This window comes from Spinacia oleracea, chromosome 4 (genome assembly GCF_020520425.1).
Source record: "Spinacia oleracea cultivar Varoflay chromosome 4, BTI_SOV_V1, whole genome shotgun sequence".
Taxonomy (NCBI): domain Eukaryota; kingdom Viridiplantae; phylum Streptophyta; class Magnoliopsida; order Caryophyllales; family Amaranthaceae; genus Spinacia; species Spinacia oleracea.
In genome coordinates, this window is record NC_079490.1 from 4,845,034 (window position 1) to 4,971,651 (window position 126,618).

The following is a 126,618-nucleotide window of genomic DNA, read 5'->3' on the forward strand; positions in this document are numbered from 1 at the left end:
AATATTGTTACTTCACATATTACTCAGATTATGTATTTATCCCTTTCAAAACATAGTTTCTGAATGCATAAAATACTTTCTTTGTGCAAAACTAAAAAAGTCTTAACTACCCTTTTATATTTATTAAAAATATTATAATAAACAAAAACAATCATCTTCATCTTCCAACTCTTAGGATGAAACCATCGAATTCCGTTAAAAAAAAAAAAATCGAAAATCAACTCTTCTGATTCACATACATCCTTAATCTAACACAGTTTCCATGTCTTAATTCTTTTTAAAGAAGAGTTTTAAGTTCAAGATAAATAAAACCTTACTTTTTACTCCGTATTTTATAGTAGATGCAGATTTTTTTTAAATTTTTTTTTTGATCTTTACTATGAGCAGATATGTGTACGATGAATTGTCTGCATAAATTGTTTGGTTTTCCACAATCAAGATTTGATCGTTCTAAATCGTTTGATTATGGGCTTGTGGCCATGAATCTGCCGATCAATACTACGCAGATGTTATGTATGACTAATTGTATGGTTTTGCAATAATTGCAAACCTTGTTTTTTTTTAAAAAAAAAAATCTTTTTCTGGGTATTTTAGTCGTTTTTTATTCTGCATTAAGAAATTAATTTATGCATTTAGCAATACCCCTTTCAAAATTCTTTTAAGATAAAACAAAAGAATTATGAAACTTTTGTGTTATTTGATAATATTGATGCTTTGATATTGATTTTACAGCATGATTGCTTAAGGGAGTCAAATTCGCTTTTTTATATTCGCACGCATCACGTGCATATAAGACTAGTGCTTATAATAAAAGAGGAAGCAACGTTGGTAATAAGAGAAGAAATAACTCTTTTATTTAATTATTCCCAAGTCATACTTCGTGTAAAACTAATTAAGCTTAATGACATATTTTGTCACACTCTTGTTTAGTATTATAACATGAGTAAGGATTACAACAAAAGCAATTTAAATAGGGATTTACAAAGCCGCAAGCTCTTTCCACGCACGTTGGTTTTGCAAGTTTCCGACTAAACTTCATCATTTCAACTCCCTTCAATCCTTCGTACTTTTCACCATTATCAACATCACCTACACAAATTCAAAGTAAATAATATATCAAATGTTAAACCGAAACATTTAAAATGCATTGGGCATAAAATATATAGCATAGTGCATTTGAGTGATGTTCACATTATATACGTAATAATGTAGTACTATAAAATCACCATATGTATATTATAAACTACAAAAGAAACTTTAATGTATTTGCATAACTTACAATTGGCTATTAGACCTGGTAATCGGGCGGGGCGGGTCAGGGTCGGTGCGGATCAAAAGAGGGTCGGGTATTGAAAGGGTCATTTTTAGCGGGTCGATAATGGGCGGGTCAAAAGCGGGTCGTGGGTCAATAGCGGGTCATTAGTGGGCGGGTCAATAAACGAGGAATGAAAAATGAAAAACAAAAGAGCCATGTGCAAGTACAAGTAAATACGAAGCTATACACGTAATTTTTTGTATCATTACTATTTTAATTTTCAAAATAATTGTAGTATAAGTTTGACCCTATAATGACCCTGTCCAATAAAGGCCCTGTCCAATAAGAGCCCTGCCCAATAAAAGCCCTATTAACTTGACCCTAACCCTATATCCATTGGACTACCCTGTCCAATAACCAGGTCTATTGGCTATGAGCAAAAGAGAAAAGACAACGAACACGAATAAAATGGTACATAGAGAAGCTCCATTACGTTTACTTAGTGCCATTGCTAAAATAAATGGTGAATGATATTAGGGATGCATAAAGGGTTCAACTACCATTAAATTTATAGAGAAAATAATATTGTAAATTTGAAATATGAGATGTAAGTTATTTATTTTCCTAAAAATATTAAAGAAATAGATTCCTTGCTAGCGTGACTACAATTATTTTAGTCGATTTTTTTTTTTATATATAAATATCCCTAGAATTAGTTGGTTTACTAAATTGAGTTGATCATCATCCCTCAAATAAGATTGAGTTGATCACATTCCTCCAATATAAGGTAACAAGATCTTTTTATTTTGTAATGCCTTCCTAAAAGTTTATAACCCATTAAAAGAAAATATATTACTTAGCATTACTATACCAAATTGTCTCATCTCCTTCCTTCAATAATAAATTTTCATTGCGTGTAACTTGACATATTTGCTAAAAAATAATTTACATTAATTTTATCATTACTTTATTTCGGTTATTAACGTACCTATGACGTCTGCCACATGTCACACTCTCGATAAAAAAGTCCTCGCTCTTTATTCTACCCTAATTAATTGAATAACTTGTGAAATTTTATTATTTTATGGTAACACTATCTTATTTATTATGTCATTACCTAAAACAACTATTAAACAAGTTTGCATAAGGAAATAAATTAAATTAACAACATTACTAAAGATTCTTTAATAAAATAATCGAACACATGATAAATATAATAAAAATGCATTCAGAATATTGCCCAATATCATTTTATTAAATCGTACGAGTACTCCGTATCACATATTAAATGTCTCTTAAAAGGTGCATACATATCACATTTACAATTGGTAAAACATTTTTATATACAGAATGCTACACTGAAAAGAAAATAAAGTACGGAAAAAAACAAAGTAAATAGCATAATTATAATCTAGCTAAAAAGATGTATGCACTTTACAAATTAAAATAATGATGGTCGAATACTTAAATTCTCTTAATGTATTTTGTATATGGAATAATAATAAATTATTTTTATCGTATAGTATTCATGTAATAGGTGAAAGATATTTCGCATTTATTTTGGTAGAAATGTTATATTGTACTACCTTCATTCCTTAAAGTTCTTTACACTTATTATTTGTCCGGACTCCAATGCAATATTTAACCATTAAGTAGTGTGTGGCCCGGGCGCTGCTCCAGGTTTTACTTTTTTTGTAAATATGTGTCCTATTTAAAAAGACTATTTTTATTATTTATTAAAAGATATAACATGCATTGTAGCTAGCTAAGATGGTAGGAAGCGTAAATTTTAATTCATGAGGTCCGGTGTTGCTACATGCTTTTTGATTGTCAATGACATGCCATGATACTTATAAGTGGTGATGTGGCGTAACAAAGAGAGGATTATGTGGCACATATATATTCTTATATATAAACGTCATTTAATATATTAGTATAGATATATCCAATTGGATTTTTTTTTTGTAAGTTGATATTCTAAAAATACATACCTAGACTAACATAACAATATCTTACATGATAACATTTTGATGTTTATAATAGTGAGAATTTACGGTCAAAGTTTTCATATTTTGGATATAGTGTAAATGCATTTGGTAATGGAGATAATGTTAATGTTTTTTTTTTTCTGGGATATTATAATTATTATGTTAGACATCGATTTTGTTGAAGGGTTTTCGTCAATGACATTTATAGTAATATATTAAAAGGCGTTGAAAAAAATGTCTATGTGTCACGTAGTACTCTTTCTTTTACGCCACATCATTCACTCACCAAATGATATATCATATCATGGACAACCAAAAATCAATATGTACAATGAGGTTTAAACTCCAGATCTCAAGTGTGGATGATAATTCTCATTACCGTCTTAACCAACCACCAATTGTGATTTTATCTCTTCACATTAATTTATAAATGAATGTTAACATAAAGTCTAAAAAACTACTACGCCCGTCCCTTAATATAGTGTCTGTTTTCCTAAAATGGTGTCCCTAAATGAAGTGCCTATATGAGCTGGGACTAGGTTCTAGGGTGGCAATTTGGGTCAATGGGATGGATTCGAGTTTGGTTTCATGTCGACTTTGGGTTGTGTCTAAAAGTATTAAGATAACTTAAAACTTGATGTTACTATGAAATATGATAAATTGGTCAAATCGTGTTGAATTCATGTCATACATATTTAGTTCAGGTCGCGTTCAGGTTTCCATCAATAACTTCAGGTCGGATTTGAGTTTCCCTCAATAATTTTAGGTCGGGTTCGAATCAAGTTATCGGATCGGGTCAAGAATTTACAACCCTAGTTGTGATCCACATGTATATATAGGCCCTGTTTGGCAATTGGCTGTTGGCTGTTGGCTGTCGGCTGTTTTACTTGGCTGGTTTGACTGGCTGTTCAAGTTGGTTGCTTTTGTTGGCTGTTTGACTATGGATTGGTTACAAATGTGTTTGGTAAAATCAGTTGTTGGCTGTTGGCTGTAGCTATGTAAAATGACATTTAAGGACATTTAATGTCTTTTATTCATTTTTCAATACATACTGTGTATTGTGTACGTAGTAAAACGTAATTACAAATAATTAAATATACATTAAAAATAAATTAATTTTTGCAATAGTATTAATAAATTATTATTTTAATTAATAATTGCGGAGTAATAATCAATGATTAATAATTAATAATTAATAATAATTAAATTAATAATAATTAATAATTAATAATTTATTAATTAATCATTAATAATTAATGATTAATTATTAATTAGTTATTCACTTTTAGTTATTAGTCATTAATTAATACTCCGTAATAATTAATTATTAATTATTAATTATTAATTATTAATAATTAATAATTTATAATTAATAATTAATAATAGTTAATAGTTAATAAATAATAATTAATAATTATTTAATAATTAATTATTAATTATTAATTATTAATTATTAATTATTAATTATTAATTATTAATTATTAATTATTAATTATTAATTATTAATTATTAATTATTAATTATTAATTATTAATTATTAATTATTAATTATTAATTATTAATTATTAATTATTAATTATTAATTATTAATTATTAATTATTAATTATTAATTATTAATTATTAATTATTAATTATTAATTATTAATTATTAATTATTAATTATTAATTATTAATTATTAATTATTAATTATTAATTATTAATTATTAATTATTAATTATTAATTATTAATTATTAATTATTAATTATTAATTATTAATTATTAATTATTAATTATTAATTAATAATTAATAATTATTAATTATTAATAATTAATTATTAATTATTAATTATTAATTATTAATTATTAATTATTAATTATTTAATAATTAATTATTAATTATTAATTATTAATAATTATTAATTATTAATTATTAATAATTAATTATTAATTTATTAATTAATTATTAATTATTAATTATTAATTATTTAATAATTAATTATTATTATTAATTAATAATTATTAATTAATAATTATTTAATAATTAATTATTAATTATTATTATTAATTATTATTATTAATTAATAATATTTAATAATTAATAATTATTATTAATTATTAATTAATATTATTAATTAATAATTATTTAATAATTAATTATTAATTATTAATTATTAATTAATAATTATTTATTATATTATTAATTATTAATTATTAATTATTAATTATTAATATTAATTTTTAATAATTAATTATAATTATTATTATTAATTAATAATTATTTAATAATTAATTATTAATTATTAATTATTAATTATTAATTATTTAATAATTAACTATTAATTATTAATTATTAATTATTAATTAATAATTATTTAATAATTTATTATTAATTATTAATTATTAATTATTAATTATTAATTATTAATTATTAATTATTAATTATTAATTATTAATTATTAATTATTAATTATTAATTATTAATTATTAATTATTAATTATTAATTATTAATTATTAATTATTAATTATTAATTATTAATTATTAATTATAATTATTAATTATTAATTATTATTATTAATTATTAATTATTAATTATTAATTATTAATTATTAATTATTAATTATTAATTATTAATTATTAATTATTAATTATTAATTATTAATTATTAATTATTAATTATTATTATAATTATTATTATTAATTATTATTATTAATTATTAATTATTAATTATTAATTATTAATTATTAATTATTAATTAATTAATTATTAATTATTAATTATTAATTATTAATTATTAATTATAATTATTAATTATTAATATTAATTATTAATTATTAATTATTAATTATTAATTATTATTATTAATTATTAATTATTAATTATTAATTATTAATTATTAATTATTATTATTAATTATATAATTAATTATTAATTATTAATTATTAATTATTAATTATTAATTAATTATTAATTATTATTATTAATTAATTAATTATTAATTATTATTAATTATTAATTATTAATTATTAATTATTAATTATTAATTATTAATTATTAATTATTAATTATTAATTATTAATTATTAATTATTAATTATTAATTATTAATTATTAATTATTAATTATTAATTATTAATTATTAATTATTAATTATTAATTATTAATTATTAATTATTAATTATTAATTATTAATTATTAATTATTAATTATTAATTATTAATTATTAATTATTAATTATTAATTATTAATTATTAATTATTAATTATTAATTATTAATTATTAATTATTAATTATTAATTATTAATTATTAATTATTAATTATTAATTATTAATTATTAATTATTATTATTAATTATTAATTATTAATTATTAATTATTAATTATTAATTATTAATTATTAATTATTAATTATTAATTATTAATTATTAATTATTAATTATAATATTAATTATAATTATTAATTATTAATTATTAATTATTAATTATTAATTATTAATTATTAATATTATTAATTATTAATTATTAATTATTAATTATTAATTATTAATTATTAATTATTAATTATTAATTATTAATTATTAATTATTATTATTACTTATAATTATTAATTATTAATTATTAATTATTAATTATTACTTATTAATTATTAATATTAATTATTAATTATTAATTATTAATTATTAATTATTAATTATTAATTATAATTCTTACTTATTAATTATACTTATTAATTATTAATTATTAATTATTAATTATTAATTATTAATTATTAATTATTAATATTAATTATTAATATTAATTATTAATTATTAATATTAATTATTAATTATTAATTATTAATATTAATTATTAATTATAATTATTAATTATAATTATTAATTATTAATTATTAATATTAATTATTAATTATTAATTATTAATTATTAATTATTAATTATGAATATAATTATAATTATTAATTATTAATTATTAATTATTAATTATTAATTATTAATTATTAATTATTAATTATTAATTATTAATTATTAATTATTAATTATTAATTATTAATTATTAATTATTAATTATTAATCACTAATCACTAATCACTAATCACTAATCACTAATCACTAATTATTAATTATTAATTATTAGTTAATTAGTAAAAAACAAGGACAAAAAAGTAATTTAGATAGTGAAAAGCCAAAAGCCAACTCCAAAAAGCTAGTGTTACTAGCTTTTCATTTTTGGCGGAAAAGCTAACTTTTCAGCAAGCTAAAAAGCCAGTTACCAAACTCATTTTTTGGCTGTTTGACCAGATAAAAAAGCCAACAGCCAAAAGCCAACCAAAAAGCCAGCAAAAAGCCATTTGCCAAACAAGGCCATAATCCAATGTTACTTCATTTAGTATCAATTTCTTTTGATGGAACGCCCTACATGACTTACATATAGGATTGGTGCTAGTTTTTTCTCGAGCATATATTAGTTAGCCCCGTCCTGATGACTCAAAATTACGAAGTATTTATGTTGTGAATGTCATCTAGCTAAGCGCGGTTTTGTGAAATCGGGTAAAGAGAAAAGGAGCTAAATATAAGCAATAAGTGACTTCGTCGCATCAACTATATGAATTTAGAGCTAATTAAGGAAAAACAATTTACTTCTAGTCCTACTAATTCCTAAATCCTAATGCTAAGCAGTAAGCACCCCTACAGTCTACAGATGTTAGCTTTATGTAACTTAAATATCATTTTTTGTCAATTAAAATCAATAGTTCAAAAATTATTATTAACTGTCCAAAAATGTGTTTTAGAGATGATTAATTAAGAAAGAGTATAAGCATATATAATTCGTTTACCAGTATTCTTGTCTGAATATGACAATTAAAATCAAAAGTCCAAAAAATATTATTAAATGTCCAAAAGTGTATAGATAAACACGTTCTAGAGATGATTAATTAAGAAAGAGTAATAAGCATGATGCATTCACAAATTCTTATTTACAAGGGTTGTACAATAAATATTGTACACCGGAGTAAAAGTTAACTAAAAATGCGTAAAAGTTAAGCTTATATATGTAAAAGTTATCTATTTTTTAGTGATAATTTTTTTCATTTTAATAAAACTCATTTCTTCAAAATCACTAATAATGTATAAAATTAATCATTGAACTCTTTAAAATATTTATCTATCAACTTTTTTTTACTAATATAAAAGTTAATCAAAACTAAGTTAAAGTTACAAAAAAATAGGTAAAAGTTATCTTGGTGTACAATAAATTTATTGTACACCTTGTGCGCGCAAGAACTTTTGTTCATTCATTTACCAGTATTCTTATCTGAATATATCCTCCTTGAAGCTTTCGAATGATTATCGTATTGTTTTTCAGTGCAAATAGTGTAGACAAGATTAAACTTTAAGTCTATTAAACTACTCCCTCCGTCCCGGAATACATACACTGCTTTTTTTATAAAGTCGTTCCGATTACTTGCACCGTTTCTATAAACGGTAAACTTTTATTAATATTATATCAACTACTCCCTTCACATGTTAATTATTTTGTGGTCGCATGCATCCTACCCCCTCCCCCTTACATCCTTTAAAAAGTTAACACATACCCCCTATCTATATTAAAAAATATCCCACTATTAACTATCATCTATTTAATAATAAGTCAATTACTTTGTATTAAATTCTGTGCCGGTCAAACCGTTTCAAGTATTCCGAGACGGAGGGAGTAGTTGAAATTCACATATTTGCGTCCAAAAATTGATGTACAAACACTGAAGTACAAGCTTTTGACCAATTTGTCAAATTGAGTTGATTACTTCTCTTTTTTTTTTCCCCTCAAACTTTGTAGGCAAGGAGAACCAGTTCCTAGAATGAAATTGACATGTAAATTGTGTAGAGCACGTGTTATAGAGAATATATTTGATTTGTGTCCTATTATTCGTGGGCATACGCCTCTATTTATATTACAAACTAGATATCCTATACTTCGTAGGATTTCTAAGTCCTATAGACTTCTATCTCATATCATATTACATAACTCTATCTCATATGATATTCTATCCTCTAGGATAACTATGTTATCCTTAACACCCTCCCGCAATCGTAACGGCAGTTTCACGAACGTTGCGATTGGTAACGTAATATTTTCTGCGTTAGTACCAGATCAATCGGATGAACTTGAACTTCTTCGTCTTCTTTTGAAGTCGATATGCACAACTCAGTGATGCCGACTTCAATTAAAAAAAATCGAGCAAGAACGCCATTCTTTTCGAACCTGCACTTTTTTCCCCTCTTGATGAGAACGTCCTTCTTTTCGAACTCACCAATTATCTCAATATAACGGGAACGCCTTTGGTTTCTCTTGAGCAAAATCATGCTCAATCCGTCATTGGTTTTTCGGAGCAAAACCAAGCTCTCAAATCTTCATTGGTTTTTCGAAGCAAAACCAAACTCAAATCAATACTCGAATTGGACGCGATTCCCAGTACGAGTCTATTTTCCAACACCAACCTCATCTTCTACTAATTATTTGCAGCAGAATTATTATATGAACTACGAATCCCGCCGGTGGGATTATTTTTCTAGCCCACCGACGAGGTTTTCTGAATCTATACTGGGTATACCATTAAAATGGTATACTAAGGTCAAAATAGTAACTTCAGTCGGTATATTAAGGGCTAAATGGTAAGTTCAAGTAAAAAATTGAGTCTGGCCCACGAAAAATAACATTTATATTTGACTTGTGAGTACCAAACTATGTTGTTTGGAACCAAATAAAACTGAAACCACGTTACCAAACTATGTTGTTTGGTATCGCATGAGAAAATACAACTACTTTTCTTGTATCAAACTATGTGGTTTGGTACTAAATAAAAATGCAGAATATTAGTATACCATTTCAATGGTATACCCAGTATAGATTAAGACTTCCTCCCCACCGACAGGTGAAATATCGAGTAGATGGTCCCTAGGGTCTCCTAGGCTCTTGAGATAAGATATTAGACCATTCAGTTTTGCCACCATTAATTTTCTAAGATATATAAATAGTGTGAATTTATTTTTCCAAAATAGTTTGTCCTCTTTTTTCCAAAGGGATTCCAATAATGTTTTGTAAACGAGGCTATTATTCCGGTTGTTTATACAAATTCATGTAAACGATTGTTTGACAGTTACACATGTCATGACACTAATCTCCTACACATTTGTCATACTATCAGACAAGATCTGACAATTAAGGCTCTATTCTTTTCACATTATTACATTTTTTTTAAAGTCAACCACGCCAGATCAAACTAAGCCAAACTAGAACAGGAAAAATCAAATCAAAACAGATCAGAATTGGAGGAAGAGCCAAAATCATGCTTGCACTGAAGTTGCACGGTTGCACATCAATTTTACTAAAGAAAAGGGCCTTGTTATGGGCTTACGATATTAAGGCTATGCTTACATAGAGCAATTAAGAAGTTCGTTACGTATATTTATATCTATTTAAATCGATAAATTTTACCGTATAATCTATACCTAGTATTTAAAAAGGATAATTATATGTGATTAGATGACACATGTCACCTATTTTTTTCATCCATGAATTTTTTTGTTAGATGACACGTGTCACCTCCTTATTTCATCCATGAATTTTTTATTTTTTATTTTTTTTCAATTTTTCATTTTGTTCGTTATACGAAACATTTCATAACTTAAACACATCTTCCACTTCATCTTCCACTTCATCTTCCTCATCCAACATTTATTCACCATTGAATTCATATTGAACCTCTACTACTTCATCTCCCTCTTTAACACTTAATTAATATTCATTCACCATATAATTTTTATACTTTTTCAACTTAGAAATTTGATCACATCTATATAAATTATATACTCTAACTAAAATCACAAGTGCTCAATAAAATTAACACTTTAAAAAACGGTTTGACAAACACTATATAATTGTCCGTTCTTTGAACGGGCTCCAAAGCTAGTTTTCTACTAATATTGAACCGGGTCGTGTAATGTCATGCTTTTCTAGAAACAAATGTGGATCATGCACACACGGCCCATGACATGACATACCACGTAAGGAACCATGACCCAATATGCGCAAAAACGTGACGTGTTATGCCTACGACCTACCCCATGCTCATGCCGTATCATGCTTTTTTGGTGCAAGAGCGTGTTGTGCTACGAAATTAACTGGACCGATCCCATCGTTAATTATACGGTAAATGATAAATCCAAAGGAGAAATTCACTTCTTTTAAGAAAATCAACTTAAGGCTTCGTTCTATTGGACTTATTTTGACCAAACTTATATTATCTGAACTATCTGAACTTATTTTTTCTGAAAAATACTTATTTTATCTAAAATAAACTCAAAAGGTCTTGCGCACACAAGTTGTACAATAAATTTATTCAGCGCGTCTCCTGTGAGACCAGTCACACCATCAACTTGATGGTGTGACGAGCGCGAAACCAATTGCGTACCTCCCCTAAAACTATAAAAAAAAGTAACATATCTAAACTATAGAAGTAACATACCTAAACTAAAAAAGTAGCTCCTCTAAAATTATATACCCCTAAAACTATAAAAAAAAGTAACATATCTAAACTATAGAAGTAACATACCTAAACTAAAAAAGTAGCTCCTCTAAAATTATATATATATATATATATATATATATATATATATATATAAAGTAACGTGTCTAAACTATAGAAGTAACATACCTAAACTAAGAAGGTATCTCCCCTAAAACTACTTCGTATAAAAAAAAGTAACATGTATAAAATATAGAAGTAACATACCTAAACTAAAAAAAGTACCTCCTCTAAAATTATAAAAAAAAGTAAAATGTGTAAACTATAGAAGTAACATACCTAAATTCGCAAGTGTGAACTGGTCTCACCATCAGTTGATGGTGAGGACAGTCTCATATAAGAATTTGGGAAATATATTGTACACCAAGATAACTTTTATGCAGTTTTTTTAACTTTAACCTACTTTTTAGTAACTTTTATATTATAAAAATAAAAAGTTGATAGATAAATATTTTAAAGGTTAAATGATTAATTTATACATTATTAGTAATTTTGAATAAATAATTTTTATTCAAATAAAAAAATTTATCATTAAAAAATAGATAACTTTTACATATATAAATACAACTTTTAAACATTTTAAGTCAACTTTCACCCTGGTGTATAATATTTATTGCACAACCCTTATAAATAAGAATTTGTGAAATAAACTTATTTATGTATTGAAAGTGTTTGTAAAAAACTTATTTTTACTGAACTTATACTATCACCTCTCTTTGTTCATACTCCATACGTCCAATCAGCAGGCATTTAACGTGCCATTTACAAAAAAACCAAAATCGGAGGAAAGAGCGAGAATCACGCCCAGATTTGTACACTTGATAATCGATTATCCTCTTCCACAAACTCCTATAAATTTGATTCTCTCTGTTTCCCCTGTTTCTTTCACTGAATCTCAGACACTCAAAATTGCGAATTTATTACTGTTTGCACGTTTTACTGTTACAATGAAAATGGCCCTTCTTTACAAACCCACAATCTGTTTCCCTCATAAATTCTGTCTAGACCCACCAAAATCAATCCCCAGAAGTTCAATAACCATGAAAGATAGCATCAATAATACCAATTTAAACACCATTGTTGACTCTTCTGCTGCAATGGAGGAGAGGAAGTTGCCCATTTTGCTGTTTGATGTTATGGATACGCTTGTTCGTGATCCCTTTTACCATGACATTCCAGATTTTTTTGGGTATCTTTCGTTTCCTTTGTTTTTCTCCTTTTTTCCATCAATTTTTATATGGGATGTGTTTATGTTTCTGGGTTAATGAGGTAAAGCTTGGAAATTGGAGTGGATTGTTTTTTCCCCATTCCTTTGATTTGGGGGAAATTGCTGAAATTACTATGTTCCTTCACCAATTTGATTGAATTTGGGTTTTGTTTTGGTTTTAGTGTTTATATTAGTATCATGCTCCCGAGTGTGGGAGGAATTTTCTGGAATTGTTCTTCTTATTTGCTGTGAGTAGGTCAATTGACTGTCTTTCTGATAACCTTCTTGCAATTACACTGTAAGTTTGAGGAGCTTCTTCATCTGTTTCCCTTCTTACCTTGCCTGCTGTAGGTGGGAGTCTCATTAGAGGCATTGTGAGCAGTGGTGTGGTATGGTGTCGTAGCTTGGCGAAAAGAAGTGATTAGGGGATAAAGACGGGATAAATTTGGATATTATGTGTGTTTTGCACATTTGTATGCATCTGATATTCTTGTTAGGATTATAGGATAATGGATTTTAAAAGTATGTTTCAGTAATCATTCTCATTGGAGTAGAGAGACTTTGCCCAGGTAGTGTAACATACTAGTTTTTGTGGGATGATGATATTACATTTGGGAAAAAATTGATCATCTTGTGTTGTTAATTGGTTATTCTTGGAGATGAGTGTGTAATGATGCAAGAGACGAGGATGTTAGATTGGTGCAAGCGAATCAGAAGTTGTTAGATAGTTTGTGATGAACCCACTGAATCGCCTGAAAGTGCTAGAAACTAGGAAGTGACTTAGTTGAAGGGGTGACTTGTTATTGTTAAAAGAGGAAACACGAGTGAATGCTTTTTATTATAATTATATGTAGTTGCTATAGGAGAGGGTACTGGAGATAAACTGATAAAGGAGTTAACCTGTGATTGGATATTAGATCCTTGTTCCCTCTAGTATCTAGTGGGTTGTGCTTGATTCTAGATTCTAGTTCAAGATACACAAAGCAAACCTCTTAATTTTGTTCGTTGATGTAAAGATTTGCATAAACTTCAAAATTCCGACTTTGTAGTCAAATTCATTTCTTAAATTCAGGCTAAGCATATATAGCAGGACACTTTTTTCCACATGCTCTGTGCTGGTATTAGAGATTGAATAAGAAAATCAAAAGATTGTTTCGAATCACTGAATAGTTTGGAGTGATGAATGTTACGGAGTAATACTTTTTGAACTTTGGGTTTCCTATTTCTTGGTTTCCTGTATAATTTTTAGTCGCTTGACCTGAAGAACTATTAAAAGGTGAAGTTCATAGTGGTGTCTTGAGTCATGCGTTAGTGCTTTATTAATTATTTGATACCTCTTATTCTAAGTAAAGTTGTTGTCATGTCCATTGTGGGTTTCATGCACAGCATGTCTATGAAGGAATTGATGGAATGCAAGCATCCAACTGCCTGGAGTGAGTTTGAAAAGGGATTGATTGATGAGGTATATGGTGAATGCCTGTGTGAATCTAATTTTGATTTTTGAGCAGTCTGATGGTTGTCTTTGTGTTTTTATGTAAAATACAGTTGTATCTGCTTGAATATGCTATTGTCTTCCAGTCTGTTTTTCCTTTCACCTATTTAGTAACCTCTTTTCAGTAATTTCTTTTTGAACTTTTTGTATGTTTACCTTTTCCTTCTTTTCTCCTTGTAGAGTATGTAGACCATTGGCCCACAATCATTTTATGGGCTGGCGGCATGGTCAAGTATTTCTGGGAGATTATAGTTGTTAATTGGGTTGTCATCAGTTGGTTTCCTTTTACTTCGTTGATATGGGCTTGCTTCTAGTGACAATCAAATTGCAATGTTGTTGTTCTGCTCTCTTATCAACTGTTTGAATTGGTTTTGCATATAGGCTGCCAAAACTTAGTATCTTGTTGAGAGAAACTTCCTCCTTTTCTAGGTTCCTTTAAAAGTTGATTTTCTTATACTTAGGCCTTGGGTGCTAGTCGTGTTACTCCAATCTGCTTCTCATTAAGTAGCAGCTGTGAGTTCAACAAGATGATCTTGTTTGCTCTTCAAGGTCTACTGTGTAAGCTGAAGTGAATATTCTTTGGCACCCTTTGATTCTGTTTGATGGGAACTGTTATCGACTCTGTAACAGCCACAATTAGCATGTCCAAAACGATAATGTTTTGTGCAAGAGGCAAATAGTGTTAAAAAGTTTGGATAGTATACGTGTGAAGTTTGACAGGATATGTAATGATACTATATTAAAACATTTAATCGTATATTTGGACCTCTAGGTAGGAATTTAGATAGTCTGTTGACATCAAGTTTCAACGTTAACAATAATTCTATCATCCCTTCTGTCTAAATTGTTTGTTTGCTCTGTGCAGGACGAATTAGCTAAAAAGTTCTTCAAAGACGGAAGACACCTCGATGTGGAAGGTGAGTTGAAACTTTTTTTGAGCATGGTAAATATGTGTGCCAGTTTTGAACTGCTGGGAAGTTTATTTTATTTTTCTTTATTTATCGTGTCACAAATGTTTTGAAGGTTTGAGCCTCTACAATGTCTCATTTACAAGTTTCAGTTTTCTGTTGGTGTTCATGTTTGGACCTTTTCTTTCCAGTACAGCCTACAGAAGAGTGAATGAAGTGTTATTATCGTGCAGTCTCTTTGACCTTTTTTGTTTTTACTCCGTAATATGCAAGAATATTAATGTTATTTTATGAGATCGTAGATTACATAGAGATTCGAGCTTTAGAGACCATATGCAAGATAGTTCCCAAACAGATCCCATGCATAATGTTGATTTCTAAAACTTATATTATCATGCATTGTGGAACTATCTTGCATAAACATTTGTGACACATTTAAAAGGACAATAGAACTGCTTGGACTTGTGGTCTTGTGCTACTTAGTTATATGATAACCTGAAGCTTTATAATTGTCTTTGTAGGCCTTAAAGATTGCATGAAAAGGGGATATTCCTACTTAGATGGTATCGAAGATCTGCTGCATGCCTTAAAACTAAACAACTACGAAATGCACGCTTTTACAAATTATCCAGTCTGGTATTTGACATTTCTTTCATTTCCTAATAAGACAGGGTATCATTCTGCTTGTTCTATTAATGTGACTTGCTTCGTTGTATAATGATTTTATTTACAGGTACCAATTAATTGAGGATAAGTTAAAGCTATCAACTTATTTATCTTGGACATTCTGCTCCTGTGCAACAGGTATATTACACTTCTACTATCAGTCCATGGATTTCCAGTTGTAGTGAACAGTTTGTCTTTAACACTGTGTAGTAGGATGTCCAGTGATCCTAAGTTCTTCATTTAATTGCACCAACCAACAAAATGTGAGTCCAGAAATAGTCACGTACTCACGTCTAGTTTCAGGCCCTTGCAATCAACTGTTGTCATGTACATTGCTGCACATATATGTTACAAGAGTGTAGTTAATGATTGTCCATTCCTATTTAACCGTGTTATTCTCATTATCATTAATGGTATGACTCGCCACATGTAGCCATGCCTACCACCGGGATATCTTTGGCTGTGAACAAACTCTAGGGCCAAGTTCACTTGTCATTCACTCAGTTATATTGCTATGTCATTGAATCTTGATTTTTATTAGAGTTTGGTACAAGAAATTCTCAAACAGTTCTCGTTATCAATGGGTAATTTTAGGAGGGTATATCGGATTATCGGGTTTCCGTTGTAGCTTAAACTATTTTTGTTTGGAAAGATATGTGAGTATTAAATATGTTGTGTTTCCAAAATGACATTGCCTGTTTATTTTCTTTATGCATTCCATTTACTTTGTCAGAGTAAAACGAAAGTTTGGAGGAGGGACTATGTATGAATGTCTGACGTTCTTCGTAGCTCTGGGGCAATTATCTCTCCCTTAATTTGCATGAATCTAATTTAAGGACTCTGTCGACATCCAGTTAATAGAGGCTTTTATTTATTTCATGTACATTGTGTGTTGCGTGTGTGCGTTTTTGCATTCCTTTTTTTTTTTTTTTTGTGGGGGGGGGGACCAAGACACCTTATAGCATTTGTGTTTTGGATTTTCATGAGAAACCAAGAGTTAGCAGCTAATGTACTATTTAATTTTGTTTGCTCAAAGGTCCCAGTTGTCCGTATCAGTTTTTTTTTTTTTAAATATTTCTAGTGATCATATTATCTTGGTTATATTACTCTGCTATCACATCCAAACTTCCCTTGTTTGGACTATGGAGATGTGTCCAACATCCTCCTCCCTCTTTCCCCTCTTTTTGATCAATGAGTAAAATGATTATTCTGAAAACCAATCGGTTTTCTAGTTCTTCTTTCATTTGGTTTCTCTTATTTATGCACTACAGGAAAATTGAAGCCAGACCCTGATTTTTATAGTGAAGCCTTCAGACACCTTCAGGTTGAGCCCGAAAGCTGTATCTTTGTTGATGACAGGTAATTGCTACTAGCATTTCTGATTTTGGTCGTTAAAATCTTAACATTAGTTCAATGCTTCTCCTGGTGGTATGATATTCAACCTCTTGCCTGCAAATTGAGTATTTGGTGTTCACTGGACCTATTCTAATTTCTAAAGCTCTCTTTTAGACATTTGAACATGAATTGTCTTATTTTCTTAGCTTGGTAAACTTATGTGTTTCATTGTTTCTTACATTTGAACATGAACTATCTTTATTTTCAGATTGTCTCTCTCCCTTTTTAGGTTAGGGGTTGAGTTGGACTGATTGCCTGGTAGGGGAGCTGTATAGGATGGATTGTGGTCTGTTGCCTTGTATTTTCTGTTATACATCTGTTTCTCTAAAAAAATGTTCAATAACTGATGTAAACTAAAAAAACTACAAAACCAGAGTGATTTTTAGTTGGTATTTCGGGTATGAAACAATCACCTCGGATGAGGTTGATTTGTATTGTGTAAGGAAGACTTCGGTTGGTTTTGTTTTGGGCTATACTACATGCATACGTAAGCTGGCATCGGTGTTTAATCTTAGAAAACCTCCCCGATGCCTAGGTTAGCTTTATTGAGAGAAAGACTAGATCTGTATTGGTGTACGGTTTTAGTAATGAACATACCTTGAGATCTCCATTTGTTGGCTATTTATAAGGCATTTATGCCTTGGTGGCTAGGCTTTAGTAGTTATCGGCCTATTCCCTGTCATGGACCAAGATTTCTTAATAGCTTGTTCAATAATAGGCCCAAATTGGAGGTCATATGGAGGTATTTTAAAGCTGTATTTATGCTGGACGTGTATTTGATACTTTACACTTTACCCTGGATGCTTGGGTATAATTCTTCAAAATATATGGAAAATCTTGCTAAAGTTGACCAGGTCATGTCGGATACTACTATGAGTGTTACATAATTGGGACCTGTGTTTTCTGATGGTATTTGAATATCTACATGTCATTGTTGTGATGAGATTTTTGGTAGCAGGATTAAAAATGTGGAGGGAGCAGTAAGTGTTGGAATGGTTGGCTTGCAATTTAAAGGTGCAGATGAGTTGCGTCAGGATCTCTCTCTTCTTGGCATTAATATTTCTGCAAATGAACTCAAATACAATTGGACGAGCTCATGAAGATGTATTACATTTTCGTTATCTATATTCTTCCACTTTCAGAACTGATTAGTCACTGATATCGTTGCACTGCAATGAATATCTGGTGTTGTCCTTCTGTCCTATGTGTATTGTGTGGATATATTATTTTCTTGGTTTTTCCAGGGGGAAAGGGGGCAGACACTCATGTAACTCTGTCATTATGAATATATAATTATTATCCTGCAGATTATGATTCTGCATGAAGTTTATTCAGCTTTCCAAGTTAACTCCACCGGTTCACATAGTTTTCATTTCTTCACTATCAAGGTTGGCTCTTGGCAAACCTAAGAATGGTTAATGATGATGTAATCAATGATATGATTCCGACTCTCATGTAACTTCAGAGGTCCGTGGTCATATAACTATAACCTCAAAGTTCCACTTTGGTGACTACAGTCTTCCTTTTAGGTTTTAGCTGTGTGTCTTCTGATACAGGAACTGTGATTTTGATGAGATCTCAGATATGTTAGGCCTACCATATTTTCTGCTCTCAGTAATATACTCTTATTAGGTCATGGGTCCTTTCAGCTAGACAAGCTCATTAAGCAGATCTTCAAGAAGAAACTGCAGGAGGATTCAAGAATAATGGTCATGGAACTGTGAATCTGTGATTGTCTGAACCCAGTTGCTCTAGAACAGTTATCAGAACTAAAAAACTGCAAAACACTCAGAAGCCTGGAAAGAGAACTATTCCCGTGGCGACTGCAGTTGACAGATGCTTCAAGCTCAATGCTGTTGGTTCTGCTGCTGGTGTCGGAACTGGTTGAAATTCTGCTTCAACTTTCATGCATGAGCAATATGTTCTGTTATTAGCTCTTCTGAGTTAACAGACCTGGAGAAACAAGTAAAAACAACCCAGGAAACTGATGCTACTTCCACTACTTGCCTTGCAGGTCAGAATTTCAGTTCCCTCATCACCCCTCATCTTTCCTTGTTTACCTCTTACTCATCATTTAATACTCTTTGCATTATAAAAGACTCTTAATGGCCAAAGAGTTAAAATGTTAATGACTATTTGTTTTGGGTACTTGAATTTTAGTAGAAGTGCTGTGCTAACTGTCAGACTGCCAGGTGTTGGTATAGAGACTATGGCGTATACTGATGAGTTTTTTTTTTTTTTTTTATAGGCATCAACCATGGTCACTGTTCGACAGCAGAGGAGTCTTTAGTTGCTAAGAACAAGCTGAGATTTTGTTAAAGGAGCTTCTTTTGCAGCCTTAGTCACCAGTCTCACCACTGTTTGCACCATAAAAAATGTACCTTATCTAAAGTTGACAACTATAAAGTCACATAAAGTAATATACTCGTGATGAATCTCCTTTATTAGCTAAGCTTATTGCCTGGCGTTTCAAGAAGAAATGCGAAAGCAGGTTCAAGAAATATGGTCATAGAGTTGCAACTAATGCCCAAAACTGTTGCTCAAGCCACCTGTCACGAAAGAACAGAGAATATTTCTTACCAGAACAAAAGATGATAAATGATTGAGCAGTTTGGGATAAAAGCTACAGAGTATTACTGTGATTCACTACAAGATATATCCATCAGTTCAACTGGAAGAGCTTCAAGATCCATGGTTCTACTGCTTACTTTAAGGCTTAATCACAGGAGTCAAAGACTGATTGCTAAGTCAATACTGTTCGTCTTCTGCAGGTGCTGGATCTGTAAAGTGCTTCATCCTCCACATGCACCCAATACGCCCAGTTATAAAAAATTCAAGAAAGTGAAGGTCAGGCTTCTGTTTCCTTACTCATTCTTTTCTTTATCTCTTACCGGGGAACATGTTATTTGCCATCTTTCTTTATTTACCTCATCTCTTATTCTTTCTGTTAGGCACTAGCTATTTTACAATTCCCAGGTTTCCTAATGGGAAATATGAATGTGAAAGCATATTGATTTTTGGTGTTTTTAGTTTATACCAATGTTACACGGAACGCGGGACATTCCGGAATGTGGTACGGGAACGGGCACGAGGAACGCTGCCCTCCAAGTTCCCGGAACGATGGGTTATTTTTATTTAATTTTTTTTTTTCGAATTTAAATTTTATAATACAAAATTTAAGCAATGAAAGTATAAAACAACCAGAAATTCATATTTCATTAACTCAAAAGGTTCAATCTCTAATACAATAGTACGATATTACGATTGATCAATAATAGCAAAAGAGCAAAACTACACCTTCATAATTCAGCATTCAAAACATTAAGCAAAGAGCAAAACTACAACTTCGTATTTCAGCATACAAAACATTAAAGTAATGTTAGAGAACCAGAAAATAAACCTAGGCCTAGTTTCTCTTCCACTTAGAACCTGCTCCTCCTTCATCAACATCCTCCAACCTTAAGTCGAGCAATCTAACAGTAGAATCTTCCACACAAGAGTTCTCGGGATCAATATCCCACATCCTAGAAGCGCCGGTTTTGTAGCATGATGTGAAGTGGGATATGAGCCTTAAATTACAATGGATGAACACTAGCTTGTCAGCACGAAGTGCATTGAGGCGATTTCTTTTAATGTTGTGAATATAAGAATATGTACTCCAAACCCGCTCACCCGAAAACTTGTAATTGGTTGTGATAGAACTCTTATTGCGACTTCTGTAACTCTGGAGTTTCGGAGCCGTAGGTGGACCACCAAGCAATAGGTGTCATTGTCACCGCATTCAAATATCCCTTGCTTCCCTTGAAATATGGCAATTTGTTCCCTAAATAGACTTCTCTCATTTGCATCTTCTCTTATTTTATCCAATGCTTGGAGGTATCCTTGAGCCACCTCTTTATCAAAATTGGGCGCTCTCCTTTGTACTCCCCTAGGTGCAACAGTTTTAAGATAGTTTGAGTCGTAATACAAAGGATTGAGAGCATTTCCAAGATAGTGCATTGGAATGTTCATCTTTTCCCAACGTGCAAGCAAGATTTTCTCCACCTTTTCTTTGTTTTCTTCCGTTTGTTGTTTCTCATAATATCATTGATTTCTTCAATCATACAATCCATTCTCTCATACACTTCGCCCATCTTTTGTCCTTCTCCGTCAGCAAACTTGATCATTAAATAAATAGGCTTAGTAATAACCAATTTATTGTCTTGGAAATCTTGCTTGCACGTTGGGAAAAGATGAACATTCCAATGTACTGTCTTGGAAATGCTCTAAATCCTTTATGTTATGACTCAAACTATCTTAAAACTGTTGCACCCGGTGGAGTACAAAGGAGAGCACCCAATTTTGATAAAGAGGTGGCTCAAGGATACCTCCAAGCATTGGATAAAATAAGAGAAGATGCAAATGAGAGAAGTCTGTTTAGGGAGCAAATTGCCATATTTCAAGGAAAGCAAGGGATATTTGGGACAGCAGCAGCTAAGGCAGATGCGGTGACAATGATACCTATCGCTTGGTAGTCCACCTATGGCTCCAGAAGTTGCAATAAGAGTTCTATCACAGCCAATTACAAGTTCTTCGGCTGAGCGGGTTTGGAGTACATATTCTTATATTCACAACATTAAAAGAAATTGTTTCAATGCACTTCGTGCTGAAAAGTTAGTGTTCATCCATTGTAATTTAAGAATCATATCCTGCTTCACATCATGCTACAAAACCGGCGCTTCTAGGATGTGGGATATTGATCCCGAGAACTCTTGTGTGGAAGATTCTACTGTTAGATTGCTCGACTTAAGGTTGGTGGATGTTGACGAAGGAGGAGCAGGTTCTAAGTGGAAGAGAAACTAGGCATAGGTTTATTTTCTGGTTTTCTAACGTTGCTTTAATGTTTTGTATGCTGAATTATGTAGTTGTAGTTTTGCTCTTTGCTGCTTAATGTTTTGTATGCTGAATTATGAAGGTGTAGTTTTGCTCTTTGCTATTATTGATCAATCGTAATATCGTACTACTGTATTAGAGATTGAAACTTTTGAGTTAATGAAATATGAATTTCTGGTTGTTATATACTTCTATTGCTCAAGTTTTGTATCATAAAATTTAAATTCCAAAAAAATAAAATAACCCATCGTTCCGGGAACTTGGAGGGGCAGCGTTCCCGTACCACGTTCCTTGTAACAATGGTACTTTATCCCCTTTATTTGTGGTACATGTACTTGAGTTTTAATTCAATTTCGTTTATCGCCTCTAATGAAGGGAATAATTGTAGATGATTCCACCTATTATAAAAAGGTGAAAGCTTATACACTAAGTCCAACTTTTGCAGTAATTTCGGCAGCCCTTTTCTTTAAGGCCATGTTTGATTGAAGGGAAAATTATTTTCCTAGTTAATCTTTAACTCATTTTGGTCTGTAAAGCAGAATAAGAAAACACATTTTACGAACATTCCTTGGAATTAGTAAAGGATAGATAACTAAAACAGAAAAAGGGAAAAAAATAAGTCAACTGTATAAGGTACATCAGCATAGAAAAATATAAAGTTGCCGTAAACTCAGAATTCCATTTTTTGTGTACGGTATGATCCTGATTTGAAGAATTTATCCAAATTAAATTAGTATGGTCTGCACTCTGCAGTTGCATGTGTTTAGTAAAAATATAGTACTTCGTATTTGTTTGTTCAATAATACAGATTAACATTCAATTTGCTGAGGTATAATGGGAATTGGACCGTTTCATGCTACTTTTAGTCCAAGTATATACTTTATGTGCATTAAATAAAAAAAAAAATATACTTTATGTGCAGTGATGTTATAGTAGACTCAGTCAGTGTCTTACTCTTACACTCCACATATATTATTGTTTTGCATTTTATCCTCACAAGTCACAACCAGGCATGTCTACAGAAAAGAAAAACCTTGCAGAAATAATGAATAGCCAAACAACATTATTGTTTCTGCTTATTGCAGCAATACTATGGATGGCATCATTACCAATGGTAGCTGCACTCCCCATCACACAGCCTGAATGTCCAGAGAATTGTGGAGGTGTGAGTATTCCTTATCCATTTGGTATCGGAAGTGGTTGCTACCTCGATCCCTCGTATGAGATCATCTGCAATTCATCTTTAACTCCCCCAAAACCTTTTTTACGTTCATTCAACCTTGAGGTTGAAGAGATAACGCTAAAAGCTTACTTCTACAGCTCGAATGAGGAATCGCAAAGGATCACGGTGAAAACCCCAGTACAAAGGACCTGTGGTATCCAAACTGCTAGTATAAGTAGCCTCGATTTTGGTGGGACTCCTTATTGGTTCACAGGGACGGACAATGTTTTACTAGTGGGGGGATGTGGAAGCAGTGTGGTCATGAGGAATAGAAGCAACGCAATCCTGGGTGGGTGCAGTTCACTTTGTGATGAGAGTATACATGATAAGTATTTCTCTTCTTGTGTTGGCATCGGGTGTTGCAAAATTACTTTGATGGAAAGTGGCTCTCTTGATCTGTATCGCTTAGATGTATTGAACTTTCTAACGGGGTCTCATAATTGCACAAGCACCAAGTTGGTTAGCGAAACCTACATGAACAAGTTCTATGTTGATCCTAGTGATCCGTATCAGTTCTCAGCTGTCCCGACAGTGCTAGGCTGGATGGTCGCAAATTCTACTGGTATTAATATGCCCTGGGCTGGTGACAACAAGAGGTACTGTCTAAAATATAATTATACTGCAAAAATGGAAGAAGGTTTCATTTGTTTCTGCAAGGAAGGCTACCACGGAAATCCATATATTCCCTACGGATGCCAAGGTAATAACCTTGATTTTTGTATATTAATATCCTATTAGTTTATTAACACAGTTCCATACCAACCTACTTGCCACTTCTATATTAACATCCTATTAGTTTACTAACACCGTTCTATCTTTTCAGTCTCAGATAATTGTAAACGATGCAAACCTGGGAGTTGCTTGCAGATAAGACCTGATTCTTTTGTTTGCAATGGTGAATTTGATTTTACCTGGGGGATAGCCGTTATCGTGGTTGGTAAGCTATCTAAATTTCACTAGTCTACTCGCTTAGCTGGTACGCATGTAAAAACGAAGTGGTTGTTTGTTTGAACATAGGAAGTCGCATTTTCCAAGATTTTGGAAGCTTCTTTTACTCGGAACGTCTCATTTCCTTGCAAAATCTTTTCCTTGATTTGCTCCAACTTTACATCCCCAACTTGATTCTCCTTAACCTCATCAAATACCGATGGTTGAATAGTCAACGCATTCATCATTCCCTCCAGACATTCACCATTCACGATCTCCAGGTTTAATCGTTGCATATCCTTGCACAATTCGTTAGCAACTACTAACGCATTCACACTATGACTTGATTTCCTACTCAATACATTGGCTTTCCCTTCGTGATATTGGATGTCTAGATCATAGTCCTTAATTAACTCCAACCACCCTTTTTGACGCATATTCAAATCCTTTTGGTAAATTGTTGGAAATGCCACTTACCTAACTCATAGTAGCTAAGCAGCTTTCTTGTTTCGTGGGAAGTAAAACTCCTAGGAAATACAATTTTGTGTAATAAACAACCAACAAATCTATAGTTATCCCCTTCCTATAGCTCTTATGGTATTGTAAGTCTACCAAATGACCATTGTGGTTAAATTTTTACCTAGCTCTCAAACAAGTATGTACTCTAAAAAAGAAGGGAAACTCAAAACAAAAACCTAGGATTTGCTTTCTTGGCCTGCTAATTATTTTGGAGATGATTTGGCCTGCAAGATTTAAACCAATAATCTTCTACTCTGGAGTCTGGATGAATTTCAATGGCTTGTGGCTAGGTGTAGGTACTTGGTGGCTCAATCACTGGTCAAAAAGTTTCAATCAGGTCATATAAGTTCCAATCAGGTCTTATAAGTTGATTCTCTCAAGTTTGTTCTCTTACAATCAGGTCTGATAAGGTCCAACAAGTTCCAATCAACTTTGATTTAATCAGTTCCAATAAGTTCAGAAAAGTTCAGTTCAGATAAGTTTAGGTTTTATCTGCCGATGATATCGCCCCTTATAGGCAACAACTAATCCTTCAAAATATTTCATGCAGGTTCTGTCATTGGCTTAGTGTTGGTATGCTCTGGTAACATATATGTCTGCTTCAGGAAAAGGAAACTTATCTTAATGAAGGAGAAATTCTTTCAACAAAATGGCGGTTTATTACTGAAACAACAACTTGCCTTGTATGGGGACAAAGAATCAACAAGAATATTCAAGGTCATCGAGCTAAAGGCAGCCACAAAGAACTACAGTAAAGAAAACATCCTCGGCAAAGGCGGTTTTGGCACTGTGTACAAAGGTATTATATCAAATCAGCAAATAGTCGCGATAAAAAAATCAAAGATAAGTAGTCAGAGTCAAGTTGAGCAATTCATCAATGAGGTGGTCATCCTAACTCAGATCAACCACAGAAATGTGGTTAAACTATTGGGATGTTGTTTGGAGACTGAAGTGCCTCTTTTGGTGTATGAATATGTCTCGAATGGCAACCTATTCGAGCATATTCACGAAAAAGGCGATGCAACTTGGCTTTCATGGGAAAATTGTTTAAGAATCGCAACAGAGGCTGCTAACGCGATTGCTTATCTCCACTCAGCGGCTTCAATACCTATAATACACAGGGATATCAAGTCATCCAACATTTTATTGGATGATAACTTTACTGCCAAAATATCCGACTTTGGAGCCTCGAGACTAGTTCCGATTGATCAAAGTCAAGTTACCACTCTAGTTCAAGGTACATTTGGGTATCTTGACCCCGAATACTTCCAAACAAACCACCTGACTGATAAAAGTGATGTCTACAGCTTTGGTGTAGTTCTCCTTGAGCTCTTAACAAGGAGAAAACCGCTTTTGTGGGGAACTGGAGTTGAAGATGGGAATTTAGCAGCCTATTTCCTTCATTCAGTGAGGAACAACCAGTTGTTCGACATTGTTGAGCCTCGATTCATTAAAGAAGCAACTCAGAAGCAACTTACCATGTTTGCAAAGCTTGCAGAACAATGTCTTAGTGTAAAAGGTGAAGACAGGCCATCCATGAAAGAGGTGGCGAAGGAGTTAGAAGAGTTGAAGACGAAACCTGTCAATCATCCGAGGGCTGAGTTGGATTGTGATGAGAATCGTATCTTAAGTAATGAACTTAAGGGCCTCTGTAATGTGCCTTGCAGGAAAGGAAGCGAAGCATCTCGACTGTTTACAATGGAGAAGGACATAATACTTGAAATGAGCTCTCCTCGCTAACACTATTTTTTTTGATGGAACGATACAACAAAAGTTAAGATAGTCTTCTTTCAAGACTGTACCTCTCCTCTCCTCGCTAACGCTTAATCTTGCAGTAGTTGTCGATTTACAGGTTTCGTCAGTCTGCCTCTCTAGAAGTCTCTAGAAACAATATACAGCGAGATCGAGTAATGCATCATATATTTCTGAGGGGAGGAATGTTATGTTGTTAACAAAGTTAGTAGTTGTTTGTTGGAGTTAGCATTAAGAATTTGATTGCCTGTTAGCTTTTGTTGTATAAATAAGCTGAATCATAGCTTTTATTTCTCATCCACAAAGATTAATACAAAACCTCATTTCCCTCTTTCTGAAATTTTCTATGAAGTTATGCCTTTCTCTCCCTTTCAATCTCATTTTTGGTCTTCTATCATGTTCATTGGAGAATTATTAGCAGTTTAGCTTAGCTCCTGCAATATTAGTATCAGAGCCGAATTGATTACAATGGATCGATCTCAGTTCAACATCAGTTCTTGAAACTAAGAATTAGTTTGGCTAGAAATAGAGTCAAACTGTTGAGGAGATCTGGGTAAGAAATTGTAATTGATTGATTGCTTGCTCACCTTCAATTCTAGGGCCTGCAACATTTTTCCGCCATTTTTGAGCTTCACTCTTCCTTGAATCTGTAGAATTTTTGGAGAAATTCTTCTTGCACACAACCTGTTTGAGTAAATGCCGAGCCAAGAATCATAGAGTTCTTGACGTCTTTCCAATCATTTTTGATCCAGAATCTGGGAGGAATTTGTTCTAGCACGTTGCAAAATGGGGATTGATGATTTTTACAACAATCTTCAACGAGAAGAACCAATCATTCCACAACTTGAAGCTTCTCAACAGAATAAGGTAATAAAATCATTCAAAAAGCTTTTGAAGAATGAATGTTGTGATAGTTGGAATAAAGGATTTTGTGATGGTGTGATGAACCATTACTCCCAGTACATGAATTTTTCCATAGTGGTGACAATTGGGTTTTTGTTGTGGTATGTGATGAAGAAGGTGATTATGTAATTGCATTGGAGTTGATAAAATCCATGAATCAACTGCCATTCAAGAAGAAGTAAGCTCAACAGTAGTCGAGAACAAGGTTTTATAATGCAGAAGTACCATTCAAATGTTCAAAATCTTTTGTGTCAATTCCTTCTCCAGAATTAGTACAAGTTGATGTACTTACTAATCCTAAGAAATTCTTTTCTACCTACATCATCACATGTTAATCAACAAGCAATTTTGGTCGAACGTGAACCACATATTCTTGGAGAATCAGACAATTCATTTGATTTTCGTGTGAATGGTTTTGACTACAGTAGCAGTACTAGTCTAACATGAGGCCTCTTCCTTAGCCTCCTCGTATACATCTTCTTTAATGGTGAATTGGTGACAGGAAGTCTTGCTGGAAACTGTCAGCAGCAACAATCACAGCAGTAATGAGTTTCATCAATTGGGTTTGTTGGCCTTGTGTTGTGTTGTCTTCTCTTTGGAGACTACACATATTATTAGTGGTTATAAGCAGTGGTTTTGTGTACCTTTTTGGTTCAGTTTAGGCTATAGAAATTCATGGTTGGTGTTCTCGGCAGCTCTGACAATTAGTGAAGCAAATACAGAGGTGGCTACAGATTTTTTTTTTTGATACAAATCAGACTTGAGAGGAATGTTAGGTTGTTAACAAAGTTAGTTAGCTGTTTGTTGGAGTTAGCATTAAGAATCTGATTGTCTTTTTAGCATCCTTGAAAATTGCAGTTTTGGCACTGTGTGACACAAACCAGCAGCCTGTACTGAAACAGATGAATTCTGGTCTATGGAGATCTGAATAAGGCGATGTTCACGGCAATGAAGATGCCAATGTACATAAAGCTGTATTGATGAGCTGAAACAAGTGATAAAACATGGTTACAAAAGTTATATGAGCATAAAATGGACATGATATATAAAAACTGTAGTAACAGAAAAGAAAAAAATCAGAGCAATGATTATATAAATAACACCCTAAGAACCAATGATTAACAAAAGACACCTTACCTAAAGTGAATGCCACAAACCATTTAGACAAAAGAATAGTTCCTGCTAGTAAAATACTGATGATATGAAAAAAGATCTAGAACTCAAAATCCATTTAGACACAAAGAATTCTGGAAAACATGCCTTAATCTGATGATCAAGAAAACAGGAATTTGACGTCTGAAATGGATATCTCATTTTCTTAAAAAAAAATTAAAAAAAATGTCAACCAGATTAGTGAAAGAAAATGGCTACAAAAACGTTGCATTTGATGCAGAAAGTAACAAGCTTTCGTAAAGGATTTTTCAATGTAATTGCACTGAGGTGGATGAGATAAGGAACTCAAATACTCATCAGATTACAAGACAAAGAATAGCAGCCGTTCCCAGCAAACAGTTAATGCAACAGCAGTTAGCAGCAACAACAGTTAGCAGTTAGCAGTTAGCAGCAACAGCAGTTAATGCAGCAGCAGCAGTGGCGGATCTAGAAATTGTACTAAGCCGGGTCATTATTACAAAATTAGTGAAAAATTAACTAAATTAGGTACTTTTTAATACGAATTAGTCGAAAATTAACTAAAATTACGCAATTCTTTTTGGCCAAGTTTCAAGTGACCCCACTCCCCATACACTGGATCCGCCACTGAGTAGCAGTTAGCAATTTAGACACGAGGCAACAACGATGACAAACACAAAACCAAACCAAGAAGCATGAGACTGAGCAGACAGATCTAGCAATGCAACACAAATGCAGACCAGATACACCAATGCATAGCAGAAGAGTAGAGTAACTGCAAACCAGTAACACCAATTGAGCAATATAACTCGTATTAGATGATTTTAGACAATAGACACGATAACACTTGTATTACACGATTTAGACATGTAAGAGTCGTATTAGTCAACTACGGTCAACTTTTAGCAAAAGTCGGGATAAGTCAACCATAGTCAACAACTATGGTAATCTTGTAGCAAAAGTCAGCATAATGAAGTACAAGTCTGACATGGGCTTAAAACATAACAAGCTCATAATCCCTGGAACTCCATCAACATTTTCCTATATTAAAACTCAAATACAAAAAACAAATTACTCCCTCCGTTCCAAATTAGTTGTTACACTTTCCTTTTTTATCTGTCCCAGATTAGATGTTACACTTTCCTTTTCTTACTACCCATATCAATGTAGTTAATTAATTAAGTGTTTACCTTCTTCAACTATGGTGTTGGATTTTAATAATGTTTTGAAAACACTTTACTTTCTTAAACCTAGTACTCCGTGTTGAAATTGTATTTGTTTACTAAATAGTGCATGTTTAGGAAACTATACAGAGTTACGTTTGCTAATTTATTATTATTTTTTGTTTAGGATTAGATTTAGATAGGCATAGGAATAGTTCCTAAAAATACGTAATTTGCATTTTAAGTAAAAGAAAAACATAAGTAGGATATTTTTATTAAAAAAAAGCAAAAGTGATTATTATGATTATTATTATTTGTAAGAATATACATGTTAATATATTGAATGTTTCACTAATTTACAATTACAATCAATTTACAATTAATCAGAATATATTACTCCCTCCGTCCCGGAATACTTGCACCAGTTTGACTTTTTGCACTATTCACATAATTTACTTTGACCCTATTTTGTTTATAATATATGAAAATAAGTGTTGGCATATAATATATTGTTAGTTTCATCTTAATATATATTTTATATGTTTTTATAATATATAATTGAAGATATTGTAATCAAAGTTATGCATTGACAAGCGTGTTTAATCAAACTGTTACGAGTATTCCGGGACGGATGGCGTAACATATATTCTTACAATTTCAACCAACCATATCGGTTCTAGAGAATAATACTTCGTATATAATTGCCTTGAACTGCAAGTTATTGTCCAACAACAGAAAAAATAGGCAAGTTTTATTTTGATTAGGAATTGGATTCATACAACTTCAATTCAAATATATAAATAAGCACACGGTAGTAATCAACAAATAACAATACAAGAAAACATACAATAAAAACAATACATATTTAGATCAATTAGACAAATTCTATTTTGTTTAGGAATTGGATCCACACAACTTCAATTCGAACCTATAAATACCTCACACGGTAGTAGTAATCATCAAATAACAATACAAGAAAATAATACTTCACTCTAGATCAATTAGAGAATTGAAGAAGATGGACAACAACAACAACAACAACAACAACAACAAAAACACAAAATTGATAATGTTCAACGCCAACTAGCAACAAACTCTGCAACGAAGAATGGATGTGGTTTCTTTGGAAATCCGGCGACTCAAGAGTTGTTCGGTAGAGCTATCGAGACAGAAGTGAAGCGATATGACGGTCTAATTAGTCCGTTTTGGGAGGCAATATTTCGTGAAAATAGTGCAAAAAAGAAGCACGTACGTGTTATTTCTAAAGTCAATATAGATCACGAAACTACTAAAAACCGGTGTGATTCCTGCAAGAAACGGATTAAGTTGATCGGATTCAAGTGCAAGTGCGACGGAATCTATTGCGGGTCCCACCGCTACCCGGAGGTGCATTCTTGTAAGTTCGATCATAAGGAGGTTGGACGTCACGCCCTTTCTAAAACGTTGTACGCATCTGCTTGTAAGGCTACCAAGATTAATTACATGTAAAATTATTGCAACTTTTTTTATGCAAAGACATACAACATATTTGTACAATATTCTTTGTTTCGTACTTTTTATGATGAATGGAATGAAATGATACTTGTTTTTGGTTAAAGTCGTTAAGTTCTTTATTGTAATTTGCTTTCTGTCGATTTGAACTTTAAAGCATTGATTAAGGCCTTGCATTTGCTGAAGTTCTTCTAGTAAGTTCGTTCGACCTTGAGGTTCACTAAGGAATTTTTTTTCGCAAATTAGCGGTAGCAGGTAGCTTTAAGCGGTTCAGTACGGATTGCGATAAACTAGTAGCGGATAATGAGTAATTAATATTAGTATTCAGGGTAAAGGTTAAAATTGTAATATACAAAAAAGCTATATATTATAATATTGTTTAGAACTTATTTTATCAAACAATCGGTACCTTTATACGCTATATATTTAACATTTGAAAAGTTATCCAACCGCTACCTTTACGGTGTCCATCTCTAACCGTTACCTAAAAATAGCGTTTTGAATTGGTCCATACGATACTCGCTAGTGGCAGGCTGCATCTACTTCAAAGGCTGAAACGCTATCGCCGAACACGCCATAATTTTTAACTTTTCAAACGCTCTTATTTTTCCAACTACCATCTTAAAAACTTTTGACCTATTCAAAATGATACAGAGTAACTTCGACTTTGTATTTAAAACGCTACCGCCGAACAGAGTCCAACACACCAAACAAGTGCAATATTTGACCCACATCAATAAATGGCCTTAAAAGTGTGCCAAAACAACAACACATACAAATCGCAGTTAAAGTCCCACCATTTGTCCTCCAAAGCCCAAATTACCCACAATTTCTCAGCTTTTTGCAAAGCAAATGTGTTCTTCACAATTTCACATAATCCCATGTAAAAAGTTATCGGCGATGAAATCAACATCAACCCAGATTTTGCAAGATTTGATTTTTATACCTTGTTTGGTAGTCCAATTCAGGTTTACCAGCAAGATTTGATACTCAAATTTTACAAATTGATCTGATATTTTCGTTCAATTTCGTTGCAATTCAAGGTGCGATTCTCTCTAACCCTTTCTTTGTGGTATGATTATCTGCATTTAGTTATTTGTCAAATTGAGCTGTAATTTATGACCATATAAATTGCTTAATTTTTCGGCCTAATTTCTGAAAATACTGGTGTAATTGAGCCTGTTTTTCCTGAGAATTGAAGTTATTCATAGAATGAAATAATGAATAACTAGATAGAATGAATTGAGCCTGTTTTTTCTGAGAATTGAAGTTATTCATAGAATGAAATAATGAATAACTAGCTAGAATGAATTGAGCCCTGTATTTATAATTATACGAAGTATTATTAAAATTATAAAAAAATAAGATATTTTGAAAGAATGTAATGAGATTAACCTAGTACGTACTTCCTCTGTTCTTATTTAAATGACACAACAGTCACGTTTGCCAATGTGCGATTTCAAACATTAATATCTTCAAATATGGATAAATAAAAAATGAAAAGTTGATATTTAAAAAATATTTATTAAGACGAATCTAACAAGATCCCACACGACTATGTTTTTTCTTTAAGTATAAACCACAAAAGATAAACCACAAAAGGAAGTCAAAAGAGCTTGTGGTCCAAAACCCAATTGTGTCATTTAAATAAGAATGGAGGAAGTAACAATTAAAAATATAAATTTTGTCATTACATATTAGCAATAAATATGGTTTAATTTAGTAAATCAATAGTGTGAAAAGTCAATATGATTAAGAAAGAAGGGAAATACTTATAACTAGTCAACGTTCAACTTAGGCCATAACTTGTGCTACTGTCAACATTACCATGTGCTTATTTGCACATCTCAAGACTAATGAGTCAATTATAACTGCTGTAATGAGTCAACTGCCTACTTAGGTTAAGGCAGATTGATTAAAAAAAGGAAACGGGAAATACATTATGGGAGAGAGAGAGTAAGTCAGAAGAATTTGTTTGTTGTAATAATACCAACAAATCAAAGGGAGTAGCTTTTGTTTGTGATAATAATACCAACAAATCCAAGGAAGTAGCTTTTGTTTGAGGTAATAATAAGAACAAACCAAAAGAAGTAGCTTTTGTTTGTGATAATAATACCTACAAATCAAAGGAAGTAATTTTTGTTTGTGGTAATAATAAGAACAAATCAAAGGAAGCAACTTTTTTACAGTATTTCTTCTTTATCTCACTTCAAATGTCTCCTCAGAAGTTCAAGGTATTGTGTCGGTTTCACTGGAATCTTTTTTGAAGTTATCAGTTCATTGTAGTTCTTTACAAAATGTTTGTGGAGTCAAAATTACTCCATTTTTATACTGGTTATTTGTTGATGTTCTAATGTTCACAGTGTACGTTTTTGTCATTGAAATCCATAAACTATATAAGGTCCTAATTCCCAGTGATATTCTTACTGCAAAAGTCAGCTGTTCAACTTAGGCCATAACTTGTGATACTGGCAACAATCAATCATGGGCTGGTTTATGCATCTCGAGAGTATTGTTCTTTGAGTCAGTTATAAACTTATAACCGCTGCAATTAGTCAACTACTGTAACTGGAAGTAATCTGGTTTCGATTTGCATACGATCTGCTCTTGCATTGTGAAGCCTTTCTGGTGTTTTGCAGGTCCTTCAGATGATAAAAAGCTGCTTTTCGTGCAGTTCTTATAGTCCGTACATGCTTGAAACCTCCACTGTTAACGAAATGAGGTTAACCTCTGAGGAAAAAGAGAGAAACTTCATTCACAACGGAGCAGTTCTTTTGGAAATGCAGATTTCATGTTTTAAAGGAAAGGGTAAAGAGCCAGTTAAAATATTCTCAGAAGAGGACATTAATCGTGCTACTAATGGTTATCATCCTGGTCAAATCATTGGTTGCAAAATTGCCACTGTTTACAGAGGAAACCTTGAAGATCGAGTTGTTGCTATAAAGACCCCTAAAGGCCTTCCTAGCTCAGATGGAATGATTAAGTTCTTCTTGAATCAGGTCACTATCAAGCAGCAAATCAGCCACAAAAATGTGGTCCGACTCTATGGTTGTTGTCTAGAGACTCACATACCCATGCTCGTCCATGAGTTTATGCATAGTAACCTGTTTGATCTTTTGCACGGGCCGAGTGGTTCCTGCTGCGTCTCCTGGCAAAATCGCTTGAGAATTGCCACTGAAATCGCATATGCACTTTCTTATATGCATTCTGTGGGATCAAAGCCAATTGTGCATAGAAATGTCAAGTCAGCGAGCATATTCTTGGATGAGTCTTTCTCTGCCAAACTCTCTAATTTTGGATTGTCCATCACTATTAACCCTGAAGAAACGAAACCTATTTTCCCACCACAGGGAAGCGTAGGATACATCGATCCAGAGTATGCAGAGACCTCGGTGGTTACAGAGAAATGTGATGTTTATAGTTTCGGTGTTGTTATGGTGGAACTGCTAACCGGAAAAGATCCAGCAAATATGTGGAAACAAGGTGGTGATATAGTTGAATATTTCTTTTCATATATGACGCGAAATTGTGTGTTAGACGTAGTTGATCAGAGATTGTTGCTAGAAGAAAGTGTAAAGTCTACTATACAACAGTTTGCCGAGTTGATAATGAGGTGTGTCCAAAGTAAGGGAGAAAGAAGGCCAACCATGGAGGAAGTTGTATTACAGCTTCGGAAAATGCAGATAACTTTGAACTTGGTTTCAGAGAGTTAAATGAGAAGGTTACAACTTCTGGACCAACAATCTGGAGTAATGTAAGGCGGAAAATGCATGATACAAGAACCGATGAGAAAATGAGATTTTGATCTCTTTGATCAGATTCAGCATTTTGTCTCTGTGAATATCCTTTGTTTAAATGAGAAAGGGGGTGACTCAACTTCCTGTATCTCATTATTCTCATTCCTCACCCTGCACTATATCGACCTCTTGAAAGAATCTTCTCCGACTTCCCACCAGAGCAATGTTGACGTTGTAAATCTTGTAATCATCTTAGAAATGGCAGAAATCTGATAAGGATCAGGAGTTTATAGTTGCTTTTCTATTATTGCATAAGGCGGTAAATCTAGGTTGAAGGGATTCAGTATAAGGAAGATGAGGAAGAACAGTTATCAGCTTGGAAGCATCTTAATATACTTAACAGTTATTGTCCAGTTTTGTTCTTTTAGGAAGATGGAATTTTTGATGCCAGTCACTCCGCAGACGGAAAAGGGAAATAATCTTCTTTCGGTGGCTTCATAAAGTTCGGTATGTCATCAAGTTCTGTAGGCAAAGCTCAACCATTTCTCGTTACTGAATCACTTCTTTAAATTATCATATTTAGCATGTTCCTTTTGAGTTAATGTTTCTCTGGTTCTGTATTTGCTTTAACGGAGTTTTTTTCATTTTTATCGCTTAAATATTTTCAGATTCTCTGCAGGGGCTGATAATTGTACAAGCACCATGCTGGTAATTAAATGGAACCTCAATGAAGAAAATGGTGGTTGATCAGAATCTGTCTCAAACATCATCTGCCCCAACTACTGTGTATGGCTATGCTTCCCTGCTTTCCCCCTATATGACTACATCTCCTTAGCCAAAGTCAGCTTAAGAAAAATTCACAGCAATGATTATAGAGATAAACAGTTAAACACCCTAAGAACCAATGATACTTAAAATAATGGAAAGTCAACAAAAGACACCTTACCTAAAGTGAATGCCACAACCCATATTCATTCACAAGATTCATAGAATCTACTTCCTCCGTTCTCAATTACATGACACAATTGGGTTTTTGACACTATTCACACAAGCTCTGTTGACTTCATGTTATGATTCATACATAAGAAAAAATATAGTCGTCTTATTAGATTCGTCTCAATAAATATTTTTTAAATATTAACTTTTTATAATCTTTTTCTTATCCATAATGAAAGATATTACAAAAGTTGATAGAAATGATTAAATGATTAATTTTATACATTATTAGTGATTTTGAATAAATAAGTTTTACTAAAATGAAAAAATTTATCGCTTAAAAATAGATAACTTTTACCTATATAAGCTTAACTTTTAAGCATTTTGAGTTAACTTTTACTTCGGTGTACAATATTTGTTGTACACCCATTGTAAATAAGAATTTGTGAAGATATTAATGTTTGAAATTGTATATTGGCAAACGTGCCTAAAAAAAATAGAGAAAGTATATCTACAACCTTTTAAAAGTGTAGAGTTATACTTCACTATTCATGCAATAGTCCCATGACCAAAATACCCTTATATACCTTCTAATTATCAGTTCTGCCCTTCATCACACCCAATGCCACATTCCTTGACTTAAAGAACTGCTTTCCTCTTCCCAGTGCCTTTCCTCTCGCCCATGCCTCTCTTCCCCCTCCATTATTTTCTCTCTCAAGATCCGCTCCACCTCCCATGCCTCTCTTCCCCCTCCATTATTTTCTCTCTCAAAACCCTAGCTGCTTCTCCTTTCTCTTGTCTTCTACTTCCGATCTTCACATTCAACTCCATGTTTTGGAGATCTGAAATGGACGAGAAGGAAGAAGAGGAACCGATGTGGAGTATTTCTCATGGATATAGGAATTTGTTTAATTCTTCTAATCTGATCTACGAGTACTCTACACAGAATAATTCCTTCGATGTTGGTGTCGGATTTGACGGCTAGGGTTTTCGATGAACTTGATACTACAATGGCGGCTAGGGTTTTTGATGAATCTTCTACTATAGCTGGTGGTTAAGGTATACAAATTTCGTCTTTGTCTTATTTTTTCTTCAATTTGCCCGATTTAAATTATTTTTCTGGTTTTTGGTTTATGGATTTTGTTGATTTTTTCGATTAAATATAGGGTTTAGTTGATGATTACTTCTTAATTTATTTATGGGTTATAATTTATTGATTTTAAATTTTCGTCTATGAAGGGGAAGTTTGGAGTTGTTTGTGTTGTTTTGTTGTTACTTTGAGAAGTCTAAGCTTGATATGACTCACCACTGAGGTTTAGTACTTACTCCCCTCTTTTTTATGGGTATGAAATTTTGGTTTATTGGTGTTAAGAATTTGAATATGTGGATTTTTCTATGTTGAATTGCTTGAGGCTGGCTATTGTTCTTGGTTTTTATTTGATTGTATGTCGTGTTTTGATTCTATTTTGTTTGTTGTTCTATCACAAAACGGGTACTCCTTCTGAGTCTCCTTTTTCTGGATTTTCCGAATTAGGGTTTTGTTTCTTGGGTTTAACTGTTGATTTTATTGAATTATGGCTGGTTTAATTGAATTGTTAAATTTACTATTTCAACGTTCCTTTTCCTGCTATTTTATTTGATTTTTGGTTCTTTTCTTGAACATAAATTCAAAATGGTTTCTGAAAGTTTCTCATGCTCCTCATGCGGTAAACAAAGTAGAATGGCATCTGGCAACAAGTAAAGCTGCACGAATTTTGTAGATCAAAGAACATTCATCTATCTGTAAGTTCCATTTAATGTCTATTTATAAGGATTAAACATATCATATGCCTTATTATTGGAATCATGGATGGCCTTATTTGGTTTCCTGCATTCTGCTATTCTGCTATTCCCACAATCAACTTGCCGTTTGAAATCAATTATGTGAAAAAAGAGCCATAGCTCCATTACAGCTATCTTTAATGGAAAATTGAGAACATTAAATCTAGCATACCCAAAATTAACAACACTCTTTTTGGGAGTCAATTTGTTGTTCATCCTTTTTAGTTTTCTTTGTTAGAGATATGTTTTTTACATAGTGTTTGAGATCCTGTTAGGTTACGAGTTTAATGCTTTATGTAAACTTGTAACTTCAAGTCAGTGCAAAATATGTCTGCTGCAAAGGACCTTGAGGTATATTCGTAGTCGTGTTGTAATCTTTTGAAATTCTTATCTGTGAGGCACAATTGTAGGTACGTTGGGAACAAGTCACCGATCCACTTCACCAGGAAGTTTTCTCAAGCACCGGTATGATTGAAGGATGAAAGCTGATTCGGAAAGAGAAGGTAGGTTACAGTTGTCTATCAACGAGTCTTTGTGATATAAGTTTGACTGGCCTGAAGTGTCTACATTAGCTCTCTTGTTTTTGTTGATTAATGTTCCACTCATCACTTGTGTTGTCAGTCGTCCTATGGCTTTGTGGATTACTATGATCGAAGATCAACTTCTCTTAATATTGTCAGTCTTAATGGACGTCATCTGTAAGTATGACGTGCGTTATTTTATTAGTTAAATTTTCTGATCATATAGCTTTTAGGTGAGCTTTTTTGTTGTAAATTTCAGTTCTGGACAACCTATCAAAGTTAATTGGGCATATGCGAGCAGTTAAAGAGAGGACACGACGAGTACGTAGCGCGTAGATGTTTGTGTCCGTGGTATTCTGTGTTTGGCCATTTCATTTATCCTATATGGATATGTATTTATATTGGATCATGTTTTCTACTTTCCTTTCAGATCATCATGACGTACTTGTTGGGAATTTGAGCCTTGAGGTTACAGATGCTACATTGTTCGCATGCTTCTCTCCTTATCAAACCTGCTCGTAAGATGCTTTTCATCCTCCGAGCTTACCATTTAGGCAGCTTTTTTTCATATCCCAACTGCTGGTGGGCACTATGAATCTGATTTTCTCTTGTTCATTGCAGAGATGCTAGAGTAATGTGGGATCGGAAGACTGGGCATTCCAGGGGTTTTGGGTTTGTTTTATTAGAAGCTAACAGGTATGATGGAGTAATTGTTTTGTGTATTTACGTATTTAATGGTATGTTTGATAATCTATTTGATTTCCCTTTTGTATAAGAGGAAGGTGGAAAATTAAGGTGATCTAATGACTCTACTAAGTAAGATGGACAGGTGGGCTGTATTGTTTAGTAGAAGACTTAAAATGAGTCTGATGCATATTAGAAGAGTTTTAGTGACATTAGTTGATCAACGTATTAAGGTGTGGAAGAAAATAGAGATATATACTATTGATTGCTGACGTAAACCCATGTTTCATTTGTAGATGTACAAATTCAGTAACTTTTAGAGTTCGACATTATATGAGTTGGCCTAAGACGAACAAATGAACAATAAATTGGTTTTAAAGGCACCATCCCCTCAATTACATGAATCTCCTCAAGTACTTTAATTTGGGGCTTTTTATCTAATGAATTGTTTTAGCTTAATTGTTCTTGAATTTTTATTCTTGAGATTAGATATGTACAATATATGTAGGCTACGCTAGAATTTGTATGTTGATCATGATTTGAATATGTCTTAGAAAGTTAACACTAGGCTTATAAAACATGTAATAAGTTTAAAATCAGCCCCTAGGTCATTTAGTTAAAAAATGGGAGCGAAAATGCCTTAGTTTAGCCTAAATATGACCTATATCGACCAAATGAGCCTTAAATGTGTATAAATAGATTAGAATGAGTCTTAGAAATCTTGAATGTGCCACATAAAACATGTAAACGATTTAAAATGATAAGTTAGGTTCCTTAGCTCAAAGTTGGGCGAGAAAATGCCATTTTAGGCAAAATAGGACCTATAACGACCAAATAAGGCTTAAATTTGAATAAATATATTTGAATGTGTCTTAGAAGTTAAAACTAATCTTATAAAACATGTAATAAGTTTTAAATCAGCCATTAGGTCCTTTAGTTAAAAAATGGGAGCGAAAATATAACCTATATCGACCAAAGAAGCCTAAAGTATGCATAAATATATTAGATGAGTCTTAGAAACCTTGAATGTGCCACATAAAACATGTAAACAGTTTAAAATGATAAGTTAGGTTCCTTAGCTCAAAGTTGGGCGAGAAAATGCCATTTTAGGCAAAATATGACCTATAAGATAAAATGAGCCTTAAATGTGAATAAATACATTTGAATATGTCTTAGAAAGTTAACACTAGGCTTATAAAATATGTAATAAGTTTAAAATTAGCCCCTAGGTCATTTAGTTAAAAAATGGCAGCGAAAATGCCTTAGTTTAGCCTAAATATGACCTATATCAACCAAATGAGCCTAAAATGTGCATAAATACATTAGAATGAGTCTTAGAAACCTTGAATGTGACACATAAAACATGTAAACGGTTTAAAATGATAAGTTAGGTTCCTTAGCTCAAATTTGGGCAAGAAAATGCCATTTTAGGCAAAATATTACCTATAACGATCAAATAAGCATTAAATGTGAATAAATACATTTGAATATGTCTTAGAAAGTTAACACTAGGCTTATAAAACATGTAATAAGTTTAAAATCAGCTCTTAGGTCATTTAGTTAAAAAATCGGAGAGAAAATGCCTTAGTTTAGCTTAAATATGACCTATATCGACCAAATGAGCCTAAATGCATAAATTTATTAGAATGAGTCTTAGAAACCTTGAATGTGCCACATAAAACTTGTAAACGGTTTAAAATGATAAGTTAGGTTCCTTAGCTCAAAGTTGGGCGAGAAAATACCATTTTAGGCCAAATAGGACCTATAACGACCAAATAAGCATTAAATGTGAATTAATACATTTGAATATATCTTATAAAGTTAACACTAGGCTTATAAAACATGTATTAATCTTAAAATCAGCCCCTAGGTCATTTAGTTAAAAAATGGGAGCGAAAATGCCTTAGTTAAGCCAAAATATGACCTATATCGACCAAATGAGCCTAAAATGTGCATAAATACATTTGAATGAGTCTTAGAAACCTTGATTGTGACACATAAAACATGTAAACGGTTTAAAAAGATAAGTTTGGTTCCTTGGCTCAAAGTTGGGCGAGAAAATGCCATTTTAGGCAAAATTGGACCTATAACGACCCAATAAGCATTAAATGTGAATAAATACATTTGAATATGTCTCAGAAAGTTAACACTAGGCTTATAAAACATGTAATAAGTTTAAAATCAGCCCTTAGGTCATTTAGTTAAAAAATGGGAGCGAAAATGCCTTAGTTTAGCTTAAATATAACCTATATCGACCAAATGAGCCTAAAATATGCATAAATATATTAGAATGAGTCTTAGAAACCTTGAATGTGCCACATAAAACATGTAAACGGTTTAAAATGATAAGTTATGTTCCTTAGCTCAAAGTTGGGCGAGTAAATGCCATTTTAGGCAAAATATGACCTATAACGATCAAATAAGCCTTAAATGTGAATAAATACATTTGAATATGTCTTAGAAAGTTAACACTAGGCTTATAAAACATGTAATAAGTTTAAAATCAGCCCTTAGGTCATTTAGTTAAAAAATGGGAGCGAAAATGCCTTAGCTTAGCCTAAATATGACCTATATCGACCAAATGAGCCTAAAATGGGAATAAATACATTAGAATGAGTATTAGAAACCTTGAATGTGACACATAAAACATGTAAACGGTTTAAAATGATAAGTTTTGTTCCTTAGCTCAAAGTTGGGCGATAAAATGCCATTTTAGGCAAAATAGGACCTATAACGACCCAATAAGCATTAAATGTGAATAAATACATTTGAATATGTCTTAGAAAGTTAACACTAGGCTTATAAAATATGTAATAAGTTTAAAATCAGCCCTTACGTCATTTAGTTAAAAAATGGGAGCGAAAATGCCTTAGTTTAGCTTAAATATGACCTATATCGACCAAATGAGCCTTAAATGTGAATAAGTACATTAGATTGAGTCTTAGAAACCTTGAATGTGCCACAGAAAACATGTAAACGGTTTAAAATGATAAGTTTGGTTCCTTAGCTCAAAGTTGGGCGAGAAAATGCCATTTTAGGCAAAATAGGATCTATAACGACCCAATAAGCATTAAATGTGAATAAATACATTTGTATGTGTCTTACAATGTTAAAACTAAGCTTATAAAACATGTAAAAGGTTTCATATGGTGGCTTAGGTTATTTAGTTCAAAGTTGAGAGCGAAAAAGCCATTTTAGGCTACAAATAATGTCTTCACTTAATAGTTAAGAACGATGGAATATTGAATCAGTAATGAGTAATCGTATGAAGTAAGATAGAAATTAGAACTACAAATATAGCAAAAGTTCCTTATTTGTTATGCAAGTTGGTTTAATATATTTGTTTTGCATGGGTGATAATTATTTCAATTCTTGTAGGAAACCTACGAAAAAAATAAGGCCTTATATCAGGTGATTGAGTACGACAATAGTCTGTGTATAATCAAATCAATAACTGCAATCAATAACTGCAGGACAGACAAGTTTCTTGCTTTCTTGCTTCACCATTGATCAACTAAGTAATCATGTATCTTTTCTTGCAGAGTTGTAAGTTGCCACAAAGTTGGGCGAGGAACCATCACGAATGTTCTTTATGCTATTAGGCCTGTCGTGTTTAACTTAGTCATGTATTTTTTTTTATGCTTAGCCATGATTTCTATATATGTAACCTACATCAAGTAATCAGCGGTGTTTGTTTTCATGCTTTCAACCATTTCTATAGAGTAATTAGGCTTATGATTTGTATTGTGTTCCGAGAAATAGTTTTTTATATCTTGGGGGAACGTGCGCGCTAACAACTAGTGTCAATAAAAAGGTCAATGCCGACCTAACTGCTACAAAACCAAACAAACCCATATGTATTCATAAGATTTTTTCTTTTTCTTTTTCTTTTTCTTTTTGCATCGATATCTCAAACATGGATATGCTTCTTTTCTTACTACCCATATCCATGTACTCCCTTCGTCCCGGAATACTCGACCCATTTTGACCGACACATAGTTTAAGGGACTTGAATTGACTTATTTATTTTAATAGGTACTCCGTAATTAATTTGTAGGTTGTACGTACTTCCTTAATTACTTCCTTGTATAGAACAATTAATTCAATTAAACCAACTTCAACTCGGTAATAACACTTTACTTTCCTAAACCTAGTACTCCGTGTTGAAATTGTACGGAGTATTTGTTAATAATTAGTGCATGTTTAGGAAACTACAGAGTTACGTTTGCTAATTTATTATTATTTATAAAAAATTAATATTTAGAAAATAGGTGCTATATTTCCGGAACGGAGGAAATATTATTATTTGTAAAAATATACGTAAATATATTTAATGTTTGACTAATTTACAATTACAAAATTTTACAATTAATCAGAATATATTAACATATATTCTTACAATTTCAACCAACCGTATCAGCTCTAGAGAATAATACTTGCCTTGAACTGCAAGTTACTGTCCGACAACAGAAAAAATAGGCAAGTTCTATTTTGATTAGGAATTGGATCCACATAACTTCAATCCAAACATATAAATACACCACACGGTAGTAATCATCAAATAACAATACATGAAAACAATACATACTCTAGAATCTAGATCAATTAGTCAAGTTCTATTTTGATTAGGAATTGGATCCACACAACTTCAATCCAAACCTATAAAAACCTCACACGGTAGTAGTAATCATCAAATAACAATTCAAGAAAACAAACAAGAAATTAATACTTCACTCGATCAATTAGAAAATTGAAGAAGATGGAGAACACCAACAACAACAACAACAACAACAACAACAACAACAACAACAACACAATTGATAATGTTCAACGCCAACTAGCATCAAACTCTGCAACGAAGAATGGATGTGGTTTCTTTGGTAAACCGGCCGCGACTGAAGAGTTGTTCGGTAGAGCTATTGAGACGGAAGTGAAGCGATATGACGGTATAGTTAGTCCGTTTTGGGAGGCAATATTTCGTGAAAATAGTGCAAGAAAGAAGCACGTACGTGTTATTTCTAAAGTCAATATGGATCACGAAACTACTAAAAACCGGTGTGATTCCTGCAAGAAACGGATCAAGTTGATCGGATTCAAGTGCAAGTGCGACGGAATCTATTGCGGGTCTCACCGCTACCCGGAGGTGCATTCTTGTAAGTTCGATCATAAGGAGGTTGGACGTCACGCGCTTTCTAAAACATTGTACGCATCTGCTTGTAAGGCTGCCAAGATTAATTACTTGTAAAATTATTGCAACTTTTTTTTTATTCAAAGATATATACAACATATTTGTACAGTATTATTTGTTAATTTGGTTCTTTTTATGATCAATGATACTTGTTTTTGGTTATATTCGTTAAGTTTTTTTTTTACACTACAAGAAGTTGTATCTTTAATGACAACCTAATTACGACGTGTCAAAAATCTCGTCATAAAAGCCTTTTTTGACGGGACTAACAATCAAAAAAAAGACGGGAACTACCGTCGTTAATGTCTTTTACGACGGGTTAACGACGGAAATTTTCATTTATGACGGTCCCCTTTTATGACGGGTTCGCGACAGGAAATCCCGCCATTAATCAACGGTTATTGACTTTTCGCGACGAGATTTCTCATCGTTAATGATACAATTTCTTGTAGTGTAATTAATTGTACTTTGTTTTCTGTTGATTTGAACTTTAAAGGATTGATTCAATCATATATCACTTGATCTTGATGTTGTTGTAGAATTCTTTAACAATATAAAGCGACACCGAGTAATTCATCATGGATTCAAGCATATATTTATTAGAGTGCTACTGAAAACTGTTCGGTTCAAACATCGAATTGTGTACAAGTATGTATGTTCGGCAACTAGTGGAAGCGAGTAGTTTTAAGCGGTTGAGTACGGGTAGCAGTAAACTAGTAGCGGGTAACGTACCTAATATTAGTATTCAGGGTAAAGGTAATAATTGAAATATACAATAAAAGCTACGAAGTACTCCGTATAATACTATTGTTTAGAACTTATTTTATCAAACAATGAGTACCTTTAAACTTTAATATATTTAACGTTTAAAAAAGTTATACAACGGATACCTTTACGGTGTCTACCGCTAAGGCTCTGTTTGGTAACCACTTTCAGTCACCTTAAATGATTAGGTGCTAATATAATAAGTCACCTTAAATGATTAGAAGTGTTTGGTAGGTAGCTGAAATAAAATATAAGGTCGAAAAATCGACTGATTTTGAAACGTGATCTAGACTAACGTCTGGATTTCAGCTGCTGAAATTATGTTTACGAATGAAATATTGTAGCAACAATTAATCATTTGATGGGTATTAATCTGCATGTTTATCCTTTAAGTTCCACATGTCCCTGTTTTTAGCCAATAATGTAACCCGTATCCACAATACTCCCTCACATAGTCACTTATAAGTATATAACTCAGATCCTTCATTTTATTCTCTTTCATATTGTAGATTGTATGTAGTACGTAGTATTAGGTAAAAAAAAAAAGTTACAAAAAAAAAAAAGTTTACTAGTTAGCATGCATATACATCTTATTAGAATTATCGTTCATAATAATATATAGCGACATTCTTAAAATCATAATCTGTATATATATACGATAAAAATAAACTGATTGAATTAGTTTGTTGATAAACAAGGCAAATAATAAAAGAATATTTTCTTAACAGCCGTCCGGGACTCTCGTTAGCAATTGCATTATTCTTATAAAGAAAATAGTTATAAATGTTCAAATATATACTTTGTATATAGAATGCTAATTAAATCGGTCAAAATTTCAGGTACTTAAGAAACTAGTTCTACCAAACATGTAACACAAACAGATACCTTATCAGTTTCAGTACCTTATCAGCTTTAGGTGCTAACTTATCAGTTTCAGCTACCTTATTAGTTTCAGCTCAATTTTAGCTAGTGTTGCCAAACAGACCCTTAAATGTTACCTAAAAGTAGCGTTTTGAATTGGTTCATACGCTACTCGCTAGTGACAAATGATGCAACTACTTCAAAAGCTGAAATACTACCGTCGAACCTGCCCTAGCGGTTAACTTTGTCGAACACATATTTTTCCAACTACCATTTTAAAACATAATTTTGACCTAATCAAAATGCTTAGGAGTAACTTCGACTTTGTATTTAAAGCGCTACCGCCGAGCAGAGTCCAACACCAAACAAGTGCAGTATTTGAGGTTTTCCGCTTTGGTGACAGTCTGTAATACTTACGTATTGTAATGTCCATAAACAATGGGCTATGTAATTGACCCACATCAACGAATGGCCTTAAACTGTTATGTTTTACAGTCTCTAAATTACATTTTAAAACGTAAATATATAACTCTAATTCTACCCTCGTAAAAAGTATAAAAAATTGATATTCTAAAACTATACCATCAAATCAAATGTTCGTGGAATCAAAATTACTCCATCTTTCATTGGATGCATTCAATCGTCAATGAATATAACCTGCACCCAGTCGTTCATATACATAATAAACAATCATATTCAACAATAAAGTCTTACCAACGATGTCTTGGCGGCTTGGCTTAATAGTTAAGACTTTTTATCTCAATGGTTAAGAGTCTATGTACGTTAGGTCTTAGGTTAAAATCATCTGGCCCCATTTATAATTATACTATCCTTATAATTCATTCGCACCAACAAACAATAAAGTCTTGGCCCACTAGTTCGGTGTCGTTTTTGTTTCCAATTTTCTGTTTTTTATAAAACCAAAATATGAAAACCACAAAAAGTAGTTTCCGATTTTTGTTGTCAGTTTTCAAAATTATCATGATTATAATAGATATGACTATATTTTGAGTTAATAATTCAATCTAAATCATACTTATAAAACCAAAATACCAAAAATTAAAAACTGATAGTGATATCGAACGGGCCAAGATTGATGATTTATTTTCTGGTAGTTTTGGCCCGGTAATATCTAGAACCCTCTTAAAACCCTAGACATCTAGAGCTTTACCCGTTTAATAATTTTGCTATTAATTAAGGACGATTAGATTTAGGGTAAACTCCTTTTAGAAGTACTGTCTGCAATCTTGACAATGGTTATTGTACACCGGAAGATTCGTACGATAAAACCATTCGACGAAGACGACCTCAAATATCTGTCGCCAGATGTATGGCAAGAGATATTAACGAGGTTGCCGGTAAAAACCCTACTAAGATTCAGGTGTGTCTGTAAATCTTGGTGTTCAGTTATCGATTCTCGGTATTTTACTCGTCTTCATCTTAGACTCTACAACAAAGTAACCAACCATTATTTCAAAGATTTTAAGGCCATAGAGTACGGGGACAGTCGACTCGTATTTTATCTTTCCGGTAATGATTTTGGCGACAGATGTTTTAGTTTAATTGACGGACCAGTTCAGATTCGTGATGGTGGAACGCGTTTGATTGGTTGTTGTAAGGGGTTGTGGTTGACCCAACAACGCCGATATTTAAAATCGGGGGTCAGACTCTTGAGAATGTGGAAACGAGAAAGTCTATGGAACTTCCAACTTGCCCTATTGAATCCAAACGTAACAATGTAAGATTTGTTGTGGGATATTCCCCTTCAACTAATGATTACAAGGTTGTCGCCTTTCCGTATAATCATGGTTCCGGTTCAGGTTCAGATTCAGAGTCGGATTCGGGTTCGAGTTCAGATTCAGAGTCGGATTCAGATTCAGCGCGCTTCTGGTTCAGATTCGGGTTCGGGTTTGGGGATGACGATTGCGATTTTTTAACTTCGAGATCATCGTTGGAAGATCAAGAGCAACAAGATTATCGTCCCTCATTGGTCAACCCGTTTAATTAAATGGGTCAACCCAACCCAACCCGTTTAATTAAATGGGTTGGGTCAGGTTGAAATTTTCAACCCGAAAACAACCCGTCTAACCCGTTTAAGTGCAAGAAAGTATGTAATATATATATGTATAATGTGATTTGAAAGATTTTATTTCTCATTTTCCCTTCAACATTGAATAATTATTTGACGTTTTGATTCATGTCAAATACATATTGAAAAATTACTTTTTGCAATGAGATATGCCCTAACAAAATCACCTCGCAATTCTATAGTCAAATCAATTTACAATTAAAAGTGGGAAAAAAAAATTAAACGGGTCAACTTCAGGTCAACCCGTTTATAGTTGGGTTGGGTTGGGTTGAAAATCTCAACCCGTTTAATTAAACAGGTCGGGTTGGGTTGGGAAAATCTCAACCCGTTTATAAATGGGTCGACCTGATTTCGACCCAACCCAACCCATTACCAGCTCTACTCATTGGGACTTATCAAATTTAAGTTTTGAATTTATCCAAGCTGTATTCATAGAAAGATTTGCATATTGGTTTAATAGTAGTAATTACCCGGAACAAGGACCCACTCATCTCGTCTCGTTTGATTTCGACGTGGAAGAAATGAACGTTTTGGAACTTCCGGTTGTTATTGGGGAAGAAATAAAAACCCGGTTTATTTTCGATCAAGAGGACGACAACTCCCTGGGGCTTTTTAGCCTGGCTACTAAAAGCAATCGTATATGGGATACACGAAAAAACCCGTGACAATAACAATAAGGTGACACCGTGGAGGCTATGGTTTTCCGGAGACGCGAATGTTAAGTTTTGCAAGTTATTAATTCAAACGGTGAAGAAGGGTTTACCCGACAAGATTTTCCAACTCCAAAACACAAATACTTTTTTGATGTGCTTACGCCACGACTACAAGGTAGTTTATCTCTATTATACTAGTCTTATATGCACGCGATGCGTGCGATTTTAAAAAAGCAAATTTGATCTCCTTGAGCCAACATACTGTAAAATCAAGATAAAATCATCAATATTAACAAATAGCACAAAAAATTCATAATTCAATGTAAAGTCAATAGTATTAAAATAAAAACTCTTAATTAGCATTGATAATAGATCGATGTGATTACAAAGCATAAAAGGGAGCATCCTTCTTTTCTATTTATTGATCACAGATCACAATCCCAAAGAGGGAAGCATTTGGTTTATTAAGTGCATGATCGAAATAAAAACGAACTTAAATAATTGCATAAATCAGATGGTAAGTTGTAGCCTGTTAGCCTGTAGCAAGCAAGCTGAAGCTAATTGTAGCACCTTGCAACTGCATAAGTACCAGTAACTTGAGCCACAATCTTGCCTCCAAGAATTGGTTCAGTGGTCTCAGCTTTGCTTCCAGAATGTCGGTCCAGTTTCTAATGGCTTCTGCTCCAAGAATCCTGAAGTTAGAAGGGAGATCATTCACCTTCTGCTCTTCTATGTGTTTGGCGATTGCGTAATGGCTTGATCCATTTCTCTCCTTGAGTGACACCAAGGCCTCGGTAATCATCTGTGAATTAAAATCAGGCAATCAGTTTCAGCAAACCTTCATTTGATTCAAGCATAATATGCAAAAAATTAACAGAACTTAAAAACATATAATTGTTCAGAAGTTCATCAATAATAACCATTAAGCTTCAAATGAGAGAAGTGGCCACAAATTTTAAGCTAAGAATTACGCCATTTCAAGTAATATTCACCAAAACTTCCGTAATTCTATAAATAATAGCAGAAACAGATCGAAATCACAGCGAATATTTCCAAATTTCAACAAACATCATTGGAAAACCTAAAATTACTTCATAACAGATTGTAGGCAGAACTTATTAGGAACCCAAATCAGATTTCTAAAACCTAATAAAAAAACAAAACCTCGTTATAAATACACTTTCAATTGGTAATGAAAATTGCAAAAACAAAAACAATTAGCAATTAAAATCCCTAATTTGTAATTCGGAGTCACAAAACAGAACCAAATCCGAAGAAACAACAAATTTGATGCAAAATCAAGGAGCAAGAGAAAGAGGGGGAGAGAGGTATACAACTTTCTGTGGGTCGCACTTGATTAAAAATAATAATTAGGTAGCTTTAATAAGCCTAAATTTTCCTTATAAGAGGGGAAGAGCTACATATAGCCCTCAATATTGTAATTTTTCCTTAGATAAAATTAATTAGGTAGCTTTAATTAGCCTAAATTCTCTCATTTTGGATTTCAGCAGGGGTCTTTGATTTATCATAGCAAAAAGGCCCAATTACTACCTGAATGAGGTTAATGCGTTTAGAATTGTAGCCATCCAGATACTACTACTTGAATGGAGACCTTGGCTTACATAGATGCGCATGATAATCAAATACCAATTAAAGATTGTAGCACTAATTGCTCTAAATCTTGACCAGAGTGTTGAAAAGGGTATTCACATTAGACTTTCTAGCATCATATGCCTATCTGCTGCTCCGTCAAATAGTAAAAGCCCAGGATTGTGTTTCCTAATTCTAATTCTAAAATTACAACCTCTGGTTGATTAGAAGACTAATGTTATAATCAATTTGAAACTTATAAAATTTGTGGCAAACAGATTAATTGGTAACAATCAGATTCAAATACGATAGTAGGTATAGTAGGTATAGTAGGAATTAATATACCTAATTTTTTCAAATACCTAATTTGATGGTATAGTAGGAATTAATATACAGCAAACATATTAACATACCAAATTACCAATGACCAATAATTTCATAGACCTTGCCGATGCTGGAGAAGATAATGATTCCAACCTCGGCGTCGCAAAGGATGGAGAGCTCCTTAGCCTTTATCGAAGATTTGAGGGTTTGAGGGAGATCGAAGGAGAGAGAAAGTATGTGATACTGTGAGAGTGATAGGGAAGGGGCGGAGGAATGAAATATGTGTTGTACGCGAGGTGGTTTGACAGTAAAAGATAGAGGGTATTTTCGTCTTTTTTATAGTGGACACGAAAAGTGTGTTTACCGTAATACCCCTCCCCTCTTGGCTTATATAATAGAGATTCGTATATGACTCGATTCAACATCGTTTTAACATTTCATCATACACTAATTGATCTTAATCTGATTTTATGCATCGAATACGAACTGAAACTTTCAAACTTCGTTTCTAATTATACAAAAATTTCAACACATTTGGAGTTCCAAACATTATGATGATAATCAATCAAATTCAAATCTAACAGCTCTTTTAACTTCACCCTACACTCCCATCATCAACATTGCTTTTCCAATTTCCCAAGCCCACAAACAGTACTAAGAATTTTTATGCAATGAGAGAAACTGAACCTGTTATAAGTGTGAGACGATCAAGCACTTCTCCAACATTTCTGCTTGAGCTGTCCATGGCATTTCATTAGTTCCTTCAGCTTCTTTGTGCTGGTTATTCTCCTCACTGTGTCTGCTGCTGGAGGTGGGCCTGCTGGGTATATTGAACCTGACAGTGGTTCTGCTTCCCCACTGCAGCTCTTTGAGGCTCCATGCCATTCTCTGGGTTATTTGTTTCACCATCTGATTCTGTCGGCATCGACTTACTCAAATAGATTTGGCCAAACTTTATCTTGTATAAGTCTGCAATAAAATCGAATTCGGATGTAGTTGGAGTCAAAGCACAACATGAGCAGTCAAAGCATTTAGATTTTACCAAAAATATGTGGCATTTTTTCAGTACAACTAATCAATCCACAACTTATAACCATTGCAAGACGCTGAAAAAAAGTACAAAGTTGGCCTATGAGGAAGAGTGAGAGATAAACAGATGTCAAACCTGTACTGGGGACGCAGCTATTAAAACACCGGCAACACCACCTCCTAAGACCCGCCCATCTGGCCCAGCTAAAGAAACACTTAAACCGCCGCCCCTGCTACGCGGACCACCACCATTTGAAAGCGTGAATGAATCTGAGTGATAAATTTTCGAAACGGCCCTGCAGAAAACAGGAGGATAACTACTCATCTAAATTAAGCAACAACTCAAAGCCTATGCACAGAATGACAGAAGCAACATACACATCAAAGAAACTAACTGAATTAAACCCACCATACATTCAACATTTAGAGTACCACATTAGTCTTTTAAATTGCTGATTAAAATTAAATTGCTATTCCCATAAATATGAACTGCAAAATAATACTGAAAAATCATAGGTTATAAAATCATAGGGTATACTCTACAAACTAAAATAATTCAAAGAAATACTCTGTAATAATTCAAAGAAATACTCTACAATTTAATTAATCAAAGAAATCAATACAAACTCAATATTTCTAATAAATACAAACTCAATACAATAATTATAAGAACAATAAGAAGGAGAATACTTACAGACATCAATTTCATCCTCCATACTACTGAATTTTTTCACATCTTCATTATTCAGCTTCATTTTCTTCAAATTCTGAGGGGCTTTCTTCTGATTATTTCCACGCTTTCCCATTTTCTCAAAAATAAATTGCAGAAACCTCAGCAAACTAAAAATTAACTAAAATCCTGAAGAAAAAAAAATCACAAAATGAAATTAAATTCACCTAAAGGAAATCAGAATATTGCTTGAAAACAAACACAAAACGAAATTAAATTACCAACACCTAATTAAAATCCTAATAATTATCAAAACAGAAGAAAAAAAAATACCCAGAAAAAGAAATGTAATTTAAACAAAACAGAAAAGAAAATGAAGAACTTTTACCCGATAATTGAAGAAGATCGATCACACCCAGGAATTTCACCCAAATTTAAAGAACCCTGGAGCGGACTAATTCCAGATTTGCAATTCTGAGAAGATTCAATTAGTCAGAAAATTGAAATCAAATTGAAAAAGGGTAAATTGCGATTGAAATTGTAAAATACTCACCATTATGATTGAAATTGCGATGGAGTTGAGAACGAAGGGCGTAATTTTTGAGGAAGAAGATCGAAGAAGATCGTAGAGGAAGAAGATCGAAGGAGATCGAAGGAGAAAACGGGAGGAAGGAGAGAGAAAACGGTGGAGCAGCCGAGCAGTAAGGGTTTGAACTTTGAATGAATCCTCGTGTAGAATAGAGTAGTGTAAAGGGGTATATTAGTCTTTTTAAAAGGGGACACGAAAAGTGTTGTTACTAAAATGCCCTCAGCTGTTCCTTTATATAATAGAGATAAAGGAACAGCTGAGGGCATTTTAGTAACAACACTTTTCGTGTCCCCTTTTAAAAAGACTAATATACCCCTTTACACTACTCTATTCTACACGAGGATTCATTCAAAGTTCAAACCCTTACTGCTCGGCTGCTCCACCGTTTTCTCTCTCCTTCCTCCCGTTTTCTCCTTCGATCTCCTTCGATCTTCTTCCTCTACGATCTTCTTCGATCTTCTTCCTCAAAAATTACGCCCTTCGTTCTCAACTCCATCGCAATTTCAATCATAATGGTGAGTATTTTACAATTTCAATCGCAATTTACCCTTTTTCAATTTGATTTCAATTTTCTGACTAATTGAATCTTCTCAGAATTGCAAATCTGGAATTAGTCCGCTCCAGGGTTCTTTAAATTTGGGTGAAATTCCTGGGTGTGATCGATCTTCTTCAATTATCGGGTAAAAGTTCTTCATTTTCTTTTCTGTTTTGTTTAAATTACATTTCTTTTTCTGGGTATTTTTTTTTCTTCTGTTTTGATAATTATTAGGATTTTAATTAGGTGTTGGTAATTTAATTTCGTTTTGTGTTTGTTTTCAAGCAATATTCTGATTTCCTTTAGGTGAATTTAATTTCATTTTGTGATTTTTTTTTCTTCAGGATTTTAGTTAATTTTTAGTTTGCTGAGGTTTCTGCAATTTATTTTTGAGAAAATGGGAAAGCGTGGAAATAATCAGAAGAAAGCCCCTCAGAATTTGAAGAAAATGAAGCTGAATAATGAAGATGTGAAAAAATTCAGTAGTATGGAGGATGAAATTGATGTCTGTAAGTATTCTCCTTCTTATTGTTCTTATAATTATTGTATTGAGTTTGTATTTATTAGAAATATTGAGTTTGTATTGATTTCTTTGATTAATTAAATTGTAGAGTATTTCTTTGAATTATTACAGAGTATTTCTTTGAATTATTTTAGTTTGTAGAGTATACCCTATGATTTTATAACCTATGATTTTTCAGTATTATTTTGCAGTTCATATTTATGGGAATAGCAATTTAATTTTAATCAGCAATTTAAAAGACTAATGTGGTACTCTAAATGTTGAATGTATGGTGGGTTTAATTCAGTTAGTTTCTTTGATGTGTATGTTGCTTCTGTCATTCTGTGCATAGGCTTTGAGTTGTTGCTTAATTTAGATGAGTAGTTATCCTCCTGTTTTCTGCAGGGCCGTTTCGAAAATTTATCACTCAGATTCATTCACGCTTTCAAATGGTGGTGGTCCGCGTAGCAGGGGCGGCGGTTTAAGTGTTTCTTTAGCTGGGCCAGATGGGCGGGTCTTAGGAGGTGGTGTTGCCGGTGTTTTAATAGCTGCGTCCCCAGTACAGGTTTGACATCTGTTTATCTCTCACTCTTCCTCATAGGCCAACTTTGTACTTTTTTTCAGCGTCTTGCAATGGTTATAAGTTGTGGATTGATTAGTTGTACTGAAAAAATGCCACATATTTTTGGTAAAATCTAAATGCTTTGACTGCTCATGTTGTGCTTTGACTCCAACTACATCCGAATTCGATTTTATTGCAGACTTATACAAGATAAAGTTTGGCCAAATCTATTTGAGTAAGTCGATGCCGACAGAATCAGATGGTGAAACAAATAACCCAGAGAATGGCATGGAGCCTCAAAGAGCTGCAGTGGGGAAGCAGAACCACTGTCAGGTTCAATATACCCAGCAGGCCCACCTCCAGCAGCAGACACAGTGAGGAGAATAACCAGCACAAAGAAGCTGAAGGAACTAATGAAATGCCATGGACAGCTCAAGCAGAAATGTTGGAGAAGTGCTTGATCGTCTCACACTTATAACAGGTTCAGTTTCTCTCATTGCATAAAAATTCTTAGTACTGTTTGTGGGCTTGGGAAATTGGAAAAGCAATGTTGATGATGGGAGTGTAGGGTGAAGTTAAAAGAGCTGTTAGATTTGAATTTGATTGATTATCATCATAATGTTTGGAACTCCAAATGTGTTGAAATTTTTGTATAATTAGAAACGAAGTTTGAAAGTTTCAGTTCGTATTCGATGCATAAAATCAGATTAAGATCAATTAGTGTATGATGAAATGTTAAAACGATGTTGAATCGAGTCATATACGAATCTCTATTATATAAGCCAAGAGGGGAGGGGTATTACGGTAAACACACTTTTCGTGTCCACTATAAAAAAGACGAAAATACCCTCTATCTTTTACTGTCAAACCACCTCGCGTACAACACATATTTCATTCCTCCGCCCCTTCCCTATCACTCTCACAGTATCACATACTTTCTCTCTCCTTCGATCTCCCTCAAACCCTCAAATCTTCGATAAAGGCTAAGGAGCTCTCCATCCTTTGCGACGCCGAGGTTGGAATCATTATCTTCTCCAGCATCGGCAAGGTCTATGAAATTATTGGTCATTGGTAATTTGGTATGTTAATATGTTTGCTGTATATTAATTCCTACTATACCATCAAATTAGGTATTTGAAAAAATTAGGTATATTAATTCCTACTATACCTACTATACCTACTATCGTATTTGAATCTGATTGTTACCAATTAATCTGTTTGCCACAAATTTTATAAGTTTCAAATTGATTATAACATTAGTCTTCTAATCAACCAGAGGTTGTAATTTTAGAATTAGAATTAGGAAACACAATCCTGGGCTTTTACTATTTGACGGAGCAGCAGAGAGGCATATGATGCTAGAAAGTCTAATGTGAATACCCTTTTCAACACTCTGGTCAAGATTTAGAGCAATTAGTGCTACAATCTTTAATTGGTATTTGATTATCATGCGCATCTATGTAAGCCAAGGTCTCCATTCAAGTAGTAGTATCTGGATGGCTACAATTCTAAACGCATTAACCTCATTCAGGTAGTAATTGGGCCTTTTTGCTATGATAAATCAAAGACCCCTGCTGAAATCCAAAATGAGAGAATTTAGGCTAATTAAAGCTACCTAATTAATTTTATCTAAGGAAAAATTACAATATTGAGGGCTATATGTAGCTCTTCCCCTCTTATAAGGAAAATTTAGGCTTATTAAAGCTACCTAATTATTATTTTTAATCAAGTGCGACCCACAGAAAGTTGTATACCTCTCTCCCCCTCTTTCTCTTGCTCCTTGATTTTGCATCAAATTTGTTGTTTCTTCGGATTTGGTTCTGTTTTGTGACTCCGAATTACAAATTAGGGATTTTAATTGCTAATTGTTTTTGTTTTTGCAATTTTCATTACCAATTGAAAGTGTATTTATAACGAGGTTTTGTTTTTTTATTAGGTTTTAGAAATCTGATTTGGGTTCCTAATAAGTTCTGCCTACAATCTGTTATGAAGTAATTTTAGGTTTTCCAATGATGTTTGTTGAAATTTGGAAATATTCGCTGTGATTTCGATCTGTTTCTGCTATTATTTATAGAATTACGGAAGTTTTGGTGAATATTACTTGAAATGGCGTAATTCTTAGCTTAAAATTTGTGGCCACTTCTCTCATTTGAAGCTTAATGGTTATTATTGATGAACTTCTGAACAATTATATGTTTTTAAGTTCTGTTAATTTTTTGCATATTATGCTTGAATCAAATGAAGGTTTGCTGAAACTGATTGCCTGATTTTAATTCACAGATGATTACCGAGGCCTTGGTGTCACTCAAGGAGAGAAATGGATCAAGCCATTACGCAATCGCCAAACACATAGAAGAGCAGAAGGTGAATGATCTCCCTTCTAACTTCAGGATTCTTGGAGCAGAAGCCATTAGAAACTGGACCGACATTCTGGAAGCAAAGCTGAGACCACTGAACCAATTCTTGGAGGCAAGATTGTGGCTCAAGTTACTGGTACTTATGCAGTTGCAAGGTGCTACAATTAGCTTCAGCTTGCTTGCTACAGGCTAACAGGCTACAACTTACCATCTGATTTATGCAATTATTTAAGTTCGTTTTTATTTCGATCATGCACTTAATAAACCAAATGCTTCCCTCTTTGGGATTGTGATCTGTGATCAATAAATAGAAAAGAAGGATGCTCCCTTTTATGCTTTGTAATCACATCGATCTATTATCAATGCTAATTAAGAGTTTTTATTTTAATACTATTGACTTTACATTGAATTATGAATTTTTTGTGCTATTTGTTAATATTGATGATTTTATCTTGATTTTACAGTATGTTGGCTCAAGGAGATCAAATTTGCTTTTTTAAAATCGCACGCATCGCGTGCATATAAGACTAGTAACATCTAAGAGAAGGACGCTATGGTCCAATTGATACTTATGTAGAGAGCTTGGTATCGCACAGAGATCCCGCATGGATAAATTCGAATGTCCTTTTTACTTATAGTTCGGCCCTGTTCGGCAAAATTAGCGGTAGCGGGTAGCGGTTAGCGGTTGAGTAGCGGGTAGCGGTTAAAGTAGCGAGTAGCGGTGAATAGTAGCGGGTAACGGTTAGCTGTCAAAGTAGCGGTAACTAATATGAGTATTCGGTAAAAGTAGCGGTTGATATTATAAAAATAAAAATAAAAGCAAGAATATTATTTAAAACTTTATTATAAATTTGTCAAACGTTACCCGCTATCTTAAACGCTACTAATTTTAACGTTTGACAAAAGCTACCCAACCGCTACCTCAACCGCTAACCGCTACCTAAATCGCTACTTTACCAAACACTTACAAATTTTACAAGTAGCGTCTTGACTAGGTCAAAACGCTACCCGCTACCTCAAACGCTACCGCCGAACACGCCCTTCATTTTTATCTTCATATCAATAAAGGGACTTTTGCTGTTTTTTTTTCTTTTTTCTTTATCTAGTTATATGAGTTTATTTCCCTCAAAAAAAAAATTATAATGTATGAGTTTATTGTTTATAAACTACTTTAAGCCATGTTTTCCCGACGTCTTTGTGAAGTTCTATGCTTAGTCTGTATGTTATAAGTGATTTTTTTATTTTTTTGGTTTGGTTTTGTAACAGTAGGTTGGGAGACAATGTTTTTAGGAAGATTGTTAGCTACTTAATTAGCTTTAATTCCTTTTATGCCTAATAAATAATAACTAGATTATTGAAAAGAACGTAATTAGTGGAATTCATATTTGAGATGAACCAATTCTTTTGGAGTTGCAGATTATACTTCGTAATTCGTATGTTTTATAGACAAGGATAAAGAGCCAATTAAGATATTTGAAGAGTACATTTCATTTTCAAAAGGTCTTGCGCGCACAAGGTGTACAATAAATTTATTGTATACCAAGATAACTTTTACCCATTTTTTTGTAACTTTAACTTAGTTTTGATTAACTTTTATATTAGTAAAAAAAAGTTGATAGATAAACACATTTTAAAGGTTAAATGATTAATTTTATACATTATTAGTGATTTTGAAAGAAATAAGTTTTATTAAAATGAAAAAAATATATCACTAAAAAAAAGATACGGAGTAACTTTTACGTATATAACCTTAACTTTTAAGCATTTTGAGACGAAGGGAGTATTTCGTTTGTAACCTTAACTTTTACGTATATAAATTTTACGTATACAAATATTAAGTATCGTACCACATTTTAGGACACCCAAAATAAAAAAAACAGACACTATATTTTGGGACGGAGGGAGTATTCTGTTTGTATTTGCCTTGAACGGCAAGTAACTTTCCAACAACAGGAACCAAAAAAAAGGCAAATTCTAAATTGGATTCACACAACTTCTTCACTTCAAATTCAAACATATAAATACGCCACACGGTAGTAATGAGTCAAATACATTGAGGTTGTGTTCTAGTAGTACGAGTATAATACTTCATATACAGTTGCCTTGAACGACAAGTTACTGTCCAACAACAGATAAAAATAAAATAAATTAAAATAGGCAAGTTCTATTTTGATTAGGAATTGGATCCACACAACTTCAATCCAACCCTATAAATTACTACGCCACACGTACGGTATTAATCATCAAATAACAATACAAGAAAATAATACATACTCTATAGTCTAGATCAATTAGAGAATTGAAGAAGATGGAGAACAACAACAACAACAACAACAACAACAAAAACACAATTGATAATGTTCAACATCAAGCATCAAACTCTACGACGAAGAATGGATGTGGTTTCTTTGGTAAACCGACCGCGACTGAAGAGTTGTTCGCTAGAGCTATTGAGACGAAATTAGTGAAGCAATATGACGGTTTAGTTAGTCCGTTTTGGGAGGCAATATTTCGTGAAAATAATGCAAGAAAGAAGCACGTACGTGTTATTTCTAAAGTCAATATAGATCACGAAACTACTAAAAACCGGTGTGATTCCTGCAAGAAACGGATCAAGTTGATCGGATTCAAGTGCAAGTGCGACGGAATCTATTGCGGGTCCCACCGTTACCCGGAGGTGCATTCTTGTAAGTTTGATCATAAGGAGGTTGGACGTCACAGGCTTTCTAAAACGTTGTACGCATCTGCTTGTAAGGCTGCCAAGATCAATTACATGTAAAATTGTACTCCGTAACTTTTTTTATTCAAAGACATACAACATATTTGTACAGTAGTATTTGTTAATTTGGTTCTTTTTATGATCAATATAATGATACTTGTTTTTGGTTAAATTCGTTAAGTTCTTTATTGTAATTTGCTTTCTGTTGATTTGAACTTTAACGGATTGATTTAATCATATATCACTTGATCTTGCTATAGTTGTCGAATTTTCTTTCTGTCGGTCTGTCCCTCCAGAATTCTCTAGAACAATATAAAGCGAGACTATACCTGTCAAACGGGTCGATTCGATCGGGTTATTAAATAAATTACTTCAGGCTCGGGTTAATTAGGCTTAGACACTTTTTGGTTCGGGTTTATAAATGTTTGTTCAAGACCCATAACTTTCGAGATCGGGTCAGCCCAACGGGTTAAGAGATTTTAAAATACGTATTATATTTTAATTAATTTGTGTAATAAATATACAAAATATGTGCACATATTATCAACATTTTAACACATATAATTTGTGTAACAAATATACGGAATATATTAACATACTACCTCCGTTTCAAAAAGATCTTTACAGTTACTATTTGCACGGACTCCAATGCAATATTTAACTACTAATATATCTAATTTCGTATATGAAAAAATTATAAAATTTGATATTCTGAAAATACATCCCGAGACCAATCTAACAAAATCGTACATGTAACATTTTGTTGTATATAATGGTAAGAATTTACGGTTAAAGTTTTTATACTTTGGACACATTTTCCAAAGCGTAAAGAACTTTTTGAAACGGAGGTAGTATATTCTTACAATGTCAACCAACCGTATTGGTTGTTTAATTTGTGCAATATATATACGAATTAGATCTTTAGAATAATACTTCGTATATAATTGCCTTGAACAGCAAGTTACTGTCCAACAACATACAAAAAATAGGCAAGTTCTATTTTGACTAGGAATTGGATCCACATATATAACTTCAATCCAAAGTCCAAACATATAAATTCACCAGTGCACACGGTAGTAACATCAAATAAAAATACAAGAAAACAATACTTCAATCTAGATCAATTAGAGAATCGAAGAAGATGGAGAACAACAACAACAACAACAACAACAACAACAACAACAAAAACACAATTGATAATGTTCAACGTCAAGCATCAAACTCTGCAACGAAGAATGGATGTGGTTTCTTTGGTAATCCGGCGACTCAAGAGTTGTTCGGTAGAGCTACTGAGACGGAAGTGAAGCGATATGACGGTATAATTAGTCTGTTTTGGGAGGCAATATTTCGTGAAAATAATGCAAAAAAGAAGCGCGTACGTGTTATTTCTAAAATCAATATAGATCACGAAACTACTAAAAACCGGTGTGATGCGTGCAAGAAACGGATCAAGTTGATCGGATTCAAGTGCAAGTGTGACGGAATCTATTGCGGGTCCCACCGCTATCCGGAGGCGCATTCTTGTAAGTTCGATCATAAGGAGGTTGGACGTAATGCACTTTCCAAAACGTTGTACGCATCTGCTTGTAAGGCTGCCAAGATTAATTACATGTAAAATTATTGCAACTTTTTTTTTTATTCAAAGGTATATATAACATATTAATTTGTACAGTATTATTTGTTAATTTGGTTCTTTTTATGATCAATGATACTTGTTTTTGGTTATATTCGTTAAGTTTTTTTTACGCTACAAGAAGTTGTATCTTTGATGACAATCCAATTACAACATATTTGTACAGTATTCTTCGTTAATTTGGTTCTTTTTATGATCAATATAATGATACTTGTTCTTGGTTAAAGTCGTTAAGTGTTTTTTGTTTGTTGTAATTTGCTTTCTGTTGAACTTTAAAAGATTGATTCAATAACATATCACTTGATCTTGCTTTAGTTGTCGAATACTCAAATTTTCTCTCAATCAGTCTCTTCCTCTAGAATTCTCTAGAAACAATATACAACGAGACTACAGCAGTAAAACGGGTCGGTTTGATCGGATATCTTTAAGCGGTTGAGTACAAATAGCGGTAAACTAGTAGCGTTTAATGGGTAACTAGTACAAATATTCAGGGTAAAGGTTAAAATTGTAATAATCCAATAAAACCTACGAAGTATAATATTTTTTAGAACTTATTTTATCAAACAATCAATACTTTTGAAAGCTAATATATTTAATGTTTGAAAAAGTTATCCAACCGCTACCTTTACGGTGTCTACACTAACCGTTACCTTAAAGTAGCGTTTTGAATTGGTCCATACAATACTCGCTAGTGGCATGCTGCATCTACTTCAAAGGTTGAAAGCCTCTGAACACGCCATAATTGTTAACTTGTCAAACGCTCTTATTTTTTCAACTACCATTTTAAAACATTTGACCTAATCAAAATGGTTAGTAGTAACTTCGACTCTGTATTTAAAACGCTACCGCCGAGCAGGGTCCTAACATCAAACAAGCTAGTGCAGTGTATGTAATACTACGTATTGTAATGTACATAAACAATGGGTAGACCTGATCAAATGGCGGGCCAGGCCGGGTTCGGGTCGGGCCGAGCGAATAAAAATCTGCCCATTATGCCGGGCCGGACCAAGATTCGGGCCATTTTTTGTGCCCAAAACCCGCTATTTCGGGACAAAATGAGCGGGCTTTTCGGGCCATTTGCGACCCGGGCCAAATTTATAACTAAAATTGTTGTTTTACGTTGTCCAAAGCCCGCAGATTTTTAAAAAAGTTCGGGCCGGGCCCGAAAAGCAGGCCGAAATATTCTGCCCAAAACCCGTTTAATTTCGGGCCGGGCCCGAAAAGCAGGCCGAAATATTCTGCCAAAACCCGTTAATTTTCGGGCCGGGCCCATGATGATCAGCTCTAACAATGGGCTATGTAATTGATCGACGACCCACATCAACAAACGGCCTTAAAAATGTTATGCTTTACGGTCTCTAAATTACGACTTAAAACGTAAATATATAGCTCTAATTCAACCCTCGTACAAAGTATAAAAAGTTGATATTCCAAAACTGTGCATAGATTGTAGTTTTGGCCCGGTAATGTCTCGAACCTTTTACCCTAGGCATCTAGAGAGGATCTTTACCCATTTGACCTTTCTTAATTAATATACCAAATATATATAAACCCAATACTTTTGCTATTAATTAAAGGGACGATTAGGGTAAACTCTTTTTAGGAGTACTAGCTGCAAGGTTGTCGCCTTTCCATGTAATTTTTGTTTGGATGCAAAAGGTCTTGCGCGCACAAGGTGTACAATAAATTTATTGTACACCAAGATAACTTTTATGCAATTTTTTGTAACTTTTATATTATAAAATTAAATAATTGTTAGATAAACATTTTAAAGGGTTAAATGATTAATTTATACATTATTAGTGATTTTGAAGAAATAATTTGTATTCAAATAAAAAAAATTATCATTAAAAAATAGATAACTTTTACATATATAAATGTAAATTTTAAGTATTTTGAGTCAGTTTTTACTGCGGTGTACAATATTTATTGTACACCCATTATAAATAAGAATTTGTGCTCCCTATATTGGTAAACTAAATGCATAACACTTGCATACAAAAGACTATTCATCAGCCAACTTTAATTATCATTCTTTCAACGTAACATGTAAAAATAAACATAGTAAAGTAAAATTTTGTTAAAGTTAATGCGAGAATTCCAAACATCAAGTTTTTATAATGTTTACTTATACGCAATTAGAGATGTTAATATTCAAAGAAGCGTGTTGGAATACTTAATAAAAAATAATACTTGAATTTAACAAAAAAAAAGGTTAAATTAGACCTTCAAAAAAAGTTAGACTAATTGTATGAAACAACCTCATATATTATTTGAATTTAACAAAACCCAATTTGTAAACCCTAGAAAACAATAAAAAAAAAAATTAAAACCTAATTATTGAATTATTCATGTTGTTGATGAAGACGGTAATGGGGATAAGTGTAATCATTAACACGTTTAAACTGGTCAGGGTCATTACGTCCCCGGTATAAGAAGATGCTATTACCACCAAAAACACCACCAAACGCAAGGGAAGCGCGTGTAGCAGAACGAAGGCCACGAGGGGCCCACATAATGGCAGCGGCGGTGGCCAAGGCGGGTCCTTCGATCCATGTATCAGCCTGCTCACCTAGAACTCCAACCATGGCGGCCGCCGAGAGGTCGGTGGCGATCGTAAATAGCACCCAAAACGCACCAAGGCGCGGCGCGTTAGCGCGTGCTGCATTAATTCCGGCGGAGAATTTGGAATTAATTGGAATTGTTTTAGGCTGCGTTCTATTTACCTGATTTCCACTTATTTTTCCTGAACTTATCTTATCTGAACTTAATTGAACTTATCTGAACTTATTAGAACTTACTTATTTAATTTAATAGGTAGTAGTTGATAGTGGAGTATTATTTTAATGTAGTTAGTGAGAAATGTGTAAAGGGGTGGGGTTGGGGGAGAGTAGGGGTTGAATTTTTAATTATTTTTTGTATGTAGTAGGGGGTAGGTGGGTTAATAGGGGTGGAGTGAGAAATAATACTCTCTCCGTATTTTTTTAAGAGATACACTTGGCCAGGCACGGGTATTAAGAAGAATAATTGAATGAAATAAAATAATAATAAAGCAAGTGGGGTTGGATAGATATTTTAATAATTAAATATGTGGGGACCATGTCTTTTTGGTGGGTGGAGGGTGGGGTAGGTTTATGAAAATATTTGTTTAATAGGATGGTGGGTGATAGGGTATATTAGATGTATTATTTAATTAGATGGTGGGGTTGATAAGTTACTAAAAATGGCAAGTGTATATCTTAAATAAATACGGCCGGAAAAGACAAGTGTATCCCTTAAATAAATACGGAGGGAGTATAATATTATTAGAATATTTCCATTTTTAGAAACAGGTCAAGTATTAAGGGACGGCCCGATAAGGAAAACAGGTCAAGTATTCCGGGACGGAGGGAGTATCAAAACTTATTTTAGTTATAAATTGTATTTGCCAACCCTTATTTTTCCTGAACTTATCTGAACTTGTTTTTCCTGAAATAAGTGGAAATAAGGTGAACAGAACATGGCCTTAGTGCAGACGGCCTTGAGGAAGTGGTAAAAGGATCCGCCGATGCTGCCGAAGGTGAACCCTATTCCGATGCCATCAAATTCGGAAAGTATATCATTGTCGTTGAATGGCTTATCAAGAGTTAAATACATGCGTGTAAAATTTGGGGTTTCATGCTTAGAATTCATGGTGAATTTTGTGGATGAATCAACGAATGATGGATGGATAGAAAACAGAGGGAGGGTTTATAACTTGGGTTTTCTATGGGTTTTAGGCCCGTTTAAGAGTTTTGAAGATTAATTAGGGAAGGCAATTCAAAAGATGAATTTGGTGTATGAATTTGGTAATATTATCTTTTTTAGGGCAATATCTATTTTATTAGCACTTAAAGCAATAGTGATATACTAAATTCATATACCATAAATTACTTTTCTGGAATCAAAAGTTTTTTTGTTTTATTTATTTATTTATTTTTACAGTTCTAATTGTTCGCAGGCCTAACATTCATCTCTATTATACTAGTCTTATATGCAAGCGATACGTGCCGATATTTTTAAAAATTTGATTTTATACATACGTAAGTAATTTTCGAACGTTTTATACAAAAAATTGTTTGTAACTTGTAAGGGTATTATCGACATCTTATGTGAACACCTTAAGTGTTAATTATAAGTAACTGAACTAAAGTAAGTGTTAATTATAAGTAACTGAATTATAAGTGTTAAGCATGATGCATTAAAGTAGTTATTTCAATAACCTTCTCATATAAAAATAGAAATGGTAGTAATAGAATATATGAAATAAGTGTGTTCAAGTTCTACAATTTTGGCCCCGATCTTTTCTGAATTAAACACATTTGATATCAAGAACTAAGATAATTCAAAGAGGTTGCTAGGAGAGGAAGACAAAGAAGAATAAAACAATGAATAAAAAAACTAAATCCAGATACGTCCATATAATGATGCTTACAAAGAGAGCCATAAAAGGGATCTCGGAAGAAGGAATTTAAGGTCAAATTTTGTTATTAAGAAAGAGGCGGGAAACTGTGGCATAAATTAATATTCTAACCTCAGAAATTAATATGATTCTAGTTACTATATATGTTTGTTGGATATGCAAACAGTATAAATTAATACTCTAACAACAAACTGTGGCAGGAAAGAGGCAAGCTCTCAAGAAATCTTGCATACAATGATTGAGACTCATATGCATATTTGCTTGTAAGAACGGAAATTGAAACAAACTACATAACATACATATTCATCCCTTGGAGGATCATATCATGAGGTGGCAAGTTTGCTAGTCCTAGTTCAGCAGCTGCAACTCTGCAAGATCATCTATAGCTAGCCTTCAAAATTCTTTGCTGACGTGATTCTTCATGTCTCTTCAATTCTTCCATGTCCTTGTATTTTCCAGTTACATTGACGTCCTAAAATTGTCCAAATTTGATATTAATAAAGATAGGACATCAATGAGTGGCAAGAAAGATAGGTAGGAAAATCTACCCTTCCTAAAATTGGATTATCATGGGATTCAAAAACTAAAAAAGGAAATAAAATAAAATAAAAACACAAATCCAAAACCACTAAATTTAGCTGTAATTTCTTTTCTTGGTCAAATCCCAGCTCAATTTTCCAAAAATACACATAATCAAAACCCCATTTTGCATATCTCAAAATATTTTGAACATTAATTCAAATGGCAAACCCCCATCGACAAAATATTAGGCCAAAGACGCGGGATCAAATCACGTCTACACCATTGCCAAATTTCTGAAAACATTGAAATTTAAAAATTCATTGCTTATCATCACAATATTTCTATGGAAAAAACTCATTAAAATTCAAAATGAATTATTTCCAATAAAAAAAAGTTTCTAAAAATTGTTAGGTTTTTTTGCCAAAAAGGACCTTTTATAAACGTTTTTTTGCGAGAAAGGACCTTTTATGACGAAATTGGTGAAATGGGACCTAAAACATAAAAAATTTTGTTGATTGGGACCTTTTACCGGTTTCTTGGAGTTGACAGATTCCGGCAACAACTTTGACACGTGGCAACCGGAGAAGGCCACGTGTCCATTTAATGATTTAAAAAAAAAAAAAAAAAATCCCCCAATAAAAAAAAAAAAATCGATTTTTTTTTTGCCCCAAATCGGTTTTTTTTTTTTTTTGCCCCAAATCGATAATTTTTTTTTGTGCCCCAAATCGATTTTTTTTTTGCCCCAATCGATTTTTTTTTGCTCCAATTCTCCCTCCAAAATCCCAATTGCCTTAAAGTTCGTCGCTGAAATTGTCTGCCACGAATTGTTATTCATAGCCACATGAATGAGGTTTGCTATTTTTCCCCCTCAAATTCCTCCTCAATTGTTCTAATTTTGCGTCGAAAAAATTAGGGTTCTTCGCAAAATTGGGGCATAAAAAAAGAAATTCGATTTGGGGCAAAAAAAAAATCGATAAATTTTTTTTTTTTAGGCAAAATATTTTTTTACTTTTGTTGGGCAATTTTTTTTAATTTTTTAATCATTAAATGGACAAGTGGCACTCTCCGGTTGCCACGTGTCAAAGTCGTTGCCGGAATCTTGGGTCAACTCCAAAAAACCGGCAAAAGGTCCCAATCAACAAAAAAATTTATGTTTTAGGTCCCATTTCACCAATTTCGTCATAAAAGGTCCTTTCTCGCAAAAAACCGTTTATAAAAGGTCTTTTTTGGCAAAAAATTGTTAATTCACCTTCTCTAATTTCTCAAAAGCGTTAACACGGAGGGGAAACCAACCATGAATAGCCTCACCGGCAATCGCACAAAGCCACGTCGGCCAACCAGCGGCCACATGGTCACCCTCCACATACTTCTACAAATTCCCCAACCTAAAACTGACCGACTCGCTCCCACACGTAAAGCTAACTCGACCTAACTCACTTCCAGCCTTCTTCCTACTCTCGGAATCAGTGGGCCCCACCTTACTCCGAACCGAACCCTTCACCACGACCACATTGTCCCTGAATATACCAGAGTAGTCCGCCGCCGGCGTCACTGACACATCTCCTTTCGAACTCACACACCTCATATATTTTTTTTTCTAAATTAAAAAATACATCAAATTTAAACATGAAAAATCAGTACAAACATGAAAAATTAGTCAGGAGATATTTATGAAGTTTAAATTCAATTAAATCCTACTTTATTAAAGTGCACCGACTATAATCAACCCAGATCAACAAAATAACACCAATTCTCTTAAAATAAAACAATAATTAGTACTTCAATTGCAACGAACTTAGTAATGATCTGATCCAAAACCAAAGATCAGACATGAACAAAATCAAATCCACAACACCAAATTATCATCAAACACAGTAAAAATCACAGAAATTCAACATGCAAAGATAGCAGGGAAATCTCACTTAATTCAAAGTAACTCAATTAGCACTAATTTGAAACAAAAACCATCGATTTAGGTGATAAAGGAAGAAAATAAAAACTCAGAAACACGAAAAATGTAAGAAATGATCAAGACGAACACTAACCAAACAACGGATTATGTCCATTAAGAGCTGGGAATTGCTGCTTCCATTGTTGTTCTTCCTTAACTTCTACACCCATTTTCTCCCAATTCTTGTTCTTTTTGATATTTGAGAGACGAGGATGGATTTTCTCTCTCCTTTAAGTTGGTATGAGCGGGTAGCAGTGGAATTTTCTAGGGTTTGGAAGGGAGGATGAGGGTTTAAATTAGGGGTGAGGGTATTATCGTCTTTTTTAAGGGGACACCAAAAGCGTAGTTACTGTATTACCTTCAGCCCTTGCCTTATATAATAGAGATAAGTGAAGAGCTGGGATTATTTTTCGTAAATCCACTTTTGTTGTCCCCCTTAGAATAGCCCATTATACCCTTGGTAATTGAAAATACAATGTATTAAAAAAAAAAAAAACAGAAACGCCTATCAATATAACCCAAAACCTTCGAATCTCCACAAATCAAAACACACACTAAGAATAAACACAATCACAAAGAAAAATATCTCAGAAAACCTTCAAATCTCTCTCTCTCTCTCTCCAAAATCACCTGATTTGTTTTCCCCAAATTTGAATTCGAAACTTTTCGAGAATTTGATTTTCTCTCTATATTTCTTTTGAACATTTTGAATTATCTCTAGTGGAGTAGAGTGGAACATCTGAGTTATTTCCAGTTTGCACGCCACCAACGCCCTCTAAAGTCTAAACTAATGTACCACTTTTTCTTTGACTAAATAGTTTGTTGTGCTTTATGTCTGTTTTTTTTTTATTTGAATTAGGACCCTGCATAAGGGAGTGCTCCACGTCTTCAATATAAGCAAATAGCATGAGATCGAATGTTTGTTTCTTTTGTTTATGTTTATATGTTTTTGTTTTATATGAAATCTAATTGTTTTCTTAATTTTCTATGTTTCTTTCTTTTGTTCACTTTGTTTAAGGATCATACTATGTACTTCTTAATCTTGATTCAATCTTCAAGATTCTTTTAATACATACTACTATTATCTGATAAAAACTTTAATACGTGATGACCCATATGAAAAAAGTTGGGTGTCAGTTTTCGGCGGTAGTTTTCCTTCAATAGTGCATGGTTATTGTGTGCTTCTTTCATATTAGACATATGAAAGGAAAGGTTGCCTTTATTGAGAAGATTGTCATGAGATGCTTATATTCAACTTGAAAACATAAGGATTTGGCAACGATATCTAATGATTCTGGAGAATATGATTTATCTTTGAACTACTATGTACTCCCTCCGTCCCGGAATACTTACACCATTTTGACTGGATACGCTTGCCAATACACGATTTGACCACCAATATCTTGAACTACATATTATAAAATCCTATGGCACATTAATATTTTGAAAATAATAATTAAGATTAAGCCACCAATCTAAAACTATATACTAACATATGTTTTCATATACTAGAAATAAAATATGGTTAAAGTGAATTTTGTGAATAGTGAAAAAAAGTCAAAACGGTGCGAATATTACGGGGCGGAGGGAATATAACTTTACCTTAAATTTGTTTATTTGATCTTTTTATCATTGTCATGTTTAGTCATTCGATGAAATATGCTTAGGTATATATGTCAAATGAGACGGTTAAATTATTCTTGAGTTGGGTTATCATTTTCATATTTATTCACTTCTTTCTCTAATGTGTGTTCTGATTTTTCTCTAAGGAGGGGTCGAGAGTAATCCCAACTTTTAGAGTATTATCTTTAAAACCGGTCATTTTTTTCAATCAATTAAATCCTCTTCCACATTGCCTGTGGTAATATATTGGTAAACTAATGCATAACACTTACAAAAGACCTTTGCTTACCCTAATGATTCAGGATTTAGTCTGGCAAAAACCTATTTCCAACAAAATTCACTTAATTTTTTGGATTGTTCTCCAACCATACATATCCTGAATTCCTGATATCTCGTATATACATTAGAGTATTATACTAACTGTACGAAACAATCTCATGTATTATTTGTATTATACTTCCTCCGTTTCTTTACGCTTAAAAAAATGTGCCCAAAAATCAAAACTTTGACCATAAATTCTCTATCTTGTTAGATTCGTCTCAAAATGTATTTTATAAATATCAAATTTTTATAATTTATTGTCATATAAAATTGGATATATTAACGGTCAAACATTACACTGGAAACTTCATAAAAAAACTTCATAAAAAATTAGACTATGTACGAAACAACCTCATGTATTATTTGAATTTAACAAAAATAAAAAAAACAAATTTGTAGCTATTTTCTGGCCTAAAAAACTCAATATGTAAACCCTAAATAAAAAAGAAGAAAAAAAAAGCAGCTTATTATTGAATTATTCATGTTGTTGATTCTCGGCATGAAGACGGTAATAGGGATAAGTATAATCATTAACCCGTTTAAACTGATCAGGGTCATTAAGGACCCGGTATGAGAGTACGCTATGACCACCAACAACACCACCAAACGCAAGGGAAGCGCGTGTAGCAGAACCAAGCCCACGAGGGGCCCGCGTAAGGGCAGCGCCAGCAGCAAACCCAGGTCATTCGATCCATCTATTAGCCTGCTCACCTAGAAATCCAACCGTGGCGGCCGACGAGAGGTTGGTGGCGATCGTAAATAGCACCCAAAACGCACCAAGGCGCGGCGCGTGAGCGCGTGCTGCATTGATTCCGGCGGAGAATCTGGAATTAATTGGAATTGTTTTAGTACAGACGGCGGCCTTGAGGAAGTGGTAAAAGGATCCGCCGATGCTGCCGACGGTGAACCCTATTCCGATGTCATCAAAGAAGGGAACTCTACCATTGTCGTAGTATGGCTTATCAAGACATAAATACATGCGTATAAAATCTGGGGTTTCATGCGTAGAATTCATGCTGAATTTCACAAATTCACGATTGATGGATAGAAGACGGAGGTTTAGGATTTTGTCAAGTTCTTTAATAGAAGATTTGGAGCCAGTTGGCTTTCTAAGGGGTTTAGGCCCGTTTAGGGGGTTTAGGCCCGTCCTTTGGGCCTAATATCTATATTATTAAAGCAGAGTGTTGGTGAATGTGAGGACTCCAAATACTCAATCCTCTCTTCTCAGTTCTCACATATGCCACGTTAATTGTCGCATCATACTCCATTAAAAGGAAACCAATCAATCACAACTTAAATCATGCACCATTCAAGCAAGAAAGAAAAAAAAAAAAATCAAACTAACAATAATAGGAAAATAACAATTGACATAAAAGGAAATAGAAAATATTGTATTAAATGAACGGAATATAAATACCAATAAATAAGGAAAACTAAAATAAAAATAAAAAAATCAGGTTGTTTATCTTTTGAAAGGAAATTTGAATAACATAAATATAATGATTTACTATTTCGACACAAATTATCAAATATTATGAAATAATTGAAAAGTAATTCCAATCAATCTAATACATATGGAACGTCATTTTTTTAATTCTTTATTTAACGTATATTTAATCAATTTAATAAAAACAAAGTAGGCACTTCAGTTAAATGATTAAACCATACATTTTATAGTTTATTATTAAAAAAAAATAGAGTAAACAAACAATCCCCAAATATCAAAGAAAAATATACATAGCACCCCTGGCAAAAAGATGTAATATTGTAGGTGAGAGTAAAAAATAAGGAGCAAGGTAAAATTACTTTATCAGTCATTTGAATAAGGTATTATTAAGAGATACATGTGAGATGATGATGGTGGATGGCTTCGTGGTAGCTGAGAGATTTTTACGGGTGATTGTGTGGGTTATTAAGAGGGTAGCTAATTCGGTCGTTGGTGGATCGGAGTGAGATTTTTTGTCCGCGATGGTGGGGATTTTGATTACAATTTGGTTGGTTGGGATTTTTTGTTGATGGTGTAAAATTCCGTGATAGTTGGGTAAGATTTCTATCTTGGTGTTGGAGGTGGAAGGTTAGGATGGTAGATGATTCTGGTGGATGTGGTCGTTGGATCGAGATGTGGTGGAATAATGTGAGGTGACATGATCAAACTAATGAACAACATATATATATATATATAAAGGAATCAACTCAATTGATTCACTTATCTTTCTTCAAAACCTTAAAACAAACGCTCCTTAACATATATCCACTTGCACATTGCCAAAAACTATATAAATAGTACATGGAGGAAAACAAGAATATGTTTAAGAGGAGATCATTAAAGTCGAACTAATAACAACATGTGAAAAAAGATTGCATACTACGAGAAAAAAATTCTCTGTACTACGGAGTATTATTTACATATATACTTAGTCAACAATATGGAAACTCGAGATAAAACCTCATTCTTTATGAAGGATATATAACATCTTTTAAACAACTAAACTAAGAAAACTCATTAAATGAAAGGAATAATGGGTTCTAATAATCCAACCTATTAATAAAATCAGACAAAATATATTTATAGAAATTCACATCTTGAATAATTATATGACAATTAGTACCATTTCAAGAAAATATTTATTTATAAAAATCAACTAACATCCATAAAATTATACAATGTCGCTATTGTAATTATTCTTATAAACGTACTTCAAACTAGCTAAATATAGTAAATCAAAATTGAAATGATATAACCAGAAAATTCAGTTGACAACAACTTTTTGATAAGCTACTTTATTAGAATATGACATTTTGTCTTAGGCGTCTAGCAACATTTCAATTATAAAAATATTTCATAATTACTCCTTATTTATGTTATTACTACAAAAGAAGTGCATGTTTTTAAAAATCTAATGCACTATTTTATTTGTTTCCTAATTTATAGAAATCATGTGCATTAGCACGGGCCCATATTAGTTCATAATTAATTAAATATATACTATAAGTTAGGCTACTGTTTCTACTTTGGACTCCCTGGTGTTTCTAGGAGTATTATTATTTGGTAAAGATCTTAATGTTTGATATAGTAATGTTCCGAAGTCTCACCGTATGTACTCATGGACAATATGCACTAATCTTTTCCCAAAAAGAAAATATAGTACATAGATTTAAAAAAAAAATTTACCATAAGATCTTACAAATTATCACTAATTTAGAAATTACTCTGTATAATAGTCAAATTTGATAAATCACTAATTTAGAATATACTAACTTTTATATAAGGCGGTCTTACACAAAACCCACATTGGTGTCATATAAGTAATTAAGCAATAAAATCAATTAGTTAAGCAATGAAACTAATTAGTTAAGATCTGAAACCAATTAGTTAATAAATGAAACTAATTAGTTAAACAATAGAACTAATTAGTTAAACAATAAAACCAATTAGTTAAACAACTAAACCAAATAGTTAATCAATTAAAGTGGTCTTTTCGGTAAGCAGTCTTACACAAAAGTTGTCCTTTAGAATATTACACCAGCCGTATTAGAGATTAGTAAATATAACGTATCAGATTGCTAACTATTATGACATTGAATATTCTATAGTGGATTATACTAACATGTATAACTGAACTGACAGAGATATTACTTTTGATATCTCATACGTAGTATTTAATAATATTCTAAGGTATCAAATTGCTAACTATTGTTATTATTCATTTTGTTTATAATAAATTTGCACTAGAATATTATTAATTTGTATGTAGAATTTAGTTTTTGATAAAATGATAAAAAAGAATATTACACAGGGACACTTGGCAGCCTCATAATGAACAAAATATTCTATAAACTCTACTAAAACATGGGGTACTCATTATGAGGCGAACATTTTTTACTTCAAAAATTCTACATTTAAACTAAGCTATAGTTTTTATAATATTCCAAATATCACATGAGCAAAAATAACCAAAATTAGTACATGCTGCTGGTTTGTGTCAACTGGTAAACATGCTAAAGGATTGACAGGAAAAAGAAGGGGGGGATTTGAATTGTTTTGACGGTGAATGTTGTTAACTTCCTTTTATATATTGTTATTGGAGTCTCAATGTTTGGGTGTTTGGTTCACCCCCTTGATTTTTACATGCTAGTGAATTCAAGAAATATATTTTTTAAATATTTGTTTAAGTTTATAGTCAAAGTTATGTGTTTATAAGCGTGAAATTTAAAATGATGTGATTAATTGATACAAAAGAAGTATGTTTTGTTAAAAAATCACAAAAAATTGTTTGCTTATCCAAATCCTATAGAAAATTTGATTTCTCGGATATTTATAGTTTACCCTCACTTTTCAAAAGAATTTAATTTGGGATAAAAGAGCCCTTTACAATACTCCGTAGATGCTAATATATCAAACCATTTACAGTTTACTCACCATTTACTGAAGAGTTGAAAATTAACGGCTTGGATGAATACAACTCTTCCAAACCGCTACTCATACTTGCCAAACGAGTGGATTTATATTTTAGACTAGTCAAACCGCCACTATTGTTCCAATCTGCCAATTTGACCCCAAACCTCTCTTCGTAGCACACACAAAAAATATGCTTTTTTAATATATTTTTTTATCTGGAGGAATTTTTTTATCTTACCAAATTAATATCTGTTCTTACTTTTTTCTAGGAGCTTCAAAATCAATAATAGTTATTTATGAACTATACAAATTACTTGACATAATCGTAAATAAATTAAAGAGAAATTTTCTTTGGTAACCTTAAGTTTTTTATTTTCTCTTTGGTAAAATAAAAACAAGAATTTATCTCTGATAGCCTTAAGCTTGTTATACATAATCAAACAATAACCTTAATGATGGTTTTATTTTATTTGTGGTTAACTACATTATTAAACTAATTGATTGTAGTTAACTAACGATTAAGTTACATAAATACCCATAAAACCTAGTGTTCCCTCCTAGATGAAAAGAATATTCCCTTCCAAATTATTCCCTCCTCTTATATAAACCAAAACCGATAACCTTAACACCTAACTCATTATTGTGCAACCAAGTAGTTTCTTTGCATTATCAAAAATGTTAAATTTGTAATGTTTTTAAATAATGATCTTTAGTTCCCCATATTTTTGTTCGGATATATAACACTTCAATTGATTTACAACGATTTTTGTTTGAAACGCTTTAATTGATAAAAAGTTAGTAAGTACGTACTACGTAGTATATGTGAATGGTGAACTATGAAGAGGGTATTTTTATACATTCGGATGTTAACCACGGTTAATCAAATTGGTCAAACCTTCATTAATATCATTGTTTAATTATTTATAGAAACTTAAGTTAACCAAAGAGAAAATTCTTGTTTTTAGCAAAGAAAAAAAAAAGAGAAGAAACTCAAGGTTATCAAAGACTATTTCCCTACCATTGATGTCTTGGCCTAGTGGTTAAGACTGAGGGCATGTGTATAATAGTTCTTAGATTCGAATCCCCATACCCCATTTGTAATCTATATTTCCCTTGTGGCTCATTCGAAAAAAAAAAAAAAAAAAAAAAAGACTATTTCCCTAAATTAAATTCCATGTGGAACAATATTTTTCATCTATTACCAACTTTATTCCATTAAGCTCAAATTTTATTCGGTTTAATTCACTTTTGTTTATTTTTAAGTTCACACACTTTTTTATTTTCTTACCTCGAGTAGTATTTAATTTCCTTTTTTTTTTCTAGCGTTTTGGAGTAATTAGCAAAAGACTATACAGTATCGCCACTTCACCTGAGGAGCAACATCCGCCGCCGCCAACTCCGTAATTTTCCGATCAACTCAATCTCTTTCCTCTCTGAATCGTCGACTTCGGTGCAGCAGAGGTTAGGGTTTTTCAATAAATTTCATTTTCCGATTTCAATTTATGTCCATTTACTAGATCCTTGATGATAAATCATTAAATTGAGTATTCGTTTGCATCGGAATTGATAGAACCTTCAATTTGTTAACATTTGATTGTCATGTGGTTTACCATTTTTGTAATTTTTGATTAAATTGAAGTTTAAAGTCCTACTTCTTTATATGCTCATCTAGTCTTACGATTCTGTTTCTTGAGCTGAATTTTGCCGCAAATACATGTGGGAGAAATTTATCGTGAAATGGGGATATCATTAGGTTCAATCTTGCAAATGATTAGGGGAGTTATTTGATTAGTCCTCCCACCAAAACAATGTATGTGTCTCGCACAATATTTACTGAAGGACTATAGAGCAATTGAAATGTTGTTGTGACTTGTGACCTATTTGAACCATCCTTGAGTGCCCATTTTCTATAGCTATATGGAACAGTGGTGGGAATAATAATGTGGGGTGATTGGTGAGTGACTGAGTGAGAAAGTTGGATTGACAGGCTTATATCTTTGTGGGATTGGCTGGAGCAATTGCAGTTGGGATATGTTCAAAAACGGGTTTTAGTATCCTAGGCGGATGTAAGGAAGAGAGCGTAGGATCTGTAGTAGGCAACTTGATTGCGTTCAGCTTCTTTGTAATTTTCAGCTGGCTTGTGTAAAAGATGGAAATGCAGCAGCTTTTAGTTAATGGAGTCTGGTTCAGTTTGGTTACCTCATGACTTCTGAAGTCTGTGACTACTAAGTAAGGATGTTGGCTGTGAACAGGGTAAGGGGTATGGCTTCAGCTTTGCTGTTTGGGATCGGGAGTTGTGGCATTGGGTGGGGTGGAACGACAAGGTCAGTGTTTGGAGATTTTACTTGTTGGGCTTAAATGGAGTTGGGAGGTAGGATAGACTTGATCAACTAAATAGATCTTAATCAGTTCTCGAGTCTCCTATTGGTTAGGTGGTTCAAGAGATTTTTTCTTGTTCTTGGTGATTTGTTGAAAGGTAGAGAATTAATTTAGCTCATAATGTAGCTAGATTTCAGCCTTCTATGTTTGATTAGAGGATTTTGGCCGGCTTGATCATATGCCAGATCATCTAAATGAGTTGAGCTTCATACTTTAAGTCTTTAAGTACTTAACAATGCAATAATTCTCCCCTTGGTTGCTATGATTGTTAAAAAAAAATCGTAATAATCTTGAACAGTCAATCTCTTGAATAAGGGATTATTGTTTTTGTGTGATTGGCTGGGAGCAGTTGCAGTTGGGGGATGTTCAAAAACGTCTTTTAGTATCATAATGTAGCTAGATTTCAGCCTTCTATGTTTGATTAGAGGATTTTGGCTTGATCATATGCCAGATCATCTAAATGAGTGGAGCTTCATACTTTAAGTCTTTAAGTACTTAGCAATGCAATAATTCTCCCCGTGGTTGCTATGATTGACAAAAAAAAAATCTTAATAATCTTGAACAGTCAATCTCTTGAATAAGGGATTATTCTTTTCTTTTTCTTCACCAGTTATAATAGAATTTGCTGTTGACTTGGTGGGTTAAGACTTGTTTGTTTGATTGTTGGAGGTTTGGCTTGCAACAACAAAAACAAAACAAGGGCAATACAATAGTTTTGTGTAGAAAGAAGTAGAGATTTGATGCATATTTAAATGAACTATTGCAGGTGAAAACCTTAATGGAAGGGGAAACAGCTGATGTAAAAGGGACACCGAATAGCTCCCTGTCGGTTGTCCATGGTGATGGCGTAAGTGTAGAAGAGTGCCAAAAGATGATCCAGCGAAGCTTGCGAACTCCAACGGTGAAATTTCTGATGGGGCATTTGGAAAAATCTGGGTGTAGCATCGGCGATAACTTCATAAAAGCCGTTGATTGTAAGCAGCAAGTTAGCGGTGGTTATACTCGTGGTGGAGGGATAATGGTATGTAGCAATTACATGAACATGCAAGATGAAGTCAACCAAGTTCTGATCCATGAGCTTATTCATGCTTATGATGACTGTACTGGTAAAAACTTGAATTGGGCTAATTGTGCTCATCATGCTTGTAGTGAGATCCGCGCTGGTCATTTGAGTGGTGATTGTCACTTCAAACGAGAGCTATTGCGTGGTTATATGAAGCTTCGAGGCCACGAACAAGATTGTGTTAAAAGAAGAGTGATGAAATCGGTGATTGCTAATCCTTTTTGCTCTGAAACAGCTGCAAAAGATGCAATGGAAGCTGTTTGGGATACTTGTTACAATGATACACGACCCTTTGATAGAGCTCCTTGAGATAGACTGACAGTTGCAGTTGGTTACACAAAATTAATTTTCATGACATTTTTGTTTTCTGAAATAGTTTTGATAAAGCTTCAATTGCAGAATGGAAGTATGGAACCAAGTAATTGCTGCAGTAAGTGAGGTAGACAGCTCCTATAAGCTGAATCTCGATTTTTTTTTATTTTTTCCCGATAATTACTGCACACGAAGGCAATTTGTAATTGTTTATATCTGAGTTGTGTACCTTACCTTTTGAGTTATATGGAACTCAGGTTGAATTTTTAGTCCAGTTTAGCATGTGAAACCAAGTTTTTCTCTTAAATCTTACTGCGAAATTCGATTTATGAAGATTTTTACAGATGAACTGTTAAACGAACAAATCTGAACTGTTAAATTCAAATGAAAAGGAATCAGTGGCTTCTCTTTCTATGTAAGATGTTATCTTCTTTGTTAGCTTTGTGCTGATAATTTCGTTCGTCCTGTATTTTCTCTGTAAATAAGTAAAGTAAGCAGAAGAGCAAAGCAATACAAAGCTATTTTTGTCAAATTTCTGTCCCTTTTACCAGAGTTCTTATTTCACATGATAAACTAAAACAACAGCGACATTGCAAAGTCACCAAGTACACATCTTGCATACTGTAAATAAAATCGAATACGGCAAAACTTGAGAAAATCATTTATAAGTAATTGTTAACTATTCCGTATTTTTTAGTGATAATTTTTTTGCTTTAATAAAATTATTCCTTTAAAATCATTTATAATATTAAAAGTAATTGTTTAAGCCTTTAAAATGTTTATCCATCAAAAAAATTATGTAATATAAAAGTTAATCAAAATATGTAAAAAGTATGAAGCTGGATATATCACAAATCGACTTTTTATACTCCCTCCGTCCCAAATTAGTTGTTACACTTTCCTTTTTCGGCCGTCCCAGATTAGTTGTTACACTTCTAAATTAGGAATGACCCCACAAATATTTTTTTCTCTCTCTTCCCACTAAATTTATTTTGGTCCCCACACCCTATCTCATTCAATTAAAAAGATACCCCACTAACTTATATCACATTTACTTTTTCAATAAAATAACAATTGATAACCAAACAACCACTTATCACCTAAAACTTTGTGCTCTGGGACGGAAGGAGTATTTAAAATACAAATATATGCTTACCAATTAAGTCAATGGGAGTAACAAGAAGATGAATTATAGATATGAAGAGTGAAGTATTAATCGACGGCTGCACCACAACAACATAGAGTGTGAGGGTTTGAGTATTTGAAAATGAGTTTGTGGGTTTACAAAAACGCATTGGATCATTGATAGAATTGAGGGAAAAAAATAAAAAATTGACTTATTATTGAAATGAAGCCAAGCCAATGCCGGAAACTTACATTATGATGTCTTTCACAATTTTTTTTTTTTTACAGAAATGTGTGATTTCACAAAAAAAATACGTAGTATATAAGGTTCTTTCTCGCTACAGGTTATAAAAGATCATTTTTTACAAATATGCCAAATAAATAATCAAAAAAAAGAAAAGAAAAAACAACAACAAATAATACGGAGCCACTTGCTAGTAAAGATGGCTGTGGGCCGGGCTGGCCCGAAGCCCGACCCGACCCGGCACGAAAAAAGCACGGCCCGGCACGAGCACGCAAAAAGCACGGCCCGGCACGGGGCACGAAGTCGTGGGCCGTGGGCCTTACTTTTTTGGAAAAAACACGACAAGGCACGGCACGACAAAGCACGTTAAATTTAGTCAAATTAGCCTTAGGCACGCGGGCCGGTCCGGCACGGCACGAAAGCACGTGGGCTTGGGCCGAGCATGGGCCTTATTTTTAACTTTTCGGCCCGGCACGAAACAACGTGGGCCTGACGTGGGCCCGACACGTTTAGGCCCACGGCCCGTGGGCTCGGCACGAAGCACGGCCCGGCCCGGCCCACAGCCATCTTTACTTGCTAGTTGCTACTTGCGGATGTTACTCTAGTCAGCAGTTCAGCACTGAACTAGGTTTAACATCTTCCTTCTCAGAATCCCTATTTCCTATTTCCCATTTCCCAATTTTCTCCCTCCCGCCACCGCCATGGCTCTCTACCGTCTCCTCGTCCGCTCCTTCCGCCGCACCACAGCCGCTATTACCACTAACACTACCACCACTCCTCACTCCTACCTCCCTACTCTCCAACCTCACCCCTCATTCTCTCTCCTCCACCTCCGCACCCTTGCCTTTTCCTCCGCGGAAGAAGCGGCAGCAGAACGGCGCCGCCGTAAGCGCCGTCTCCGCATTGAACCTCCTCTCCACGCCCTCCGGCGAGACCCCAACGCCCCTCGTCCTCCCCCTGACCCCAACGCTCGCCGTCAACCCGATACCACCTCCTCCCTCACCGGTCCCCGCCTCAACCTCCACAATCGTGTTCAATCACTTATTCGCGCTGGCGACCTTGACAATGCCTCCGTCCTCGCCCGCCAAGCTGTCTTCTCCCGTACCCGGCCCACCGTGTTCACCTGCAATGCCATTATCGCCTCCATGTATAGAGCTCAGAGGTATGACGAAGCTGTCTCACTCTTTGAGTTCTTCTTTAAGCAGTCCAATATTGTACCAAACATTGTTTCATACAATTTTTTGATTGTTAGTCACTGTGAATGTAAAAGGGTTGATGTTGGTCTTGAGATTTATAAGCTTATTTTAGCTCAGGCACCATTTAGCCCTTCCTCTGTTACTTTTAGGCATTTGACTAAAGGGTTAATTGATGTTGGGAGGATTGGGGAAGCTGTTGATCTTCTTAGGGAGATGCTGAATAAGGGGTTAGGTGCTGATTCGATTGTTTATAACAATTTGATTAAAGGATTTTTGGATTTGGATGATTTTGGTAAGGCCAATGAATTTTTTGACGAGCTTAAAGAGAGGTGTCTTGTGTATGATGGTGTTGTGAACGCCACGTTTATGGAGTGGTTCTTTAATAAGGGAAGAGGGAAGGAGGCTATGGAATCATATAGGAATTTGCTTGATCTTCAGTTTAAGATGACACCTGCAACTTGTAATGTGCTGCTTGAGGTGTTGATTAGGTTTGGGAAGAAGAAAGAGGCATGGGAGTTGTTTGATTCGATGCTAGATAGACATACTCCACCGAATTTCCAGGCTGTGAATTCGGATTCTTTTAATGTGATGGTGAATGAGTGTTTTAAAGAGGGGAAATTTGAAAAGGCTGTTATCACTTTTAAGAAGGTTGGAACCAAGATGGGGTCTAGGCAGTTTGCCATGGATGTAGCTGGTTATAACAACATCATTGTGAGGTTTGCTGAGCATGGGATGATTGAGAAGGCGGAGGAGTTCTTTACAGAGTTAAAGTCGAAATCATTGAGCCCGGATGTCACTGGTTATAGAACACTGATTGATGCTTATCTTAAGGAGCAAAGGATTGATGATGCCCTAAGCATGTTTGAGCAGATGGTTGATGCAAATTTAAGAGTGATTACGGCGTATGCAGATAGATGGTTTACTGAACTAATTCAGAATAACAAAGTAGTAGAATGTTCACAAGTCTTGACAAAAATGGCGGAAAGGGATCCAAAACCCGACCCGTCTACTTATGAAATCGTCATCAAGGGCCTGTGTGGTGGTGGTGCATTTGACGCGTGTGTTAATATTGTTGGTCAGGTCATACGGTCTGGTGTTGGTGTCACTCCTTCAATTCGGGAGTTTCTGTTAGAAGTTTTTGAAAAGGAGGGACGGAGAGATGAAATGGAAAGGCTCCTGGATGAGAAGAGGCAGGGGAATTGGCAGCAACCTTATTCCCAGGCTTCAAGGCCTGCTGGGCCAACAGGGCCCGGACAATCTTTACAACCATCTGGACCTTCTGGGTTCAGCCCACCAACTGGATTTTCAGGGTCTGCTGGACCAACAGGGTCTTATGGAAATCCTGGACCAACCGGGCCTCCACAGCAAAGAGGATATTGGCAGGGAAATTGGCAGCAACCTTACTCCCAGCCTTCGGGCCCTGCTGGACCAACGGGACCCGTACAACCTTCACAACTACCTGGACCTTCTGGGTTTAGGTCACCGACTGGATTTTCAGGGCCTGTTGCATCAACAGAGTATTCAGGAAATTCTGGACCAACCGGACCTCCGCAGCAAGGAGGACAATGGCAGGGAAATTGGCAGCAACCTCGGGAGCATTTGGGCCCTGTTGGACCAATAGGACCCGAACAACCTTCACAACCAGCTGGACCTTCTGGGTTTAGGACACGAACTGGATTTTGACCAACAGGATCTTCACGATTCCTGTACCAACCGCACCGGAGTAAAGGGGACATTACAAGCCTATCCATTTGCTGGTAGCAGTGATGGGTAAGAGTAATTTTTGGTTTAGCTGAAGCATGTGGAACTCTGTCAAGAACTTGAGGATAGAGTTGAGATTAATTACAGTAATTTGGATAATTTTTGGATTGAATATCAAATATCAGTAGTTTTTTACAAGAAATTACCAGAACATATGCTAGGACTCTAGGTGTTGAAACTTGAAAGATTCAATGAATACATGAATATGTTACATGTGCTTTACACTGTCTTCGTTTTTGTTTTCTTTTTCTCTCTTTGCTTTTTATGTTGTGTCATACATTGTTGTTGCTATTTTAAATGCTGAAGCCGGAAATTGATCAAGCAATAGCCATTCTACAACTTATAACTGACAGGAGCTCAGGCTCTTAACATCATTACTTATTATGTTTTGCTTGATGGTTATTGTTTGCGTGGTTAGATGGAAGATGCAAAAACACTAATTGATATCATGGCCCAAAATTGTTGCGAGCCTAATATCGTGAGTTTCAGTACTGTGATAATGGATGACCAGGCCCTGAAAATTTCCGAAGAAATATCTCAGAGACTCCTAATGCTGTTACCTATACCACTCTTATTGATGGACTATGCAAAGGCAGTAGATTTAAACTTGCATATGAGTTGTTCGCAGAAATGGGAGTTTGTGGAAATTCTCCAGGTGTTTTCACGTATGCTTCATTGCTTGATGGACTATGCAAAAGTGCACGGCCTGATTAGGCAGTGGCATTACTTGAAAATATGGAGGATAATGGTGTTAAGCATACTATGTTTGTCTACGGTATTTTAAGAGACGGTTTATGTGACTAATGTGAGACTTGGCTACTTGAAGATGCATCATTTTTTTCTCTGATCTTGTATTGAAGGGTCTGCAACCTACCCTTGTAATGTACACAAATGATTAAAAGCTTCTGTAAGGAAGGGTTCATGAGCGAATCTATTCAATTACTGAGGATAATGGAGGAAGACAATTGTCCCCCTAGTGTGGTTACCTATGATACGATCATCAGAGGGTATTTTCTCAATAAAGACTTATGAAATGCATTATACTACTGTGACTTTATGGGAAGCAAGGTTTTCGAAGCTAATGCTGAAACTCTTTCGTTACATGTTGGCCTAATTTCTTCTGATAATTTAAGTGACTCAGACAAGGACCTTCTTGCAAAGTTCATCAAGTGACCTGAATAAGATAATTGCAAGTTTGCAACCTTGATGAGATTTTGGAGATATGACAAACAAGAATTCTGGTACGGGTATCTGAGTAAAATTCAATATGAGCCTTGTGAGGAGTCAATGTGTCAGAGACTTGCTTTATTTATTCTGTACATAGTCTCTTGTCTGTGATTCCTTGTTGCACCATCTAGCCTTCTTATTTTTGTCACAGATATCTCAAGTGTGATAACATCTTTTTAATCAAAACTCAGGCAAGAGTTAAAATCGAAGATCTTGACTTGCAGCGATGCTTTAACAATGCAATACTGGCTACAGCTCATACTGCAGGTACACCTGCGTTTGTGTAGCCTAAGATTTCGGGATGTGCTTGCTTCAGATGGTCCTTCGGGAATTCTCATGTAGCGAGTGCACTAATTCAGGTCTAGCTTTGGAATAAAGCCTACTGCCCTTGGAAAAGTGACTGACTACTGGTGAAGTAGTTTTTTGAGAAGAGTTTGGGTCCCGTATCATAGATATTGCCAGCAATTGATCTCTTGTATGACCTGTTCCTTGATCTGAGTGATTCTGGATAGCCTTCATCATCTAGTTCTCCCATTCTGAGATCAGAATCTGTGGGTTTGTCTTTACTTAGTAGTTAGTACCCATGATCTGATGGCTAGTTCACCTGCTGGTTCTGTCAACCTACTGAAGTTTTTTGTCAGTGAGACGAAATATTCAAGTTACAAGGGAAGTTGTTGAAGGATAATGACTTGGTACTGGTGATTTATGGATCTGTGACGTCGGGGTTCATGCAAAGAAGATTGAGTTGTCTTCTTGAAAGTGATACAACTCAGTCAGTTACGGAAGAGATGGCAAAGGTGTTTGAGTTGTTAGCTGAAGATGCAGCAATATTAACTCTGCGTATGGATGATGAATTGGTTACAAATTTTTTGCCTGGGTATGTGTAGTTTGGTTGATGCAGTCTTGTAGAGGCAGAAGATAGGCCAGACATTATTCATCCTCGAGAATGATGCCAGTCAACATAATAATAAGGCTCCACAAACCTGCAACTGTCGGATTCCATAGAACTTCCTGCTGTTGGAATATCAGGTGAATATGATAATCATCCTGCTGGTAAATCATTGCTTGCTGATTTGAAGTGTAAACACTGAAGACTCAAGTGGAAGTGAATGTTATCATATGAGTATGTTCGGCTTATCTGCTCTGACATTGTCAAATAGATGGCAAGACAAACAAGATTATACAGAAAATATGAGACGAGGCAACAAAAACTTTAGTAATGATGTAAGCCTAGGCATTTCCAAGATGTTTGAGGGAGCTTATTTGTCGGAACAGATTGTAGGTAAATTTTTTGAGCATCTCTGAAGACATGAATTGTACCAAAGATGGAGCCTGTGACAATATATCTCTTCTCAGATTTCAAAAAAGCTACTGAGCCGGTCCAATGCCAAGATATTGATACTGACCTTTACTTCTCTATATGATGTTCTATCAAATTGCAGGGAGTTGCGTCAGTTTTTCCGAGAGACTTTGGCTTCATTAAAATGGACTGCAATCAATTAGCTGATGCATTAGCAAAGAAGTGAGAGGCTTAATGCCACAACTTAGTTTTGAAGTCAATGTAACTAGGAATTTTCCCCGAACCCCTAATTATTGTTTAAGCTTGAATTTCCTCCGCGACCTTCAATAATTATTAGAGTTTGAAGTTGGTAATTTCTTGCTACATGTTACTATACATTAACCAAATTTTTATTTATGGGTTGTATGATACTACTACCTGTTCTCGATAGTATCTTCCCGGTCTGTTTCTTGATCATGCTAGGTGAAAACACTTGATGCTGGAGATTAAAAATTCAACTGTTAGATTTAGTATTTTGCTGAATACCTTCTTACTGTTTCAGGTTATGCAGAGACTTTAAGGTCAATCTTATTAATAATTGTATCAGCTAGCTAAGGTTCGTCTGTCATTTCAGAGCATTATTTTGTTCTCTTATTACAGCTCTGTTGGTTAGTATTCCTTTTCTTTATACAGAAGGTGAGGGCTATAACAAGCCTGTTATTAGGGAAGGAGGTTTTATTTTTATACTGATACATCGATCTTGTCCTAATTCGCTAGTAACAACCGAGTTAATCTATTTCTTTATAACAGGTTTGAAAAATGCAGAAGCTTTTGGTCTCAGCTTCAGAGTCAAATAAGGAAAATGCATGATACACAAAACCGAAGAGCAAATGAGCTGTGGCAAGGCCGTCCTGGATGGATCTGTGAGGTTGAGTACAAGTAAGCTATCAGCTCGGTCATCTGAATGAGGTTAAGAAAATATTAAGGTTTTCTTATGTTTCTCTGCTTTGTCAAAAATAGTTTCCTACATCATGTATCATGTTAAGTAATCCCTTAACTACATGGATTTGGATCTTGTACAAAATCCACCTTACACCCGGGTATGGTATCACGTGCACCTAGAGCTAGGTCCATCCGGGAGTAAGATGGATGTACTTATAGATCTACTGTGTGAGTGTGTGGAATGTGAAAAGCTTAGCAGAGTGAACGGTTAATGTTTAGGGTTTAGTAGCCTTTTCTCACTTATCCCTGATTTCAATTTCTGGGTTATGTGTTTTTTCGTAAGGTTTTGATATTTTCCCTGCCTTCAAATTTCAAATTCTGTATAATCCGATATGAATAACAATTCAAAGAATGCTTGGTTAATTGACTGTATTAGTTTAGTGTCTTGTCAGATAAATTGTTTGTGCAGCTCTTCAGTTATGTTGGTAAAACACAATTCTTGTAGACAACATCCTCTAATTCCTTTCTGACATGATCACAATTTAAGAGCAGATTGTCTTAGAAGTTTAAAGCCTTTTGAAATCTGTTTTTCGTCACCTCTCGAAGCAACTTGATGACATTTTTCATTTCAAACATGTATTTTTTTTTGTTTTTTTTAATCTTTGAGAATATGTGAATGTTGAGTATATTAGGTTTCTTTTATTATCTAACTTTAAAGCTGGTGAAAAGATTTTGTTTCGATTTTAGGGTTATGTTTTTAGTTTGATTCTTGTTATAGTGTAATAATTCTTTTTGTCATGGCTAATCAGTAGCTTTAGTTGATTAGGTTATATGTTCTTTATTGACGCAATGACGCGTTTATAAACATATGTCGAGCTGGTAAAAATGATGTCTGAGCTGAATTCGTTGATTGGTCTAAAATGGTGAATGTTTTGCTCTGTTTATTTGACATGCTCTTGATATTACTGTGCTTGTCTGCAGGGAAGCGAATGTGAGTATCCACATAGTGAATATGCTCGGATGAACCCGACAGATTGTATTTACTGGATGAATGGAAACTGCTTGAATCCAAAATGCTCATCTAGGCATGTCTGTGCTAATGTCAGTGTTTTACTCTTGTCTAATTGCTTAGTTGACCAGACAGTACTAATTGTCTTTTCCCATTTATATTCAGCCTTTAGATGGTTTGGTGGGATCTCAAGTTGATGGGTCGTCTGCTTTTGTACCGCGTGGCCCATCTGTTCTTTCAGCTCCTCAGAATCCAACTGAGCAAGTGAGCAAGGAGTCCCCTGCATTTTCTTTCAGAAGGGATCTATTACTATATACTAAAAGAGACACCAGGAATGACACATGTCATTTCCTGGTTCGATTTTTTCCCGCCAGAATGTTTTTTTTTATTTTTTTACTTTAAAATAAGTAAATGACATTACGTTTTTTTAGGAAACTAAGATAAAAATATATTTTAATTACCATAGATGTGTACTGCATAATATATTATTGGAGGAAAGCTAAATCAATATTATTTTTTCCTTTATGATATAATTTTATTTATGCATTATTATAACTTTTTAATCTGATAAGAAATATAAAAAATATTGATAAATGAACTTCTAATGTTAGTCTACTATTAATAATATAATACGGAGTACATGGTAACTGATAAGTAAGAATGTTAATTAAAATAATAATACATGGTAAGTAGACTAACATATAAGTTTATTTATCAAGATTTTACTCAATTCAAAATATGTTGTATTTGACTAACTCGGTTATGCTCGGGTCTTTTTCGAAAATTAGTCTTGAGTCATTCTGGTTTGGTTAACGTTGTTAGATCGTTCTACATACAAGTAAACGACTATTATTTTTAACTTTGTATAATAATATGCAAATTTAGTTCATTTGAATTTTTTTTTTACACAACTTTGAATTTATACTTTTTCATATATCCTTTCACTTTCATGTTTTCCTAATATCACAAGTCTTTTAGTTACTATTAAAATAATAAATTGTTTTAGTAGTAGCCGTGCGTTGCACGGGCCCTAAACTAGTATTGCTTAAAAGTTGACAGATGTCCTTTCGTGCATGGTCCAAATCTTCCTACTACAAAGATTCAAAAGGTTCCAGCCAGCACTGCTACCCCTGGAGCTCCTGCTTTCAAGAAAGCTTTTGGTAGCCTTGAAAAGTGTACACAGCCAAAAACGAATTTCCAGACAAATAAACCTAATGTTGCTGAAAAGCTGCCCCAAGGTAATGCAATCCTAAAAATTCAGTCTGTTCGTCCGATGAATGGAGCAACTGTTAGAAAACAGCCTTTCAATCTAGACAACTTTTGAGAGTCTTAAATTTTGTTTCAGCTCATTGAAGTGAGAACCTTTCTCTGTCATTAAGGACTTTCTGCAATGAGCTAAAAGCTAAAGAACCTCAGTCACAGAGAAAGCGGAGTAAAATTTCCAGGAAGGAGGCCAAATTAAGCTACAACAAGTGCACTTGAGATTGCTGACCTCTGAGATCAGTGAGTCCCACACCTATATTGAGCATTTTGATTTAAGTAGAATTTGTTGTTGTTTGCTATTTACTCGGTCGGACTACCTTGACTAAGAATAATGCTACTAGCCTTCTACTGTGCCAATTTCAGTAACAGTGATGAAGGATATTGACACCTCCTCGAGTTATAATATATAAGGATGGGATCACGAGACATATTTTGTTGCGTTTTTGCTGGGACAACGAGACAAATATTTTCTCTGAGCTATTTCAGCAAATATGTTTTGTGTCGCTTCTAGGTGCTCGGTTAGATGTCTTCAAAATCGCTTAGGTTACCCAGTTTCCCTCCGATTAATAGAATACTTTTATGGTTATCTCCATTCCGGCTATTTGATGCAATTGCACTGCACCTTCTGTTAGTTTAAACTTTACTCACCTTGAGTAAACTATGTTTTCCTTGGTTCTAAATTAGTGTAAAACATGACTAAAGGAGTTCGAACAATTCTGTTAAAGATCAGAATTTCACGTTAGATTATGCCATTACTATTTGCTACTTGCACTTTGTTGGTGAAACTGGTAAAACACGGGGCAGTGCTAAGTATCTGGTTTGCCAGCCAAATACAAAACCAGTATGCAAATTGTGATTAACAAAATGGATGAATTACTTGTCCCAAAAAATGATACAACTTTAATAAGATTGTACATTTTGACCTACTTAACCCTGCCTAATTGCATGGTCTACACCAGGTAAATGCAATACTATATTTTCTTATATATTTATTATAGCTGCATTAAACTTTTAGCCTTTGAATGTGAAATGATTAGAACTATGTTTTTCAGTAATGATTTTCGCAGCTTTTCACTGTCATTCTGTATATTTCTGCCATTTTTGAATAAGTTTATTGGTGTTCTTAATTATACAGGGATTGAGATCAAGTACCAAGAAATGCCTGTTGGTGGATCTGCTATTGATCTCATCGGAGTCCCATTGCCAGAGGAGACCAATCTGATGATGTACCTCTTGGAGCTACTGTCATTAGTTGTCGAGAGTTTGATTGATTCTAACAGCAATAACAATGTAGACATCTTGTCAATTTGGTTTTCCATAATCAAATTTTATTTTTATTTTTTTGGTGGTTATAACAAATTTTAATTGGGATGCAGAATAAAGATGCAGAGTATGTCGAAATTCAACAACAAAATGTTGCTGATGGAATAGACTTGCTTCCACGTCTTACGACTGACATTGATGTAAATGACAAATTCCTTAGGGTTGGTCTTTTATTCAAGTTTATCCTGGTATAAATACTTGAACTTTCTTATGTTTAGGTCCTAAATCCTAATCATTTTCTTGATATAATTGGCCTGGATTTCACAGGAATGGTGGCTTGGAGTTTACCCCAGAGTGCGCAATATTTAATCTTCTGGATATCCCATTGTATCATGGTTGGTTAGTTGATCTCAGGTACTTTCTACAATTGCCGGGAGCAATTATTTGAATCCTAATAGGAAGAGTTATTTAAATTCCAAACATTATTATCCCGTAGAAAGGAAAAGTTACAAAAAATGCAATTGAGAAGGGAACCTAAGATAGGGGGAAGGGCAATAATAATAAAAAAAACATACTCATGGACATATTCCCAAAAGACTGTGTTAGGGATAAATCTCCAATTGCCCATGTTGGACTTTTTACATGACTGGGATGACAAAATGACATCAAATTGTGATTGTTCTGTTTATTCTACGTGATACTTATGTTTAGTCAATTGCTTATGGGGGGTTGATGATTGCACAGATGCATGAATTCCATGAATCTGCGGAATCCGAAGTGTTAAGACTTAAAAGCCTTCAATTTGAACATGTGGAAATATCACGCAGCCTTGAAATCTGGTTGACACATTTTCCCCCAAATGGTACATGGTGGCATAAATTGATGCTTATGTAGTTATGTAGCTTCCAACTATATAGTTTTATTCAACTTCTATTGAATTTACCGGAAATATTATGCAGTTGTATTGATTTGTCTTGCTCTCTTGGTAGGTACTAGGTAGGCTTTTACCAAGTGTTGCCTGCATATACTGGAAGATTCACAATATCCGTGTTAGTTCAGCCTTTTACAGTGCTCAGCGTAATTGTGAGTTTTTAGTCTTGTAGTTTCCGCTTTTTATTGGTTCATTGCATAAGTAGTTACTTAGTCTGTTGTTGTATGGACGAGTTTGCATAAGATTGTTGTGAGGGTATGGTCTCTTTTCTAAAATAGTACTCCCTCCGTCCCTTAATACTCGCACCGCTTTCTTTTTCGGGCCGTCCCTTAATACTTGCACCGCTTCTATAAATGGAAATTTTTAACAATATTATATTATTTCTCACACTTACCTACTACCCCACCTACACCCCTATTCTTTACAAAAAATTATTTAAAAATTCACATTCTCCACTCACCACTCCCCATCCCTTACACATTTTCCACTAACTATATTAAAAAAATACCCCACTATCAACTAACACCATTAAATTAATAAGTCAATTTAAATGTCTTAAACTCCGCACCGGTCAAACCGGTGCGAGTATTAAGGGACGGAGGGAGTAATAGTTAATGATTGTATTCTTCGAAATGTCTCAATTTCAATCAAGTAATTGGGATACTATTGGAATGGCACAAATTATTGTAACAAATATTGTACTCCGTAGTAAAATAATGTCACATACTCTTAATTATTAGGAGCTGATGAAGTTATGAATTACATAGTATTATTTTTATTATTGTGTATCCATGTTCTAATACAATGAGTAGGTTTAACTAGGTAAATAATTACAATGGTAAGAACACCAAGTTACTAATTGACCCCAGCCAGATAATTTCACAAGTCTCATTACATAAATAAAATGTGAGGTAAATAATGAAACTCGTAGATATAGGCGTTAATGCATACATTAGCTTTGGCGGCAGAATCGGCTAAACTTATTCCCCAAATTGAAACTGAGGGTTGAGAGTTTAAGGCTTACTGTCACCAGGTTGGTGTAGGAGTTAGCCTTTTGCCTAAGCTTTTGGTTGGGGGGGCTAAAGTACATTCATAAATACACATGCACACCCTAGCGGGCACATTGCGCTAGAAAACACAATGTTCGGAAAGTAAATGTTATATTTCTGACACTTTTTCTGGTTTTTCTTCAGAGGATCAAGAGTCTAGACTCTAGACTCAAAATAATTGGATGTATCCATAGCAGCAGGAGACATGCAGAAGTAAGAGTTGATGAAGAATTATTGGATGTTAAATTCTTGACACTTATTTACCCAATCTGGCTGCGTTTCTGGCTATATATCCATTTAACCATATAAAGCTTATTTTTCCTGGTCAAGTGATTATAGAGTGCATGAATTGATATGAAATGAGGTTAAACTTGATTAAATTTTGTTCTTCCCCTCTTCAGGTGCCAATAGCTTTAGAGGCTTCCATCTGAAATTTGCCTCCTGCTGCTATGGATCCATCCAATAATTTGATGCAGTGGCTTTTGCATCTGAAAACAAAGGAAGATCATTGCAAGCTATTGTGGAGCAGGTTCGTGATGGTAGCACAATTAGTCTACTTGCTCCCTGAGTTTCAGTATGTTCAGGTTTTTGTGGCTGTAATCCAAGTACATAAGCTAGCAAACAAGTCTGATATTATAGGTTTGCTTGATAGAGATGATACTTGTGCAAAACAAGTTGCACGCATCTCAATAGAAAAGGAATGTTTTAGAAGCTTGTCTATTATATGCAAATACGACTTTATCATGACATTTCTCATTTATCATCTTTATTGCATTAACCAAAACATCATAAGTGTCCGTCTTTTACAAGAGAATTTTTTATACCTTAGCACGCACGGTCCAACAACTAGTAGTTTACAATTTGTGAGTGGATTGTGTTTCCACACCTAAAGTTTTCGAAGTACTTCCTCCTTATTTACATACTCCTTTATGACCATATTGGATTTATGAATTACATATTTGTAACTATGTAAAGGAAGATATGACAATGCCAAATTATGTTAGATTTGATCTAATGTATTTTTTTGAATATTGACTTTTATAATTTTTACTGATAAATAATTAAGGGTACTAGTAGTTATAAGTGTATTTGTAAGCGTAAAAGTCAAACTATTGCAACTAAAAAAATCGAGGAAGTATAATTTTTTATTATAAATTGGAAATCTTTTGAAGATGACAGAATTAAAAGACCAAATATTTAGAAGACAAAGTCCAATGCAGCTTCTGAGGTCTTATATTTGACATTAATTAAGGATGGAAGTCTTTACCTACCATATTGAATTATTAGGCAGTCAAATTCTATATCTTGTTATATACTGCAATTTTTCTATGGAACAACTTTTTTTATAATATCTGAGTTCTGAAACTAATTTGAACTGTAAACATGCATCTCCTGAGGCTTTTCCTCATCCTCTCCTCAATGGTTGCAGTCACAGTAGTTGGCGTTAAGGCGTCAACGGCACCAACCAACATGTTAACAGCTGCAAACACCACCAAACCTGGTTGTTCGAGGAAATGTGGTGACTTAACCGTACCATACCCCTTTGGCATTGGTACTAACTGCTCTCTTGATCGCAGCTGGTTCACTATCCGATGTAATACTTCTTACAATCCTCCAAGAGCTTTCTCAGTGGTTGGCCTCGGGTTTTCAGGAAATCCGGAAATCTTGAATATAACTGAGAATCAGGTAATGGTTCGGAATTCTCAGATAGCTTCCAAATGCTACGATCCCCAGGGAAACGAGGTCTCAGGAAGTACAGGGAACTTTGATATATATGATTCTCCCTTTACTTATTCAAACACAAATAAGCTGATAGTTGTTGGCTGTAATGATTATGCACTAATTTCTGCTTCAGCTGGGACCGTATCAAGGGGGAGTCAATTCAATTTTAGAGCTGGTTGCCTGGCCTTGTGCTCCAACCCAAATGAGGTGATTCAGGGATCTTGTTCGGGTTTGGGTTGTTGCCAGTCATCCTTCCCAGTAGGTCTGCAATCATTTACAGTTACTCTTTCGAGCTTGCAGAATCGCTCTATTGGTGGAGTCTCATCTGTTCAGCCTTGTGGATATGCTTTTTTTGCTGGAAATGACAGCTTCAGCTTTCATGGAGCTTCAGATTTGAGTGGCACGGTTGTAAACAGAACAATACAGCAAATCCCTCTTGTGCTTGATTGGTCTGTTGGAGTCACTCCTGGAACTAGGCTTACATGTGATCAAGCGAGAAGAAATTCAACTACTTATATTTGTCAGTCGAATACAAGGTGTATTGATTCGAATGAAGGTGGTTATCGTTGCAGATGCCTGTCAGGCTACGAGGGTAATCCCTACCTAGAACCAGGTTGCACAGGTTAGTAGTTGCAGGTTTATTTTCAGCAGAAAAACCAAAATTTGGTTTTTGACAAGAAAATTTGCCTGTCATTTCTTAGATGTTGATGAGTGCGCTACTGGTTCGAACAATCCATGTGCCATGGCGTGTCTTAACACTCCAGGGAGTTTCCAATGCTATTGCCCGAGTGGGTATTCCGGTGATGGATATAGAAATGGGACAGGCGGTTGCATAAGGATTCCTGATAACAGTTCGTCATCCCTTAAGAAAATCATTCTAGGTAATATATCTCTGAATTCATTGATTTTTGTAGAACAGATGTCAGTTTTCCAACTACTCCCTCCATCCTAATTTATTCTTTACACTTTCCGTTTCTAGTGTCCCATTTTCATCTTTACGCTTAAAATCTTTCCTTTTATATTGTAGCATAAAAGTCCTTTATATTATGTCAAAAATCGTGTCAAATGATTATTTCAACCAATCAAATTCATTGGGCCATTTTAACCATTAAATCTATCACACTTTCCCATCCGAACATTAAATCTTTCTCATTTTTCCAATTTCAAAATTTTGATAAAAGTTAATTTTTAGTAAACGTAATTTGCATTCTTTAAGTTAAACAAAAAGAGAATATTTTTCCACATTTAATTATTTGTTACATAGCGTGTATGATACCAAACGTAAAGAATAAAAAGGGACAGAGGGAGTAGTTCTTGAATGTTTGAATGGTGAAAAGTAATTTGTTCACAAATTCGATATTTGAAGTGCTTTGTAATGTGTTCATCTTCAAAATCGACATTGTTGCTAATTACTGTGTAATTTCTCCCACATATTAATAGGACTAGGCATATCCTTGGGATCAATGCTTCTGCTCCTTGCTAGTTGGTATTTATATTCTTTTCTCAAAAGGAGGAGAATAGTTAAGCAAAGAGCGGCACACTTTGAGAGAAATGGCGGCTTATTGTTGCAACAACAGATGTCTTCTTCTGATGAAAATGTCGTAGCAAGAATGAAAATCTTTACAGTTGAAGAGTTAGAAAGAGCCACAGACAACTTCAATAAGGACAGAATACTCGGGCAAGGAGGCCAAGGTACGGTTTACAAGGGAATGTTGAGCGAAGGAAAGATCGTTGCCATAAAGAAGTCTAAAATGGTGGATGCAACTCGAGAATTCATTAACGAAGTGGTTATCTTATCACAAATCAATCATCGGAATATAGTCAAATTACTGGGATGTTGTTTAGAGACTGAAGTTCCTTTACTAGTTTACGAGTACATTACAAACGGAACTCTTTTCCATCAAATACACAACCCGAGTGAAGAGTTCCCAATCACATGGAGAATGCGGTTGCAGATTGCTTCTGATTCAGCCGGTGCACTAACTTACCTACACTCATCATCTTCTGTTCCTATTCTACACCGAGACATCAAATCTTCTAACATACTTTTGGATGAAAAGTACAGGGCAAAGGTGTCAGATTTCGGGACTTCGAGATCAATAGCCCTGGATCAAACCCATGTAACAACCCGTGTGGTGGGTACGTTCGGGTATCTTGACCCGGAGTATTTCCAGTCAAGCCAGTTTACTGAAAAGAGTGATGTTTACAGTTTCGGGGTTGTACTTGTTGAGCTTCTGACAGGACAGAAGGCAGTACGTAGTGCATTCGAGGAAGACAGGAGTTTAACTTCATGGTTTCTCTCGCATATGGAAGCTTCTAGTCTGCTTGAAATCGTGGACACTCAACTCATACAAGAAGGCTCAAACGAAGAGTTTTACATCATTGCTGATCTCGCAAAACGGTGTTTAAACTTGGATGGGAAGAGTAGGCCGAACATGAAGGAAGTTCTGATCAAAATTGAAGAGTTGTTGTCACTTCATTTGCCCCAACAGGTCGGGCCTGGAACTAAGGAAGTGTTTGGCGGTGTAACGGGAAATGTATACGACGAGTTTTCGACTACGAGCACGTTTTATATGGAAAATAACACTTCAAGTTCTGCTGAATTTTCGTTGTTATTCAATCCCAGATGATAAATGTGTCTAAATTCTGCTGAATTATCTTTGTTATTCAATCCCAGATGATACATAATGGCTCCTTGGACCTGTGGTTGTTGATCAGTTACTTTCTTTGAAGATCTAGCAACATTTATTGGGGTTTTGAACAATAGGTACGTGGAGTCTACGATACAACATACTTGTCGAGTGAAAATAATGTAGCGTAATTGAACGCATTTATTTATTTATTTATTTTTATGTTTACTGTATTTTAAGGTGAGGAAATGGCTTGAAATGTTGGAATGATGATACTAAGACGAATGTAATTATGTTCATTTTTTGGAGCATAGTTGTATACAGAGTAGTGTATTTGTTTATTTTTGGGTAGAGAAAGCCACATAAAGTAATACGGAGTAATGTAGATGGAATTTGATATCAGATGTATTACTTTTTTGTTACTCTATAGATTATAAGATTGTACGGGGTACATGGTTAAATGACCAAGTAGATTTTTTTTTTTAGTACGTCTCCGTATTTTTTTAGAGGTGTAATTACTATTTTCGGCAGTATTTTTCTAGGAGTTATAATTTTATTTCCAATTGTTTAAACCCAATTTCATTTATTTTCATTTTTACACCCTGCTTGCTTTTTATTTATTTATTTATTGTCTACCTACACCATATGCATAGTATTATACCAAATTCAACTATGTTTTGTGTCAGTCAACATGTAACTCATAAAAATATATGGAGGCCGAGAGTCAAGAAAAACAACAATGAGGAACACAATAGTGATAGCGTTTGAGATTTTTTTTAAAAAAAATTATTTAAGGAACCATAAGAGAGAACAGTAAAATATTAAATGAGTATGTGATTGGTTTGTTTATTATGCATTTGTTTTGTGAAGATAAATATATTACACATTTTATACAAAAAATGATCAAAGTGCATGTGCGGGATCTAATCTAGTTTTGTTATATATGTAACACGGTAATTTAGACTTTGTACGTTAACATTTTTGCGTTCAATGTTTAGTTTTTCTTAGAAAAAAACTAAGACGGTTTTTCCACAAAATACCCCCGAGTTTTCATAAGATTCAACAAGATTCTCACAAAATTTCCAAAATAGACCAAATATGCCTAAATTTTCAGAAGTGCGTCAAAATATCCTTAATGAATAATGCTCTTAGTCATTAGCCCTAATTAATCCTAATTAACTAACCATTAACTAAAACTACATGTCAAAGCATAATAAAAGAGTTGCATAATATAGCATTAACATGGACAATCAGAAATGGCAAGTTGAATTTCTGTAACAACTAACAAGAGAAGTAGGTGTCCATGATATATTCCACATTTCCTTCTCCCCTTTGCTTTCAGTATCCTTCACTCGTACATGTTAATCTTGATCCTTCATGGAAGACGCTCGATCTTTAACTTCGAGACAACTGCTTTAGAGGTTTGAAGTTAGTAAAAGACATGAAACTATGAGCACTATCTACGTTAATGATGGCCATGGGCCGGGCCAACCCAACCCGGCACGGCCCGAAAATAGCCAGACCCGACCCAGCACGAAAAATGCACGGCCCGACACGAGCACAAAGTCGTGGGCTGGGCCGTATTTTTTTTAGAAAAAGCTCGATTCAACCCGTCACGTCAAAGCACACTACATTTAGTAAAATTAGGCTTAAGAATGCCGGCCCCATCCGGCCCGACAGCCCATGGGCTTGGGCCTAGCCCATGTTTTGAACTTTCCGGTCCGGCCCAACATGATACAATGTGGGCCTAACTTGGGCCCGGTCCATTTAGACCCACATCATGTGGGCTTGGCCTGAAGCCCCGCCTGGCCTAGCCCACGGCCATCTTTATCTACATATAACACAAACCCACAAGGACCTTATATGAATAAACTTCACTCAGATCAAATTTCAAAAGCTTGTGCAAATTCTTTAAGGAAATGAGTGCTCTATGACAAAGTAGCAATCCTTGTTATTACTTATTAGTGGTCTTAAAACTACAATCAACAACTACCATAAAACAATAATTCCAAGTCTAATCGGCGTTGATTGGGTCCGATCAAGTGTTAACATAAGCTGATCGAGTTCAATCAAGTTTAATAAATTCAGTTCAGATAAATTCTTATCATGCACCCATTAGTAGATTACCTAAGAAAGTAGCTTCCAAGACGGCATACTTCAAATTCTCCTTTCTTACTACTTCAAGTGTCAAGAAGGTGAAATTACTCAAATTTAGGAGATAGTAAACTCTCAGTCACATTAGTCAGGGTAAAAGGTCTAAGTGAGCAGTTAGGCTAGTACTCAATATCATAGCACAACGAGGTTTATGCTCAAACTCAAACTCAAACTCAAGAATGTTATTATTCAAGCAAAACCTCATGCCTACGTTTTGGTTTAGTCGCCATATGCTAACAGATAATCCTGCTTCTGAAATTTCTGAATGTAAATTTCCCTTCAATCCTAATACTATGCAATTCGTACTTTTCTATTTGTTTATTTGATTTTCTTTCTATTATTTGATCACTCGGGAATGGGGGGGGGGGGGGGGGGGGGGGGGGGGGGGGGGGGGCCGGGCCGGGCCGGGCCTGGCCTGGCCGGAAAGTTCAAAACAAGGCCCAGGCCCGGCACGAGCCCAACGGCTTGAAACGTTAAAAAAATGTGTTAAATGCATCAATGGGGGAACTACCTGAATGTGTGTGCAAATGTGCAAATTTCACACAACGTATTGACAGAACCAGATTATGCATTCCTATCTAATTAGATGTTTTTGAATACAAGTATAAAATTGATCATGATATCAGATCAGTATTGGGTTAAAACGTAGGGACCTAATTTTCAATTAGCTTATGTTTAGCAATTAGGAAAATATAAGTGTGCAATAATAGCAGCTCCAGAACTAAACCCTTCACCTACTAATATAAGAATGATGGGAAAAGAAACAGCTAATCAGCTGGCCAAAACCAAAACCCACACATAAACAGATGAAGTGAACTGCCACGCATCATTATTTCATCAATTAATGCCACACTCGTTTTTTTTTGTGCAAACAATGGATTTACCAGGAAACACAACAAAAGGTCTTAGAACATAATAGCCTTTACTATGACACAAACTCTTAATTAAGGCAGCGGGTGCACAATAAATATTGTAAAGCGGGTGTAAAATTACCTTAAATTGACTCTTTGTTGATATGTTAATATTGCTCCCTAAAGAAAAATTGACAACCCCCAAACTGAAGAAAGGTGAAAAGAAAACAGTACAAACAAATCTAAATATTCTCACCAGCAATGTTGTAGCATGAATCCTATGAAAGGTAAGGATGTCAAAAACTAACTTGCAAATTTAAACCATAGGTTGCAAGACCATGACAAAAAAAAGCAGAATAACTGTAAAACGAAACAAGCCTAGACAATGAATCTCTAAAAATCTAAATCACATAGAGTGACCAAAAAGAAGCAGAATAACTGTAAAACATAAGCAGCTTGTCTTCTGCAAACTGAAAAGAAACAACCACAGAGCAACATATGTTGCTTGTCTTTTGCAAACTAAACAGCATACCATGATCAGAACAAAAAACTGTTGCTATCCCTACATCCGAAGTCTACTATCTAATCTCCATCCTTTTTTTCCTTGTAGCTAAACAACAAGCTATCGTAAGACGACAGAGAAATTGATGGTCACAGAGAAGCAGAATTCGAATGCCACAAGCAAGCACACTATCTAACCATTCTAAATTACAATATCCAAATTTGTCATGGGATGTGCAGGAAGGAATCCTCAATTTGATAACAGATAGGAAGCTCAAAGCTAGACAATAAAACTGAACCCTACATGGAAATCAATCAATGCAAACCATTAAAGTTTTATGATGTTGTTAATGGTCCAGATACAATCTAATAACATCACGGAAAAGTACCCCAACACCATAAGAGAAATCTGAATTGTAGTATCGTTGACTATCGTTTAGGATTCCCATTTAGAAAGTAAAATTTATGTAGTCCTCAACCTTCATGTAAAGAAATGGGTAAGGGAAAACAGTTACGCTAAAGAAATTGCAACAACAGTTAGAAACATTGTACCTTTAGTAAATGTCACATTCACATGGTAGATTCCTTGACATATCTCCACCAGCTTTCAATTCATCATCTACTCGTACTTCATCTTTGACCTCATCATCAACTCGTACTTCATCTTTGACCTCATTATCTACTCGTACTTCATCTTTGACCTCATCATCTACTCGTACTTCATCTTTGACCTCATCATCTGAAATAGATTTCCCCTCATTGAACAGTGCCAAACCTTCATTGTATGATCCCAAATAAAATCCTTGGAGTTTCCCCTCAAAGGCTTCTAGTACCTCATTTTTATCTGTATTATCACAGTCAGTAGAAAGCACTCCGAGAACACTCTCACTTCTCCAATAATAACAACAACGGCTTGCAAACATTAAAAAATTCTCGTTCTTCCTAAAGCACAACGCCCAAGGCACCGGGTAATAAGCTGCTTTACTAAATCTGAAAGATTTAGTCCAAGAATCCTCACTGCCATACTCTTTCATCACCCATATGGAAAACTCACATTCATTATCTGGCATTACAATTAGTGCAAGCATATCACAGCAAGTTGTGACCCTCAACTTATTTGACTTAGTATCAGAGCCCTCAATACAAGCAGGGAACTTCAGTTCACCAAAGAACTCGTCTTGCACATTGAAAGTCACAATAACCCTCCAAACTTCCTCCAAACATCGCATACCTTTTGTAGGTTGCACAATGAATCCAGGCCAATGCACACACCCATTTAAATAACATTGTGAATAACAGTTCTCATCGCGATAATACCCAAACATATGTCGAATGTAGTACATGGGAGGAGAAGCAGATATGGTTCTCCATAATCCAGAACTAACCGAGTAAATCTCCACAAGTGGAGGAAGCTGATTTGGTCCACAATCAGCATCAAGGTAAACTAGACGAACCACCTTGTAATCATTCGTAAGCTCATCGAACCCGAACCCAACACACATGTCATACGGGCCACACGGCTGGAATGTAAAATTAGGATAAGGGACTTCTACTACTTTCCTTATACTAGGGTTCCAAAGATAGATTATATTAGTGTATGTATTAACATCATCAGACAAACAAATAACACCATTACAAGAACCCACAATGTTGAAAAACAACTAGCACGATCTAATTCAACTGGCATTTGTTGAAACAACAAATTGGATTCAGAAACTCCATTATCTGGGTGCAAAGAAAAATACTCCTTGGATTTTCCATCTCCTTCTAGATAGTACCTAAGCAATATAAAGGGGTTATCTTTTGATTTTTTGTTGTGGGAAGCCATAAATTCAGGGCTAGTGATGAAATTCAACAAGGTTTTGCAAGTACATGCGCAAATAACAAGGGTTTTGATTGGAATTCTCAAGCAGATGTCTAACCATATATTCTTAGGCAATTTTTCCCACATCTTTGCGAAATTTAACTCCGTAATTGCAACAAAAACGAAGAATAACAACACAAAAGGGTATAATTTAGAAAAGGGTTAACTTATCTGCAAATTGGGTGAGCTTCAATCGTTCAACTGATGTATGCTCCTGATCGACAGCTCATTCCATATCTAGGGTATTTGGGAATTTGGATGTCTGTTTCATGCTGGGGAACAGGGGTGATTCCGGGTGAATGGGTGATCAAGTATAATGGGTACCCTGCACCCAAACGTAAATAATCGTCGGGTAGAACCGTTTTAAAATTCTTTATGTTTTTTATTTTTTCTAAAAATTATGGTAGAAAAGAAAAAAATATAATAAAAAAATCAATTGTACTTGGAAGCTAAAATTAAATATATCACAATATGGTAATATTTACGCATAATAAATGAGAGAATTAAATTTCTAAGAAGTTTATATTATATTATTAAGGAAAAATCGGCCCGATTAAAAATCAGGTTTTGGACTAGACCGGACTAGACCGAAGATCGAAAATTGATATTACTTGAATCAGAGACCGGGCCGATTGCCTTCAGTCTGTTACGGTCCGGTATGGGTCGGTCCGGTCCGGACCAATTTTCGCACACCTGTCACCCATAAGTTTAGTCATCTTTTTTTCTTTTCTACTTTTATCCTACCCATACTAAATTAAAGAAATAAACAATAAACAATAATATTTTCATTTGTCATCACTACATTCTATTCTATTCCCAAGAATTAATTTTGGTCATGGGTATGACTAGGTCATGCTTCTCTCTCTTCCCTGCTTCTTATATCTCATAATTCCTCCGTCTTTTAATGCTCGCAACGTTTGGACTTTTGCCACTAATCATATAATCTACTTTGACTATTCGTAGTGTTTTTTATATAAGATAAAACATAGTCATGTGGGATCTTGTTAGATTCGTCTCAATGTGTATTTTCAAAATATCAACATTTAATAATTTTTGCATAAAGAGAATTTAAGATATAAATAATCAAAGTTGTGCATTGGCATGCATGAAACTAACAATCGTTGCGAGTACTAAAAGACGGAGGAAGTATTTCTTTATTATTTTTATTGCTCTCTCCCTCCTCATGACCAATTCATACAAGAGGTTGGAGAGGAGGCATGTTGTGATGTGTGAGCAAACACATCACATGGGTATTATCGTAAATTTACACCAACGTCAAACAAATTAGGAACAAGACAAAATGAATAGAACAATCGGAAAATACAAAATTAATAAATAAAAGAGAAGAGAATGACAGAAAAAGAGGAGAGAGAAAGTGACATGAAGTACCAATTTATCTTTTACAAAATGCCATTTTCTTTTTAAATGTACTATTTCTCTAAAATACAAGTACCATTTTTTAACAAAACACCATTTTTATTTACAAAATACCATTCGTATTTAGAAAATACCATTTTATTTCATTTTTTGTACCATTACATAATATATTCGTATCCATAATCGATCCAAAAACGTATGACAACAAGCAATTTTGTCTCTTTGTTGCTGTTATGTTTTTTGTGGTACATCACAACATGTGATTTTGACTTCCTCAGTCATGCAATGGCTGGCTACACTCAGTGGAAGTGTGGAACCAGTTCTAGATTTTGAAATCCTCGAAAGACAAAATATCTTTTCAAAATGAAAATATTTAGAATAAAATCGATACAAAGTACTCCGTACAATCATACTAGATATCGAAAAAAATCAGTTCTAACTAGTTTGACCTGTTCCAAATTGTTGGAAACCATTCTAATTGGTTTAGGTCCGATAATAAGATCCTAACCAGTCTCACTCAGGCGCACAATTCTAGTTTTACTCGAAGCTGGTATTGAGTCAGCCCTGTCAAACATGGAAAAAAAAATTATATCGCTCTGGCATAGTGTAAACACCACATGTTACTATTTGTACTAGGTAGTGGCGCAATATTATTTTTTGGACAAACACAGCATAGCATGAAAAATCATGCTAGAACAAGTAAAATTTGGTTTAGGCGTAAGCACAATTCGTGACTTGGATAGTGTTTGAGTCTTCCTTCTAACTAAATTAGTTGACATATTATATACTAAATTAGGAATTGAAGAGAAGGTGAAGAAATTGTTAATGGAGATTTGGTTTCCACGGAAACCGGGAAAGTGGGTTATTTGGGGAAGGAGATAGAACTTTTAAAACTTATTTATTAGCTGACAACAATTTTTTTGGGGCCCCCAAAATAATGGGGACCTGTGCTGTATTTCCTATTGGATCTCTTTATAGCCGGGCCTGAACAATGGCGGGGACTTGGGGAGGAAAGAGAAATGTTTGGAGTTAGATGTTTCACAAAAAGGAGAATTAATTATCTTTTGATTTTCAAAGCTTTTTTTTACATCTTGAAAATCCCGTTAACGGAGTCCAAGTCAGTAACATGGAGACAGTTAAAAAATGCATACGAAAATGCATACGAAATTACTTTTTTATCCCCGCCCACTTGTGGTTTAGACAGCCTCTTTGAAACACCTGCATTCATTTCGCAAAAGACGATATCGCCCTTTTAAAACAACACCCCCCGACCCTCATTTCTCACGCCCCCAGCAAATTCCGGCAGGGACAAACCAGGTAACCACCATCATCACCTTCGCAGCCGCACATGGAATTGAAGAAATACATCACCCGAAATGCAATTGATGAATTCGGCTGCCATGAATAAGGAAGCCATTGATGTCGAACTGGAAATCGCAGCTAGACTTATAATACTTCTCGAACGCCTCCCACCTTCATCCCTTCCGATCTCCCTGCCGCACCCACCTTCATCACCCACCTTGCACCTCACCAATCACCATCTTCAACATGAATTTCAGAAGAAAAAAATACAATCAAAATTTGTAATCGCGGTACCACACGGTATTCCTGCGGCGGACACGGCGATACCGCGGAAAAACTCCGGTACCATGCACAATTCTTGCGCAGTATCAACGTGTCCGCGGCGGGAATTCCGTGCGTTACCCATTAAAAAAAACGAGGTTTCTTAGTGCTCCTTGCAGCTGAAACTCTGTGAAAGGAAGATTCAGAGAGAAAAGAAGGAAAAATGATAGAAGATTGTTAAGATATGTATAGAGAATATTATGAGAATATATTGTGAGAGTTTTATGGCAATTAGGATTGTTTCCTAAAGTCTAGGATACCCTAGAAAACCTACGTACTATGTAATATATATTTCTCACAAGATCAATGACAAGGCAAGCAATCAAAGGCCCAAAACATATTTCTCATGGTATCGGAGCGCTGAAAGCTCAAAAACCTAATCAACAATGGCCGGTGATGAAGCACCGCCTCCTCCTCCACCAAAAATTGAACCAAACTCACCTTTTTTTCTTGGCTCACAAGATAGACCGGGAGACTTTATCACACCCACACGACTCAATCTTCACAACTATGATGATTGGGCCATGGACGTTCAAATAGCACTTGAAGCAAGACGAAAGTTCGACTTTCTAAATGGCACCATAACCGAACCATCTCCACCTTGTACTACCTCTGATTGGATAGCCATCAACGCTATGCTCGTGTCATGGATTATAAACACAATCGAACCAGAGGTAAAGTCAAATATCTCAAAGTTTAGGGAGGCTAAACGACTGTGGGATCACCTTAAACAGAGATTTGCAACCACAAACGGCCCTAGGATACAACATTTAAAATCATCCGATCCATTGCTAGGTGTGAACAGACTAAAACAATGTCTGTGTCGAGTTATTATGGGAAGCTAAATGCTCTATGGGAAGCTCTTGATATTCATGAACCTCTGATTTCTTGTTCTTGTTGCTCTAAGTGCACGGCATGTAGTACTCACGAAGTTCGGCGTGCCCAATCAAAACTACACGAGTTCTTAATGGGCTTGTATTCTAATTATTATGCAACTTTACGCACTAACATCTTGTCCCAGGACCCTCTACCGTCGCTCGACCGTGCGTACCAGCTTGTAACACAGGATGAACAGGTGCGCATGGGTAGGAGTGAGCAAGATGCAAAACCGAGTGATGTGGTCGGCTTCTCCATTCGTGCAGGCATGAGACGAGGAAGGGGCAGAACTGATCGTCCTGTGTGCACACAATGCAAGAAAACCGGGCACGAAGCTTCCTCGTGTTGGGCTCATCTAGTCTGCACTCATTGCGAAAAGACGGGACACGATGTTAGCAAATGTTACGAGATCGTAGGCTATCCGGATTCCTGGCACGACACTGCTCGGTATGATAATGGGGCAGCAAAGGGAAGCAGGAACGCTGGGGCAGGTCGTGGGACAGCCCGTGCCAATGTTGTTGCGGCTGGCAACAGTGTTGTGGGTGGCAGCAGCTCCAGTGAAAGCAATGCCTCCACGTTGTTCTCCAGTGAGCAATGGAAGGTTCTTGCAGGCTTATTCGGTAACGCAAAAGTTCTAGATGGTCGTTTAAATGGTAAGTTTGATGATGATTTGTGGATAATCGATACCGGGGCATCCAATCATGTTACTGGAAAACGAGAATGGTTGTTTGATACCCACACTTTTGAATGCCCAGTAGGGTTACCTAATGGAGAAATTTCAATTGCAACTTTGCAAGGGAGTGTGCAGTTGACAGATAAAATTACGCTCACTAATGTTCTTTATGTTCCCCAATTTAGCTGCAATTTACTTTCTGTGTCGCAACTTAATGATAATTTACACTCAATTGTCCAATTTGATTCTAATATATGTGCTATACAGGGCCAAACGAAGGAGGTGATTGGAATGGGAGTTAGGAGAGACGGGCTTTATTACTTTGGCAAAACTGAATCGGTGCAACATGTGTCTGTGGCTGAATTGACTTCGGATTTGGAGTTATGGCACAAACGGATGGGGCATCCTTCAAAGAAAGTGGTGAAATTACTTCCTCCTCTTCGTAGCATTCAGGGCAGTTTAAACAAAGCATGTGAGGTCTGCTTCCGAGCTAGACACTCTAGGGACAAATTTAATTTAAGTGAAAATAAGGCGAGTAGGATTTTTGAGAAAATACATTGTGATTTATGGGGTTCTTACAGACATGTTTCTTCTTGTGGAGCTCGTTATTTTTTGACAATTGTGGATGATTATTCTCGTGCAGTATGGATTTATTTATTACTTGATAAAACTGAAGTTTTTCACATGTTCATGTCCTTTATTGCTATGGTTGAAAGACAATTTTCTCAAAAAATCAAGGTGGTTCAGAGTGATAATGGCACGGAATTCAAATGCTTGTTTGATTATTTTAGAGCCACCGGAATTTTATTCCAAACATCGTGTGTCGGTACCCCACAACAAAATGGGCGGGTCGAAAGGAAACATAAACACATTTTGAATGTTAGTAGGGCATTGAGATTTCAAGCTAAATTACCTATTTACTTTTGGGGGGAATGTGTTCTAGCAGCTGCTCATTTAATTAATCGTACACCTTCACCTTTGTTGCACAATAAAACACCTTTTGAAATATTGTTTAACAAACCACCTTTTTTTGAAGCCATCCGTACTTTTGGATGTTTGGCTTTCGCTCATAATCAGAAAACTAATGGTGATAAGTTTGAAAGTCGAAGTAGAAAATGTGTGTTTGTTGGGTATCCGTTCGGTAAAAAGGGGTGGAAATTGTACGACCTTGATAAAAAGGAATTCTTTGTTTCCCGTGATGTGAACTTTTTTGAGGACGTATTTCTGTTTCATTGCCCTGATGATGTAAACATTGTGCTCGACAATCCATTTGATAATAATATTGAGATACATGATGATTTTGGAGTGGTTGGTGATTGTGATACAATTGTGGAAAATATTGGAAATATGGAGGAGGTGGATCACGTGGACCAAACCTCCACACCTGATCTACTCCTTGAATCAGGCCCACATGAACCCCTTGTTGAGGTTCAGGCCCCACGAAAACCCTCCTTCTCCCGCCTTAGCAGACCCCTCTTCTCCGCAGGCCCACACGCCTCCTTCCCCTCCTGCCCAATCCACGTCACACAGTCCATCATCAATGGGTCAGCCCGAACAGGTTATGGGTCGTGGGTGCCGGGAAAAATTCCCATCAGTTCTAATGAAGGACTTCGTGACACATACAGTTTTTGCCCAAAGTACGTCTCCTTCCACTCCGGCTCCAAGTCACTCCTCAGGTACTCCATATCCCTTAGCACACTATATTAATTGTGACAATTTTTCTGTGAATTATCGTAAGTTTCTTGCAGCTATTATATCTTGTAAGGATCCAAAATCCTTCAAGGAGGCAATGAAAAGTGGTGCTTGGAGAAAATCAATGCAAGAAGAAATACAGGCCTTAGAAGACAATGGTACGTGGACTTTGGAGATCCTTCCTCCAGGTAAACGTGCTTTGGGAAGTCAATGGATATTTCGCACCAAATATTTTTCGAATGGTGATATTGAACGACTAAAGTCCAGATTGGTCGTTTTGGGCAACCATCAACAAGAGGGTATTGATTACAATGAAACTTTTGCTCCAGTTGCAAAAATGACTACTGTTCGTGCTTTTCTTACAATTGCAGCTTCTAAAAACTGGGAGATTCATCAAATGGACGTACATAATGCGTTCTTGCATGGTGATCTAGAGGAAGAAGTATATATGAAGCTACCTCCCGGTTTTGAAAGCTCGGATCCGAACCTCGTCTGTCGACTACGCAAGTCTTTGTACGGTCTTAAACAGGCACCACGGTGTTGGTTCGCGAAACTAGTCACGGCATTGAAAGAGTACGGTTTCACTTTCACCAAAGAGTACGGTCTTAAAATCATATTCTGATTATTCTCTCTTCACTTTCACCAAAGGCGTCATTCATCTTAATGTTCTGGTTTATGTTGATGATCTCATTATCTCTGGGAACGATTCCGCTGCGATCAATATGTTCAAAGCCTATCTCAGTGATTGTTTTAAGATGAAGGATCTTGGTTTTCTCAAGTATTTTTTGGGCATTGAGGTTGCCCGTAGCTCCTCCGGCTTGTTCTTGTGTCAACGAAAGTATACCCTTGACATCATCTCTGAGACAGGCTTGTTGGGGGCTAAGCCATGTGGGTTTCTGTAATACCCCGAATTTTTAAAACTCGATTAATTATGCTTAAGTATTTTTATCATTTTAAATCCTAAATTCAAACTTTATTTTAATTAACGAAGTTTTATTTCGCTTGAATTTTTAATTTTTATAATTTAAATTTCATATTCACAAGCTTAATCTTAATATTTTCGGATTCTAAATAATTTCGAAACGTTCTTATCTTTATTCGAAAACTAAACCTATTTTACAAAAGTTTTATTTCACGATTTATTTATTTTTCAGATTATATTAATCTCGTATTTTCGAGAATAATTACGTTTTAAATATTTCGTACGGAAAATAAATTCAATTACTTGCACTTTATAAAATTATTTTCGGAAATTAATTTAGCCAAATCATTATTTTAATTTTAGTTAATAGTAATTAAATTCTGAAAATTAGCTCAAAATTACGAAATTACCCTTATTAACACCTAAATGAAACAAGCCAGTTTCTCTTCTTTCTCTTCTTCTTCCTCACGCCACTTTGGCCATGGAAGTCAAAACCTTCACTTTCTACTTGTCACCACCACAAGGCAACTCAATCTACTTGTCACCACCATAATGCAACTCAAGACTTACTCATCAAACCTATTTGAATATCTGGAAATCTAAACTAGAATAGCTCATCTTAATCATCACTTTCATTGATTCAATTTCTTCCACTTGTCAATACAATCAAGCTGAGTTGTTGCATTCATGGAGCCCCATGACAACTATAAATAGCTGCTCAATCATCCCAAATGAACCACAAATCAGATTAACCACCAATTTATAATTCACCATTGAAATTCATTTAAAATAAATTCAAGATTTTAGAACACCATAACCACCACCACCGTGACTGCCACCACTTACCGCCACCACCAATGCCTTATTTCTCCGGCAACCCCAACAACCCGCACCACCACCCTTCGCCGTCCCTTTTCCCCCGCGCCCAACATCCCCTTCGTCGTCCCTCTCCTCTGCGCCCAACTCCCTCCGCCTCTCTCTTCCACGAAGCCACTCCAGTCGACACCGTACCTCCCTGCCACCACCATCACCAGCGCATTGCGCCGCCCAGAACCACCCAGCCGCCGCCCTCCATCTCCTCTCCCTCCGCTGCTTCACCCTCTTGTTTCTCTCCTTCGTGCCTGCTCTGCCTTGTGCGTGAAACCAAGTTCCAACTTTGGAACTTTGGTTTGATTAATAACTCAAAGTAAGCCCAAATTCTACTTAGGCCCAATTCTTCTTATTAAAATTTCTGATTTTTGCTATTTCATTCCAATGAGTGTTATTTTATGCAATTAAATTTAAGAACTATCTAGCATTATTATTATTTTCAAATTTAAACTACTAACACATGTATTCCCTTAAAACTTGAATTTGATTATAAACTTTATCTAATTAATTTATGAATTTATCAACTAAAACTTATTTAGAAATATTGATTTTACAATATTTATAGTTTTAATATTAATTCAATAATTTAATCTTTTGAAAGAATTCGGACTCGGAGCTCAGGACGAACAAACCAACGAAAATCCTTAGCAAAATCGTGGAAGTGAGGTAACGGCTATTGCTAGTACCCGCAATTCCCTTATAAATGTGATTATAAAATTACAACGTATGATTGATTTATTAAATGAATGTTTTGACATGTTTTATGAATCGCGGGAAATGAAATATGATTTTATTGAATAATTTATTATAATATGATTTGATGGAATTATTCCTTATTTTATGATTGATTATAAAATGCTTTGATGATTGATTGAATTTCTTATAGAATGCTGTTTATAAGAAACTATGAAAGAAAGGATGTTTGATCTTATGATCCAAAGGAATTATGTTGCTTCAACTGAAAAGACTAAAATGTAAAAATTAAACGAAACATGATAAATGAAAGTGAAATTCCTAGTCCGTTTGGCAGTATATGTTCACAGGCTACGATTCTCGGTCATGCATGTACCCATGGGGCATCCGCCCATTGAGCCAAGGCTCTCATGTTTTCGGGCCAAGGCCCCATGTTTATGGACAGCGGTCCATCGTGGAAGACGTTCCACCATGTCATACTTGCCACGACTAGCATGTGCACCCTAAAGTTGAAAATGAATTAAATAAAGGACTTTATAAAATGTTTTACATTATTCTATTCTCCCTGTGTTATTAAATAAAATGAATTGAAATGAATTTACGTTGCTAGAATAGTTCGTTACTGAGTCTTCGGCTCACCGTTATTTTGTTTTCTGTTTTAGGTACCGCTGGGAACGATGGGAACGAGTAGTGGCGAGGATTTCACTTTAATAATTCCCACCTAGTTTATGCCTTAAGTTTTAATAGTTTAATTAAAGACTTTTAGTAATTTATGCACCTTTATTTTGGTAATATTAAAGATTATTATATTAGTTTTTGGGATTTAATATCTTATGATTGATGGTTGCCTTGTAATTCCCAAGAGGGAGTTACGGCAGGTAATGCCCCGACCAATTAGGTTAATTACGCTGCTAATTATGCTTTAATAAATGAATTAGAGGTCGGGGCGTTACAGTTTGGTATCAGAGCAAAGGTTCTGGACCATAAGTGCTAAACCTTATGGGTTTTCGCACGAATTGAATTTATTAGGCTTTAAGTAAAGAGTTTTAAGGAATGAATTAAAAAGAATGCTCTTAAATCTTGCAAAGTTAAAATGAATATGAGTGTGAGTGTAGGAACGGGATCAAAGGGATTATTTTATTATTATTTTGCTTCAATCTGATAAGATATGTTACACAGAATGTCGACTATCGATGCTATCAATGATGTCACCAACGGGGCTCACAATGAGCACCATGTTCATGATGATAACAATGTTATCCACGAGGAGAATGTCCATGTTGATGGACATGAGGAGAGAATGGAACGGTTGGAAAATGTGAGTGCAATGTTGGCCGAGTTAGTCCATGATTCTCGGAAAAAGAAAGATGTAAGTGGGAACGAGAACGCAACGATGTTCAAGAACTTTTCGTCACTCAACCCACCATCCTATGATGGCAAGCCTGATCCAGTTGAGTTCGAGGATTGGATAAGTCGCATTGATCAGTTGTTTGAAACCCTGCAATGCCCGGAGAAATGGAAGGTTGACTTTGCGGTGTTTTATTTAACGGGCCAAGCAGGATTATGGTGGAAAGTCAACAAGGAACGAAAGAATGTGTCAGGATTTGGTTGGGACCAACTCCAGAAGTTAATGAGAGACAAGTTTTATCCACCATCCTTAAGGAAACAAAAGGAAGATGAATTTCTCCACCTGCAACAAGGAACAATGAGCGTGCTGGAATACGCAAATAAGTTCATGGAGTTGTCAAGGTTTGCACCAGACTTGGTGTCGACAGAACAGTCCAGGATGAACCGTTTCGAACGAGGTCTGCACCTTAAGTACCAGGATAGGTTGTCCACTCAGAGGTTTACTTCATACCAGGATATGGTTGATATTGCAGCTAATGTGGAGCGAGTGGTACTACTTCGAGAAGCGAAGAATGTTGGGTATAAAAGGAGAAATGATAACCAAAGCCAAGGAGGAGCAAAGAAGCCCAACCAAAGTTACCAGGGAAATCAAAGGAGGAATGATGGTAATCAAGGAAATAATAGGGGACAAGGATTTCAAGGAAGGAACAATCGGTTGCAAGGATGTGCCAAATGTGGGAAAAGGAGTCATGTTGAGAGTGAATGTCGTGTTGGCACGAATGCTTGTTACCGATGTGGAAGTCATGATCATTACGTCAGAGATTGCCCAAATCAAGTGACGTCAACCATGAGAGGACCAGTTCCAACTAACAACGATCGTGGTCGTAAAAACAACCATGCCTCAGGTTCAAACCGCAACCCACCTCGACCACCGCCAACTGGAAGAGTTTTTGTGATGAGACAAGATGAAGCAGATGAGGATGATAATGTTATCACCGGTACCTTTTCTATCCATTCTTTACCTGCCCATGTTCTTTTTGATTCTGGAGCTTCACATTCCTTTATTTCACCATTGTTTGCTAAATGTTTAAGTTTGAAACCTTGTTGTGACTTTCATGCTATGAGTGTTTCCCTTCCTAGTGGAGAAAGAGTGAAATGTAGAACCATGTATAGAGATTGTCCCATTGTAATAGAAAAAGTAGAGTTTCTAGCAGACTTAGTAGCCTTTGACCTATCTGAATTTGATGTAATCTTGGGAATGAATTGGCTGACTAAGTATGAAGCTAACCTTAATTGTTCGAGGCAAAATGTGACCCTTAGAACACCAAATGGAGATAGAATTTCATTCCATAAATTAGTAAGAAAACCAACGATTCAAATTGTCCATGCTTTGAGAGCACGTAAAATGATTGAGAGTGGTTTATCTGGTTACCTATGTAGTGTTGTTGACCTAAATACCCCTGCGTCTTCCATTACTGACATCCCTGTTGTATGTGAATACCCGCATGTTTTTCCAGAAGAAATACCTAGTATGCCCTCATCAAGAGAATTAGATTTCAGCATTGAATTAACCCCAGGGTCAACCCCTATTTCTAAGGCACCATATAGAATGGCACCAGCTGAGTTACAAGAATTAAAGAAACAATTAGATGAGTTACTTGAAAAAGGATATATCCGACCTAGTGTTTCACCTTGGGGAGCCCCTGTATTGTTTGTGAAGAAAAAGGACGGAACTTTGAGGTTATGCATAGACTATAGAGGGTTAAACAAGATTACTATTAAGAATAAGTATCCTTTACCCCGTATTGATGATTTGTTTGACCAACTTAGAGGTGCAAAAGTGTTTTCAAAGATTGACTTGAGGTCTGGATACCATCAACTTCGAATTAAACCCGAGGATATTCCAAAGACAGCCTTTAGAACCAGATATGGTCACTATGAGTTTGTTGTGATGCCTTTTGGATTAACCAATGCGCCAGCTGTATTTATGGATTTGATGAACCGTATTTTTAAACCATACCTTGATAAGTTTGTAGTTGTTTTCATTGATGATATTTTGGTATATTCTAGGAGTAATGAGGAACACGAGGAGCATCTGAGAAAAGTGTTAGATATGTTGATTGAAAACCAGTTATATGCTAAGTTGTCGAAATGTGAATTCTGGCTTAAGAAAATATCATTTTTAGGTCATATTATTTCTGAGAAAGGTGTATCTGTTGATCCCGAGAAAATAAAAGCAATTGTAGGATGGCCTAGACCAACCAATGTACCCGAAGTACGGAGTTTTATGGGTTTAGCTGGATATTATCGAAGATTCGTTCAAGACTTTTCTAAGGTTGCCTTACCCATAACTCGATTAGTTAGGAAGAATACCAAATTTGTGTGGAACGATGATTGTGAATGTGCATTTCAAGAACTTAAGAAACGTCTCATCACTGCCCCTATTCTTACCCTTCCATCTGGGACTGAGGGATTTGTGATTTATAGTGATGCTTCTAAAAAGGGGTTAGGATGTGTCTTAATGCAAAATGGAAAAGCTATAGCTTATGCTTCGCGTCAACTCAAAGGTCATGAACAAAATTACCCTACCCATGACCTCGAACTTGCAGCTGTTGTTTTCGCCCTTAAAATTTGGAGACATTATTTGTATGGAGTTTCGTGTCAAATTTTCACTGACCATAAAAGCCTTAAGTACATTTTCACCCAAAAAGAACTCAACATGAGACAACGTAGGTGGTTAGAACTTCTTAAACCTTACGACCTTGATATTCAATACCATCCCGGAAAGGCTAACGTTGTTGCCGATGCATTAAGTCGGAAATCTCACCTAAGCTCAATCCTAACTTTTTCTCGAGCCAACCAAGATGATATGCAAAAGATGGAAATTGAGTTTATCAAGGAAGGAAGTGCTTGTTTGAATGTGATGGTAATAAAGCCAACTTTGATTGATGAGATTAAGGAAGCGCAATGTAAAGACTCACAATTAGAGAGAATAAGGAGTGGGGTGGGAAAAGGAAAGTCACTCGGTTTTGTCATTCAAGAAGATGGTACGTTAAGGTTTCAGGGAAGATTATGTGTGCCTAATGATGAGAAGTTGAAAAAGAGAATTTTAGAAGAAGCTCATAGTTCACCATATTCGATTCACCCAGGAGGAAATAAGATGTATAAAGATTTGAAGCAAGTGTATTGGTGGAGCAATATGAAGCAAGAAGTAGCAGATTATGTGGCTAAATGTTTGACATGTCAGAGAATCAAGATCGAACATCAGAGACCAGCAGGTTTGTTACAACCTCTGGATGTGCCGGAATGGAAATGGGATTCCGTGTCGATAGATTTTATCTTGGGCTTACCAAGGTCAACCAAGGGAATGAATTCTATTTGGGTTATTGTTGATCGATTGACAAAATCAGCACATTTCTTAGCAGTAAAGAACAATTCGAGTTTAGATCAACTGGCTGAACTATATGTGAATACTATTGTGAGATTTCATGGGGTGCCTAGTTCGATTATTTCCGATCGTGATACGAGATATCAATCCACCTATTGGAAAGAATTGCAGAAAGCTCTTGGAACAAAGCTCAACTTCAGTACTGCATTTCACCCAACGACTGATGGGCAAACAGAACGCACTAACCAAATTGTTGAGGATATGTTGAGAGCATGTGTTTTAGATTTTCAAGGAACTTGGGAAAAGTTCCTACCTATGGTTGAATTTTCGTACAACAACAGTTACCAGGCCACCATTGGTATGGCACCGTATGAAGCTCTTTATGGAAGGAGATGTCGAACACCGTTGTGCTGGAGTGATATTGATGAAGCACGTGTTATAGGACCTGAATTGATTCAAGAAACTACTGACAAGATTCGTTTGATCCAATCAAGAATGAAGGCAGCACAAAGTAGGCAAAAGAGTTATGCAGACCAACGAAGAAGACCATTAGAATTTGAAGTTGGAGATCACGTGTTCTTGAAAATTTCGCCAACGAAAGGAATAATGAGATTTGGTCAAACAGGAAAATTGAGCCCAAGATACATCGGGCCATATGAGATATTAGAAAGAGTAGGAGCAGTAGCATATCGGCTAGCTTTACCAACCGATTTGGAAAAGGTGCATAATGTGTTCCACGTGTCGATGTTAAGGAAATATGTTCCTGATCCTAGTCATGTGATTACGCACGAACCCTTGTTATTGCGTAACGATCTTACATATGAGGAAAAACCAATTGAAATTCTTGAACGAAGAGAAAAGCGACTTAGAAACAAAGTAATTCCAATGGTTAAAGTCTTGTGGGCCAATCACTTGACATCTGAAGCCACATGGGAAGTCGAAGCACAAATGAGATCGAAATATCCCCAGTTATTCGTTTAGAAACAATAAGACGTATGAATCTTTATTATGTTATATGAATGATTATGTTATAATGTTATTCGATCATATTTGCATAACGAATAAAACGATTAAATATGACATGTATGATTTCTAAGAATGGAAAGTTCGACTGAGCTCCAGTTTCGAGGACGAAACTTTTTCTAAGGGGGTAAGAGTGTAATACCCCGGATTTTTAAAACTCGATTAATTATGCTTAAGTATTTTTATCATTTTAAATCCTAAATTCAAACTTTATTTTAATTAACGAAGTTTTATTTCGCTTGAATTTTTAATTTTTATAATTTAAATTTCATATTCACAAGCTTAATCTTAATATTTTCGGATTCTAAATAATTTCGAAACGTTCTTATCTTTATTCGAAAACTAAACCTATTTTACAAAAGTTTTATTTCACGATTTATTTATTTTTCAGATTATATTAATCTCGTATTTTCGAGAATAATTACGTTTTAAATATTTCGTACGGAAAATAAATTCAATTACTTGCACTTTATAAAATTATTTTCGGAAATTAATTTAGCCAAATCATTATTTTAATTTTAGTTAATAGTAATTAAATTCTGAAAATTAGCTCAAAATTACGAAATTACCCTTATTAACACCTAAATGAAACAAGTCAGTTTCTCTTCTTTCTCTTCTTCTTCCTCACGCCACTTTGGCCATGGAAGTCAAAACCTTCACTTTCTACTTGTCACCACCACAAGGCAACTCAATCTACTTGTCACCACCATAATGCAACTCAAGACTTACTCATCAAACCTATTTGAATATCTGGAAATCTAAACTAGAATAGCTCATCTTAATCATCACTTTCATTGATTCAATTTCTTCCACTTGTCAATACAATCAAGCTGAGTTGTTGCATTCATGGAGCCCCATGACAACTATAAATAGCTGCTCAATCATCCCAAATGAACCACAAATCAGATTAACCACCAATTTATAATTCACCATTGAAATTCATTTAAAATAAATTCAAGATTTTAGAACACCATAACCACCACCACCGTGACTGCCACCACTTACCGCCACCACCACTGCCTTATTTCTCCGGCAACCCCAACAACCCGCACCACCACCCTTCGCCGTCCCTTTTCCCCCGCGCCCAACCTCCCCTTCGTCGTCCCTCTCCTCTGCGCCCAACTCCCTCCGCCTCTCTCTTCCACGAAGCCACTCCAGTCGACACCGTACCTCCCTGCCACCACCATCACCAGCGCATTGCGCCGCCCAGAACCACCAAGCCGCCGCCCTCCATCTCCTCTCCCTCTGCTGCTTCACCCTCTTGTTTCTCTCCTTCGTGCCTGCTCTGCCTTGTGCGTGAAACCAAGTTCCAACTTTGGAACTTTGGTTTGCTTAATAACTCAAAGTAAGCCCAAATTCTACTTAGGCCCAATTCTTCTTATTAAAATTTCTGATTTTTGCTATTTCATTCCAATGAGTGTTATTTTATGCAATTAAATTTAAGAACTATCTAGCATTATTATTATTTTCAAATTTAAACTACTAACACATGTATTCCCTTAAAACTTGAATTTGATTATAAACTTTATCTAATTAATTTATGAATTTATCAACTAAAACTTATTTAGAAATATTGATTTTACAATATTTATAGTTTTAATATTAATTCAATAATTTAATCTTTTGAAAGAATTCGGACTCGGAGCTCAGGACGAACAAACCAACGAAAATCCTTAGCAAAATCGTGGAAGTGAGGTAACGGCTATTGCTAGTACCCGCAATTCCCTTATAAATGTGATTATAAAATTACAACGTATGATTGATTTATTAAATGAATGTTTTGACATGTTTTATGAATCGCGGGAAATGAAATATGATTTTATTGAATAATTTATTATAATATGATTTGATGGAATTATTCCTTATTTTATGATTGATTATAAAATGCTTTGATGATTGATTGAATTTCTTATAGAATGCTGTTTATAAGAAACCATGAAAGAAAGGATGTTTGATCTTATGATCCAAAGGAATTATGTTGCTTCAACTGAAAAGACTAAAATGTAAAAATTAAACGAAACATGATAAATGAAAGTGAAATTCCTAGTCCGTTTGGCAGTATATGTTCACAGGTTACGATTCTCGGTCATGCATGTACCCATGGGGCATCCGCCCATTGAGCCAAGGCTCTCATGTTTTCGGGCCAAGGCCCCATGTTTATGGACAGCGGTCCATCGTGGAAGACGTTCCACCATGTCATACTTGCCACGACTAGCATGTGTTAGGTTATGATTCATATGACAGTTCATAAATCATGCGGAAAAACCATAAAGCCAGGAAACATATTATTTACACATAATCATTTAGCATAGTTTAGATGCATACTCTTTGTTGCGTGCCTTCCCTAGCTGCGCCCGAACCGAACAAGAACAAGTCTTTAGGACTCCAAGTGTCGTCCCTCCGTAGATAGTCCACAGCACGTCCGGATCCGCCTTAAGATTGACCAACTAGAATCGCCCTTAAGGTTCTAATATTTTCGGTTGGGTAGGCAAGAATATTGGCTGATTTTTCTGCTTAAAAATCTTAGTTTTGAATACTTAAAAACTTGTATATAAATAATGAGCCCTAGGCCTTTATTTATAGAGTTATGGAAAAGGAATCGCAATCCTAGTAGGATACGAATTAATTGAAATTAGAATCCTACATGAATTCTATTTAATTAATTTATCTAATTAGGAATAGGAATTTAATCACACACTAACTCTTGCAGTTTTAGGAATCACGCATGAGCACAAACTCACACACACACACGGCAGCCACAAGGGCTGCCCATGCGCATGCGAGCAGCAGCCCATGCAGCGCGGCCCACGCATCCGTGGCCTTGGTGCGCGCTGGGCTTGTGGCGTGCGTGCTTGCTGGGCGATGGCCCGGCTTCGTGCTGGGCCTTCGTCCGGCAGGCCTCGTCCGATGCTAATTCGTACGATACGCTTCCGATTAAATTTCCATTTCCGGAATCTATTTCCGATACGAACAATATTTAATATTTCCGATTCCGGAATTAATTTCCGTTTCGAACAAATATTTAATATTTCCGTTTCCGGAATTATTTTCCGATTCCGGTAATATTTCCGATTCCGACAATATTTCCGTTTCCGGCAATATTTCCGATTCTGGTAATATTTCCATTTCCAATAATATTTTCCGATACGTACCATGTTTCCGTTTCCGGCAACATCTACGACTTGGATAATATTCATATTTCCGACACGATCCATATTTCCGTTTCCGGCAATATCATCGTTTCCGGAGTATTCATTTCTTGCCTATGACGATCTTAGCTCCCACTGAAACCAAGATCCGTCGGTTCCGAATATTCATAGATGGAGTATTTAATGCCATTAAATACTTGATCCGTTTACGTACTATTTGTGTGACCCTACGGGTTCAGTCAAGAGTAAGCTGTGGATTAATATCATTAATTCCACTTGAACTGAAGCGGCCTCTAGCTAGGCATTCAGCTCACTTGATCTCACTGAATTATTAACTTGTTAATTAATACTGAACCGCATTTATTAGACTTAACATAGAATGCATACTTGGACCAAGGGCATTATTTCCTTCAGTCTCCCACTTGTCCTTAGGGACAAGTGTGCATTTCCTAATTCCTTTGTCGCTCGATGCTTGCTCTTGAACATAAGGTAAGAGTTGTCATCCTTATTATGTCCAGAGGTGTTCCTCGGTTTCAGAGTTCAACTGATCAAATAAACAGATAATCATAGCCTATGATTCATCCGAGCACGACCATGCATTTCACAGTTTCTAGCTCTCCGAGTGGCCTTGTACAACTTTTAAGCATCTCTTCCCGATTTATGGGAGGACAATCCCAATCTTGCGATCTTGAGATTAGACTTCGTTTGATAGGTGATTACCTGAGCGTTGCCTTTATAGCCTCCTTTTACGGTGCGACGGTTGGTCAACGTCAAAGCAACCAGTTCTCAAACAAGTAATCTCAAATCACTCAGGTATTGAGGATTTAGTGTCTAATAATTTAATGAAATTTACTTATGACAGACTTTCATCTCTTACAGTAAAGTTTCATAGGTCTTGTCCGATACTAGTCTTCCCAAAGTAAGTATCTATGCAAATGATTATGACATTGCCATGTCCACATAGTTCAAGAAACAGAACTACTAGTCATCTTGCATTCTAATCGTCTAACGTTTTCTATGCGTCCAATTTTATAGAAAACTCCGATTAGGGACCATTTTCAACCTTTGACATTCAAGTTCACTTGATAGACATTTCTTAGTCACAGGACTGGTCCTGACAGTCTATCTTGAATATATCGTCAAGTTGAAGGGACTCATCATTTAATAAACCACAAATTAAATGGAAAAATGAATTTCTTTCATTTATTGTGAATTATTAACCAATAATGTTTTACAAAGATTTAAACTCTAAAACTTTAAAACATTAAACAGAGACATCAAAGCCATTCTCCAATATGCTTGATTCCCATAGCTGCAGTGTGCGAGTTGTGCTTCGCTTGCGGCAGAGGTTTAGTTAATGGATCTGATATGTTGTCATCAGTTCCAATTTTGCTTATCTCGACTTCTTTTCTTTCAACGAACTCTCGTAGAAGGTGAAATCTACGAAGTACATGCTTGACTCTCTGGTGGTGTCTAGGCTCTTTTGCCTGTGCAATAGCTCCGTTATTATCACAATACAGGGCTATTGGTCCTTTAATGGAGGGGACTACACCAAGTTCTCCTATGAACTTCCTTAGCCATATAGCTTCCTTTGCTGCTTCATGTGCAGCAATGTACTCCGCTTCAGTTGTAGAATCCGCAATGGTGCTTTGCTTAGCACTTTTCCAGCTTACTGCTCCTCCGTTGAGGCAGAAGACAAACCCAGACTGTGATCTGAAATCATCTTTGTCGGTTTGGAAACTTGCGTCCGTATAGCCTTTAACAATTAATTCATCATCTCCACCATAGACCAGGAAGTCATCTTTGTGCCTTTTCAGGTACTTCAGAATGTTCTTGGCAGCAGTCCAATGCGCCTCTCCTGGGTCTGACTGGTATCTGCTCGTAGCACTGAGTGCGTACGCAACATCCGGGCGTGTACATATCATAGCATACATTATTGAACCAATCAATGATGCATATGGAATCCCATTCATTCGTCTACGCTCATCAAGTGTTTTTGGGCACTGAGTCTTGCTTAGAGTCATTCCATGAGACATGGGTAGGTAGCCTCGCTTGGAGTCCGCCATCTTGAACCTATCAAGCACCTTATTGATATAAGTGCTTTGACTAAGTCCAATCATCTTTTTAGATCTATCTCTGTAAATCTTGATGCCCAATATGTACTGTGCTTCTCCTAGATCCTTCATCGAAAAACATTTCCCAAGCCAAATCTTGACAGAGTTCAACATAGGAATGTCATTTCCGATAAGCAATATGTCGTCGACATATAATACTAGGAAAGCAATTTTGCTCCCACTGACCTTCTTGTATACACAAGATTCGTCCGCGTTCTTGATGAAACCAAAGTCACTGACTGCTTCATCAAAACGTATATTCCAGCTCCTGGATGCCTGCTTCAATCCGTAGATTGACTTCTTTAGCTTGCATACCTTTTTAGCATTCTTTGGATCCTCAAAACCTTCAGGCTGTGTCATAAACACAGTTTCTGTTAAAACGCCGTTTAAGAAAGCAGTTTTGACATCCATCTGCCATATTTCGTAATCGTAATATGCAGCGATTGCTAACATTATTCGAATAGACTTTAGCATTGCAACTGGTGAAAAGGTTTCATCGTAATCCACACCGTGGACTTGCCTGTAACCTTTTGCAACCAATCTAGCTTTGAAAACTTCAAGTTTCCCATCCTTGTCCTTTTTCAGTTTGAAAACCCATTTGCTTCCAATGGCTTGGTAGCCATCTGGCAAATCGACCAAATCCCATACTTGGTTTTCAGACATGGAGTCTAATTCAGATTGCATGGCTTCTTGCCATTGCTTGGAGCTAGGGCTCGTCATAGCTTGCTTGTAAGTCGCAGGTTCATCACTTTCAAGTAATAGAACGTCATAGCTCTCGTTCGTCAAAATACCTAAGTACCTTTCCGGTTGAGATCTATATCTTTGCGATCTACGCGGGGTAACATTTCTAGATTGACCATGATTCTCACCAGATTCTTCTAAAGATCTCTGAGTTTCACCCTGAATGTCATCTTGAGCATTCTCTAGAGTTTGTTGTTCGACTCGAATTTCTTCGAGGTCTACTTTTCTCCCACTTGTCATTTTGGAAATATGATCCTTCTCCAAAAAGACACCATCTCGAGCAACAAACACTTTGTTCTCAGATGTATTGTAGAAGTAATACCCCTTTGTTTCCTTTGGATAGCCCACAAGGATACATTTGTCAGATTTTGGATGAAGTTTGTCTGAAATTAATCGTTTGACGTATACTTCACATCCCCAAATCTTAAGAAAAGACACATTTGGAGGCTTTCCAAACCATAATTCGTATGGAGTCTTTTCGACAGCTTTAGACGGAGCTCTATTTATAGTGAGTGCAGCTGTATTTAGTGCATGTCCCCAAAATTCTAATGGAAGTTCGGCCTGACCCATCATTGACCTGAACATGTCTAGCAAGGTTCTGTTCCTCCGTTCCGACACACCGTTCCATTGTGGTGTTCCAGGAGGAGTCAATTCTGATAGAATTCCACATTCTTTCAGATGGTCATCAAATTCATAGCTCAGATATTCACCGCCTCTATCAGACCGCAGTGCCTTAATCTTCTTGCCTAATTGATTCTCTACTTCACTCTGAAATTCCTTGAATTTGTCAAAGGATTCAGACTTATGCTTCATTAGGTAGACATAACCATACCTACTGAAGTCATCAGTGAAAGTGATAAAGTAGCTGAAACCACCTCTAGCATTTGTACTCATTGGTCCACATACATCTGTATGGATTAAACCCAATAGTTCATTTGCTCTTTCTCCAACTTTGGAGAAAGGTTGCTTTGTCATTTTGCCAAGTAAACATGATTCGCATTTACCATAATCCTCTAAGTCAAATGGTTCTAGAATTCCTTCTCTTTGAAGTCTTTCTAAGCGTTTCAAGTTTATATGGCCTAATCGACAATGCCACAGATAGGTGAGATCTGAATCACCCTTTTTGGCCTTTTTGGTATTTATGTTATATACTTGTTTGTCGTGATCTAATAAATAAAGTCCATTGACTAATCTAGCAGATCCATAAAACATCTCTTTAAAATAAAACGAACAACTATTGTCTTTTATTATAAAGGAAAATCCCTTAGCATCTAAGCAAGAAACTGAAATGATGTTTTTAGTAAGACTTGGAACATGGAAACATTCTTCCAGTTCCAAAACTAGCCCGGAGGGCAACGACAAATAGTAAGTTCCTACAGCTAATGCAGCAATCCGTGCTCCATTTCCCACTCGTAGGTCGACTTCACCCTTGCTTAACTTTCTACTTCTTCTTAGTCCCTGTGGATTGGAACATAAGTGTGAGCCACAACCTGTATCTAATACCCAAGAAGTTGAATTAGCAAGTATACAGTCTATAACGAAAATACCTGAAGATGGAACGACTGTTCCGTTCTTCTGATCTTCCTTTAGCTTCAAGCAATCTCTCTTCCAATGCCCCTTCTTCTTGCAGTAGAAGCATTCGGATTCAGAAGTGGGTTGACTGACCTTCCTCTTTGCAGATTTGGCGCCAGTTTTCTTAGTTGGGCTGGCCTTGTTGCCACCTTTCTTAGCATTCCTCTTCTTTCCAGATTTCTTGAACTTGCCCCCACGCACCATAAGCACATCCTGCTTATCACTTTTGAGCGTCTTTTCAGCGGTCTTCAGCATACCGTGAAGCTCAGTGAGCGTTTTGTCCAGACTATTCATACTGTAGTTCAGTTTGAACTGATCATACCCGCTATGAAGAGAATGGAGGATGGTGTCTATAGCCATTTCCTGAGAAAATTGCTGATCCAGCCGACTCATATTCTCAATGAGTCCAATCATTTTGAGAACATGTGGACTTACGGGCTCGCCTTTCTTAAGCTTGGTCTCAAGAATTTGCCTATGAGTCTCGAATCTTTCGACTCGAGCCAGATCTTGGAACATGTTCTTCAACTCACTGATGATTGTGAAAGCATCTGAGTTGATGAACGTTTTCTGCAGATCCGCACTCATGGTGGCGAGCATTAGACATTTCACATCCTTGTTGGCATCAATCCAACGATTGAGGGCTGCCTGAGTGACCCCGTCGCCTGGAGCTTCGGGCATCGCCTCATCTAGGACATACTCCTTTTCTTCCTGCATAAGAACTATTTGCAAGTTCCTTTGCCAGTCAAGGAAGTTTTTCCCGTTCAACTTCTCCTTTTCGAGAATTGATCGAATGTTGAATGAATTGTTGTTTGCCATATTAAAAACTACAATTGAAAAGAATAAACAAATAAATAACCATTCACAGTTTCTCTTAATAAACTTAAATTCTAGCATACATGCATAATTCAATGTTTATTAAGCATTTTATTCAAGTTATGTGTTCCGGCAGGTGTGAATAAAATGATTCCAAGATCCTAAAATCATTGAAGAACTAAGCACAGTTTGTCGACTTAATCCTAGAACATCTTAGGTAAGCAAAAGCCTTTTGCTAATAGTCTAGAAACTATTCTTGGTTGATAGGTACGTCTAAGAACTTATTAGGTAAACCTATCGAATTTGCCACGACATAAAAGGACTCCTTACTTATATCGTTGAGTTTCACCAAAACTAACATGTACTCATAATTATTTGTGTACCTTGCCCCTTTAGGACCAATAAGTAACACCTCGCTGAGCGAAAACTATTACTAGATTGATGTAAAGGATATCCAAGCAAGTGTATATTTTGGCATGGCACCTTTTAACTCAATTTTTTAAGTTTGGAACTTAAGGCTCTTACTATGTTGGTTAGATTTTAAGTGAACTAAAATCCTTAATCATGCAACATAATCAAGCTTTTGATCTCATGCATTTTAAGACATATTTAAAACAATAAATAACTTAAAACATGCATAAGATATTTGTGATCTAGTATGGCCCGACTTCATCTTGAAGCTTTGACTTCAAAGTCCGTCTTGAAAATCTCCGTGGGAGGCACCATTTTCTTCAAATAGGATAAGCTATAACTAATTACAACTATTTGATGGTACGCAGACCATATTTGAATTGAAAAATAACTTTGGTGCTTTAGACCAATTACATTCAAATTAATGGTACGCAGACCATATTTTCTATCCTATTTGGGCCATACTAGTCACTTCATAACCTGCAAAACAGTACATGTACAATATATACCATTCACCCATTCATTATCATGAATGGCCCACATAGCTGGTTAGTAAAACACATTATGCATCACGTAAACATTTGCAGCAATTAATCAAGGGCACCAATAATCTACCAATTATTCAGTCCTTATTAATTCTAATCAAGTTGTTTTAACCTTAAGGATTTGTAGACCTAATCAAGAGTTTATGACTAAAAAGCGCTCCCACTTAAACCAATAAATTCATATGCTTTACTAATTTTAAACATAAAATTGTATTTCTAGTCTAACCGGAAACATACAAATTTAATTAAAATTTAAAGCTCATATAAATTTATAATTGAATCCAAAAATTTAATTTAATTTCAGTCGCATTTAAATTAATTCATGATTTTAATTTTAGTAAAATAATTAGAATAAATTCCATTTATTATAATTATAATATTCAAAATTAAAATCCAAGAAATTAATTCAAATTATTAATTTTAAAATTAATTAAAATTACGTGAACTGAAATTTTCAAATTAAACATTCAAAACGATCTAATCGTAACGCAAACACCCTACGCGTTGCACGCCCATGGGCCGTACGCACACAGCCATTGCTGGCCATGTGCGCGCAGCCCATGCGCTCGTCGCATAGCTGCTGCTGTCCTATCGCAAGCCTCCGCACAGCGCCCCATCGCACGCGAGCTATCGCTCGCAGTGCGCGCGCGCGAGATCGCTCGCTGGGCGCGCTGGCTCGCTCGCTGTGCGCGCGAGCCATCGCTCGCTGGGGCGCGACATCGCTCGCTGGGCGGGCGACATCGCGCGCTGTGCGCGCGAGCCATCGCTCGCTGGGGCGCGACATCGCTCGCTGGGCGAGCGACATCGCGCGCTGTGCGCGCGAGTAGTGCTGGGCGCAGCGCTCGTGGCACGCGAGCTTGCGCTCGCTGCGCGCGAGGCTGCGCGCACTTGTGCGAGGCAGCGCGCGTTGTGGCGCAGCTCGCTTGCTGCCCACACGCGACTGCCTTGGCTCGCTCTTCGCCCATGCCCATTCGTTCATTGCTCGTGGCACACGACACAAGGCAGGGCTGCTGCCTTGTGCTCGTGCACTACGCCCTTGCTCATTGCATTCGTGCCGCACGGGCGACGAGCTCCCTTGCTCGTCGTCGCATGCCCGCATTATACAACACCCCTTAAGGGTAACACGAAGCGTCCATTGCTTCGTGCGTGCAAGTTATTTGAACGAATTGCATAAAAATTTAAAATTTATATTTAAAATTAATGACAAATTAATAAATAATATTAATTTCATAATTTTAGGGCGAAAAATCGAAAATTTATTATCCAATTGATTTCCGATTGATATGGATTCAAGTCTAGGTCATAAAAATTTAAAATTTATCGTAAATTTACAATTTTTATGGTGGTTTTTAATCATAGGTTTCTAATTAAATTACAATTAATTATGAAAATCAAATTAATTCTAAATTATTCTAATTTTCAACAAATTAATCATAATTACAAATTAGATTGCATAATTAACAAGACTAGGCATTCAAACTTGTTAAACATATGCAGTAGGTCAATCAAAAATTCAAGATTTATCAACAAGAATCGCAAATATTTA

The 126,618-nt window shown here is 35.0% G+C and overlaps 8 protein-coding genes, 2 long non-coding RNA genes and 1 pseudogene across 33 annotated transcripts; 9 read left to right on the forward strand and 2 right to left on the reverse strand.

Annotated features, from left to right (window-relative positions):
* The first annotated feature begins 12,562 nt into the window (after positions 1-12,562).
* Positions 12,563-18,829, forward strand: LOC110793198 (flavin mononucleotide hydrolase 1, chloroplatic). Its single transcript, XM_021998057.2, has 7 exons — positions 12,563-12,997; positions 14,402-14,477; positions 15,373-15,424; positions 15,937-16,051; positions 16,149-16,219; positions 17,353-17,440; positions 18,435-18,829. Exons 1-7 carry the CDS (start codon positions 12,756-12,758, stop codon positions 18,574-18,576), a joined length of 786 nt encoding a protein of 261 aa, XP_021853749.1. The 5' UTR covers positions 12,563-12,755; the 3' UTR covers positions 18,577-18,829.
* On the forward strand, positions 18,807-27,368 carry LOC110793194 (putative wall-associated receptor kinase-like 16). 3 transcript variants are annotated; one of them, XM_056841390.1, is made up of 6 exons: positions 18,807-18,943; positions 19,033-19,490; positions 19,725-20,323; positions 23,434-24,270; positions 24,394-24,507; positions 25,567-27,368. In XM_056841390.1, the coding sequence occupies exons 4-6, from the start codon at positions 23,445-23,447 to the stop codon at positions 26,754-26,756; spliced, it is 2,130 nt and encodes a 709-aa protein (XP_056697368.1). In that variant the 5' UTR covers positions 18,807-18,943; positions 19,033-19,490; positions 19,725-20,323; positions 23,434-23,444; the 3' UTR covers positions 26,757-27,368. The 3 variants fall into 3 exon arrangements, with proteins under 3 accessions (XP_056697368.1, XP_021853743.1, XP_021853741.1); XM_021998051.2 differs by lacking the exon at positions 18,807-18,943 and having other exon boundaries at positions 18,978-19,490; positions 19,725-20,170; positions 20,248-20,323; XM_021998049.2 differs by lacking the exons at positions 18,807-18,943; positions 19,033-19,490; positions 19,725-20,323 and having other exon boundaries at positions 21,039-24,270.
* Positions 27,369-32,237: 4,869 nt separating this feature from the next.
* On the forward strand, positions 32,238-44,505 carry LOC110784591 (uncharacterized). Of its 21 annotated transcripts, XR_008931996.1 has the most exons (12): positions 32,238-32,499; positions 34,096-35,700; positions 35,873-35,979; positions 37,076-37,188; positions 37,849-37,911; positions 38,361-38,453; positions 38,572-38,648; positions 38,731-38,792; positions 38,902-38,989; positions 39,093-39,167; positions 42,534-42,566; positions 42,698-44,505. XR_008931996.1 is itself a non-coding variant. In XM_056841392.1 (7 exons), exons 3-7 carry the CDS (start codon positions 38,429-38,431, stop codon positions 42,834-42,836), a joined length of 360 nt encoding a protein of 119 aa, XP_056697370.1. In that variant the 5' UTR covers positions 35,175-35,700; positions 35,862-37,188; positions 38,361-38,428; the 3' UTR covers positions 42,837-44,505. The 21 variants fall into 21 exon arrangements, 1 of the variants encoding a protein (XP_056697370.1); XR_008931986.1 differs by having other exon boundaries at positions 32,249-32,499; positions 35,862-37,188; positions 37,816-37,911; XR_008931981.1 differs by lacking the exon at positions 42,534-42,566 and having other exon boundaries at positions 32,249-32,499; positions 35,862-35,979; positions 37,816-37,911.
* Positions 44,506-51,318: 6,813 nt separating this feature from the next.
* LOC110781816 (uncharacterized) lies at positions 51,319-53,078 on the reverse strand. Its single transcript, XR_008931997.1, has 5 exons — positions 52,878-53,078; positions 52,713-52,798; positions 52,349-52,513; positions 51,791-51,950; positions 51,319-51,594 (listed from the first exon to the last, which is right to left on the reverse strand). It is a non-coding gene; the product is annotated as an uncharacterized lncRNA (long non-coding RNA).
* A 149-nt stretch (positions 53,079-53,227) lies between these two features.
* LOC130471334 (uncharacterized) lies at positions 53,228-54,987 on the forward strand. Its single transcript, XR_008931998.1, has 5 exons — positions 53,228-53,428; positions 53,508-53,593; positions 53,793-53,957; positions 54,356-54,515; positions 54,712-54,987. It is a non-coding gene; the product is annotated as an uncharacterized lncRNA (long non-coding RNA).
* Positions 54,988-59,177: 4,190 nt separating this feature from the next.
* On the forward strand, positions 59,178-59,648 carry LOC130459788 (zinc finger A20 and AN1 domain-containing stress-associated protein 7-like). Its single transcript, XM_056827336.1, has one exon. The coding sequence runs from the start codon at positions 59,178-59,180 to the stop codon at positions 59,646-59,648; it is 471 nt and encodes a 156-aa protein (XP_056683314.1).
* Positions 59,649-60,697: 1,049 nt separating this feature from the next.
* Positions 60,698-61,247, forward strand: LOC130471333 (zinc finger A20 and AN1 domain-containing stress-associated protein 10-like). The gene has a single exon (XM_056841394.1). It carries the CDS (start codon positions 60,730-60,732, stop codon positions 61,201-61,203), a length of 474 nt encoding a protein of 157 aa, XP_056697372.1. The 5' UTR covers positions 60,698-60,729; the 3' UTR covers positions 61,204-61,247.
* Positions 61,248-75,741: 14,494 nt separating this feature from the next.
* On the forward strand, positions 75,742-78,506 carry LOC110793199 (mitochondrial inner membrane protease ATP23). The gene is made up of 2 exons (XM_021998058.2): positions 75,742-75,939; positions 77,624-78,506. Exon 2 carries the CDS (start codon positions 77,636-77,638, stop codon positions 78,227-78,229), a length of 594 nt encoding a protein of 197 aa, XP_021853750.2. The 5' UTR covers positions 75,742-75,939; positions 77,624-77,635; the 3' UTR covers positions 78,230-78,506.
* A 1,700-nt stretch (positions 78,507-80,206) lies between these two features.
* LOC110793195 (pentatricopeptide repeat-containing protein At1g10270) lies at positions 80,207-89,568 on the forward strand. Of its 2 annotated transcripts, XM_056841391.1 has the most exons (8): positions 80,207-82,567; positions 82,977-85,307; positions 85,627-85,680; positions 85,875-86,033; positions 86,988-87,095; positions 87,181-88,253; positions 88,361-88,518; positions 89,414-89,568. In XM_056841391.1, the coding sequence occupies exon 1, from the start codon at positions 80,303-80,305 to the stop codon at positions 82,478-82,480; it is 2,178 nt and encodes a 725-aa protein (XP_056697369.1). In that variant the 5' UTR covers positions 80,207-80,302; the 3' UTR covers positions 82,481-82,567; positions 82,977-85,307; positions 85,627-85,680; positions 85,875-86,033; positions 86,988-87,095; positions 87,181-88,253; positions 88,361-88,518; positions 89,414-89,568. The 2 variants fall into 2 exon arrangements, with proteins under 2 accessions (XP_056697369.1, XP_021853745.1); XM_021998053.2 differs by lacking the exon at positions 82,977-85,307.
* A 2,500-nt stretch (positions 89,569-92,068) lies between these two features.
* On the forward strand, positions 92,069-96,361 carry LOC110793193 (wall-associated receptor kinase 5-like). The gene is made up of 3 exons (XM_021998041.2): positions 92,069-93,865; positions 93,945-94,124; positions 94,684-96,361. Exons 1-3 carry the CDS (start codon positions 92,905-92,907, stop codon positions 95,871-95,873), a joined length of 2,331 nt encoding a protein of 776 aa, XP_021853733.2. The 5' UTR covers positions 92,069-92,904; the 3' UTR covers positions 95,874-96,361.
* Positions 96,362-96,910: 549 nt separating this feature from the next.
* Positions 96,911-101,551, reverse strand: LOC110793200 (F-box protein At3g07870-like; annotated as a pseudogene).
* Positions 101,552-126,618: the final 25,067 nt, after the last annotated feature.

Excerpts from the sequence above, each read along its gene's own strand:
- LOC110793198 (XM_021998057.2), top strand. The coding sequence starts at position 12,756 with ATGAAAATGGCCCTTCTTTACAAACCCACAATCTGTTTCCCTCATAAA. Across the intron at positions 14,478-15,372 it reads AAAAGGGATTGATTGATGAG|GACGAATTAGCTAAAAAGTT; the intron begins GTATATGGTGAA and ends TGCTCTGTGCAG. Across the intron at positions 17,441-18,434 it reads TGTATCTTTGTTGATGACAG|GATTAAAAATGTGGAGGGAG; the intron begins GTAATTGCTACT and ends TTTTGGTAGCAG.
- LOC110793194 (XM_021998049.2), top strand. The coding sequence starts at position 23,361 with ATGTCTACAGAAAAGAAAAACCTTGCAGAAATAATGAATAGCCAAACA. Across the intron at positions 24,271-24,393 it reads TATTCCCTACGGATGCCAAG|TCTCAGATAATTGTAAACGA; the intron begins GTAATAACCTTG and ends CTATCTTTTCAG. Across the intron at positions 24,508-25,566 it reads GATAGCCGTTATCGTGGTTG|GTTCTGTCATTGGCTTAGTG; the intron begins GTAAGCTATCTA and ends TATTTCATGCAG.
- LOC110784591 (XM_056841392.1), top strand. The coding sequence starts at position 38,429 with ATGAAAGCTGATTCGGAAAGAGAAG. Across the intron at positions 38,454-38,901 it reads AGCTGATTCGGAAAGAGAAG|ATCATCATGACGTACTTGTT; the intron begins GTAGGTTACAGT and ends CTTTCCTTTCAG. Across the intron at positions 42,567-42,697 it reads AAAATAAGGCCTTATATCAG|AGTTGTAAGTTGCCACAAAG; the intron begins GTGATTGAGTAC and ends CTTTTCTTGCAG.
- LOC130459788 (XM_056827336.1), top strand. The coding sequence starts at position 59,178 with ATGGAGAACAACAACAACAACAACAACAACAACAAAAACACAATTGAT.
- LOC130471333 (XM_056841394.1), top strand. The coding sequence starts at position 60,730 with ATGGAGAACAACAACAACAACAACAACAACAACAACAACAACAAAAAC.
- LOC110793199 (XM_021998058.2), top strand. The coding sequence starts at position 77,636 with ATGGAAGGGGAAACAGCTGATGTAAAAGGGACACCGAATAGCTCCCTG.
- LOC110793195 (XM_056841391.1), top strand. The coding sequence starts at position 80,303 with ATGGCTCTCTACCGTCTCCTCGTCCGCTCCTTCCGCCGCACCACAGCC.
- LOC110793193 (XM_021998041.2), top strand. The coding sequence starts at position 92,905 with ATGCATCTCCTGAGGCTTTTCCTCATCCTCTCCTCAATGGTTGCAGTC. Across the intron at positions 93,866-93,944 it reads CCTAGAACCAGGTTGCACAG|ATGTTGATGAGTGCGCTACT; the intron begins GTTAGTAGTTGC and ends GTCATTTCTTAG. Across the intron at positions 94,125-94,683 it reads CCTTAAGAAAATCATTCTAG|GACTAGGCATATCCTTGGGA; the intron begins GTAATATATCTC and ends ACATATTAATAG.